This window comes from Haemorhous mexicanus, chromosome 1 (assembly GCF_027477595.1).
Source record: "Haemorhous mexicanus isolate bHaeMex1 chromosome 1, bHaeMex1.pri, whole genome shotgun sequence".
Classification (NCBI taxonomy): Eukaryota; Metazoa; Chordata; class Aves; order Passeriformes; family Fringillidae; genus Haemorhous; species Haemorhous mexicanus.
This window is the reverse complement of record NC_082341.1, coordinates 112,775,218-112,919,396: the sequence shown is the minus strand read 5'-3', so window position 1 is coordinate 112,919,396 and position 144,179 is coordinate 112,775,218. Positions and strand designations below refer to the sequence as shown.

The following is a 144,179-nucleotide window of genomic DNA, read 5'->3' as shown; positions in this document are numbered from 1 at the left end:
TGGCTCTGGTGCCTTTCTCCCCCACAGATTCTCCTGAGGCAAGCTCTGGCCTGGCACTGGGAAGCACAAACCCTTTGTTCAGAGACAGACTCTGAGATAAGAACTTGCAAGAAATTAGGAACCTGTATGTACTCCTGAATCCAAATTCCTTGGGTGTAGACTGAACAAAAAAAAAAAAAAAAAAAAAAAAAAAAAGGAATTAACTAGAAACTTCCCTAATTTAGAGTGGGTAGAGTCCCAAAAGTTAGAGCTCAGATTCTGAGCAGCTCAGATGTTATTGCTAAGCTGCTCCCACAGGTTGAGGTGACATGGGTCCAGCTTGCCTGAGCTTGTGAGTGATGTGTCTGAGACTTGACATTTTGCCCTGGCCTGCTTTCTGTCTTTTAAAGACTATTCTCAGCTCCCTCCTCTTTCTCTCCTCCTCGTCTTTTTTAACTTATCACCAGCATGTTTTATATATTTTAAATCTTTACACATGGAAATTTCAAACAAAATTTCTAGGCTGATGATGTCCCACTGAATCTGTCATCTCCTATTACTCTGTGTGACGTGACGGACCCTGATATGGATATGATGTATTATGACATGATACATGACACCAGTTACCCAACATTGTACCTCATTAGAGGAAACTATAAAGCATAAACCAGGGGTGAGCCCCTCCTATTAATCTCTTGTTCCTTTTACCACCATCAATTGGTGCTCATGTGGCTGTTTCAGGTTTTCCCCCCTTGGACAGTCTCATAATTGTTTTTGAGTACAGATAAGAAACATAAAGGGAAAAAACACCCTGAAATGTTAAAGCCCAACACATTCTTTTCTCTGTAAACATAGAAATAATATATTTTGAAACAGTCCTAGTTAATCCCTTCTTAATATCTAGAGGGAAAATAAGAATTTGTATATCCCTGAGAGCACATCCTGGATTTAATTATTTCCTGACCACAGAATGGGTTGATCAGAATTACTGTTAGCCAGACAGGAAAAAAAATTGTCATGAAAGGTTCTGGGTTCACCTTTAGCCACAGTTTGGCAAAAAAAATTGACCATTCCCAGATCACATTAACATGTTTTCTGTCAAAATCTGCTGGAGAGAAAAAATGCAAATGCTGATGCAGGAAAGAAAGATTATTGTTACTATTCCTTCCAGTTTCTCCCCTGTGCTTGATAAATGACATCTCTGAATTTTGCTTTCTAATTTTGCCTAACAAATATCATCAGAACAAACCCACATCATTTTTGTTCAAAGCTGTGTGTGGAAAGCAATAGAGGCCCGTTTCTCATCTGTTTCTGTGGAGCTCACATATTCCAAGGACAGGAAGATGCTGTTACAAAGGTGGATATTTATTAGCCACAGCAGATTAGCCTCAGTCTGAATCTCAGTTATCACAGCTGACACTGACTGTCTCTTTGTGTTCCATGTGGGCACTCTCTGGGTTGACCTGGCTAACAAATTCCTTTTCAGTGTGTGGTGACTACAGCTCTTGAAACACCAAGGCTGTCTCTCTATCCTTTTATAAAATTTTAGTAGCAGAGAGGATGAATGAGAAATGGATGTTTATAAAATTGTAGAAAGCAGTAAGAGGCAAATCAATCAATACCAACAGCAAATCAGACACTTGGAGACAAGCTGCTCGCTCCTGCAGTTAAATCAAAGTCTGGGGATACAGCTGCAAACTTTTGTTTGTTGTGCATTTCCCACTGGATAGAAGAGTGTATGCATATAGCTCAGGTCACTGAAGATATTTATTAAGAATGTCATTTATGTTCCTTGACAACATCTGGCACGAAAAGACCTTGTGTGTTAAGAATAGGAAAACATTCACCTGGAGTTCACAGCACTGATCCAGTTATGACTGGCAGTGACCTGATGAAGGCAGATGTTTGCATGCTCAAAACACACTTTTGGCTCAATTGGCATCTTTAATGTCCTTCTCATTGAACAAACTAAAGTAAAAATGGTAGAAGTTATCCTACAAAGCTGGCTCATTCAGGCTGGAATGATCCTTTGCTGACTATGCAGATGTGGGATGGTGCTGTCTTGGTGCCATACCAGAAGATTAATAAATGTTCTTGCTCTTTTACATTGGCATTCCATAACTTTTGGTTTAAAGAGCAGGATGGGGTATTTTTAGGACTGGATTTACATTTTGGACCTTATGGTCCTGCTACCAAACTTGCTATTTCTAGACAAATATACTCTACAAGCAGATAGCTCATTTTCTCTTTGTTGGTAATGTCAGTAGAAGAAATCTGAGCCACTCCCCTTGACTAACTGGTACAGCCAATTAAGGGATGTCTTAATATGAAGGAGATTAGCAATATCCCTAAAATCCTCAAACAAAATTATTTCTGATCATTTGTTTGTATTTAGGACTTATGTTGGAGCAAAAGATAAAGGCCTGTAGAAAAGCTACTAATCTTTTTCAATTTGCTGACCTTTTACTCTTTATTGGGTGTGTTTGCCACTGAGCTTCTGACAACTTTGGTAGATCATTATAAAATAAAGAACTTCCTCTAACTCTGTGGGGCTTTTTCATCTTTAAGTGCCCAAAATAACTGGTGAGTGAGCTATGCATAAGTGTTTTTTTCACTGCAGAATGCATGTTCCCCATCTATAATGGCTTTATTTTGACACTGCAGGTGTTAAGAACTGTCTAACACAGCAAACACTTCCATAGTGAAGTGCCAGTAAATTCTAGGTTATAGGAGACCTCATTCTGCAAAAAAAAGATGTGTGCAAGGGCAGCCTCCAGCTGCCAGACTGTCCATCTGTAGGATACATTTCTTTGCATTTTGCTGCCATAGGCTGTTTTAGAGAGGTAAACCTGCTGCTAGGTTTCTTTCTGCTGATTTGCACCTTATATTACCAGCTACCCCTCCACACAACATTTCAGTTGTTAAGCCCAGCTCTAATATGATAAATCCATTTGCTAGAAGGCCACATAAGGATTTGTTGTTGCAGTGATGCCTGAAGCACGATGCTCTTGATCAGGCAAGTATTATAACAAAAGAATAATCCCTGCCATACTGAAGTCACAGGAAATATTTCCACTAATACAAATGGATAGAATTAGGACTTGCAAATCTTTGTGGCAGATATTGCTCTTCAAGCAGAGTTTCTTTGCTAATGATAATGATACATACCTCTTTAAAACCAAAAATCAAAAAAAATTACTTGTTACCTAGGAGAGGAGACCATGCCCCACCTGGCTCTGCCCTCCTTTCAGGTTGTAGTTAAGAGTGATAAGGTCTCATGTGCAGTTCTCTGGCAGAAGGCACCAGAAATGAGTCTGGGGGTGCTTCAGTGGTGGTTGGCAGTCGAACCTGGGGTGATCTTTGTTTGACCAGTGATATGTGTATGAGCAGTTCCTTCCTTTCCCAGCCACAGTGGGAACTTCTGTCTGGATGCATCAACCAGGATTTGCTAACCAGACCTTACCTAGGCCAGCCTTGGAATTAGCACCTTCCCGTCACAAATTCCTCCTTTCTGTACTTAACTCAAGCACCCACTGTGGTGACTTTTCTTTTGGCAAGTTCCTTCTGTGGCCTTGGCAGTGTTTGAAACAGACAGCTGTGCTCTTTAAGTCCTCACAGCTGTGGAGAAGAAGGGATGTTTCAGCTGCATTCGATCATTTGGTGGGGCTGGAGAACACAAAGCACAGCTGAGTTTCTGTCCAAAGGCCAATTTAAACTTGTTACCTCTGTCCTGGACCCTCCCCAAAGCCATTTCCTCACACCTGTCTAGATTGCAACCCCTTTGCTTCCATCTGCTTGATGATGGGAGAGAGGAAGGTGAGAGGCAGCTGCACACCTGCAAGGGGAGTGGGTCTGTAAGATCTGCCTTCTGCCAGCTAAAACCACTCATTTTACTTTAAAATCTCCTTCGAAGGAAAGATGATCTTTTTCTCTTTGTTTTCAACAATGGCTGGGCTGTGACACAGGTGCAAGGCAGCTCTGGCACCAGCTGAGCTCAAGAGCCCTAAAAGCAGCTCCTGAGGGAGGGAGTCCTAGGAAGACAGCTGCAATCCTAGAAGCAGAAGGAGTGTGCCCTAGGTGCTAAGCTACCTTCAGTTTTTAGCTGGCTTTTTCCACGGCAAAGGACTGCTGCAAGGTCCTCACTGCTGTTTTAGTCCTTACCTGAGCATCTACAAAATGTGGGCAAGCCTGCACAGGGTCAACATGGGTTACTAGAGAGATGAAAAATTCATTGTTTCTAAAGGTGGTCTCTCTGCCAGCTTCATTTAGCTACAAGGGTATCAAGGATGCTGAAAACAGCCTGGAGGGAGAAGATGAAACTGAGTTTTAAAGGCATGTGACAATGTCTGTACAATCCCAACAGATTAGCCACTACTCCTACATATCACAATGATTTCTGCTCCTGTGATTCCCTGTATCTGTCAGCCAGATACTGTATGTGGGCAAGGGAAGACTTCCGAAAAATAAGGGAGAGGTACAAAAGACAAGCCCAGTGTCCCAGATTGTATGTGAGGATGGACAGCACAAATCTGCTTTGAGACAAGGGCCTGATACCATCTCTTAGGGCCACTTACCTGGAGTTATCTTTCCTTGTGTGTGCAGGCATGTTGCTAGAAAACTGCTGTATTCTTAGGTCTGGATTCAGCTGCTCCATGACCTGAAGGTGGTAGCAAGGGAAGCTGCACAGCTGGATGGTTGTCACCACTTCTGTGCCTGCCAGGGGCTGACAGAGAGGAGGGCTGTCCCGTTAACCCCATCCTCTGTAAACCTCTGCTGGCAGGTGTTGGTCACACACCAAGACCTCACTATCTCCATGCAAATCCCGGCTCCTCCAAGGCTGTCACCATCAGCACTACTAGAAAATGCTTGCCTTGGTTTTTCCAGGAGGGGACAGGCAGATGGGGAGCAGTCACCACGCACCCACCAGTGACCCCAGCTGGTTCTCCAGGACAGGCAATCAGCAGGGCAGGACTGCAGCTAAGCAGAACTGGGCTGAAACCCCAAACACCCTCTTGTCTCCCTGTTCTGACTTCAGCTCTGGTCTGGAACAGAAAAGCCTTTGGTACGGGATGCTGCCTACCTAAAATGGACCAAAGACTAGATAAGGGTTATCTTGCCAGTCTTGCTTTGGTGACACCCACAATGTTTTCTTGAAAGTCCTTTGACCATACAGTTTAATTGTTTCCTCTTACGAGCAGGACAGTGAAGACTCAATTAAGTGGAATTTTTTTCTGTTCACAGGAAAAAAAAAAAAAGTCTTTTATTTCTAATTGTCTTTTTCTCTAGCTGGCTCTAGTTCTGTTGTAGCAAAATCTCAAATGTACTGATGAAAGTATACTGATGTAAAAACTTATGTCATCCTTGTTTTTCACAGAAAATATTGGGAACGTGTTTTATAAAAACTTGTGCTTGCTTTACTTAAACTTTGGACCAAGCAAAGGCAACAAAATATTTTAATACCAGCAGAGAGGCAGCTGGATACAAGGCAGAAAAAGGAAGAAGAAAGGAAGCCCTAAACTTACTGCAGTGCTATAGTACATGTAATGTAATAGGTTCCCTGTGACATAAATAGGGTTTAGGCATGCTTAGCTCTGTAGGATTCTTCTAAAGTTTTTGAATATGTTAAGGCAGAATTTACTTTGGTTTCAATAGCTGTGCTTTATTAAGATGAACTCTTAAGTTTTTAAGCATAAGTAGAAACAATAGAGTTGTTAAAGTACTGGGGAAAGAGTCTAACTGTAATCATGTCCAGAAGCATTTGAACTGAAGGATAAATTTAAAAAACTGTGGAAAACAATAGCCCATTACAATGGCAAAATCCATCAGCTGAAGAAAGCAGGGCAGACATGGTCAAGGCATTGTGCTTAAAGGATATCCACGAGATACACACATACAGTAACAGAGAGTGACATTCTTCATGTTGTATCAGTTTAAAAATCCAGATAGATCTAGATATAGATGTCAGCTACTAGGACAACCAGGCTGAATCGCCCATGGACATCAGCACAGCCAGCACCTGTCTGCTCAGCAGGTTGTGTGCCTCGTGGTGAAGGGATGGCCATGATCCGCTCCTGCGAGCCCCCGCCGCCCCCGCGCCCGGGCACCAGCCGCCCGCAGCCCGCGCTGCGCCTCCCACCAGGCTGTGCCAGCGCACGGAGTGCAGTCAGGGGAGGCAACTTATAATTATTTGATGCAGATTGCAGATGGTCACTTCATTAGCGTCGATGCAGAGGCACCCCTCACATGGTGTGGGGTCGCTTTTGTGTCTCTCCGGAGGGGGATGGCTGGCTTGCTCCGATCTCTTAATGCCTCTCCCAGGGCTTGATCCGGGGAGGTGCTGAGCAAGGTCTCTTACATTAAAGTAGAAAATATCAAATTAAAACCCCTTTGGGATAGAAGCTTGAAAAGGAAATTAGAGAATAGAATTTCTGCATCATAAAATATTAGGAACAGAGTGCATTAAATTGCTCCTAAATGGTGACAAAGGAGATCTGTTTCAATGTCTGTTTGATAATTGTTTTAACTAAAGGATGTGTCTGTCTTGTGGGGTATTGACTGTTAATTCCAAAAGCACAAATATTGGTGGTGTGTTACAATTAGGCTGCTGTGCTAATTTTTAATGAAATAACAATCAAGTTGTGTGTGTTCTGCCTCTAATATTTATTTACTTGCTAAAAGCAGACCTTTTCTTGAGAGTGGTTTCATGCATTCTTTCACCAGTCAAGTCAACGTTACTGTCTTTTTAAAACAGCTGTAAATCTCTTTGATTGGGACTTGAGGCTGGAATCATTCGTGCTGTGTTAAACTAAACTGTCTTATCTCCTTGAGTGCTATGCAGCCTCTAGCATGTCCAGAGCTGCATCTGTCCATGGCCTAAGGAGGCCAATATTTGAAAGCTATTAATAAAGACATTTGGGGAGGAGATGGAGACACGCCTTTAACCCTCAGTGCAATGTGTTAGAAGAGATGACAGAGTAGGAGAGGCATGCTTTTTCATTTCAAGTATAAGGAGTTTTGTCCTTTTCTTTTTCTTTTTTTTTTTTTAATGGAGACAATGACTGTCCTACAAATAGCCCATTATTTTCAAAGGAATGCAGGCTGATGAACATCTGCACCACCAGACTGAAGGTTAGCCCAGATAAAGGTTTCAAAAAAAAGTAGGAGGAAAAAACTAAATTACCATGAAGCTGACGACCAGCAGAACCACAGCAGGGAGACCCACACCTCTGAAGGCTTCTTCTGCCCTTACTGCCCCAAGCTGCTGAACTGCAGACAGAGGGGGACCCTTCCAGGGTCTGGAGCACCCTGGTAGTTTCTATAGGGCTTAGTTAAGTAAGAAAAATATAAAGCACCTTTACATGGGACCATGACTTCCTTTTCATGGGGTATCCTGTCTTCTGACCCGTGTTGAATCTGCTGTTTTGCTGTTGTTGTGGCAAAAAGAGAGTTTCAAACTGGTCCCATCATTTCTTAGTATTAGACAGGAAGTCAAGTACCATTGCATTTACTACATTTAGTGCATCTCAATGTGCATGCTGAGGAGCAAGTCCTTGGTAAAAAACTTTTGTGGGAAGCAGTATTAAAAACCTCCAGGCTGCTGGAGACAAGTGGCAGTAACTTCCTCAGCTATCCAAAAATCAGGCATCTGAGCCTCTGTGGGATCAACCCTGAGAACCAGGGCATGTCCAGAAAAGAGTTATCACATCCTTTGTGGGCACCTATCCAGAAGGCATCTTAATTCCTTTCTGAGTGGCAAGTGGACAAGGCACTGGCGACATGTGATATCACTCTGACTTCAGCCCCTACAGAGATGGGCTTCACCCAGAGCAGCATCAGGGGTTTTGTTGTGGCAAAGCTACTGGCACTGATTTATTATGTGCCTCATAAAACCAGGGTGGACACAAGGAAGGGAAGCTGGGAGATTACTCTAGAAAGAATACTTGCTCCTGATTTTCCTCACAATCAACTCTGCTGGAGATATCCCCTTTCCAGTGCAGAAGGTGTCGGTGACATGGACCAAATGGTGCTATGCCCCTTCTCTGTGCTCTTCCTACCCCTACCCGTCTGCTTTCAGGAGCCACCCGCTTCCCACAACTCACCACGTTGACCTACATGTTTCTCTTAGAGGTTATGTCCACAGTTATCTGCCATGCTGTCTCCCAGGCTGGCCCACCAATATTTAACATCAGGCATCCAGAAAGGGCTGTGCTTGATGGTTAGGGGAAAGGCAAACAAATTATTGCATTGCAAGACAGGGTATGCCTTTGCAGCTATCATTTCTTATTACAGTAGAAGAGGGAAATGTCCCTCTTTCTTTGAAATCAAGTGAAAACTCAACAAATCAGTGAAAACTCAACAACCTCAACTCTCTCTGCTGTCACTACAGTCTTTTTATCTCCACAACATCCACCAAAGTGAAAAGAAAACCCAAGTACTGCCTTTTACCAAAGTCCTCAGGAAGCACAGCACTGGTGAGATAGAAAAGCCCACCCTTGCACCTGAGAAGAGCAAGACTTACCTCGAAAGAGAAGTTCAGGCATGGACTGTAAGTTCTTTCAGAGAAAAATATGACAGTTTTCTCACTGACAAAACTTTACTTTCCACCTGGTATTTGATGTTTATTTAAATCAGGAATTTCTCTCAGTTCTCGGATCATTTACCTATGTGACAAGGATGTAAAACACATGATCAGCTGAAGTCACACAAACCTCACAGTATTTACTTCAAGATGTCAAAGTGTTGCTGTGCAAAAATCTCAGAGTGATGAGACCTGTTTCTTCAATGCTAAGTACTGAAAGTCCCAGTGAAATCATCATTCCCTGGATAGCACATAAATGGTTTCACTCAGCAGGACTTCAAATTTTGTCCTCACCCTAAAAGCTCAGAAGGATTATGCTGTAGTTCATTTTCCCGGCCTCCAAAATGCCTTTAGCTTTTTCTTCCATAACAGTCTCCTTTGTTCTTTTTTTTTTTTTTTTTTTTTTTTTTGCAGACACAGAAATCCCAATCCAAAAAGAGAAAAATGTCATGAATCAATGCTGCAGTTATAATAGCTCTAACAGCACATACAAAACAAATGTGTGACAATTAAAATTGTCATTATTTTATCCAGAATTCTGATGGTTTCATTCCAACACAAATATTTCTATTTAAACTGAAAAATTATGAAGAGAGGAAAGTGCAGTGGGAGGCTATAGAGTGTAGTCTCACAAATATATGCTATTTTCTGACTACCTGTATCTCTTACTTCTAAAATTCCCATCACTGCAGTAGCTGAGGACCCTGAAGTCCAGATTACATTTAGTTTCATTTCAGAAGTGCTAAAGAGATTAAACACTTTTCAGATTAGGTGATATTGCATGATCTACCCTATACATAATCATACAAAAACTTGAGCTCAGCTTCCCATTAGTTGTACATTGATTTGCTTTAAACAGGCTCTATATACAGGCTGAGATGTATTAATAATATTTTATTGTATTTTAACTCATTTCTGTTCTTATTAACTTGTTAATTTGTTTTAATGAATTATTTAGTTTTTCTCATAAGATTTATTAATGTGGCAGACCATACTTTGACCTGTAGTTTTATATAATATCCCTGGCTGAGAAGAAATACCAAGGAAAAAAAGCAGGAAGAATTTTTATAGAGCATCTTTGTTCCAGTTGTACTATGTTTCGTAATTTATTATTATAATTTTGTTGCCTTACTCTGCACAAGTAAATTAACCAATGGGTGCCTAAGGACATGCAGCACATGTTCAGGGTTTGTGGTGTAGGAGTGGATAAACAAAGATGGTAATATTGGCTAAAAGAACATCACATCCCACAAGGGGGAGGTTAATTTCTTTTCTTTGCACAGTTGCAGTAAGAAATGCTAACCCTTTAGATAAAGAAAGACATTTGTCCCCATGAGGTTTAGACTAGCAGGACATGGGCTGTCCAGTTGCAACCATTTTCTTCCCAATCAGCTTTCAGCTGGGTGCAAAGTCAAGCTGTTTTGCAGTTCTCCTGCTTTCATGTGACCTTCAAGATCATCTGCAGTGTTATTTCTTCAGCATCAAAAATCACAACAGACTTGGGCAGAATTGGCACAGGAAACCTGTGCTAGAAACCACACCATCTCAAAGGAGCATAAGGAAATTGGTGAAGCAGAGATTATCTCCCTGCAATTGAAAGTGATCCTTTCCTCAAACAGAAAGATTTCAGTACCCCACATTTAGTAGAACTGAAGAGAAATGTAGAAGCATTAAATGTTTCAGCAGCATTCATTACCTTTGAATATTTTAATTATTGCTGTTTTGACACTTGGGCTTTGGTCATGTTATATCCTATGTCCTTTAATTATCCTATATCCTTTTTCCCATTACCAAATCAAAATGTCTGTGTGAATCTACTAGGGGCAAAACAGACCCTGAACCCTAGACACACTGCCTTTCCAAGCACAAACCAGCACATTCCCTTATGCTCACAAGCTGTGGTGACGCATCTAGGATCAAAGATGCATCAAACTTAAGAAAAAAAATATATGTTCAAGAAATTTATTCCCTGATTTATGTTGATTTAAAGATACTGAGAAACAAAACCCCATCAGTTCCTCGGCCCCTTTACTGCACATTTACTCACCCTCTGTATTCAGAACTGCACTTTACTACCTGTGTAAATTTCTGTGGTTTCAGCTTCCAGCCATCAGTTCTAATTTAGAGCCCTTCTGTAGCCAGTAATTTTTTTCTGTCTCTCACTCATACACCACAGCACAACCATCACTGTGACTCTCTTCACTGCTCTTTTCTGTTCTTCCCACCTTCCCTTTACCATGTGAGTGCAAGATCTGCAGGTAGCACACCAGTATTGGCCTCACAAGGCTTTCACAAAAGACTATTCCTTCTCTTTGTAGACCTACTGAGTACCACAGGATGTTCATTTTCAGCTCCTTTTCTGAGCACTCTTCCTCCTCTGCCATACCCCACAGACAACCTCCCTCAACTTGTGTTTTTAGCATGGAAATGTTTGGGGTTTTTTCTAAGTGATCCTCTTTTTCCAAGGTATTTAATCACTATGTAATTGTCCCCAATTTTGTTTATCATTTACAGTTGTCTGCCAATTTTGCCAACAGTGATGTTGCAATTCCAGAGCCCTGAAGAAAATGTTTAAGAATATCATCTTTAATGTCCTCTAGTTTTCTCTCCCCTGTTGTTCAAAACCCACTGAATTTCTGTGCTTGTAATTGAATTTCTGTGCTTCTGTGCTTCCTCTTTTGTGTTGTCTGTAGTACAGCTTTTTTTGGAGAGACATGACCTGCAATTTTTATTTCAAGTCATGCTTCTCCTTCATCTTCTCATGGATCATAGCCTTCAGGCTGCCTGTGGTCCAGGAACCTTTTCTGCCCTTTGGCAAAAACAACACATCTACAGCAGGACCAGAAGTTGTTCCTTTTGCTAACACAACAATTCCTTTCACCTAGGTAGAAAGAAACAGCTCTAAATTCCCTCTCAGAATTTCTGCTCACTCATAGAGAGTCAGTGAGGAAGTCTCCTTACATAGTACCACCAAGAGCAGATTTATCTGCTGGAGGTGTCAAATCTTGGGTTGATCAAGGGTTCAAGGCCTGGGTTCAAGCCTTATGTTCTTCAGATGAAGCCACATAGCTGGAGGCAGACAAGACAGACAGCAACGCAACCCTTGTGTGCAGCTTTTGGTTGAAGCAAGCCCATATCTGCCTGCTGGAGGCTGAGCAGACATGTCCCCAGGGCTCAGTCAGCAGGGCTGTCTCTGTGCTCTGTGGCCTCCCCCTCCCTTCCAGCACACACTGGCACAGTCAAGGAGAAATCCAGAATTTACGCACTTAAGCCAATGGGAAAAAGATATGAAGCAGTGATGTGCCTGGCAGACCTTTAACTGCAGCAAAGGTCTATATGGAAGCATTTTTCTGTAGGGAGTGAAAAGGGCAGGGACAGCAAGGAAGAATGTCCTGACTCCAGCTTCCATGTGGGAGCTGCAGCATTCCAGCCAATTTAGGCAATTCCTGAGATGAGATAGAGTTGCATCCCAGAAATTGTATCACCACAGCTTTTCCTACTGTGCCTATACCTCACAGCCCTGTGCAGCAGCCAGTTGTTTGGCTGAAGTAGCTGGAAATTTGCTTCCCTCTTCCTCTACCCCTTCCCTTCTACCCTTATTAAAGTCAAGGAGGAATTCTTAGTGCTGATTTTTAAGCAGACTGAGAGAACAAAGTGCAGTTGGACGGCATTTACTTACCCTTGGCCAAATTTGAGATGGAAGTTTATGTGTTCAAAGAAATATAGATAGCAATCTTGACTTTGTTGTTTGGATTGCAAAAGTATCAGGAAGCAAAGGTGCTCTGTAACTAATTTCTATTGTACTCTCCAGACAGCTTGCTCAGTAGCATAAATCCTATTAACAGACGACCTCTGATGTTGCCTTTTGAGCAGTGTGCACTTTTGAGGAGCAGGAGCAATGTTTGCCCATGTCTCTGTAATTTCCCCACTGAATGAACAATGCTCTTTCCTCCCTTTCCCCCAGGTGTGACTGCTTCATCAGCACTTCCCTGGCTCTGCATGAAACGTGGGCATGCTAAACAATAAACCCTCTGTTTTCCACAGCTGTACTCACACCAGCAAGACTCTTTGTACCATTCTGAGGCTGAAAGCTCTCACCCTTCTCCCCATCCTCCTTGTGGGGGTGCAAAAGATCCCAGAAAAAACCCAGCTTGTTCAGCTACAGGGAGATTTACTTCATTAGCCCTTTAATCGATGAGAAGGAAGTCACTGGACTATGTGCCATAGCTGCCATCCTGGAGTGCTGCCAAGCCCAGCTTCCAAAAGAGGTAGCTAAGTCTGGAAATACTATGTGATATTGCTCTGAGCACTCAAAAGTGGACTTGTCACCTGCTGAGAAAAAGTCCCTTGCAGCCTCATTAACTGCGACCAATGCAGTGGAAACTCTTGCACGTGCCTCTCTTCTGATCAAGAGATAAAAAAATAAGAAAGAAGCTGATCAAGAGATTAAAAAAATACCTCTGATCTTATTTTTTCTGTCTCTCCCTCTTTCTGCCCTTTTCAAGTTCATGGATCTCAGACTTGCTAAGGGTGAAGGATCCACTCAGAATGAAGACACTATAAAAGAGGAGAGCTGAAGATCAACTCTTCAAGGGGATGAAAAATTCAATGATAAGACCATCTTCCATTTTGTTTAGTTTACCTACCCAAAGCAGACTCATGATTTCCCAAAATATGACAAAACCAGGACTCACCTCTGGGAAGAATGGCCAAAAGGGAATGGAAAAGTTACTGCTAACCTTTCTTTAGCAGATGGGGAAAGCTTAGCTGATGAAAGGTGTTGTGCCTTCAGTTTTAAGTCCTACTATGAAAGACACATGCACTCTGTCAACTTCCAAGTCCCCAGCTCATTCTCCCTGAAGAGCCATGGGGCTGAGCCAGCCCTGTTGGGCTGAGAGCTGCACTCGGGTTTAACACCTACGTTAGTGCTCTCCATCTGTCACTATGTGTAATTGTGCTTCCCTACCGCTGTTTGCAGGCTGGGGGACGGCCATGCAGAGACACAGCTCTCTTCTAATTAAAGTACTCGGATTTAATCAAGGTTACAGCAGCTTGAGGATGACAGACTACCCACAGAAAAGACAGCATCCTGAGCCATCTTAACTAACTGAGTGCATAGAGAAAGGAAGCAGTGCTTTTGTTCCTTTTGCTTAGCACTTCTGCATTCCAGCTGTCAGGGCTGAAGGCCAGCACTTGCTTTTGCAGGCAGCCAGAACTGCAGGCTGTGTGTGTGCTCTCTTTGGTATCAGAGGTGTGGAGCTCTGCTCCTGGACAGACCAAACTGGATGACATCACAGGGAGGGCATTCCTTGGATCACCCCTCCATCTGACCCTGCCACTGGGGGACACTTGGAAGGCAGAACTGGGGAGAGACTGGAGGAGAAAGATATGAGCCAGGAGTCCTGCAACCCTGTGGCTGCCAGAGTACTGTGTGCCAAGCCCTCTAGTGCCTCTAGTGCCAGATTTTCACCATCTGTAAATATTTTTTGCCATTGTCTAGCTAATTTTCAAGTGAAACTTGAAGTCTTGATACTAGGTCATGGATTCTACAAACAGCTGTGCCTGTCAAAGAGTATCATTCCTAATTGGGGGTTACCATGCCACTACCAGAAAGCATTGTCACCTCAGCTCTGCCAAGAAAGGGGCATACAAGCCCTTCCTTATCTGCTTCAAGCCAGTTAGAAAAATTGCCTTCCTCATCTATGTAACCTCAGCCAGCTGCCTTGCTCAGGAACTCTCACTGAATCATGTCTTCTGTGAGGAGTAATAACTTCCAGCAACTAGGACAGGAACACCTTCATCTAGGTGTGTTGAGTGCATGAAGAACACACCCCCGGAGCTTCACTCTGCAGCACCAGCAGCATGCACAAGGCTATTCTTGCACATGTTCTCTGTCCTTACTGTGGACATCTCAGAAACTCTGTAGCCGCAAGAATGGAGATGTCTAGATTTGTCATTCGCTTCTGTTGGTTTCAGTTTTATGTCCCTGGAAATGGGATGCCAAGCCCTCAATGCAGACTGTCTTAAAAGCCATGCAACCATTTGCTCTCATAGTGTTTGGGATTCAGATTTTGTCATTTTTGCCAGCTAAGACTGATCAGAGTCATTAGTGGGCCAGACATGGTTCCCTACTGGAAGTCAGTTGCCTGAAAGACATGTTTGTGTTACTGCAGCATCATGCCTGAGCTTGCAGTACTGACACATCAGCTACCACACTTCTCTCTCAATGCTGAACCAATTTCTTAACATGGACTTATGGGCTGCTTCAAAGTTCACATCTTAAAGGCACAAAAATTACCTAGAATTTCTTTGGGCAGGGTCATGCCATTTGCTATTGGCTAACTTTTCAGTGTCTGGTCACTACAAAAGATTCTGTCAAAAGACACTACAGAGTGCTTGACCAAAGATAGAGAGCATCACATAACAGAAGAAAGGCCAAAACACAGATGCAACATGACATGAAACTGTGGGAAAATTGGTGTATCTTCAGTTTTGCCTGTTTCAGGTGCTAAGGTATTTAATCTCTTGTAAAACACAATTAACATATGTTTAGGATTCACTGCCTAGAGTCCTGTTCCAAGTGGGTCATGAAATTCCTTTTCTAGCAGTTGTCAGAAAAGGAACTGGTCCTTCAACACCTGGGACTTACCTTGTAGGAAGGACTCAGCAAGTGGGGAGGGACAATCCAAAAACCCTTATCCTTTGGGCTCCCTCCAGCCAGGAATGAGAGAGGAGGTTGAATTCCATTGGACAGAGGGGAGAAGAGCACTGGAAACTTCATGGCACATGTCTCATGGCACTGTCACTTGGTCTCATCTGTCCTGGGCAGGCTTTATGTTTGTATGCCAGCTGAAGCAAAAACCTGCTTTAGGTCTGGCTGTGTATAATTTCCTATCATTGAAACCATCACTGCAGATACTTCCTGAAAAAGTAAAGCTCCCTGATTGATCCCTGCATAATTGTAAGCTAAATAAGCTTTTTTTTTTTTTTTTTAATGTGGAAGTCCAAGCTATTTGTGCCTTTCCTCGCTTATCCAGAGCTTGCTAGGACACCAAGCCTGAGGCATTTAAAGCACTGCTGCAAAGTATTGTTCCTCATTAAATTCTGTCCTTCCACACCCTCATCCCCTCGCCTCACAGTATTAGGTGACACTGCTACCTTGCAGCAGAAAGCCATCAGCCCTGAGAAGTGATGAGAGCCTATTTCAGGACTGCAGCACTGCTGTGAACAAGGTGCTCAAGTATGATACATTATCCCTCCAAGGCTGAAAGTATCACCTCTGTGATGCTCCTAAACTCTCAGCTAGGTGAGGTTAACACCACAGCCCAGGTTTCTCATGTGATAGAACACTGATATGCTCCTAACCAAAAAATCAACACTGTTTATACACACAGGACTCTGGAGCTTAATACCTTTTTCACTGCCCTGTGCTGGCTTTATATATCCCTTGTGGGCAGGAGAGCTTATTGCTCAAAATACATTCCAATGACTTTTACACATTGAATTTGTTTAATTAGCAGCAGCTAGTGGAAGCCCCACTATGAAATACTGATTTTTCTAAACTAGTAGCTATGTGACTAAACACTATCATATGAACCAGCAAAGGATACATCCTCAGACATTAGATTTATTTCCTTGACAGACTTAGTATAGCTTTATACAACAGTGTGGTAACTTGGTAGATAACTATAACATAGTATATACTGTAGTACGGTTTTATATTACTATGTATTTACAGCAGTTGTTCTGGTAAAATCTGATGTAAACTTTAAATAGTTTAATATATTTATAATGACAAAGCAAATTCTGTAAAAAAACCCCAAGCAGGTTCACCAAAATGGAGCTCTGCTACTGCAGTTTCCAACAGAACCAGATTACAAAATAAAGGGATGCCTGTCACCTGGACAATAAAGTACAGATTTATTTTAAACCAGGTTTTTTTGCCATGTCACATTAATGACCTGTACCATAGCTCATGCCATTCAGATGTTTAAATAAAGGGGTAAGTAGGTAGCAACCTACTGGCAGCAACCACTTCTCTGTGAACCTGTGTTTATAAACTTGTAGGCACCTGAAATATGATTCTTCTAAGGCTTCACTTGAACTCAAAATTCCCACACACTCAGCCAAGATGAATCTTCCTCCAAGCAGAATACACTTGCCAGTCCTATCATAGAGCAACACTGCACAAAACTGCTGGGAACAAACTGAAGAGTGTTTTATCCAATTGCAACTGCCTGAGGTCAATGAAGAAGGCATTAGTTTTATTTTTAGCTTGCTTTTACAGTCTGATTGCATTTTTCATAAGATAATCCAGTAGAAGTTCTCCTCTCTGTTGCTTTGGGTTTCTTTTTAATCATCAAGTTTGCCACATTACTAATTAACAAGCTCTTAATAAATCGCTGATTGTTTAATGTGAATCCGAAGAAGAAAACACTGGCATCCCATGACTACATTTTTTCATCGTTTGTTAATAGAAACTCCAGGATATTTGTCACTGAAGCACCCCAGCACCTCTCAAAAAATGAAGGATTTGGTCTCACAGCAGCAATGGGAAAGTGCAAAAGTGATGTAAAAAGAGGCTGGCAAGTAGGAAGCAGAGCAAAGATCAATTTAAAAACTTGCTTTCAGTCCTAAAAGAAATGGGTAACACCAATGTCAAGGCAGAGTAGGCTGTTTATCAGTTTGTCCTATCTGACAACCATTTTGCAGTCCTGGGGTAAGTCTTTAGTTTAGATTGGAAGACTATAGAAATAAAAACAGGCTTCAGATGAAAGTCAATAGCCAAAGCTGCTTGTAGTTTGGCTTTTAATAACAGATACCAAATATATATTTGCTTTTGTGTAAAGCTGGAGTCTTTGCTTGGAAAAATCTGTGGCATGGAATTTTAGCAACAGGTAAATTTCAGTAATCATGAATTAGATTTTGAGAAATCATGAGATTAGTGTAAAAATTATAGAAAGGTTTTCAAATAAATGCTCTTTTTTGGTTTCATATTTTCCTTTTTTTCTCTTTAACAGCATTGAGCTATTTGCTTTGCATGACCAACTGTCAAAGCACTCTGCAAATTGCAAGGAGAAAACTCCCACCAAAAAACTCTGTACCTTTTTGTAAAAAAATATCAGCCATGCATTTACTTGTCTTTTCAGTGTGTAAAATACACCTAGTCTTGGTCTTAAAATGGTAGTCTTGTCTGTGTTAATTTCCTCTCAGAGAGGACTTTGTGGCTGGGAACTTTCAATTCCTCTCTTCAGCCACTTTTTTACTGTTACAATAAATCTTTTGATCCGAAGCTAGAGTACTGGAGCTGGATGAGAGTGTATGCAAATTCAGTCAAAGCCTTTGCCCGGTTGATTCAATCTTCCTTTTAATCCCCATGATGATCTGCAGTAATGGATAAAAATTATGAGCAGGAGAAAGAAGGGAAAAAAACAAACCAACCCTCAGGAAGCAATTTTGATTGCTGTGAGGAAGCACTGGAGGCTCTTAGCCCCAGGGAACTCTCCCCAGTTCACTGGAGGCTTTCAGATACCATGGTGATGGGGGACTTCATGAATAACTAGGTAGATAAATGGTAAGTGCTTTTGATCTCTGCTAGCCTGCATTTCATTCTGTCAGCTGGAGAGGAGGCTATTCAAATCTGTCGGCTGTAGGAGGTCAGCCAGGAGAGAGAAAATGTCTTCATTACAGCCTTCTGTTCAGCCAGGCCTCCCAGCTGACCTCGGTGCCCAGGCTTGTCAGTCAGATGAGGCAAATTTTCCAACCGAGGGAAGATGCTGCTGCGCCAGATTTTTATCCCTGGTTTAAGAGCTCGAGCTCGGAGGCAGCAGCATAAGGCCAAGGAAGAGTTAGCTTGCATTTTGACATCTCCCCCAAAACTGCCATGGGATTCATGGGAACCTTCCCCTGGTGGGGTGCATGTGGGGAACCTGAACTCGTTTTCCTCAGCACTTTCTCAGTGCCACTGGGGTAGGAGGCCCTGAAGGCAGGCGCGAACAGAACCGCTATAGAAGACAGAGTAACTCTGTCATTAGAAATGCCTAAATATTGATTACATTTTCTGCCTTGAATCTTCTCATTCAGTGAGTCTCCTCTCACAGGTCTCATATAAATTTCAGGCAAAGGAGCTGGAGTTCTCTTTAGCTTCCATTCCAGGCTGAAAGTGAATTTCTCATGTTTAAAGATCCCACCTATTTTTGTGGCAATACCCAGGAAGGAAGCCAGGTGCAGAGCCCTGTCTAATGGAGAAGGAAGATCTCAGCTATTCAGGATGAAGAAGGAGGTCACATTTTTGCAAAAGGATGCATAAAAATTGAAATAGGAATTCCAATCCCATTATTTGGTAATGGGATTTGTAAACCTCATGTTCACAGGCTGAGATAAACAATATATGCTTCCTGAATCCCTCTTGGAAGAAGAACTCCTTGCAGCATAGCTAAATTACACAGTAAGTTATCATTTACAAAGAACAAAAATAAGAAAAGGAGCCAGTGAAATTAATTTATGTCTAAAGGATTTTTCACTTTTTGGATTGAAGGGTAGGGAAACAGTCTCCTCTAAAACCACACTTGTAATGGAGATGATTTTACTGTGTTAGTTCATTTCCAGAAAACTCTATTAAAAATGTTCCTTTTACTCAAGCCAGCCAGGTTTTAATAGTATCAAAGCAAAATATGGTCTGCTATTAGCATGAAATAACATTAGCATAAATAGAAAAGAGTAAGGACACTTGAAAAAAGTTCCACATAAATGGCCTGCTCATTTCACTAGACACTACTCTAGCTGAGAAACTGTGAAATTTCCATAATAATCGAGTGCAGGGAGAAACAAACAACAATTTTATTGATAGGGAAATTACATCCTGTTGCTGAATATAAAACTACGGCTCTGTTCAATGGCCCTTTAACAGCATTGAAAGTATATATCAATTTGTAAGTGTAAATGAAATGTAAACAAAATATGCAGTTCAACATGGCCACAGAGACCTCCTGATAGTATTTCAGGGCAGGAACCCTGGAGACATATATTTGGATTCCATATCCCAGACTCCATATCCTAGAGCTAGTGGCATCTGATACCTTTGTGGAAAAGATTTACGCAGCTGCTGTGTGGTGACATACTTGAGACAAAAAGCACCACACCAACTGGCCTGTGAGACATTACTGGCCTTGGGGGAGAAGAGCTCCTTTGGGTTTTTTTCCTTGCTTTGTTTTAAAAAGAGGATCCTTCCACACTTTGCAGCAATAATCCCAGATATTGCAGTTGGAAGTTACACTGCTGCAGTGCTTAGGACTGCTGCAGAGAGCCTGGGCAACAGGACTCTTCCCAAGGGAAGTAAAGTGCTTCTGTTATGTGGAGAGAAGTAAGGAGAGCAGCTATGGAAAGGGAGTCCAGCTGGGAGGGACCACACCAGTTGTCACTACACAGACACAGAGCTGGCAGCCAGGGGATGGGGCTCTGGCTGCCACAGCAGCCCCTGACTCCAGGGCTGGGAGATGCGTGGTGAAGGCAGCAGAGCTGCCTGGTTTTCTTCAGGAGCACCTTCCTAGATGAACTTCAGCAGCTGTCACCATGAAGCTTGGAGAACCCACAGGGAGTCTGGGGATTGTGGCACACAAACTTGCTGGAGCCCCAGAGCTGCTGTGGTCCCAGACCCTGGCTAGCTGTGGCTCCAGCCAGGAACCTGCTGTGGAGCCAGGCTGTGGCAGATGGGACCCCGCCACCCATCCCAAGTGCTGGTAGCAGCAGATTCCTTCCTTCTGCCTGTACACGTGCCTAGGTACTGAACATCTCTGTCCCCATTGCCTCCCACACCCATAAACACGGCTGCAAAGTAGGTCTGAAGAGCTACCCAGTCAGCAGAAGGGTTTTTTACATCCTCTGTGTGCTCTGCATGGCAGTGAGTGATTTCCCCCGGGGCAGCACAATGAAAGGAAAGGCCCTACAATGATGCCTTTAGCTGCACCCCTGCCAGGCAGCCCCCACCGAGCCCAGCCTGGATGCCTTGTCCTCAAAACAGGGTTGGGGGAGAAAGGTTTGGGGGGGATGGGAGCGATTGTGTGGCTACACAAAGCCCGTTGAACAGTTAATGCTTTAACCTTGCGTATAATTTATACAATAAACAAAGTCACATGTTTCTCTAATAATTTAGATGTAAGCAAATGTTGATTTATTCAGGAAGGCTACTGCCAGCAGCAAAGCCTGCAGCACTGAAATTTGAATTAAACTAGGACAGAAGCAGGCTAGTCTATAATAACATTTGTATAATTTTATTTTTGCCCTTGGCTCAGTTCATTTCCTTCTACAGTAGATGCATGAAATTGGTTCTTCAGCCACCTTTAGCTGATGTTCATTGATATCGGGGGTAGGCAGAGAAGCAAGAGAATGTAACCTTTTTAGACTTTGTGTTTGCAATCATAAGGCCATGAATTCTTAGGTCATTTATGACAGTAATTTTCTTCTGTGCCTGTCCTCAGTATTCTCTGACAGCTCCATGTCACCTGAAATGATGGGGCTTTTCCCCCCATTTTTTTTTTCCTGCATGGAGACTTCTAGAACAGAGCTTGCTAAACAGATGCAAATGTTGTGTTGTTTTTATTCTTTCATTCAGGCCTGAGGGCATGAAATTGGAGTTCTCTTACTCTGCTTTCAACATGAAGGAAGGGGACTGTATGATACTTCAAAATGATGGTGAAAAAAATACACACTAGTACAGATCCCTGCAATGGATCCCTTGGCTCCTTTTCCAACTTTGTGTTTGAGGAGGAGAAAATAAGCTGGATAAGGAGGAAGATGCAGACCAGCACAGGGCATTGGTTCTGTTAGGGGGTCCTGGTGGCAGTGAAAGTCCTGCTCCCAAGCCTCAAAAGCACAAGACCACAAAGATAAAGTGTTTCACTTTTGTTCATCGAACCGACAATGGGTTTCCAAGTGAAGTCAGAGGATCCCTCTCCGCAAGTGAACTCTTGTGTTCCCTTTCTGGCCATCACTAGGCACTAAGTGGGAGCTGTCCCACTGCAGAGGGAAGCCCAGTGTTATCTGCCTGCATGCCCACAAGTCCTCTGCAGCGCTGGGCTGCTATGCCCTGGAGACCCTGCTTGAAATGCTTCTAAAGTCACTGTTTCCAGCTGGGCTGAGCCAGGAAGGACACTCCTAGGCTGAAAGGACTTTATGGGCAAAGGAGTGAAAGAGGAGAGACTGGAGAAAGGGGAGATGAGAGGAGGGAAACAGGAGCTAAAAATGGCACTGGCACAAGAGTGATAACTTCTCTGTCTGGCAATGGCACAAAATCATCTTTTAGCTGCAGCTGGGATGAGCAAGAATGTTGCATGAGATTGACTTATTTTTTTCCAGACCTACACCTGGCCAGGTGTAAAAGCTCACATGCCCATCACAAACTGAGGTAGTAGTGCTCTCATGCATAACACCCATGTATATGGTGATTTCACAGCTGTGTTTTTTGATAAGGAGTGACTTTCATTTTTGCAGTCCTCTTGGTTGCAAATAAAAGCTTCTTAACAGGACTCAAAATTAACTGCCCTGTCCTGTGAGTCCAGGGCAGTTTCTGGGGATCATGACCTGTCCATGTCCCCAGCGCACACAGACCCTGAAACCTGTCAGTGACACTTTCAAGACTAGCCCAGTAAAAGTTTGAGCAGAAACAGCCACCTGATATGTTTTAGTAGAGGGCTGTGGCTGACTACCAGGATGGGAAATACCAGCCTCAAGCTCCTCCACTGTAAAAGTAATATTCTCCCTCTCCTCACCACACAGTGACCACAAAAATGGTACCAGTCCATGCCCTGCTGAATGACCTCAGGAGTGCAAACACTGAAACAGGACCGTTTTCCAACCCTAAACCCTAGGAGTATGTCACCTATGAATGTCTTGGATCTTATGGCCTCACGTGACCCACCTTGCACTGTCTCGCCTAAAAAGTAAGGGCCGTGCCACATTCCCCTTCAAGCAACTTTCCCTAGCTGTGGGCCACAGTGAAGGGAGCAGAGCCACTTCTGTGTGACTGCTGTGTCCCTTCAGTTCTGTCCATGGCAATACTCACAGGCCTTTGTTCCAGCCCCCAGTCCTCTTCCTCTCCCCACCCGCTGGTTACTGTAAGCAAGAGAAGGGCAAGCCGGGGGTATTTCCTTTGCCAAAGCACGTGGGAAGCAGCAGCAGACCACAACACCACCGGCCACAGCCTCCCAGGCTGCTCTTTGGATACCACAGCCATGTGCCCCTGACCTGGGGCAAAGTCAAGTCTGAGCCCTTACTTCCCTTATTATTAATTAAAACATTGGAGGAGATCCTCAGCTGGAGTAAATATTCATTGCTCCTGGCTCTTGCCCACTGGTTGCTGAAAGCACCCAGAAGTAGTCACATTTATGCTGTTAACACTGATCTTGGCTCACACTTCTGCGGTCAAATAAATAAATATCACTGCCTCCCATTTAGCTCTGTTAATGCCACATTAAGGATGGCATGTGTTTTGACATAACCACCCCTTCCCACATTTCTTTTAAACACCATAAATGAAGCATTAAAACTCCCAATCCATCACAGTGACATCAGATCAGTGGACTGTGACTTTTATGACATCAGAACAATTGATTATATGACTCTTTTATGTGCAGCTTGCTATGCGACAATAGCTCTTCTCTCCGTATATTACAACTTAACATCTCGGGAAAATCTCAAGAGATAAAAAGGAATCACTTTGAAGCAGTGAAGTACAGTAGCTACAGAATTGCCATAAAACTGTCATAAAAATTGTAGAAACAAAAATGCCTTTAAAGATGGCAATGTTCCATTATGGGTCCCTAGCTAATGGTCTGGAGTTGCCCTGTGCATACCTTACCATATTTACTGCTTTTGGATATTTCTGTACCTTTCTCCCAGACGATTATATGGTTATCAAGATATGCTGGTTTCCCTGCACACTTTAAGTCTCTTCACCCTATTATATCACTTCTAACAAGTCAAGTGATGTTTGTAGCAGGCAAAATTCTGGGCTTCTTTTCAAATAGCCCAAAAATAGGAATGAAAAAGAAGGAGAAGATAAAAAATCTGACAAGGAAAGAGAGGTATAACCTGTTTGTGGTTACAAGATCGCTGAAAGAAAACAGATATTCTGTAGTGCTTATATAGAAAGGTATTGTTAAAATTAGAATCCAGGTACAGAATAAGCAGCCCTCCCCTGCTGAGAGGTGACATGGAAAGCTCTGCCCAGAAGAAAGACCTCCAACTGGATTTTTTACTGTAAACCCACATGGGCTGGGCCCATGTGCTGTGCCATGTAGCTGTATGCTTTCTTGTGCTCTCCAGACTATCCACACAAAGCTGCTACCAGGAGCAGTGAGCAAGACAGTGCTTCTCTTTTGCAGATACAGATGTGGCTTCTGTTGCTCCGTGGGACAATAAGGCCCAATGAGCAAAAGCTAATTTTTTTTTTTAAATTTTATCTTTTGTTGTAATTTCAAGGCAATTCAATGTAAACAGAAAGGTGCTACAGTCATAAGGATGGTACAGGTCACAGCAGAAGTTAATGCCTTGGGGTCCTGAACGATGAGCTCTGTCAAACCCCATCCCTGCTGCTGCTGCAGATATCCATGTTCCTGTCCCTCCTCTGAGCAGCGTCACAGGGTCACACCATGTGCCAGTGCCCTCCCTGATCCATCTCCCTGTGCTTTCCTGGGGGTCCAGGATGGATGTGTGCCATTGCTCCAGCACCCACAGGAGCCACAGACACACAGACAGGCACCTGTCTCACTCCCTCTGCTCCTGCAAGGGGTGACTTCTGGCAGAGGAGATGGGCCAGTGACCTGAGCAAGGGCTGCTGTCCCTTGAGCAACTGCAGCTGTGCTGCTCCACGTGTGAGTGGGCACCCATAGCTCCTTCCCAGGGTGTCTGCCTCACTAGAACAACACAGCAGCTTCAAGAAGCACCTTAATATCTTGAAAATACTTTGGGATCATTACACAGAAGGCACTAGAGAAAAGATACATTCATGGTAAAATCTTGATGGGTAGACAGGTGTGCCAACACCCTCTAGTCACACTCAGAAATGATGCAGTGGAAGAAAAGCAGGGCCTCTGCAGCTGTTTTTTTCCAGCCCCTCCAGCACACACACACCGAGATGCACACACACCTGGGAGCTCCAAACCACAGCTGGACAGGACATTTGCTACAGGGAATAAACACAGACTGTTGGCCCTCCAGTCAAAGCTGCCAAGCAAGGAAAGCTGCAGAGAGTTCAGCAGCCTAAAAACCAACCCCCAGGTATGGTGGCAGCTCTGGGAAACCCCTGGTACTGTGGTGGGAGGGGAGCTTCACCAGACACTCCCAGCCTTGCTTGGTATTCACATGAAACAGGGACCCGGATAAATTTACTCCTGGATAAACTACGCCTTTTTTTCCTCTTCTTCCTCTGTCCCTTCCAAAACTGGCACATTGTGGGAGGCTGAGAGAAAATCTAAGCTATCCAAGATGATGAATGATTACTACAGATCCTCTTTCAAGGATCTGCACTCACTTTTATTGGGGTGAGAGGGGAAGAGATGTGTGGCCGGGACCTTTACAGGAGCCCTTAGCAGACTCCAGGGTGATTTCAAGGGCAGCTTATGGCAGAGGATATTGACAACAACAGAGCCCATCTTGAACACACACCCTTAACTCATTCTTAATTTATATGCAGACCAAGCAGCAACATTATTGTTCAGCTAGGGGCATATTTAATTGCTGAATGTTCTGCAGATGTCTCGCAGGCTGTATAGATAAAGGCATTTTAAGTTGCTGACTTATAACAGCACATCTTTCTTCTTTTAACATAAAAATTCCTACCTTCTTTGATGGATGTGGAATTTTTAAGACTGAAATCCTGTGCTAGTCCTTGAGAATATTTTAGCAAATGCTAAACACCCTGACACTGCATGGGATCAGCTAAACCCTGATGCCTTTTCACTGGGGAAAAAAATTAGCTTCATTACTGTAAAAGCAGTGTTTTCCCATGACATGAAATTGAGGAAGGCCCATTATTGTTTCTTAAAACCCAGCAGTGTGACTCGCCAGGCTCTAGCCAGACACTGAAGCGATGGCAGTTTATGTAAGTGCAAGCAGCCTGCTCTGGGCTGAATAAGACATCCAAGGAGTCCAGAGCCTTGCCCTAAGGTGACTGTAACCCAAGGGCAGCTCTGCAAAGCATTGCTGGTGCCGAGGGTTCAGCACAGCTTCCCTTCCCTGCAACACTGTGAGGTGCCAAGCAATTCAGGGTCAGCCCCATAACTTAAAGCTCCTGTCTATTGAGAGTTCCTGTCTTATACTTAAGGACTGGATACTGCATACCGGGTCCAGGTTTTGGGGTGTTTTTAAATCTCTCCCAACCTTCAACACTAATCAGACTTACAAATGGTTGTTCCATATAAATTTTTTAATGACACCCACAACGTCCTATCTGGCTTGTGCTGCACCAGGACACTTCCATCCCAGTGACATAGGTGTCTGACAATTTGTCAAGGAGATAACCATAAATTCGGCAGAAAACCGGACTCCATTTAAAAAAAAAAGAAAAAACCATAAAAGCTGGGAGGAGGCAACTTGATGTGGCATGGCTCCTGGCAATGAGGAAGCATGAGTGCATACTGAAGCTTAGAAATAGAAAGTGATGTCCTCATAAAAATATGGCTCTAGGCTGGTGTGCCACTAGAAATTCTTCTGTCAGTTTAGAATATTTAGCTCTAAGGGATCTCTACTTTCAAATGGATCTTTTGATGCAAAATAGGCTGCACAGACAGAGATAGTGTTGAAGAAGGGAGAGTTGCATTCGCTCCCAGTCATGCTTGGTAAACTGGAGATTTTTAGATAGGCTTTTTGATCCCAAAGTATTGAGAGGGCAGGTGGGTTACCTTACCAGTGTGTTAGGTCTCCCGGTTCTTCTAACTGAAAACTGTTACTGATACCAGGGCAGCCAAATAATAACTGAAAGCTTCAACACTGCTGGTTATCAGGGGAACCTCTTTAGCCTAATTTGAAAGCTCAAAGCTTCAGGCAACTGATTTTTTTTTCGTTACAGGCTCTTTTGTGTGATGTTCCAATGCAGTATATCCAATCAATGATGCCATATCACGGATGGTACCGTCATGTGGATGTTTATTCCTCCTGTGTTTTGTATTTGACTTGTTAAACTGCAAGAAGAGTTCAGGGAGCAAACAGGGGGAAAAAAAATAAAAGCAAGCTCCTTGGCTCCCCTACTGCAGAAATTTTAAACTAGTGAATACACAAGCCTCAGCGCTCCAAGAGAAATGAAAAGAAGCGGAAAGTGAAAATATATACATATGTATATACATGAACAAAACATGAGCCACAGTCATGGCAATCTGGGCTCCAATGTGCCAAACAAAAGGGGTTATTCCTTCAAGCAATCTTTGTGTTGTAAAATTTAGGACACGGCAAGGCTGGTTTATGATCACACTGTAGATTCCACAATAAAACTACACAGTCTCTGTACAGTAAATTCCACTGGATAATTAGAGCAGGCTGCTTTGGAAGATTTTAATATTGCATCTTCTAAAAAAGGGATGTTAAAGATAGTCTGGCTGGAGAGAAGGGGACAAGACTTATCACCAAGATACTTGTTCTTCCTTTCTTCTGTACTTCTTTTCACAACACACACTTCATTATTTAGGTTCATTTGGGGAAATGACAAGAATTGTGAGGATTCTTTCTACACCGAGTTTTTTAACACAAATAATAATGGTCCAGATCTTCAGATGAAGTAAATCAGACTATTTCATTTATAGTGTGTCTGTGTAAATAATGTTAAATTGATTTTATTTATTGGGATGCCAAAAATAAAAGTAAAAGCAGGCTCCATGATGAATCATTCATTTACAGAGGGTTCTGATGCCTTCTGAGGTTTTAGCTCAGAAGAGCAGGAGCAGCTTAAGGAAACTCCATCATTTCATAATGCTTTTGATTTAATTTCTTGTGAACTATTTCACTTTGGAGCAAAGATCTCAGCTCAACTAAAACCAGTGCTTATATTAACTGCATTTTTTATTGTGTTTACAAGATTTTACTTTCTGGTTTTCTTGTCCCTCTGTTCTGAAGCAAGCCACAAATCTGCATATCTGGTGCTGTAGTCCCTGGTCAGTGAGACAACTATGAGACAGTCATTTTCTCATTATCTTTTCACACAATCACTCTTAATTAAGTACTAATATTTGCATCTTAGTATCAGCAACCATGGGACAAACAGGCAATCAAAAGTGTCAGGCGTTGGGCAGAGATACACTGAGCTGTTTTCTTAGGCCAGGAGAAAAATCCCTGCTTTTATTGGCTTGATGGTGCTTAGTGATAGAGCTGATGGTGCTGATAACCTTGTGCTGTCATTGACACGAGCCAGGCATGAGGCTGTTCCATCCTGCAGGGCTGTATCCTGCATTTGCCACTCCCCTGAAGCACTTACTAGGTAGCTGGATCTTACTTTTTTTTTTTTTTTTCATTGTAAAATTTAAAAATCATCTAACCACTATTTATACATTTCCATGAAAGCAAAGCGTTTGTGGACACACACTGGCCTGGAATTCAACCAGGGCTGCTGTCCCTTTCCTGCATTAGCTCCCTGCCATGTGAATCTTCATGGTAAGTCCAGGATGATTTTGTTGATTCCTGGAAGATGCCATCAACGCAGTTGTGACAGCGAGGGATGAAGCAACACTTACACATTCACCCTGGGCGTATTAATCTCATTCACAAGGGAGGCGTTACCCAGATTTAAAGGTATTTCAGCTTAGTAAACAAATCACTGCTGGAGTCAGCTGGGTGTAATCAGATGAGACCTCTTTTCTCCCTTAAAGGCTTTGGCATCAGAATAACAAATCAAATGGTAAATTGATCAAATACATGCAAGAAGAGCAAAATTTTCCTTCTTATACCTACCTGTCTTACTCTGTACCCACACAGTTCAGATCTGTTTGTCCACCTTTCAGATATTTTGAGTTCCTGTCATTTCTAAGCAGGAGTTAAGAAGGTGAACCTAAGAAGGCAATGACTGCCACTCAGGATATTCAGTTAAATAGTGAAAAAACCAGCACTCTCCAGCTAGGAAGCACAGCAGAGAAGCAAAGAAATGCATGATTAGGAAGCAAGGTGAGCCTGCTGAGCACTCAACCCAGTGAGGCAGAAACAATGGAAAGGCCCGCCCATGCCTGCAGGGGAACTACAGTCCCCAGTGGTCCTGGAAATTGTGCCAGCACCTGCCAAAATGTGCCTGGGGTGGCACAACATCACCTACCTTTCAGAGTCCTCTCAAATCTGAAATGAAGCTCAGCAAACCAAAACTAAATACAACTGTAGGGTTTAGGCATTTACCCTGTGAACGCACAGGGTATACCCAGGCATTAAGAAACTGGAAAAAAAAATCAAAACAAAGTCCCAAAAAACCAAACCAACAACAAACACCCCCCCCCCCCCCCCCGCCCCGACCTGAACATGTAGGGACTGTGTCTATTTAAACATCATAGCTAAGAGATGTATGAATCCAGGTGTGTTACAAACGTCATGCTCAAATGATGTAGCAAGTGACATTAGAAGGAATGCTTTCCATACTGGCAAAGGCAACCTGGTACAGAATTACCTGCAGAATTCAGCACGGCAAGAACAGCAACTATTTTACCTACCGCCAGCTTATTTTGTATGACTGGCTGGGAGCTGCATTTTTCTGAGATATCATGACCCAGACCTTCTGGAAGCACCAGCATCCCCACAAGCAAAGAGGTTCCCTTTTGCTGCTATTTATTTTCACTTTGTGCTGGAGGAACAAAACATGCATTTCTGTCAAGTCATACGGTAGTAAGCTCAAATTAATGTCCATCCTAACAATAATGTCAAAAATAACTCCTTTTTCCTAACAGCAGATTTCAATTGCCACCTTAATCAGTGTAATAATCAGTGCAGTATGGAGGGTTTAGGCCCCAGCTCATCGAAGCATTTAAACATGTGCTAAGTATCATTGCATTTGTGCAAAGAGTGCAAAAGAATAAGCAGGGCTGAAGGGCAAAATAAAACTATTAAAACCAGTGAATGTACTTGTTGCTATTGTAGAATCATGGAATAGAATAATTTTGGTTGGAAAAGACCTTTAAGATCATTGAGTCCAACAAATTATGCAAGTCCACCACTAAACCCTAAGTGCCACATCTACACATCTCTTAAATATCTCCAGGGATGCTGACTCAACTGCTTCCCTGGACAACCTGTTCCAGTGTTTGGCAACCCTTTTGGTGAAGAATTTTTTCCTAATATCCAGTCTTATCCTCCCTTGGTGCACTTTGAGATAAGGTCTCCCTTTTTGAATCACCTTTTTCCCAGACACCCCACTTCCCTCAGCTGCTCCTCATCAGAGTGGTGCTCTAAACTCTCCACCAGTCCCATTGCCCTTCTCTGGACACACTCCAGCACCTCAATGTCTTGGAGTGAGGAGCCCAACACTGAGCACAACATTCAGGTATTGTGAGGAGTCTCTCTAAGGAGGATCCTATTGGCATTTCCATGCTAAAAAGAATCAGTAAAAAGCAATCAAATGTCACTACTCTGCAGAATCCAGCCAGTCAAAATTAGAAAACACCCTTTGAAAAGATGACATTGTCTCCAAATAGTGATCAGGAAACACATCACCTCCCATCACTGGTGAGCCCACTGTGTGCAGGGGTGGCTGCCATCTGCAGTCACCCAGGAGCACCCAGTGGCCGAGCTGGCAATGAGCACCTGGACCTCGAGAGAGCCTCCAGGCAGTCTGTGATCCAGCTCAGCCATTTAGAACTAGGGCCTTTACACATCTTCCTGCAATTCTCTCCACAGTCTGCAGAGCAGTCTTCCTGATTGTCTCATCTTTCTTCAAAAATATTTTTTTCAAAACTCAGTTGGAGAAAGCCATTCTGAATAAAGCATTGATTGTATAGCCCATAATTTTAAAATTAGGAAATGAAGGGGGTTTGTGCATAGCTTTGAGTCTACTGCTCACAGATAGATATGTATGTTTGTACACACATACAGATATACACAGAAGAGTATTCAGTATTACTATTCCTCTAAAGGAGTTCTCATAAGCCATGAAATTTTTAAAACCTGAAAAAAAAGGTAACACAACATATTTGTTGCCAGTACTAAAGGTAATATGAAATTGCAGTATGCTTGTTTCCACAAGCTTACACTTTGGATCTGTGATATGATCTTCACAGTAAAATTCATTTGAGATCAAGATAGAAATGAGAAGTACAAACCTGGGGTATTTAAATCTATAGGAACTTTGCTATTGACTTCAGTTTGACAAGGAGTGCAGTTGCCACGAAACTTATTTTTTCTTGGGCCCCTGAAGTACCAAGTAACTGTCAAAAAAATCCAGAAGGGTGGTATGTGGCACACATCCATTTGTAGGTTCCTCATTCCCTGAAGTGCTGTGATTGAAAGCCAAGCATTCATTACAAGGTAGTTCGCAACTTAAATCTTTCACTTAGTAAAGTTTTGCAGCTAAGTTAGTTAAGAAGACTGAAAACACATACATAAAAACAAATCCCGCAGCTGTATAGCTTAGACCATAGAGGAAAGTTGTTGTATTAGCTTTTCTTGAGAAATAGATTGTGCCTTTGTGATCTTACACCATCATTTCTCACTGAAATCCAGCAAGCACGTAAATTCCTTTCACAAACAGAAGTCATCCACCCTGATACAGTATAGTTAAGATGATTTATTTGGATTTCCTTCAAGCTTTTGACAAGGTCCTTTACTAAAAAAATCCTGTAAAAGCTACACAGTAGAAAAGTAGTGTTGTTCTCTGTTGTAAAAAGCAAACTGGGAGACAGGAACTCCTGAGCGCTCATTGTATTTCCTTTGATCTATATGCCCTGTTCATAATACTCCTGACACTTATTCCTTCTGTGGCTTTGGGCAAGTCATATAATCTCTCTGCCTCGTTTTCCTATCTCCAGGGGTATTGCATGGATTAGTTTGTCAATGCTTGCAAAGCAGCTGAAAGAGTATTCATCGGATTCTCCCAGGGAAGCAGGGACACAGCTTCTTGGGAAGTAATGACCAATAAACTCTAAAGCATGCTACAGAAAATGAAAACCAGAAGAAAAACTAACCCAGTTTTGACACAGACTCCACCTACTTTTGTTCAACTTGTTCCTGAAAAGCCTGCATACACCAACTCTCTTTCCACAGTTATTAAAGGACCCCAGGACCTGCCCAGGTCCTTCAGGTTTTGGGTCTGGCTGCTGTTGAGACAGAAGGACAATGAATTGCTCCCAAAGGGGACACCAAAGCCTCCCTCAATGTGTTTGCAATAGTGAGCTGGCAGAGGAAAATAAACAGTGAGTGAGTGACACTTGCTGATACTCATTGTCCCATGCCATTGAAGAGGACTGTGAGAAGCCTGAGGGGAACTTAAAAGCTTTGGTGTATCCTGAATTTGGGGATGACTGATGATCAAATGAAATTTATCTTGGATGACTATAAGGGAATAAACATTGGCAGGGTTTTCTCTGTGACCTCATAGTTTTTACTTTGATTTAAGTTTGGCTTGAATTTGCTGCACAGTCACAACCAGTAAGTTTTCATGTCTGTCTGTATGATAGAATAGAGAAATAACTGAGGATCACTCCTTGGCATCAGTGTGGGTTTAACTGACCACTGAGCTTAAAAGGCAAATTGAAAACAAAAGCTAAGAGAGGAATCAAAAGAGACAATACCACAGCCAAGCCATTGATAAGTGGCACCAAATCACCAGGCAAAGCCAAAGGAATATTTTCTCAGCATTTGTAATCCTTCCTGATCATTTTGGGAACTGCTTTTCTCTGCTGGCTGATGTCATAAGAGTGAAGGTGCCTGCTGCATTAGCACATTTTCTCCTGCGGAAGAGAAGTTCAGAACACAGAGGGAAAAGCCACCTTTGGCAGTGTGGGTGCATCTGCAGTAAGCTGTTTTTCACTTTAGAGCAGCTCTCAGTGCGCACAGGTAGTGTAATTGCAGGGAGAGGAGAAGGCAATCAGCTGCCTTGGCCAAGCCCTTCCCCTTTCCTTGCACCAGCAACTATGCCAACTACATCAAGCCACTGAGTCCTTGCCAGCACTGTTTGCTTTTGTATCAGTCAGGGGAGTGTTCCTAGCATAGATGTCACCTTGGCAGCAATGCTTTCCTGCTGATGTGCTCTTACTTTTGAGATGACTCTTTTGTGCCACCTTCCTGGAATTGTCTCTGGATTTATATTTGGTGATCATCATGTCCTTTTTTTTCTAGGAGCTCCCCTTTCCTGTGTACTCTCCATGGTTCTGTTGCTCACCAGAACGCTGAAGACTAGACAAAATACCACAGAAAAACCCAGAGCAGTCTAGCAGGAGGGACTTCTCTCAACATCTGTCTTCTGCTGGTCTGGATGGAGCAAGGTTGCCCGGAGGTATGTATGGCAGTATTGCCTTTGCATGAAGTAGCACAGCAATTTTCATTGACTATGGCATGAGAGGCAGAGTTTTGCCAGATGGACATTTTTCCCTGGCAGACATTTTCAGCCTCTGCCTTAGGAAATGTGACTGTGTTTATTTTCACAGGCAGTCAACTAAAATCCTCTTTAACTTGTAGGTCTCTTCATGTCCCTCCGGCAGCTGTGATAGGACCAGCAGGGCATGGATTAAAATATCGATGAGCTTCTGGTAAAGCCACTGGTTTTGACCAAGAAATTAACAAATATGGATTGTGATGAGGCCACAAGGCTCATATCCCTGACTGTTATCATTACCCCAAAAAATACTGTTGTCTATCACCACCTACTATATACATTTACATTTTTTTTCTTATATAAAAATAGCTACTGAGACATTAATAAAACATGAAAATTACTTTCATAACTGCAGCTGGGATATATACACTATATATGTAACCAAGAAGAAGACACACAGTACTTAACATTTAAGCAACTTCCCTTCTTTGCATAAATTCATCCATCAAGTATGGCCAGAGTAGCCCAGGTGCTGTAATTCCCTGCAAACCCAAAAAATTACAGTGATATAAAATCAGTATCTGAAAAACTGTTGCTTTTCAGGAAGTGGCTGGGAGAAAACCATTATTGATTTAAAAGTAGATTTCTCCAAATTATTCGAAACAGAAAAGCTCCACTGCTTTCCACAGATTCCTGTTTCTACAAAGAAAGAACAGGAGATGCTAGCAACATCACTTTTTCAAAACTCATGTATAATGTTGAAGGCATGACATAATTTCTGCCACACATAAATATAATACGGACGATAACATATTTTTGCTTTGGAAAGGGATTGTTTCAGACACTTGCTGCTTCTTCAGCAGAAGGGTAGTGAGTATCTCCTTCAAATATCCTTTTGACAAGATACACTTACTCTACAATGAATCTAGAAAATTAGTCTGTTTCAAAATCTGCAGGTCACTCCTTACAAGCTGTACTTCTAAGTCTAAACACTTGGAATACACTGTTCCTGAGGGGTGGATGAAGCAACAGCCCTGTTCACATTCTATGATCTGCCCCTTTCTTTATCCAGATCCTTGAAAACCCCAGATCATAATACCCACTCCTGGACTTTGGGCTATTCAAAACATAGACACAAATCCAGATTTCACAGCCTGAGTTTCTCTTGCAGCTCATTCTGCAGTTTCTCTTGTGTATCACTCTGAAAGATTTCCTCAGTTCAGTAGGATGGTATCTTGGGTAGAAATTCATACTTCAAATAATAATCTCAATGTATTTCCATATTGTGCTGAATCACACATTTTCTGGAGGAGAGTGTTTAGAAACACATCTCTGTTGAAAGAAAACACTGTAACATCAATGTCAATTTTCTTTCTGAAATCTTAAGGTACACTTGAGTAACACTTCTGAGAATGGTAGTTTTAATGTTAAAAACCCACGAGGGAAGGTTGTTGGTGTGTTTTACTATTTAACAACACCAAATACCTCTTCTCATTGTGTCTGTGTGTATAGGTGTGCTCAGGGAATCATTTTTATAGGTAGGAATGCAGAGAGATTCTGACACCCAAAGGATGCACAAAGAGATACACTAACATAAATTTCTACGGTGCCCTGAAGGTACTTCCATTGTATTATAGGGCTTCTCATGAGCAGTTCTGGCCCAGGCAATAGGACCACAAAGTAAAACTGAGTGTTTCTGGACTAGATGAACTGAGAATGAGGCAGATTATACTACCTGTAGAAATCATGTTTTCTGGTTTAGGCTATTGAAATATGAAAAGGCAAAACAAGTTAATCAAATGCTTATTTTTCTCCTTACCGATTTCCCTTCTCCCCCAACCTACACACACATACCCACAAAAGCACATTTTACCCACTCTTCCTCAGTGTAGTCTTTAATTAGAATGAGTTGAGCAGTTAAATTGGAACGATCTTAGAGCAATTTGTATAATCTCATGAGATACATTATCAGTTATGCCCTGAATTCTGCACAGTCTCTCTGAACAGTGAGACCATCTGAGGCTCCTTCCATATTCAACCCTGCTGTATTTCACATGATCCAGCCCAGAAAAGCTCACAGTAACTGTAAGAGTGCATTAATCCTTTTGCAAAGGGTATTGACTAATCTGAAAAAACCATCTGGCTTGCAGTGAGGGGTAGAGGTTTCTAATACACATTGGGGAAATCCAGTCAGAGTAAAAGACAGCAGGAGCAGAGGTGAACTCTGACTTGCCTCTGCCCTCACAAGTTGTTTAGAATGGGTCCTTTCTCACCTGTTTTGCAGCAGAGACAGGTTTTCTGTACAGAAATGTCTGAAGGCAGGAAACAAAGTGTGGTACTATCCTCTTGTGCACCCCAGAAAGTCTCTGCAATCACCAAGTAAGCAGAGGAGATGCTTCTCAGGGGAAAGAATAACTGGGGAGGGAAGAGAAACACAGAGAACATGAGAGAAATGCAGAGAATTTCCCAAAGTTAATTATAAATGCATATTCACATGGGAGGCAATGACACCAGGGTAGGGTTCACATTTTCAAACCTACATGCTCATAGGCAATACTCTAACCTTTTTAACCTATCCACAAGTGTCGTGATTTGCTAGAGATTTTAGCGCCTCTAGCCTCCATTGCTGGCAGAGGGATTTAGAAGTGCTAAAGACTTCCAAAAGTCACTCACAAAACAACCCCAAAAGCCTGAAGAGAGGCTTTCTGTGAAACTACTCTGTGATCCCTTGATTACCCGTCCAGACTGTAAGATTATCCATAACTTCACAAGGGAGCAAGAAGAGTTTTGTACACTCCTTCTGAAAAAATTTATGCTTCTGGAGAAGGGAGTTCACTCTGGGAGTTTTCATACCAATGATAAAATTACAAAAAATGAGCCTCATGTCCCATTCTAGTGATGCTATTTCACCTTAAAACAGCAAGTCTGATGTTACTCTCTGAAGCAAACAACTGAAGGAGCTTGCAGTACAAGAGATTTTGGTGGTGGGATGCAGACAGAGACATCACCCCCTCTTACAGTGACTGGCAGACAGAATTGTCATATCTGGTCATGATATGAGGCCAGAGCTAAGTGATCCACAAGGAAATCCACCACTCCTTCTGTTTCTGTATGGATTTGCATTGCCTAACACAGGGACAACCACATATCCAGGAAGTGTAGTGGGGTGTAGAAGTAGTTTTGTTCAACTTGGCCTTGTTTAACCTGCAGCAAAAGGACATTAGTGCAAGCAGGACACAAGGACTATTGTAGAAACATGGCAGAAGCACTTGCTGCTGCTCAGGTTCAGTTCCCTTCCTACAGAAGATCCAGCAACTGTAATTCTCACAAATGCAGAAGGGATGCTGTTGCTTAGGCTACTTCATTGTTTGGTAGGGTTCACACTGTTCCATCCATTTCACAGCTAAATAACTAAATCTATTTCTTCAAATACTGCATCAAAATATTGCTGGTAATAAAGAAAAAGATACATTATTTTTAACATTCCTTGGGGAAAACCAATCTGGAAAAACTGTGTTTATAAATCTCCCCAATTCAAATGCAATGTAAAATCCTTTTTATTTTTCTCAAAGGAAAAAAGACCCACTGACAAAATATCTAGTGCAGGCAGCGGTTGCCAACTTTATATTTCCACACCAAGCTGCTCTTCTCGGTATTTTTGAAACAAGACTGCAGCACACATGAAGTCCGTGAACTTCAGGAAGGAACTTTTAAGAGAAGGTCAAGCTGACAAGAGGGCCTTCCTGAGAAGAGCCAAAGTCCTTGTTTCCAGACAGGATTGTAGCTAAATGAGAAATAATGCCCTTTTGCAAGTGGACACATGATCTGCAGCCATTGGAAAACCTGCCTGTTCAAAAGCTGCAATTTTCCAAACTGTTAACATAGACAATGAGATGGAAAAACTACTGTAGTTTTCCAGAGGCTAATTGTGAACAGGTGATGATTTGAGGAAAAATTCAGAAGTCAAACACTGAGCTCAGTTTGAGCTCATTAAGGTTGCTATTCAGTATCAGTAAAATATTCATAATGCACAAACATGTTGTAGTTTTTATAAACCTGTTTAAAAAAAGATAACTCCAAGTAAAATGGAACAGAATTTGGTTTAATGTGCTCTCCTTTGTATGCAAATTACCTCCCAGGAGTTAATAAAGGTAAACACTGCTATCTTTTTTAGATATACGTGGCAGCCTGTATGGGTTATATTTATATCTTGTGAACATTACCAATGTCAAAATACATCCCTAGATCAGAGTTTGAATTCATCAATAGTAAACTCTGGCCTGAGTTTAGACAGTGAAGGCTGAGGATACTGCAAACTGTGAGAAGAAAGAATAACCAGAGCCAGGGTCTCTGTCCTCTTCTGGGGACTTACTATGGAATCGTTTAATTTGCATGTGAAAAGAGATGCAGATAGTAATTCAGTGGAGCACTTAATATTGACTTGTTTGAGTAAATCTCCATTTTATTCATGTGCCTTTATATTCTGCATCCCCATGTAGAGGGAAGAACCAGGCTGCAGTTCCATCTTGATGATTGTGGACAGCACAATCTACCCAAACTGAGGCAGCACTATCTACCCAAAAGGGCTTGCAGCTGCCCCTGTGGGCATTTACCCTATCCCACTTCAGCCCATGATTTTCTGTCTTGGAGAAGAAAGTTTTACCAAATTAGTCTCCTTAAGGTAAAAAATAATATGATTTTTTACTTCATGAGAAAATATACCTTTTCTTATCTAGCGCTGACATCATTTGATAAACTCCTTGCTGCAGGAAAAATAACTGTACAAGGATATTTTTCATATTTTTAAAGGATGTTATATTGCTATTTTTCTTCTCCTTTCACCATAATAGCCATTTTCTAGCTTGAAATTAAAGTTTGTTCCTTTACTGATTATTTTTCTCTGCATTATGCAGGTCACTAATGAGTGCCAGGCTGCTGGCATGGCTTTATTTATTTATTAGAAAGAGAAGAGCAGTGAAGCATTTAAAAGTCACATACACAGGCCATAATTTTTTTTTTCTGTTGACACATTGTAATACAGAAATAAAGTTGGGTCACAACTCAGGTGTACTGGATTTTAGGTAAGGTTTTATTTCATCAGGATGGAAAACTGAAATTTTTCTTTACTGTGAACTGACAAGCCATGAGAACCTTTAAATTGTTGAACCAGCTTTAAGTACTTTAAAATCACTGTGCTCAAGCTGCATCACATTAGTGAGGGTTGCAATGATCCTGTTTCATACGAACCCAGTTGGGGAAGGCGCATATGGCTGAGGGGAGTTTTCCCGCTGGTGCGCTGCTAGTTTTTGGAAGAATATTAAAAATAGAATTTGAAGAGATGAAGCCACGCTTCTTGGGGCACATAAGCGTGCGATTACTCTAGCTTTTCCTTTTAATTTCTGTCCGCCATTCCTGGTTAATTAACCTATTTGTTCTCGTTACAGCAGAACGACAAAGCATTGGCAAATGGTGCGAGATTCCTACATGGGAAGTCCTACCATGTTATTAGGCTTATCACTTAAAGAAAAGAGGAGAACCAAAAAGAATGCATTGGGTTGGATGCGTTTTTAAGCAAGAGAATTAGTCATTCCTTAGGCTGCAGCAGCTGCCGTAGGAGAAAAGACGATTGTTATATTTTGCATTACTTTCTCTAAAATACTAAAAACGTATCCTAAAAAGCTAATTGCAGATATTTTCTGGACAAGTCTGGTTCTATTCAGAAGCTTTAGTGGGCAGTTTTGGCCTCGTAGCCTGGTCTTTCTAGTAAGAAATGTCAGTAAAGTCCCTGAATTAATGGACTGTGAAGTGCTTAGAAACATACCGTTTCACAAAAGTATACAGCGAGGATGTGACACTAATGGGAGGTGACCCGTGGGTTTATGACAAAATAGTCCACTCTAACAGGAACAACAACAAATTAATACAGCTTCTATGCACAGAAGCTTCAAACAAAGCAATACACAGTGGCGTTGGAGGCGAAGAAAGGTAGAATAAGGGAAAAGTGACCAATAAGATTTGTAAATTATTTGTCTATTTACGGTTTCGTTGTCTTCAGGAGAAGGCAGCTGCAAACTCCAGGGTAAAGAAAATTAAAAAGGCAAGGCTCCATTGTAATTGGGTAATCGGAGAAGGAAAGTTAGTAGTGTTTGGAAAGATGTCACATGAACCTAAGTGGTAAATTCCAGGATTTGCTTACACGGATTTGTTTTATTTTAATTTTGCTGCTTAAAAAAAAGTAATAAATATAGATAGACACATATAGAAAAATTTTAAAAATGCAGTGCAACTCCTTCAATCTTTTTGCAATTCTGCATGGTTGAACATTTGAAATGAGTTTGTGTATCACCCCCAGGCATTGATTCAGACTTGACTGGGGCAAAGCAGACTCCATGTGCTTATTTTTATACACGTCATTTGGGAAGTTATATAGCCAAGGGAACAGAAAATGTGTTGCTCCACTGCCAAATTATCCCATATCCCTCGATCAAAACGGGAGGTGATCCTAATCAACAAGTTGTGCGACCTTAGTGCAATGGCAATGTCAGGTCAACTCGAGAAAGTGAAGAGACAGAGCTAAATACAAATAAAAAGAAAGAGAGAGACAGAAAAGAAGAAAGAAACAACCAACAATCCTTATAATTATCATCATCTGCTGCTTTTCCCTCTTCTGGCAAAGAAACACTCCATCCATTTGCAGAAATCGCCCGCGGAAACGTTACATCAAAACTAATCACAACGATTAAAATCAGCTTTTCTGTGCAAGAGGAGAGTAAAAAGCAAGTTGTAGGCTGGAATGAGAGTGTTTTTTCCACCAAAAAAATCCGAAAAAATATACACGCGATATATATATATATCTTTCTATATGCACGTTTCGAAGGAGATCAATTTTATGCCCGTGTGATCAGTTAATTTAATTTAACTTTTATTTCGGAGATTGATTCAGACTGGAGGTAGAGACATGAGCTAATTGTATCCTGATCCTTGCCTTGAGGGGTTTCAAAGCCCTGGAGCAACTATTCTCTGTATTTTGCTCTGTCTACCTTAGCCAAGCTATTGCATTTCTCTCTGGTGTAGCGAGGAGAGCAGACCGCTGCCGGGAGAGAGAAATATCGGAAGTGTGAGTTGGTGGGGGAAAGGGGAGAAAGAAGGGGGGAAGGAAAAAAAAAAAAAAAAAAAAAGGAAGGGGGAGGAAAAAAAAAAAAAAAAAAAAAGAGGGACACTTTGGCGGCTCCGATGTTCCAGGTAAGGGCTGCTCGGGATTGTTGTTGTTTGCAGCGGAGGGTGCGGAGGGACTCGGGCGCCTCTCGCTTCCACGCATGTGCCGGGCGCTCGCACCCCGCGCGGGGACGCGGCGCGGCCGCCTCGCCCGCCGCGCTCCCCCGCGCAACCCGCGCCCCCGCGCAGCGCCGCGGGGAGGCGGGCGGCGAGCGGCGGCGAGCGGGGGAAGGACGGAAGGAGGGAAGGAGGGAGGGGGCCGCTCGGCGGGCGGGCGGGGGGCGCCTCCTTTCCCCGCCGCTGCGATGGGGGGACTCGGGCGGCGGTGTCTGCGGGGCGGGGGGTGGGGGGGGGGGGGGATGTGTTTAATTTAAACGTGAGTGTTTCCGCGCCGGGGCTGCGCGCCTGGCATTGTTCTCGCCGGGCTGCAGGAGGGGGCCGCCATTGTGTGTGTGTCTCTGTCTCTGTGCGAGAGCGGGAGGCACCTTCCCCCATGCCCGCGCCCCCTCCGGAGCCCCCCGCGGCGCCCTTTGTTGCCGGGGCGGCGGAGGGAAGGGCGGCCCCACCGTTCTCTCCCCGCGCTCCGCCCGCGGGGCACCGGCGGCCGCGCTCCCTCCGCGCCCGGACCGCGGGTGCCCCCCGGGACCGGCAGCGCTGCCCCGTCCCCTGTGTCCGACGCCGGCCCGGATGAGGGAGCCGGGTCCGCCGGCTAAAAAAAAAAAAAAAAAAAAAAAAAAAATTAAAAAAAAAAAGGAAGAAAAAAGCAAGCCTCCCGCCGCCTGTTTCCAATCAGCGCGGTACAAGTTTATGTGAGCGCGCCCCGCGGGCACCGAGCGTGCTCGGACTGTTCGGGGGAATTAAAGATGGGCGAAACGCTTCCCTCTCCTGGGCGGCGGGGGTTGCCGAGGAGCGCGGCTGCTCGCCGGCCAGGAAGGGCAGGGAAGGGAAGGGAAGGGGCCGCCCGGTGCCCGCAGGCAGCGCCCGGTGAGCGGCGGGGGCGCGGTGCGGCTGGTGGTTCCCATAATTGTCGTTCCCGGTCACTAGCCCGGAGGACAAGCTGGGCCTGGAACGCAACTTTCCAGTTTCAGCTGCCCCCGAGCTCCCGGGGGCGGCCGGGGACCGTGGAAGGGGGCTGGGCGCTGCGGGCGTGGGGAGTGGGGAGTGGGGAAACTCCGGGGTGACCGGGGGAAGTTGGGTCCTTGCGCACGCCGAGTGCGGCGGGCAGAAAAAAAAAAGAAAAAAAAAAGTATCGGTTTAATAGTTGCGGTGGGGTTCGGCAGCGCCCGCGGAAGGATGCTCGGCCCGCGGAAGGATGCAGGCCCCGCGGGTCGGAGGCACTTGGCGAAACTTCCCTTTGCCTATTCAAAATGACTGCGGTGATTTTGGTGTATTAATTGCGCCCGAAGCACAACACAAAATGTTCTAGCACACGCTAGAGGTCCCTCTCAGAGCTGTCAGGCGTTAGGGTGTTTTCAGGTTGGGTTGTTCTTCATTATTTATTTTTCCCCGCTTTAACTGTTTGTACAAAACCGGCTGTCCCTTCAAATGCCAGCGCAGCGTGCTTTGTTCAAAGAAGGGTGAAAAAAGATTTGCGACTTTCTTGTTTGTGCCCTGGTTGTTTAGGCATCAGTTAATAAACTGCACTCTTGAAAAAACGAACGTAAACAGTATTAATTTCATACAGTGATTTATGAGTTTTGCTTGAAATAGCCTCACCGTTTGTTGTTGGGGCCAATTCCAAATTTTGTACTCGGTTTTCTCATGTGAATCCTGCCATGGAAGTAAACAGCGTAAACCTTGAATAAGGATGCCAGGCAATAGCTTGTGGTTTTTAAAAGAGAAACATGCAAGCAAGCAAAAAGCCAAGTATTGAGATTACAAAGAGTCAATAAAGATGATGGAGGTGACTAAAAATCATTGATCCCGAGAAATTTCCATATCCAGACCGTGTTAGAGAACTAATTAGTCCCCCCAATCTTCATGTATTACAACAATATTATCACCATTTTACGGATGGAGAAACTGAGAAATAAAAAGAAGGTCACTGACTTGCCTGAAGCCATATAGCAAATAAAAGATAGATCTGGAATCAGCTAGGACAGATTTAGATCTCTTGCTGATTTGCACTGCTTTAACCATTGATTTCAGTGGAATTCTTCTGGATTTAAGTCAAGTTTGGACCTTATGTGTTCCTCTGTTCCTTAGAAACGCTGACTTAATGTAAATTCCATTTTGACCATGAGTGAATTAGATGCAAGACTTTGGAGGGAGTATTTGGTGTACATCCACTTTTGAAAGACAAATTGCTGTGAAACTTTAGGATTCAGTTGGCTTTTGTTTCTTCTTTTTTTTTTTTTTTTCCTCATTAGAGTTTCATTTGTCACCTCAGTGTAGTTCCCTGTAGTTGGGTTTTGATATTGTGGGGTTTTTTTATTGAATGATTTCCTCATGTCTAGTGCAGGGTTTTTACTGGATTCTGAGAGGCATTTCTTATTAGATGTCTCTGAATGAAACCTTCAGTTTTATGTTGGAACACCCTAAGAACACCGTAAGATTTCGTGTGAGGAAAACTTCCATTCATTGCAGATCTCTCTCAGGCAGAAATGAAAAATTGCATGAACGTTGCTTGCAAAAAACAGCCAGGCTTTCCCCTGCAGAGTGGAAAGGCTGCATGTGGAAGACTTGCTCACATAGGCTCTTTATTGGATTATGGTAAGTTTATGTATGGAGAAAATGCAATGTGAAGGGAAATATTCACTGATCATAACAAATGTTTGTACATTATTCAAAGTGGGGTCTCCCACAATTAACCAAATACCAAATCTGCCAGTCACAGTCAGATAGCATTTCACATGAGCCTAGCTGGGAAGGAATGATAATTTCTGCTTTCTGTATTCCAACTACTTTAGGAATATTTTCAGGATACCATAAAGCAGACACAGATGTACAGATTGTGGTTGTAGTACTTTGCTCTTCATTTATTAATGTGTGCTGGTATATACAAACTGTCTCCACTGAAGCACAATATAAAGTTCCTGCTTTCATGTCATCAGATGAATTTAGGAAGATGCTGGTACTTCAGGGAGCTGACATTGCTGCAGTGAGGGTCTGACCTGACATCCTCATGTGTGGGGAAGCAGGCATAGAATTTGGGTGTAATTAAGACACCCCTCCCCCTGCTCCAATTTGAGCTTATATGTCAGAAATAGAAAGCATTTAGTTGGGAATTAGCTCCACAGAGTGCATATGGTTTGTTTAAGACCTTGTACTGGCTCCCTGGCTGAGCAGAGTTTTAACTGCCAGAGCTTTAGCCTCCTTTCTCATGTTCTGTGCAGTAAACTACTGTGCCTCACTTGCAGTACATATTCAACTCTTCTCTTGTACCAGAGGAAAAATAATGTTGATCAGAAGCAAATTTTAGCGGAGATGCCTGCTGTTACTTATTTTGGATCCTTTTACGCTGTTGCAGTGGAGCCAAGTTGGATCTCCTTCCAGGAAATAAATTTAGTTAGTTGTTGGTTTTTTTCTGACAGAAACATAATTCTTACTCTAAATGGAATCTTTTCTGTTGGTCTGTGTTGCATTTATGTTTTCTTTTTACAGCCTGGGTAAAATTCATCTCTGGTATAGTGCCATTGACTTCTGTGTTGTTTCACAAGGCATTAATTTGTTTTTCTGTGTTAAAATACAGATTTCTGTTGTCCCGCTTTCCATAGAATACTCCTTTTTTTCAAAGAAAGAAGTTTGATTTTAGAAGGAGACAAATACAAAATGTACATCTTCATTTTTATTTTGCCCACCTTTACCACTCGTGTAGGCAGAGATCTCTTCTTTTTCTACTTCTTTGGTAAATTAGGTTGAGTATGTATGTTTAGAGAATGTCTAGGCAGGAGAAGGGAGTAGCTACTATCTTCCTAGCTGATAATACCTTCAAAAAAAAAAAAAATAGAAGTGAAAGCCATTAGCACATTCCATATTGATGATGAATGCTGTGGTTTTAATAATCTTGGGTTCTCTAACGTGCATTTCAGTCATGCTCTTAATCCAGAAATCAAATGAACAACATCCCATATCCAAATGAGCCAAAGCTGATTCTGTAGTTGTAATCCCGTGTTTATGAAGTGAATGGCTCACCTGATAACCTCTTCCTGACAGCTCCTCATCTGGCTGCCTTCCCCCACTGGCGGTGGAAGTCAGGGTTTGATGTGGTTGGCAGGTTTGTGCAGACGCGGCTTTGCAGGTGGTTTGTAGGGAGCTGAAGTCTGCGGGTGAGGAGTACAGAGTTGAGGAGTGCTTGCTGGGACAAAGGACAACTCACCCTGACAAGTTATTTAATGGCTTTTACTCAACTAGTCTTCCTTGCCCAGTGCACTTATGGATAAGGAAAAGCCTTTAAAAAAACCCAAAACTGAAAAAAGCACCTCTCAACAGCAGAGTTGCTCAAAGATGATAGGAAAAGGAGTTCTGTCTCACACAGGTTAATGGCTCTTTCTTCTTCTCATTCTCAAACAAGACCTTTACATCTGTGGTTGTTCCCCCTCAGCCAGCTTTTATGACTCAGTTCTGCCTCAAACCTCAGGTTCAGGATAGGCATCTATGGGTTTTCCCTTATTTTCCCTGGCGTAGTTGAGGATGATTTGCAGGACAGAGCCACAGGCATGTGCATCTCTCTTCTGACTCTGTGATTGTGGTTGCCTCTATCTAACAGGCTGCTGGTGTGGGAACAAAACTGCTGGACTAGGCTTTGTCCAACCTCACCTGTCAGCTTTTAGTTCTCACAGGTGATCTCTGAAGCCACATCAAGATTGGATCAGGCAGAAGTGATGGGAGGTAGTCTCAGGCAAAATATCTCCAGCAGACAGGAGGAAATGTTAGTATTCCTGCATAAGTTATGGGTGAAACTTAATCTGTAGAACAGTGTGCATCTCCAAGCATTCATCTTTGAGGAGAGTGAGCTTGAGCTGGAACCACAGCTAGAAGGCTGACTGGAGAATGGACAGTCTGTCTTTTGAAAGAAGATTAGAAGAGGGTTGAATGTCCTTTTTAGCAACAGTGTAGTCTGCAAAGTGATATAAAAATTCCCTGTAAAGTCACACAGGTGGTGAATCCCAGAGAGAAGTAGCTGTTCAAGCTAAATGACAATAAACGTGGATATAAACTGGGCCTGTTTAGGCAATAGTTTCCCAGAACACTTTTGGATGCATTATCTAGAAGATGCAGCATTTAAAGTGAGACCTTAAATTTGGTAATACTCTGTTTTGTGCATGCCTTTAAAAGCAGGGCTACTTGGAGAATATTTCCAAAAAGGTACCATTGTGACAAATAGGCTATGATTGACTAAGTTTTTTTAATCAGCATTTCTATCAGTGGACAAAATAGTTAGCTTTTTTAAAAGAATATACACATTTATATATATGTGTGTGTATGTATATAGATATATGTGTCAGCACTCAATTTCCATACCCAAAACCCACTATTTATTTTGAATGTTCCTTAGGTAGAAATTTGAAAAATGTCAACTGACAGAAGCATATTTAAAGCATATTTAAAATACAGAATTTTTTCACTGGAAAAAGAAATCAGTATCTATTTTTATAATCAGTGAAAATTTTGCATAAGTTTTGACAATGGGAGGAATTTCTGATTTGCTCTTCACATAGGATCCTTAGTTTAATTCCAGCTGCAAAACTATTTCTCTTTCTATAGTTCTTCAGTTTTTCCAAATTAGACCCTTAATGCTTATAGTTTTCCTATGATTTCTTTAGTGGCACTCACTTTATTTTCAACACATTCTATAAGACGGAGAAGGGAGATTCAGCAAAGAAACATGAGCAAAAAGCCCTTTTTTCTTTTCCTCACTTTCTTACAAACGTAACTTAAAAACATCCTCTCGATCATCCAGTCACCCTGTCAACTTTCAGCGCGCTAATTTGCTTTCATGCCCAGTCTGTAAATCCTGGTGGGGCAGGACCATCTCCCCTCCTGCAGCAGAGCACTGCAGGTATTCCACAATTAAAAATATCTGCTGCCATCAGTGTTGCCAGGAGAGCAGGGAGAGGAGAGAGGAGGAGCGGCAGGTTACTTCGAATAACTGGTGGAAGCCAAAGGCTCAAGGGGCTGCCGAAGCAGCTGAAAGTTTGCTTCCTAAGAGCACTTTGCCTTGAAACAGCTTTATTTCCCTCCACGAACAGAACTCGGCGGCGGCATTAGGTGGAAGAGGTGCTTACAAGGGGAATACAGGTCCGGCAGCATGATCCCAGAGCTGCCAAGGGAAGGAGGGAGGAGCGCCCGGTTCGCCAGGACGTGGGGAATGGAATGGAATGGAATGGAATGGAATGGAATGGAATGGAATGGAATGGAATGGAATGGAATGGAATGGAATGAGGGTCTCTAGCTAAAATACCAATGCGAGTCTCCCCAGGATGCTTTCTAAACAAGGCAAGACTCGCCAAAAGGTTTAGTTAAGTTGCCCTAACAGAGGTTGATGGGCCATCCGTTCAGCTGCTGAATAATTCACAGATCGTTATCGTTTCTGTAGCCCATTATGTACCCATTACACCCAATCACTTCTAAACACTGAGGAGAGATAATCCATGCGCTAAGGACCACTCAGGCAAGGTAAACAGACATTCCTGGCTTGCCGGTGACAGGCAGGTGTGAGACCATTTATCTACAGCAGCCTGCTCTGCTCTAAGTGGGACGGCAGGAGAGGGGTTTGACAGGCTTAACATCTGTATGGGAGAGGGCCCAGAGTGATGGCAGGGCAGCTGTCCCAGCTGGTGGCTCTAAGTGAAGTGTGATAGATGAGTAATACGATGATGATTGACTCTCACAATTAATAGACAAATATCCTGTATATAGGTTAAGAGAAGTTTTATAGATTTGCAGTTATGTTTCACCCCCTCGCGTGGTTATCAAGGGACAGCTGGAGTTGAGACATCTGGGAGGGCTGGCTTGTTCACATCTGTATGGGAGAGGGCTCAGAGTGATGGCAGGGCAGCTGTCCCAGCTGGTGGCTGTAGGTGAAGGCATGAAGACCCTAACAGAAGAAAATGAGAAAAGGGCTGACTAAATGGGCAGAGGACAATTTACACTCTGGTTATCAAAGGCGGGTGGCAGATGCAAGGGATTTAGGGAGAACCTTGAAGACTGGTGAAAGTCCAAGGGAGGAATTCAAACAGAGTCAAAAGGGAGAGCTGGGCCAGGTAGGACTCCAGCCTGTGTGGACAAACAAAAGGCCAATGGGTTTATTCTAGGCATTCAGGAGATGGTCACTGATGAGATCCAGGTGAAATCTTACATGGATCTGCAGCTCGACTCTGGAGAAGGGGGAAAGAAGCAGTGGAGTTCAAGATGGCTGCAGATGTGAGCTGAAAGACAAAATGAGAAAGTGCAACCTTCCATATCCTCCAGCTTTTCCTTACAGTGGCCTCTGTGGTACAAAAATAGCTTGGGATTCCTGGAGGCAAAATGAGGACGTGATTTTTGCTGTTAGGAGAAAACTGAATTTCTGAGGCTGGTAATGCTTTTTCAAGGAAGAGACGTCCTGAGAAACCAGTAGGCAGGAGCATTCCTGTTTGGGAAGAACTCTGGTCAAGAACAAAACATCTCTTTCTCAGGGAGAGAGGTGGTTCTTTCAGGGAAAACTGTGGCTTTGAAGAGGCATTTTCTTTAACTCAAAAATCTGTGTTTATTACTGGCTGCATGCAGTCTTTCCTTTTTTCCTTAGTCTTCCTTGAGTACTTGCATCAATGTCCTGCAACTGAGAGTTCCACAGGTTGCTGAGAGATAAGCTGAAGAGTGATATCCTTATTCATTTATAAGCTAATGCCTTTTCTAATTCCATTAGGTGCCCTCTTGTTTTATGAAGGGCATCTGATTTCTCCTTCACACCATTCATTATTTTATATACCTCAATTCCATCATCTTTTACTGTTTTCCTTTCTAAATGAAATAGTTCTGGTTTTAATCTTTTTGTTTAGAAATACCCCCACATGTCTCTAATCTTTTTTGTTGCCTTTGGCTATCTAGTGTAGCTATCTATCACTCCCATCTTGCTTCTCACTGGATCTTTTAAAGCTAGTTCCAAAGTCATCAGCGTGAAAGAGACTGAAGGATGGTATTGTGGTTAAAGTATATTACTGAGACTCCAAATTTCTTCTTCCAGATCTCCTGCCCTATGACCTTAGACTAATCACTTGGCTGCAGAGTTTCACAGTTTCCCTTGTAGTTCCAGAAAATACCACGGGGAAATCTCAAGGAAAATATGTTAAGTGTTTCTCTCTGTCTAGATGGAAATTATTCTAGATGTGTAGCCATGTTAAATGTAGTGGTTTTGGTTGTTTTTCCACAAGGCATCTGCATGTGTGTTGAAATTTGTAACCTCTCCCTAACTCTTTGATTGTATGGTGCTTGACTGTTTCCTATTTGTTACACTACTCTGATATTAGGTTCCAAACATATTCAATTAAGTAATTTCTTTTTTGTTATTTTATGGTGAGCTTTGTATGGAAAGTATGAGTTGCTAGCAATTTGGGCCAAACAGACATATGACTTTCATGTATCCTTGGGGATTTGGAAAGTCAGCACAGTTCTGATGAAAGTGAAAAACAGGATGAAATTCTGACTTTTTACATGTAGGACACAGCCTGTTCCTGAGAGACACAAGGTACACCTAACTCCCACTCATACTTCCCACTTGTGGGATTTAGACCAAGGTATTGCTGGCTTGCCTCCAGTCTACACAAAGTAATTATCCACAACCTGTCAAGGCTTTTACAAAGAGCGTAAGACTCACCCATCTGGTTCCCTCCTCTGACGTTTACAGCAGGGCCTGGCTGTTACATATTTTTAGCACCTCTATCACTCTCCAAAAGCCCACATCAGGTCTGGACACCTTACTGCCTGGGTGTGTCATTTGGTGCCTCATTTCTGGCACACAGGAGCCAGGAGCACTCTGCATGGGTGTGCATTGCTGTCACAGCCCCACACGCCAAAGAATCTCCCAAGCACACGCCTTCCCAAGTGTCATCGCTTGCTGCAGAAAGGTCATGTGTCAAGCAGTGGGGGGAGAGATCTATGAGGTGTCTGAACTATAAAACCTTTCTTTTAAAATCTTCTTGTGCCACAAAAGATGCTGGAAAAATACTCTTTGATAGGATGCTATTCCAGCAGAATTACAAAAGCAAGCTGCTTTGACATTTGTAGCATAAAACTAAGGAAAACTACATCGTTCTTTACACTGCATTTTTTTTGTCTGCTTGTTTTCCCCCTAGCCCCATAGATCCTTTTTTTTTTTTTTTTTTTTTTTTTTTTTTTTTTTTTTTTTGCCTTGATGTCCCTCTTTCCCTTTGTAAACAGATAGTCAGCTCCTGCTTGCATGAATCCCCCAGACAGCACTGTCTGCTCCTTCCACTGGAGCTCAAGCCTCTGTACATATTCCTGTGCCAGCCCCAGGAAATTTGGTGCTCTTGTGGTCTCTGTGAAAAGAGGCCAATCCTGGAAGACTCCTGATAACCCCATTCAGGTCGATAGGCTTGTTTGTGTGATTAAGGATAACACATAAGGATGCTCAGGGGTGTTGAGACATCAAGAATATTTGCAGCTTTTAAAAAGAAAAAGGGTAGTTTGGATTTTGGTGGGGTTTGGAGTGCTTTGTTTCCCTTATGCCTTATAGCTGGCATTTTGTCATAGCCTTCTGCTCACTAGCATTCCCATGACACATGAACATGCTCAAAAAAACTTCTTGTGAGAAGTCAGAGAGCTTCATTAAATTTTCAAAGTTTAGAGCTGTGATCCTCTTTGCCCCTCTCTACGGGCGGCTGGCCCTGCCAGATTCTGGTTGCTTATGTGAACATTTGATAAATCTCACTGTGGACTACATTTGCTCTTTCACCCAAACAGTCATCACACACGTTTTCCTAACACTTTAAAATTATGCCTGCCAAACATTTTCTGATGTAAAGTTAAAAGCCATCTATTACTGAAGTGATTTTTCAGCCCTTGTGGGCATGTTTTTCTTTCTTCTTTTTTTTTCTTCTTGTGTAGTTCAGATAGTTTCAAGCTCTTTTAAACAGACTGCCAAGGGTCAGTTTCAAAAAAAAAAAAAAATTCTTCTTTAGTTTTCTCCTAAAAAGTATGGTGGTGCTGTTGTTTTCTTTTATGCAACTCCTTTCAAAGCTGAATTCCAGTGAATTTAATGTTTTCTTACTGCCACGGCCACAGAAAACTTAATATAAGGCTGGAGATTGCTGCTTATTCTCTGTAAAGGTGTCAGTCCTGCACTTACATCTGGAAGGAGACTTTTCCCATTGACTTCAGTCAGCCACAGCCAAATAGAGCCCATCCCACAATGCTGAAGCTGATGACACTCTCTCTGAAGTTGACACCCTCTCTGAAGTGGCCTCCACCGTGTGCAGTGACATTTATGCCCTGCTGTGCTCCTGAGATGCCCAAACTGGCAATGAGGCTTGAAGGATGCACAGCTCCCCCCTGGCTGCCATGCTTACCTGCAGGGAAGGGAACTGGGATGGAATTGGATCCAACTCATCCAGGCTTGGAGCACTCCCAGGTTCCCCAGTCTAAGCTGGACCTGTGTGGATTTGGTTGCATCTTTGCAGTCCAGTGATCTGGTGTCACTCATAGCCAGGGTCTACATGCAAACCATTTGTTCATAGTCAGAGCTTTGCCTGACCATTCCCTAATTTTTACTCCCTGTACAGCTCATATTCCTCCAGTCAGTGTGTGAGCAGAAGGCAAGATGTCACTTCTTTCCTCCCTTTCCTCCCCTTCTCAGTGCTCCGGGCATTTTCCTTTAAATGCCTCTATTTTTCCTCTGGGTTCCAGAGCTGTGCATGGTTTTTGAAACTGATTAAAGCAGTTTGTCCTGCCATGGCAGAGAGATGCTAAAACAAAGCATGTGTGTCTCTTGGTCTTAAACCAGGATTTTTCTTACTCTTTTTTTCCCAGCTGCTTGTTTAGCAAACATGGTTAAACAGGATCATGGTGTAAAAAAACAAAGCAACTCTTACCTTTCTAGAGACCACCAGCCTGATAACACACCCAGCTTTTTTCCAAAACCCTGCTAGTGCCCTTGAACTCACTGAAGCCTGCTCCAGCATGGATTGGTCTGACCAATCTGAATTCATCGTTTCCCTTCAAAGCGCCTTGGCAGGACCTTTATTTGAAATCGTATTTGTTGCTTGTTTGTGTCACAACTGCACTTCATGCAGTTTCTGGAAGTGTAGAGACTTGGGTCTGGGCCAGTCCTAAATAAAGAAGCTAATACACAATTACCCCCCCAGCCTGGTGAAAGATGGGAAATAGAAAACAACGTATAAAGCCTCCTCGGGTGCAGATAGAAGCTTAATAACAATATAACACTTAAACTGCACTGCAATTAAAATATAATCCTTTAAATTTCTTGCATTTGGAGGGAGGAGAGAATTGGACAGAAGTGCAGAGAAGGAGTCAGAAGTGGAGGCATTACAATCTTTACCCTCAACATGGAACTACTTAAGCTTACCATAATTGCATCACAGAAGGTATGCATACCCTGAAACCAAAAAGGAAGCAGGAAGGCTAGAAAAAACAAACACAGCATGATGAACCAAACAGGTAACCTTCAGGAAAAGGAAATCTAGCCCTGGCTAACCCAAAAGACAGGAACGTAAACTGGCAAGGGAAAACGAAACACGGGAAACAGGAACACTGAGAGGATATTTCAAATGCAAAGAGACACATTTCTACAAACAAACGAGAAATTAAAATATCTATAACAGAATCAGTGAATTTGCTGGATCAAAGGGGCAGTTAAAAATGACAAGATACAATTATAGAGACTACATTATATGCTCCCATCAGTCTTTACCAATTGAAAATGCAGTCAGTCTCTCGATATTCTATTTAATTACTGTAGATGGGTGCCTGTCAAACACTGAGGTATCAGAAGAGAAACTGCAGGATTGACATGCTAAAGTAACAAACCTCCCAGAGCAGATGGCATCAATCAAGACTGATAGCTGTTAACAAAATCATGCAAGTTCCCCTTACAAATAGGCTATTCTGCTATACCAAAGCAATGGAACATTGCATTTATTTTACTTCAAAATCATGATCATCTCAATCGAATGGAAAAGAAAGAAATGTTGAAATATATGTTAGCAAACTCAAAAATCTGCTTAATGCTAAGCACGGCTGATCCAGTAACACTGAAAAATGCCTTTTATAATTTCCTAAAAAAGTCTTGAAGTTCTCGGAGATTATGCAGAACCATTTAATATATAAAGTTTTAAGGAAATTTCAGAAAGTCTTTGATAATTTATCTCAGAAGACGTTGTTAAGAAAATCTAAATCATGAAGTGAGATGTGAAATTCTGCCCTAGATATGTTTTACAAAACAAAGGAACTGTTGCAGGAATGAAAAATGAAAGGTTGGCAAGGAAGGCAGTAGAATACTTTGATGGATTATCAGAACAATAAGGTGGGACATATAAACATAACAACATTGGAAAAATTATCTGGCTCCTTGGTCATCCAGGGAGAGATGACTCTGAAAAACTTGGGGACCCAAATAAACTGAGATGAAGAGGAAAGTGACATTAATTTTATTGCTTTGCCAACATGGAAAGTGCCAACAGTTGGGAAAATAAATTCAGTCTTTAATTTTGCTCCGCCACAATATTAGGAAATTTTTTGTGTAGCAGCGTTAGTTTGTAAAAAAGAAACCAGTGTTATTCCCAGTGTTAACCAGTGAAGACTCAGCTTTTCTAAATTCTTGGCTAGAATTGGCTGCAGCATCACTTCTGCCTATTTCCATGTTTATTTCCCTGCCTTTGCATACTGAACCAAGCAGGGCAATGATCTCACAAAGATCAGAAATGCAAAAGGAAACATAAATCCAGAAAGTCTAAAGCTGATAAGAGGAATTATATTTTGATACTAAATGGAAACTCCATGGTGCAGGATGGAGTAGATGACCTTTGATGGTCCCTTCCAACTCAAACTATTCTATGATTTGAAGATTCTATAACTGACAGCAAATATCATTCAGCTCAGCATAGACTGGCACAGTGAGGTTCATCTGGGGTTGGTCCTTAGGAGAGAGACAGAAGAGAAGGCTGTAGAAAAATGGGATTTGGTGACTTGGTGCCTATAAAAATTACTATATTTTGTAATCCAAAGGTTGCTTTCACTGCTCTTGTGCATTTTCCTTTCCTTACTCCTGCAATGATCATGTTCTGCTGCAAAAAGTGTTCAGTTTGTTATGAGTCATTTGAAATTTTGTCAGTCCTGGAGTGGGCAAAAAAGAAATGGAGAGATGCTTGAATAAAGAGAAATCCTAATTTATAGAAATGAATAGGACATGATTAAAGCAGTGAATAAGTCCCTTTCATCTCACACCAAATACAGTATTTGTGAGATGTCAGGATGATGAATTTCTTGTGAATGACTGAAGTTCAAAATACTCCTATCTGTAATTTTGCAGTTAGTGGCACTTCAGGGTCCAGGAATCACCAGAGGAAATTACAGAGAGGGAAATAATTTAGAGAAGAAACTTAGGACACAAATCACAGCAGAGAAACAGAATTTAGTTCCAACATACTGTACATGCTCTAGTCTGCAAGCTAAGAAATAATCATATGAAACCTCTCTGCCTAACCTGATCTACAAATAAAATCCATTTAATTCCTCCACCTTTCCCTGGCAAAGAGTAACATTACAGGTAAAATGGTGGATACCTTCAGGGTGATATTACCAACACTGAATTTTTTTATTATCTAAAACAAAACAAAAACAAAAAAGAAAAAAAGATATTGCATTTTGTTCTTCTTAATCAGTGTCCCCAGTGGATGCTTCTGATCTTTTTTAAGGGAGTATTTTAGAAGAAACTGCATTTGAAAGCCCAGGATTTGACTTTTGTTTTTTATAACAGGACTGATACTTTTAGGTGCAAAGTTCCTAGCTCTGAGGGTGCTGAGATTCCAGGCTTTAGAGGCCACCAGAAAACACAAAGCATTCAATATCCAATGCCTTCCCACAAGCTCTCCTACACAGACTCCTGGGCTAACACCTCTTGCTGTGTGTACAGGAGAAGGGCAAGGAGGAAAGTGAAAAGCCACATTGCACAGTCTTCTGTTCACAAGCACAGACTGTCTAATCTCCACAGCTTGGTGCACATCTTTGTGTATATTCTGGGATTAATGAATGTGGCATTCATATCTGCCAGTCACAAAACAGCAATTTGCATGCAAGCTGCTCCAAGCATCCCTGCCTGTGCCAGGGTTTTGTGGAGGTGGTCAGAACCTCACAGGATTAGACATGCTGGACAAAAATTGCTATATTTAGCTATGCATAGGGAGTTCCCCTGTTCCTGTGGTTATCTAGTACATTTGCAACCAGATGTTCTACTGAAGGCATTTTCAAGTGTTATCAATAACTTCTTCAGTCCATAAACTGATCACAGAGCTGGGTAAAACTCATTGCTAAATAGAAAGCACAACTACATGCCAGTAGACTGTCAGACAGAACAGCAGGAGGCAAAGAAATGAATACCAAGGTCTGTCCAGAAGTTAAAACTGAGCAGGTGGAACCTTTCCTAGTCACTCACAGGGACGGACACGGTTGCTCAGTGCACCATGCATTTGTGAATGGTGGGAAGATTATGAGCAGACAGTTAAACAAGGAGATGTATTTTTGTGCTCTGTTCTGAGTGAAATGAGAGAAACAAGTTCCCAAAAGACACAGAGAGCGAGCCATAGAAGTTATGGATTTGTTTTCACTGTGCTCAGAACCTTTCTTTTGCTATGAGCAGATGACAGCAAAGTCATCGTAAAAATTATGATTATCTGAATAGAAAAACCACAAATTAATATATTGGTAGTAATGATATTGACCACCTGTCCTGTTGCATTTTTTATCAGCAGATTTCAAAGTTTATAAAAAAAGAGGTGTTTTACTTTAAATGCATTTTCCAGAGAGAGTAACTGCTGCACAAAAGATGGAGTGACCTATCCAAATTCAGCCAGGAGGCAATTGGCTGAGTCAGGAATAGAAACCAGAGTGCCACCCCAATGAGGAAGGCATCCTAAAACAAATGGAACCAAGCAGAAATGGGAACAATGTCCCCACATTTCAGCAGTGAGAAGTGCCAGCTGGCTCATTCCCCATTTCTTTAAAATACTAGCACACGCCTTTTTTTTTTTTTTTTAATCTTTTTTTCTTTTTTTTAAGGTAAGTATTTAATTAATTACTGAACTGGCTCTGCCATTCCTCTACAGAATGAAAACAATCACTTAAACAAGTCTCTCCTGTCAACCCCACCCAACACCTACTCAGTTACAGCAGATGGATGAGTGCCACAGACCAGATGTCAAAATGATCTCAAATTTGATGCTCCACAAGAAACTGTAGCATGCTGCAGAAAAGAGGTGCTCCCACAGTAATACCATTGAAATGCCAGGTTGCACTGATCCCTGGCAGAGGTGGTGTGCACAGAACCCAGGCAGCAAAGGCTGCAGCTGCTGCCACAGCCTCCTGAAATCTTTCCTTCTCTTTTAGTAGTCTTGCCTAAATTTTGTTGTCTTCTGAGAGTGGGAAGGTTTGCTGTTAAAGGAGATAGAAATACCTGGCTGGAGCCCAAGAGGGATGAGATGAGTGTCTCCTCTCCTTGGAACAGCTTTGATTACACCTGATTTGTAGTGACTAGTAATGGGTCTGCTTAGGAGGCTCCTGGCTGCCCTTGGACATCAGCCTTGAAGGACAGGTGATCTCTCTTCTGAAACACTTAAAGTCTTCTCCTTAGAGATGAAGAGATTCAGATGTGGTGTGGACAGGTATGTACATATGTGAAGAAGGTGTGAAGCTTTGACATTTACATAGGTGCCCAGCTTCATTCAAATGGTTTATGGGATGTTGTATCCATTGACCACTTGAAGCAGTGTAAGCTTCTGGGCAAACCTGAGGGCCTTGAGGTTGGATGGACGGCCCAGAGTTACTGGGCTTACCAAGGAAATTGGTCACCCTCTGTGTCTGTGGCATGGCATGATGACCTGAGCCAGGAGAGCCCTCCTGGAACTGTAGAGCATCTGTAGTTGATACAGAAGAGTTCAGATGAGCTCCAGACGTGCCTTTGCAAGCCTAGTTTGACTTCTCCCAGAGCAACAACTCTTGCAAACAAAAACTTGTTCAGTGGGACTGGCACACTCATCCCAGAGCCAGGCCATAGCCTCAGCTGTTCAGACAGGAAATATGTACAAAACAGTCATCTGACAAGAAAAGGTCTGTCAAAACTGAAGTTTTTTGCAGGAATTTTTCAGTTTTGATTAAATCATGAAGGGCAAAGCCTTCTTGGGTAAACTGAGTGGACAAATGATCTAGAAGTACCAAAAGTCTGCTGATTTGAGCAACCACATAGGAGAGCCTAAACACCTGGAACCTGTATGAGACAGAGGTCCACCCTTCAGACCTGAGAATGGTTTTCCTTTTGTCCTAATGGGTATTTGAAACCTCAAAACTATCATTTCCCAGATATGTATTTGTTTCTGTCACACTGTCCCTATGCTGGAAGAAGTATTTTGGATACAAGAAAGGGAGATCATGGATGACTCTGACTTACTAATTTTAATTTTGAACCTCTGACTGTCTTTTTTTTTCAGAGTATTTAGCATTTTGCAGCATTCTGCCCCAGTTACATGTAATGAGCACTTAGCTCTTTCACAAATGAGATCTCAAGTCATTACAGTCAGACATCCACAGCAAAAAAAGTAGAAGGTTTTTGTGCCCACTTTAAGTTACTAGTCCAGTACCCTAACACAGAAACTTTGCAGCAGAGCCAGGGATATAATCAAAGGATGTATCTTCAGCTCCAGGCAAATCTGAGACAAACTGTCGGACTACAGATGCCTATTCAATGAGTCGCATCCATCCTGGGCACTGAATGAGGCAAAGGCCCTGTAGAAAAAGGAGGATGTGATTAGATAATCATTAAGTGCAAAAGAAAATGTGGCAGTAGGAGAAGCAACATAGCTATGCTGGCTTTAAGCTAATTAGTGGGGAAACAGATTTATTTTAGCTGTGGCTGTATGGAAGGCTCTAGTGTTGGGTAACTTGTATTAATGTCACACCTCTAGTGTGCTGAGCAGACTTACCATATTCTCTTTGGTGCCACAAACTCTCAGCAGCATAAGAGAGTCAGGATCTCTTTTCAGATCAAAGCTTAATCATGTTTCTGCTGCCTTATCACGTTCTCTTTATTTTCAGCACATGCGTGGGATCACACAAGGCAGGCATGGCCTGAAATACCAAGGCACTACATGTAAAATGGCAGCAGAGTCGGGAATTCAACACGTTTTTAATATTCTGTAAGGTCTTTGTTTACTAAAGAATAGAATCTATTCCAAAATCCCTACAGTGTCTCTGTTTACCCCTACATTTTTGATATTGTGTCCATAAAGCACAAGGAGCTAATCCATGTTAATCATAAACCAACTCCAGAACAATGACATGTGAGTGCAAGTTCTTTGTGCATATTGGACCTCATTACTGTGTTCCTTTTGGAGCAGTGACCTCACCATTTTGGCTTGTGTTGCATCAGCACCATCTAACAGTGTAGCAATGGAGGTACCAGAGGGTTTTATACATGGCTATTGAATTCTGTGTGCTTTAGTTGAGGTTTTTTTATACTGCATAATTTTGCAGATCTGATTACCAAGCTGGAAAGCAGTTTCTGTCCTCTAACCAAGATCAAGGAGGTGATGCCCACTAGTATCTTCACATCAGTGCAACTGTGCTAACAGTGATGAGACTCTATCAGTACAATTGTTGGTCAAAATAAAATGAAAACTTCCCCATTAATCAGTCATGTTATTAAAACTGTCAACAGACAAGTCCTGATATAGTAAAGGAAACCTAGTAACAGAGGACAGGAAGGGACATGGGAGATCTTCTAGAGCTCTCTAGTTGATATTTTGTACTAGTTGATTAGCAGATCACTAGAACTTCTTGGAAAAAATATTTTCTTTGTGACATTTATGTTCGATAAAGTGTTGGAGAAAACAAGGAATAGTAAAGAATAGCACCAAGCAATGCATATAAACTCTCTAGGCACAGCTGAAAAGTGCCAAATATGTGTCTCTGGACTGCCCTGAGTTCCCAGTGAAGCCCCCAAGTAAGGGTACAAATCAGAGCTTGAAATGTTTTCTATCAATGCCCTTTCCACCCCATAGTCTGTTGCCAGAGCCAGTTATCTACCCCTTATCATCCAGCAGCCCTTCAGGAGCCCTCACTAAAGGCAAAGGGAAGGAGCATCTGAGGCCATGGGTTCTGTGGCTCAGAAGACTGATTTCCCTTCATTTAAGGATTAATGTTTTTCACAGTTCTAAGGATGACTGCTCAAATGTTCTTAATCGTGTGTGTGCTTGCCTGATGGGAAATGTGCAAGAGCATTTGGGGACTGTGGCATTGGTACATGGCAAATGGCCATTAACAGAACAAACTCTGCCTCTGGCAAATTAACTTTGCCCAGATTTCTAGAGGGGTTTTTGTGTTGGTGGTGGTAGTGGGTTTATTTTAAAGTGAATTTATTTGATTAAATAAAGGAAATGGAGGATATAATTTCAGAAGTTTTGTGAGGATGGAGTCCTTCCTCCCTGACGCGTGCACATATTTTTCAGTTCTGCTTTCCCACTTCTGTTTGCCTAGGCATTGGCCTGCATCCTTTCATGTGTATTGCCTCTGATATCTGACTCATTATGGCAACAGAAATGTTGATGCCAGACCCAGAAGCAGTACTTAAAAACCTGCTATTCTCTCTCAAGCTCAAAGCTAACCCAGTTTGTGGCAAATGAATGAAATGCAATCATTTGGCACCTTGTCCATGCATCAGTTTGGAAACATAGGACCTTTTTCCTCTGCCCTTCTGTGTCTTTTTCTATTTAACCAGGCTGCCATAAAGACCAGTAACTCTAGGGTGTGGAGTTTAATGATTGGAAAATAAATAACTGGTTTAGTGCATTCTCTCTTGTGTTGCCAAGCCTCTCCTCTCACCTCCTAGTATGTTTCCCATTGTCTCACATCTAGGATTAAAGAGATTCCTGGATTTAAAAAGGGAAAAACAATCATCCTTTATGTTTGGGATGAAGAATACTTAGCCTTTATGTTTGAGGTGGAGAATAAATGGAGAAGGCAGTAAGAGAAGGGAAAGGTAGAACAGGACTTGAAAATTATTGCAGTCTGAAAACTCAAACCCAGAAGTTAAGTGACTACTCCCAAACACACTGTTTAAAAAATAATCCAGGTTTCATCTCTTTCTTCATGCTTTGTTTTAGAACATCATGTCATCATAAATACTAGAGATCAGCAAGATCTGGGCAGTGTTTTACCCAAACACCAGCAAGGACACGTGGCTGAAAGCAGACAGATTCCCCCACACATGGCTAGGGACAACTAGTCCTGGCAGGACTGCAGTGCTTGGTGCCACCTTGGGTAGAGCATTGCAATTGTTGGGCACCATGTGCCAAAGTGAAGAGCTGGAACCTCCTGAGGAGGCAGGCAGGGTTAGAGAAAAATGAAGAAACTTGGAGAAAGAGGGGTAGAATCATCCTGTCTTTCCCACAGATATTACTGCTGTTTGTGTGGGCCCATAGGAACAAGAGAGCAGCCAGGGAATCTCTCAGAGAAGTGTGGGAAGTTGTCTATCATGAGATGTAATCACAGCTCAGAGAGGAAGGGCTTTTTCTTTTCTCCTGCTTTGAAGCTGACAGCCATGAAATGTTTTATTTCCTCCTGTTTTCCACAGGATTGCAAAGGAGAAGAGATAAAGCAGAAGGAGGAGATCGTAGAAGGCATGTTCAGTGTAGCTTCACATATCAGTTCAGTGTATTTTCTGCACCACTTTTCCCTGCCTTTCATCTTTCCAACCTCTCTTAGCAGAAATGTAGGAAACAGTTAAGGCAGGTGGGTATGTAATTCTGCTCATTCCCAAAGGAAGAACAGGTGGTGAAGGAAAGGGCATGGGAGAAAGCATGATTTGGAGAGAGGAAAGCACTGTCCAAGCTGGGACTGATGTGTGGCATTTCAGTTACCTGGCTATGATGCACAAGGAAGAGGGGGAAAACTGAGGAGTTTATCTTAGAAGAATAAGAAAGAAGAGTCTCAGGTCAAGGATAATTATCAGCCAGATTTACCAGCTCAAGACTGGACTGTTGACTGTGGCATCAAAATTCAATTTCTAGTTTCTTTCAACTGGAGTGAACAAAGAGAAATTATTACAATTTGTACCCCTTTGAGAGTTGTGAAAAGGGCAAATGAGAGAACCCTTGCTGTACCTTAAAACACAACTTTTGTTCACTTTCAGCCACCTTTGGGACAAAGAGGGTGAAGCCAAGCAAGATATGCGATGCTTGGCACCACTGTTTGGAGTCCTTACCAAGTATCTCAGGAGAAATCCTCTCTTGCCTCTGCAGGCACAGCAAATTTACTTAGGCTTTACCTGTGACTGCAGGAGTCTGTCTTGAGAGACGGTTGCTGGAGGTTTTGTACAGAGCTGACCTGAGGCTCTTGTTGTCACATATTATCACAATCCTTTCTTCTTCGTCATCTCCTTCTTCATCTTCTTTGGCAACAACTCCAACTCTCTTCACAGCCTAGCCAACAAACCCCATCTCTCTTCCCTACTACCTAACCCACTCTTTTGTAGCACTCTTCTTATTGGACACATCTGTGGCCTATTAAGGCCAGGCCTGTTCTTAATCTTTGGTGATTAGTACAGCTGCAACTCCTCAGGTGTGAGACTACCTTCTGCACTATCTTTATTTTCTTACATTCTATCCCTCCACAGGCTCTAGCAACACAGAAGCTGCTGAGGGCAGCAGATTGCCTTGAGGAGCAAATCAGCATTGGTTCCAAGTCTGTGTCATTTGTGCCAGAGCCTTGGAAGATGAGACTTGCTCCTGCTGCTGCCTTCACCAAGGCAGAGTTGCTGCTGGAAGGGAAAAGAGGCAAATCCCACCTCTTGTCAGCTGTGGGATGAAGGGATGAAGAAAATCTGGTTCTGCAGCATCCTTCTTTGTCTCTGTTATATCTGTCCCCTCCCTTTTCTGTGCCAAATATGCTCTTGCCCTGAACCTTGTCCACTCCTGCCCTTTACTAGGACAAGAGCTCAAATTTAGTTTTGCTGCTGAGAATAATTCACTTCTTTTGGATATAGAGCTCATGAATATGCCTGCATGTGCCAAAGGAACATAAATGGATCAAGGCTACAGGAATGCTCCTACAGTGGCTTTTTCTATCCACTGGGTCTGCTGATGGGGAGAACTGCAGGCAACCAGACAACATCTTCCTCTGTTAAATGCTCCTCTCAGCAAAATTTTGGAGAATTGTAGACAGTTTGACAATAGGATGGCTTCAGGGCTCTAAAGGTTTGGCTAACTGCCAACAAACTTACAGGGCACACAGAGATTGTTAGAGGAAAGCACAACCTGAGTGGGAGTAATTTCAGAACTATTTAATGTCCTTTTGTGGTACAGCTCCAGGCCCCCACCTTTTCCTGTTGTTCACTGTTGCTTCATCTTGGTTAACTCAGCCCAGCCCTGATATCCCAGTATCAAATCTTCTCTGATACAGCAGTGGCAGTGGTTCAAAAGGAGCAAGACAGGATGCTAATGGAGGAAAGAGCCATCTCTTTGGCCTGGATTTCTCTGGGGTTTGGTTGGGGTGGTTTTTCTGGCAGGGGGAGGTCTTTACTCAAGAAGAATGTCCATGGTGAAATTTTACTTCTCTCTGTTATGACTTTTAAGTTATAATGGGTCAGATTGGTTGTCCTGAGTCCAGGAAGAGTTCCCCCCAACATTGTTAATTTTACTAATGTGGTGGTAGATTTTCTAGAGTTCTTGCTCTCTCCTAGAAAATCTTCATGACCCTGAGCTCTGTATCAACATTGAGGTCTCACATTCATCATTAGGGCACAGCAGCAGTCTTGGCATCTTTGCAGTTTACTGAGAATGCCCCTTAAAAATATAATAGTTAGTTGAATGATGGTTGATTTCACAGAGCAAGGGGACTTTCTATTTCTTCCATGTGGAAACCAAGCCAAATATGTGATTCAGATTATTCTACCGGAAAGTTTTTAGCTCTTGTGCCCAGATTACTAATATTTTCCCCCAAGGTGTATGCATTTTGCAGCGAGCACAAACAGAGTGGCATGGATCACCAGAAGCTCTCAGATGACTGCAAACAGCTGAGACAGAATTCTCCCTTTCCCAGTCTATTTGCTAAGCCTTATTCTGTTGGCAGATTCAACAGAGTCAACCCAGGCAGTGTCAGCCCAGAACAGAAGGATGCTCTTCATGGCTGAATGCAAAGAGACAGGTGCAACCAGTGGTCTTAGATTCTCTTTTCTTGCTTTTGGAGTGTTTCTTGAAGTACTTTGTAGGATTAGATAACAGGTGTTTTATAAGCAATAGGCAATTTCCACATGATAAAAGTTTGGTCTTCATTATCCAGCCAAGTGTCTTCAAACTGGTTATGCCAATACAATAAAATCCATGCCCATTTCTGCATACTTTTCTGTGATTTGGCAACATTTTACACACACACTTTAGAGATACACTCTTTTAGCAGTGTGTAAAACAATTGTGTCATCCAAGCCAGAAGATTTATTAACTGGTTTTGATTGTTTCCTTATTTATATTAGTCAGTTTTCAGCTGAAGTGGTTTTTTCCTTTGGTTTATTTTTTTCTATTCCAGTTGAAGTTGTAGAACATTCACAACATTTCCTGTTTGTTTCATGTCCTTTCTGCAAAGCAGAAGAAATCGAGAGGACCTCTCTCTGAGGTTAAAATGAAGGATAAATTTTCATATGGGCAAGTGATAGCTTGCCTACTGCCTATTAAAATAATCATTTATGCATAGGACTTTGAGAAACTACTATTGTAGGGCCAATATTTGCCACCTTTCATTAAAAAATATATTATTACTGATGTATTGTGTGGAGGAGTCTTGCCTAATACAAATACCACAGCGCTTACATTCAAATTATCCTGGAAAATGTTGCTTTACATTTCTGAACCTTTTAAATGGTGAAAACTTTTCTTATTTCTAAATATCAAAATTGTTCTGTTGACCAACATATAACACATTATAAGCTTTCAAATATTGCTCCACTAATTTAACAAAAATACTGAAAAAGTATTGGACTTATGTATATTTGTTGTTTTATCAACAGTCACCAGCTCTAGAGAAAGCTTAAGAGATGGAGTAGTCCTTCAGAGAGCTTCAACAAAACCAGAATTCAGCAGCCTGTACCTCAGGTGGGCTTTTGAGCAGCACAGAGAAGGGAGGTAGTGGCATTTGTCCATGGTACCAGGGAGAAACTTCATGAAATCTCAGAGTTCATGAGCAGAAGGTATAAAGAAATGAAGATCTGGCAAAATTCCCCAACGTGGAGGTGGTTTGTAGCTTCTGTGTGTGTCTGGTACTACTGCAGAGAGCTGGAATTCTCAGCATTACTTCCTAGAATAGTACCAGGCTTCTTGGACTTCATAGAGCTTTAGAGCCATGCAAGGGTCAGACTTGTTCTGCTGAGCAGCCAAAAGGCCTCTGGGTTTGTATCCTCCATACAGCAGAATTTCAGCAACCCCCGTAAGTGAGAAGGATTATACAAGTCCTGGGGGGACAGGCTGGCCCATGAGCATCCCACCATGTGCTTCTGGCATGATACAGCTTCAGCATCGTTTTCCTGTATGAGCTTGGATGTGATCAAAGCCAGGAAGCAAAGCAGGCAGGTTCAAACAGATTTCCTGTCTGTGGATGCTCATTGGTCCTGCTGACCTCAGTAGGACATTAGGATTGTTCTAGTTTATTCAGCTGCATGTGGGGTTCTCTCTACCCATCCCTAATTAGTCCAGGCACTAGTGGCCAAACTGGAATTCAGTAGCCAAAATTCTGTCCCTCTCTACATGGGATCTGACAAACTCATTTGAAGCAATGGGTTAACAAAATTCTTCTGCAACTTCCTTTGAAATACAGTTCGTGCCCCAAAAAATGTTAAAAATTGTTGCAGATACTTTGATCCATTTAGCTTTACAAACAAAGCTCCTATAATTCTGCCTCTACACTTTAGATATAACTGACATTCCTAAGTACTTTAACTCCACTACTTTCTGATTGAATAAAACTAGTTCTTAGAGAATATTATGAAACTTTTTAGTGTAAGCCAAGCCAAATATATCTTGCTGGACAAAAGAAAAGCTTGAAAATTTGGGAACTCCAGTGAAGATAGAGGAACTAAGATGATTAAATGCTCTGTCTGGAGCTGTGCAGAAGGATCCAAGGATAACTGCTGAAATAGCAGGAGATTTTGGTAAAGTATCCAGAAAGTGTCATCTAGCTAATCTTAAGGTAAAGAAAAATGTGGTACAGAAAATGTAAACCATAGAAAGAATGTATTTCCCTTCACTCCACTACCATGTGCCAGAGAGAGCGAAGGTCAGCTGTTCAGAAGAACACTGTGTTCACTAACTCTAATTTAATTATCTACATAAGCAGCCATGTTTGCAAATGGCTAAGGACCAAGCAGCTCCCATGGAAACCATATCAGGTGCAAGCCTGTTTAAAAGTACAGCTGGCTTAAATACCTATACAACCATTATTGAGTGCAGAGACCTTCTGATAATCAGAACAAAAAAAGTTCTTGGTTCTGAGAACTTGAAGAAATCTGGGTACGAACTTCTTGAAGTAGTTCTTTGTGATTCTCTGACTCTTCTACACATATTGCCAAAGAGGTAGCAAAAATGGCTTGTGTGTAGGATTTGGATGGTGATTTTTTGATTAAGAAATTATGTGAGGCAAAGAAGTCAGTAATTTAGAGACTTGTCCAGAAAACCAATTCAAGTTATCAACTCAATGAGTTCTCAGAGGCAATTTTATCTGGGAAATCCCAAGAGTTCCAACCACCAGTGCTCAGAATAAAATCTTAATCATATCTTAAAATTACTGGGATTTCTTCTTCCTAAAATTGCAAAACTGTGGCTCGCCTCCTGATTTCCAAGTATTTACAGAGAAGTAATTCAAGCTTTCAAAGTTGTCTGCCAAAGACTAATTTTAAACCTCTCAGTTCCAGCATATGGAGGAGGAAACTCCAACCAAGAATCGTGAGACTCTGAGATTTGGCAACCCTGCCATCAAGATGCTACTCTTGAGGCCAAATCCATAGGAATGGCCTTGAAAGAAAGACCCTATTATCTCTCACCAGCTCTTCAAATTGTCCATCCCCCAAGAAACTCTCAATTGCAATAAGATGCTGGGCTGTTTGCAAATAGATTAAATTGTTCACAGCTGCTTGGGAATTAACAAACTTCCTCCTCTTTAGGGTGCATTTCTGAGCCAGGTGGAGGATACCGTGTGAGGTTCTTGTAGGACCTGCAGTTGGCACAAGGAACACTGTTTTCAAGTCTGCACATATATCTGAGTTACCAGGGCTCAATAATAATTTTCTGGCAGATTAGTCCTGCCCTACAGCAGGTTTCTATGATCACTAAAGCCAGAATGAAAGCAATGGGTCTGGATTTCACACTTTATATCCTTCTACACTGAAGCTTTGATTTTAAACACCGCTTTATTTTTTTTTTTTTCTTTTGACACTGATCTGCAAGAGCAAGTGTGACAATTCACAGGTAAACAGCAGAGTAAACTGAAGGAACAGGTCCATAACAGACCAAGTGACACACTCATAACTTGAAGGAAATTACTCAGAATAACTCGATAAACCTTTGCCAAGATTGCTAAGGGAGAGATCAAGCACTGCAAATTGCAAATGTGACCTTGTTTTGTCCAAGGCAAAGGAAGAGCTTGTAATTTTTCTCTTGCTTATTTTAACAATGCTCATTTCTACTAAAAGCAGGGTCTTTACTGGCAAATAACTACCTGCTTGTAGTTGTATAATTCATGAATGTGCAAAGTCTTGGCTCTAGGATTTTTTAGATTATTTTAATTTATTTGATGATACCTTTCATTCTGTAAAAAGAAATTGAGTTTTAGCCTTGATCTTCAAATAAGAAAACGTTGATTGAAGCCCAGCTTAACCTTTCATAGATAGAAAAAGCAAGGCTATTCAAAGCACAGTACAATTCAGGGCTGGACAAAAAAGCTTTGCAGTTAAGCATTCTCAACAGTTGCAGAAGTGGTTTGTTGGGGTGTTTTTAATGCCAAACTCTTACAAAATACTGATGCTTACCAGATGCTAGAAGGTATTTTTCATCTGTTTTATTACCTGATGCTGGAAAAAGAGAGGTATATCCAATACATCCAGTCTTTTTCACTAAACTTTATTAATTTTCTTTTTGTCTTCTCTGAATCATTTCAGGTTTTCTACTTTTCCAGGCTTTACTCTCTATAACTTAAAATGCAGCAAAATGCAGGTGCAAACTGCAAAGAGACTTGAAAGGTCCTTTATGGCCTCTGGCTTTAAACCTCAAATGAAAGTCCTGACAGTATCCTGAGGCTTTTCCCCCAGTTTCATTTGAAGACAGGTACAGTGGGAACATTTAGTTCATGCAAGTGGTTTTGCATAAAGAACTTCCTTTATTTTTAAATATTCTGCCACATTTTCTACCATTTTTTTTCTCGGTATGAATTAAACCATGCTGATAGAGGAGGTGATGGGGTCTGACAGTAAACATTGCAATACTTTTTTTATACCAGCACTCTTCTTTCTTATGACCTATGAATTTGTTCTCTTCTACTCGAATGCTGCTTTACAAGTTAGTGTAACTTAAAACTCAACAGCAGTGGAAAGGTGGGTCTGGGTGACAGCCTGAGCAGAGCTCTGACACTGTTTAACAGTGTATATACACCCTCTGTGGGCTTCCTTTGAACTCACACAATTCTAAAGTTGCTTAAATTGGGTTTGTGTCAACCCAGCTGAGATAACTCAATTGAGAAGAGAAAATCCAAGAAGACAGACCATTGGTACTGGGATTTTTGCTACATAAATACCTGAAAGGGAATTTCCAAATTCATGATGACACAGACATAATACTGGTGGAAAAGGGGAATAATCAGTTTATTTCAGTCACTAAATCAAAACAAAAGTATATTGACAGTGAATTCATTCTGTAAAGAGGCTTTAAAGCCACTAGTTGACGGTCAAAAGAAGATTCCCTTTTCCACGCTGGGCTGTAGGCCAGCTGTTGTCCTGTTCCTTGAGGACCCCATGCTCTGAGAAAAGCCTGGTATGAATAAGTTGCGAGGGGTGTAAAGCTCTGCCTCTGGCCCTGTGCAGGAATCAGTGCTCAGCACACTTCATGGCAACACAGAAGCTTTGGGTCATGCAATGGGGATGGTTAAAGGAACCAAGATAAAATCCATATGGTACAGAAACAAGTGGGAAAGTGCACTTCTTCAGAGTCTCATGTTATTACACTCTTGTTTGGATTCGAGGGTTTTGGGTTTTTTCCCTTTTTTCCTAAAGGAATGTTTAAGGAGTTTTCTAAGCCAGATCTTGTTATCATATAATCAGTTGTCCCTCCCTGCGTTTGTAGACCTCATCCAGCCCAGTGTGACTTCCAGGCGGAACTCATAGTTCATAATAAACTTTTACTGGAAGATTATGATCAGAAAATAGGATTTCAAGAACTCCATATCCAATACAGTGTAAAGTTATGCTCTATTACATAGTACTTAAAACACTGTATGAAGTAAAAGCTTGTACTTAGACCTACAACACCTGTAAGCTTTGTGGTTTCACAGGGATCCCTCTCTTTGGAGCTCCCTTTCTTGAGTTACTGGCTATGTCCTCCTAAATTTCCCTCACCTTCACGTAGAATGTATGGACTCAGTTGAGAAGGAATAAAAATGAACCAATTATCAGCCTGGATAGAAAGAGCTCTTTCTGCCTCCATGGAGAGCAAACTTTGTGCCACTAACACACCAGGTTGCTTGGTGTCAGTAGTTCATAGAAATGATCAGACAACCATGAGAGCAACTTTAACCAGCTACCACTGTGCCACACAGACCAGCCAATTTGTTTCAAGTGCCTCGACTCCAGAGAAGCAAAGACAAACATAAACTGAAATACAGCGAAATAAAAGCATTAATATATCTCCTGGCAACTTACCTCCAGCACATTTTAACAGACCCTTAAAACCTTTATGCAGCACAATGCAATTTATTACCTGCCTCTCTCCAAGCTGTCTGACAACATTGCTCTTCCATATTTTTGGAAGCAAAAGTGCTTCAGCTGCTTGACACTGAAAATAAAGGTGATTTGCAAAGTCTTGCCTTTTAGTTTACCAAGCACTGAATGTGTGCTTTCTTAAAAAGATGATGGCTTGGGGTTTCTCTGGTTTATTTTGAAAACAAAGCAGTTGGGAAACAAATTGTGGCCTCAGTAGTAGAAATATTGCTTTTGTAAAAGGTTTAAAAAAAAAAAAAAAAAAAAAAAGCCGTGAGTGAGTAACGACGAATACCTGCAGGGGAAAAAAATAAAATAGGAGCGTCCTGGGGAAATAGGCTTTCAGTTGGCATCGGGGAGCTTCACAAGGGGGCTGGCTTGATGCTGCCTTCACGTTTCACCAGGTTTGGCTGGTAGCTGGTGCCTTTGATATGCGCAACTACTACTAACATTTCATAATATGACAATCTAAGAGGTGAAATAGCTTTTGTATTTTAAAACCCATTAAGAACAGCTGCAACTTAGTGCTGATGGATACATCCTCACTTTACTAAATCAATGTCTCCTTTGTTGAGTTATATGAAGCTGTTTCATTGCCACGCAGATGGGAAATACTAAAAAAAAAAAAAGAAAAGAAAAAAATTTAAATAAAGGGGATTTAAAATCTGTTATAGCACACTACATGTTAGCATTAGCTGTTGCTAGTACGAAGAAGTAATGAAACAACTAGAAATATCATATACAAAAATAAAAGAGTAAAATTAAAACGGAATTAGCATTTGAAGTGACAGTTCTGAAATGCTAAAAAAGCTTATCTCAAAACTGCATGGTTCTGGGTGGGAGAAAGATTTCTAGGACATGCTTTTTCCCTAAGTGAATTTTCCAAGAGTCCCAAGTGTTATTTGCCTTCTAGTTCTATAGTGTCAATATGGATTTCTCATACCAATTTTCACATAGCCTGCCCCTACAGTGAAAACATCTTGTGTTTAGAAAACGTATTACGACATTTAAAAATGTTTACTGTATTAAACAGTAAACGTGTATGTGGAGAAAAAGTTATTTTCTTTAAAAAATGCCTGGTGGCCAGCATTAGGGTTTACCCACAAGCTTGTTTAAAGCAGTGTTTTTTAAATAAACTTTTCCAGATGCCTAGACAGCATCCTAAGAAGCAAACGGACCCAATGGTTTTTCTTTGCTTGTTGGCTTTTGGGATATTCCAGTTTAGTTCCTCGTGAAGCCTCATGATGAAACACCTACCAAGACTCACCAAATGAAATAACCACTCACAGAGGCTACGGGAGGAGTAGATTTTGTTAGTCTGAAGGAGAACTGGGCTGTGGAAAGCTTTAGCACAATAGCCGATTGTCAAAGAACACAGCTCTAGCCAGCTCTCCGCTTGCCAGAGGCGAGGCCAGGGGCGAGATGAGCTTAAAAAAGAAGTGAAGAAAGACCTGAAACTATTTGCTAATGTGGTAACAAGCTCTACCATTATTATAAACCAACTGACTCATGGAGGAGGTTGTTTTGGTTTTTAAACCAGCACGCTCATTCTGTGGTATATGAACTGATCTCCAAGTACTCCTAAGGATAATCCTTAGTGAGGCCAGTCCATGATTAGTGTTCTGTGGGTATCACGTCCTCTCTCCTGACAGCAGTAATAAAATGTATTCTCCAAGTGCGGACAGGACCTATTTGATAATCAGCCTCAAACCTTGAGTCCTAGGGGAGAATGTAGAATGCTGTCTCTGCCTGCACAGAGCTCTCAGCAGGATAAACCTCTGATTAGTGACGTGGAGGGTGGAGTGGATGTAAGTTTAATGTTATATGCCAGCTCACATTAGACAACCTTGTGCAACTCTGTCAGTTTTGGAATGCAGTTCGATTACCTTATCTAACTGGATAGCTTGAACAATAGGATTTAAACTTCTGGAATACAACTGACTAGGCTAAATGCTATTTTTAGGAACGTAGATAGGTAAGTTAACATATATGCATATGATTAACTTACCTATTTGCATATAGATTATACAGCTATAAAACTTATGCATGTGTCTTCCCAGTTATGGGCACCTGCAGCACTCTGAACACCTCACTTGCTACTCTCTAAATTCCCCCTGGCTGCTGAGGTGCTTCCAGTTGATGTGTGTAATACAGATGCTCCGTATACACTTTTCCCCTCCAACCTCACTGCAAGTTCTTTATGTCCTTTATACTTACTGCTCATATACTGGGCTGCATATTCATCTGCAAGTCTGTCAGCACAGTTCACCTCCTGTAATCAGAAAATGGTGATTAAATGAACATCCAAGTACAGAAGCTGTCAACCTCATGTTCATCTTTTTTAAAGTTAAAAAAAGTATTCAATTACCTTTTGCACTCATATGGCTCTGAAAACGTCTTAAAAAAATAGTGTCTTCCACGATAGTAAAACAGAATCAAAGGTGAATGCCGATCACGTAGTTTTTAGCATTTACAGGAACAATAACGAAAAATAATGTCTGTAAAAAAAGTTTATGCTGCAAGCCCTGCAGTTCTCTATCTTCTAGGGTGGGTTGTAATAGCTCCTAAAAGGAGCTTGTCTGGGGAATTTAGCTTTTAACCCCAACAAGGTACTGTTTGTTTTAGCTATCTGTTTCAGCATTTGGTCCATCTCATGGGACGGTCTTTGAGACTTTGTTTCGGGATTAGGTTACAGATAGAGTATGACAAGGAAAGGGGAAAAAAATTCTTATTTATATCCTCTTACGTGCATAGGGAAAAAAATGCAGAATTTTATAAATGCACCATCGACTTAGGAGGGAACATAATCCACTCTCAAACTACAGAGTGAGCACAACTTCTGTAGTGCGTGCAACAACTTTGACCTCCGTGTAATTACTCCAGGCTTATATATTACATCAATATAACAGTGCCGGGTTTCTCTTCAATTATTTCCCGGGAGTGGCAGGCTCTCTTCCCGCAGTGCTTATTTATTTAGAATTGGCCTAATTTGCTCAACAATTTGCACATCCCTTCTTTGGCGTCCCACGTCTCCCCGGACGGCGGGAGCTGGGGCTGTCCGGGCCGCCCCGTCCGTGACCGTCGGTCTCTGCCCCGGGGGAGCGGCCACGGGGCTCGGCACCGCCCAGCACCGGCGGGCACCGAGCCCCCCCAAAGGGAACCATCGCGGCTGGGGCCCGGCGCTGAGCAATTCTTACGGATGAGTAAGCAGCAAATGTGGTAACTCAGGCCAACAGCACTGCAATTAGGGCTATAATTTTAGGTGTAGCCAGCAGTCGCAATGAATATTTATTTCATCGTACCGAATAAAAGAAATGGCCCGGCTAAATAGCACGGGGAGTTGTGTGGGGTACTTTGGTTGGGAGAGTTGGGGTGCTACCGGGGGGACCCACCTCGTCCCCTCCCGTCCCGAGTGGGACAGGCTCGCTTTCCCCGCGGTGCGCGGCCGTAGGCTTATGCCCTCGTTCCTGCCCGAGCCCAGCCCGGCCAAGGACCCTTCCCGGGAAGGAAGGGTAAGGAAGGCAGCGTGCAGCCGCCTTCCCGGGGTAGAGCCGGCCGGGGGACGGAGCGCCCCGCGGGCGGCGGGGGCAGGGCTGAGCCGGGGCTCCGCGCCCCCCGCCCGCGCTGCGCCGCTCCGGGGCTCCCCTCTGCGAAAACACCCGCAAAGTGTTGCGTGTTTTGGGTCCGGCGGCTCCTCACCCCGGCGCGGTTGCGGGAGCCCCCTCGGGTTTTGCTCTGTCGCGGTAGAGGGTAGGAGAGGAAGAGCGCGGCGGGCGCGATGGGAGGCAGCGGCGGCACGGGGGGGCCGAGGCCCCTCCGGCTGCCCTAAGGTCTGCAGCCCCAGCGAGCAAGAGGGCGGCCCGGAGCGCCCGTCAGCCCCCGAGTCCGTATTGCTCCCTCTCCGCAGCCAACCTCGCCGGGGCTCCCGCAAGCCAAGCGAGCGGCGCGGCTACCGACTGGCTGTTCCCGGGCGGACTGCAAGCCGCACGGATGCAATGCCCCGAGCGTCCGTCTCCTCCCGAGCCCCTCGACCGAAATCCAGGTGCCCGATTAAAGGTGCGAGGTCGGCGGCAGGCGATGTCGCGGCAGCACGGCAGGCGGGGAACGGGGCCGGGTCCTCCGCCCGCTCCCCGGCAGCATCCTATCGAGGTCTGAGCCGTGCGGCGGACAGGCACAGCCCGAGTCTTTTGTGTGTGGGGGGATTTGGGTTTCGTTTGGGTTTTTGTTTGGTTTTTCTTTTCTTCGCTTTGCGGGTTTTTTTTTCTTTTCCTTTTTGGTCTGTGTTTAAGTTACTGTGGAATGAGGAGATGCGAGACATCGTAGCAGCTCGGTGGCGGTCCGTCCCTACCGAAAGAGCCGCTCCACACGCGGAGTGCTTTCCTTTTCGGGGATGGGGAGGTGGGACGGGCGCCGAGGGGAGCCTGCGGGCCGGGGCGCACCTGCCCGGCGGTTCCCCCCCGCTCCCGGCGCCCATCAGCGTTGCTCGACGGGACGGACCCGAGGTGAGCGGCGGGCGCGGTAAGTACCGCTCCCTTCCCCGCGGTACCCCCTCAGCGCGACTCAGCCTCCTCCCCATCCATCCCAACCTCTCCCGCCCCTTCCCCGCCGCCGCCAGTGGGAGCGCGGCCCCTTTAAGAGCCCGGCTTTGCCTCCCGGTAGCTGAAGGTCATTAAAACACAAAAGCGCTCCAGCGCTGCGGTCCAATATAGCGCATGCGCCCTGCCCGAGGACTGGCAGGGAGACGGCAATATGGCGAGAATGCCTGGCAGCGGCGGCGGCGGCGGAGAGTGGAGCGGCGGCGGCGGAGGGGGCGGCGGACGCGGCGGAGGCGGCGGGAACAATGCGGGGGACCGGCCGTCCGGCCGCGGCGTCGCCCCCCGCCCGCACCGCTACTGCAGCGCCGGCGAGGAGGAGGAGGGCGAGGAGGAGGATGAGATCCAGGAGGTGCAGATAACGGGGGACGAGGAGGAGGAGGACGGAGCCGATGGGGGGCTGCTGCTGGACGAGGAGGAGGAGGAAGAGGAGATGGGTCTGGAGTGGGACGGCGAGGAGGAGACGGAGCCGCTGCCGCCCGCCCCGGGCCGTACGCCGAGCGGCGGCAGCAGCGGCGTCGGGGCTGCCCCGGGGGGCGCCGCGGCGGCTGCCCCGGGGGGCGGCGGCGGCGGCGGCCCCGGGGGGGCGGCGGAGGACGCGGAGCTGGAGGCGGCCCTGCTGCTGCAGCGGCCGGAGCGGGCGCGGCTGAGCGAGAACACGCGGCTGGCCACCCGCTACGCCGTGCGCATCTTCCGCGAGTACCTGAGCGAGAAGGCGCAGAGCCCCGACTTCGAGACCATGGACAAGGGGGCGCTCTGCCGGGTCTTGCGCTCCTTCTACGCCGAGGCGCGCTCCAAGAGCGGGCAGCTCTACTCCAAGTCCTCCCTCATCAGCATCCGCAGCTCCCTCAACCGCTACCTCAACGAGCCGCCCTACTGCCGCACCCTCGACCTCACCAAGGACCCCGAGCTGCGCGCCGCCAACCTCACCCTGGCCGCTGTCATCCGCAAGCTGGAGGAGCAGGGCGCCGGGCCGGTGGTGCAGAAGCAGGCCATCACCCGCGCCGACCTCCGCAAGCTCTACACGTGCAGCGTGTTCAGCACCCAGAGCCCCTTCGGGCTCCTCAACAAGGTCTGGTTTGAGACCTGCATGTACTTCTGCACCCGGGGCCGGGAGAACCAGCGGGAGCTGGAGGAGGACTCGTTTGGGCTGGCCGTGGATGAGGATGGACGCAAGTTCGTCTACTTCAAGGCGCTGGGGCCCTACCACAAGTCGCGCTCGTCCTCCTGGAGCAAGAAGCGGGCGGAGAGCAGCGACGAGGAGAACCTGCCTCGTATGTATGAGACTGGCACAGAGTTCTGCCCCTATGCCAGCTTTGTCAAGTACCTCTCCAAGCGCAACCCCCTCTGCAAGGCCTTCTTCCAGCGGCCACGGGACCACTGCAGCGAGGGCGACATCACCTGGTACGAGAACAAGGCCATCGGGAAGAACCTCCTGGGTACCCGCATGCAGATGCTCTCCAAGGCGGCCAAGCTCTCCAAGACCTACACCAACCACTGCATCGGTGCCGTCTCCATTGCCACCCTCAACAGTATCGCTGGCATTGGCACCAAGCTGGGAGGACTGCAGCCACCCCACCACCACCACCCCCCTCCCCACCACCACCACCTCCTCCACCACCCCGCTGGCGGGGGCTGCTACACCCCTGCCGCCCTCAATGGTGGACCTCGGCCGCGGCCACCCGCTGCCAACCCCTATGTGCTGCCCAAAGACGGTGACGCTGCGCCGGTGAAAGCAGAAGCGGCCGCAGTGGCCCCGGCCAAGCGGGCGCTCTACGAGGCAGTGTTCCCGGCAGGGGCTGCGGCCGGCGGCGATGCATGTGGGCCCTCTGCCTCCCCAAAAAGACTCTGCCGCCGCCCCGCTGAGCCCCTGGATGCCGCTGCGCCCGCCGTGGTGGTGGTCTCAGTGAAACATGACCCCTTGCCTCACCTCCTCCCCGAAGCAAATGGGCACAGAAGCACCACCTCACCCACAGTAGTTTCACCTGCTATTGTTACCCCCACACAGGTAACCGGAAAAAGGAAAAGGAAAAAAAAAAAAGTGGCAACCCCTCACCCTGTCCCACATAGTCTGCACTGCCCCCCTCCTTTCTTGCCCCAAGGCTGGGCACTGAGGCACACCGCCAGCATTGGGGTGGCTCTTGGGTCACGCTCACTCTTCAGGCACCCAAAGAGCCCAGACGCGAGTTATCCAACTTACTTGCCCCCCCAGTCTCTTCATGCCCTGCCACTGGTCCAGTGGCCACTCACTGTGTGCCTGGTTGTTGGACTTGATGGGTGCCTAGGTGCTGCCATGCTCCCCGTCAGTGGCAGCGCTGACAGCTCAGCCCTATGGGCTTCCCTTTTCCTCCTTTTTAATTCTTTCCCCCCTCTTTTATTTCTCTTTTTGCGGGAGATGTGACTTAGGGAAGTCGAAAGTCGCGCCAGAATAGTAGATAGGGGCATCAGGTATCATTAGTGTGTGTGGTGTTCTTGATGTGCTAATGAACTATTTGAATAACCTCAAATGCAAGAAACAGCCAGGAGAATACTCAATTACACACTAGTAATGAGGGTGTAATTTTAAACTTCAGAAGTTAACAAGAGGGTTAATATGGCAATTGCATTCATCTTGTATTTGTTTATTTAAAATAGCTCTGTTTCCTGGCAGTGATCCTTTTTTTTTTTTTAAGGCACATTGGCTTTACTTGCATTAGTTGCCATAGTGGCGAAATATACAAGTAAGAGCACAATTAAACGGGTTTAGGTGCAGCTTAGCGGTGGAATGAGCCCAAATTCATTAGATGTGTTTCGTTAAAGTAAAACGGTGTTGTCGAAAACGCTGTTGAGCTGTGCCTTAATGCCTTGCAGAGCCCTCTCTGCCGTGTGCCAGCACGTGCTGGTGCCTGCTCCCCATCCCCTCCAAAAGTACTTTCCTCTCGGGTGTTTGAGCGCCGGAGCTAAATTACTTCAATTAAAGCCTTGCTGCACCTCTGCAATTGGCTTGAAGTTTGGAAGCCATTCTAAGTAAATCTGTAAAGCGTACGCCGTTACGCTGTGCCCCATAAAATACCGCGTTTCGGGCAAGAACTTTACTGCTGGCTGTCCTACATGATTACAAAACCCCTCTGACATTCTTGTGTCAAGTAATAACAGGGATCGCAGCCGTCAGCCAGGGAGCGCGGCGCTGGGCAGGCACAGGTATATGACATGCCTGAGCTGTTTCCCGAGTGGAAATACCAGTTCTGGACAGACTGACCCTTTCAAAGAGTTTGCCAACTAATCAACCAGCCTGAAGGCTAATTGGGGTGGGGAGGGGGAGGGCAGGGCTCCCGGCGAATGCCTGCATAAGCATCTATGTTCTTTAAGATACCTGTGACCTCTCCTTTCTTTCAGGAGGCTTTTTTTGGACCACTTCAGTGGAGTACTGTAGCTTGATCCCCTGCTGTGTGTATCTGGTGTCTCTGAATGGCTTAGAGGCTTGATTATGTGCAGATAATGTTTTTGTTCTAGCTCATTATTTCACGTAAAAGCTAATGCTCCTCGCTGTATTTAACCCTAGATTCCTCTTCCCCTTGCTTTTAATGATCTTGAAAGCAATTTTGAAACTTGGAGCACAGTTCAGCTTTTTAGGAGTACTGCACGCGCATCTGGGAAGGGGAAGAGGGAACTGAGCAGAGCAGTCAGTGGTCAGGGAGTGTGTGTGTCTTTAACCTACTAAATGAGGTTGGTACTTTCAGTTGTCAGACTAGAGAACTCTATCTCTAGTCTGGCCCACGAATCCCTTCACACTTGCATAAAGCTTAGGCGAGGAGAAATCCAGCTGCTGTAGTGTTTGTTGCAAAGCTGAGCTTCTTATGGGAAGCGTTCGGAGCTGTAATTCTCATTAGCAGTGGGCTGTGGGGAAAAAGGGAGAAATAGCTAAAACAGAGGACACAGGCATCTGCTGTCTTCCTAAGCGTATCAAGAAAGAAAATGTGCAATCAGCAAGGGTAATAGAACTAGACAATGTGAGTTTTATCAGTAATTATATGGAAATGTTCACCTCCATTCATAATTTCATGAGTTAAACAAGGTGCCCACTCACTTTTGTAGCCAAATCTTGCCTTTGCTACCAACCTCATTAATTTAAATCTTTAATAGGAAAAAAAGCGTGTCTCTCTTTTTTTTTTTTTCCCCCCATTTTCATCACCAATTTTTCTTGTGTCGGTTTTAACTTATGCACTTCTGGGATGTGACAAAATGAAAAAATACTGGCTGTGGAATGGATTTCCTTGGGAGACTGTTAATGCTAAACTTTTTCTCTCTAGCTACCTTTTATGATACTTACACTAATCGAGGTCCAGGGCATTTCCTGGGGAAATTAATGACTGGCTGAGGTTAATGGCCCAAGGCATTGCCTCAAGCCATTGGCTCTCCCAGCCCGGTCATTAATCCCCAGGAAATGCCCTGGCCCTCAATCGTTATTGCTTAATTATAAACAAAGACTTTCTAGGCCTTTTTACTGAATATATGTCATCCAGTACCATGACACTAAACTCCACTGTTGACAAATATTACTGATTCCTTGAAAACATGAAGGTCATAAGTTTGTGGTTCATTGGTTGTCTTTGTAATTAGTCTTCCAGGGGACAGATTGTGCAGAACTCATGGATTTGTGTAATACTCTGGTGAAAAAGTGGTGGCATAATGTGTGGGTTTCTTAGCATATATTCTTTATACTGTGAGTTTTGGTTTTCTTTTTTTTAATAGCATTTAGTAAAGTGTGGAAAATGAAAGTACTAAATGGGGTGTCTTCAATTTGCATTGACTATCTGAGCAAGAATGTTAATTTTGTGCTTTTGTGTCATAGCCCCCATTTTTCTTTTAGCCCCGAATTGTCTTTTCAACACTGAGTTTGTAGGAGCCTCCTCCAGAGCTCAGGAAAGGCACATTAAATGTTCATCTTGATCCAAATATTGCTTTAGGTTTTAGCCTTAAGAACAGCATTTATAGTGTATTTTAAGCATACTGCACTGCCATCATGGCACAACTTTCTTTTCAGTCCTTATTTGCTCTGAAGTGTAGCAATTTTCCTGCCACTGACAGCAGTACTTCAGTTCAAGTTGATGACAGAGAGATGTAATTTGGCTGTTGTTCATCTCCCATGTTGCTGAAAGATCAACAATAGCTAAAGCTTGAACTTTTGATGCTACAATGTGGTGGTAGCTTTTGGGTTTTATGGATCTGGTACATGCTGAACTTACTGCAGTAGTAATACCCAAAAATAGGTGTAGGAAAATAGTTTGGCCTCTGCTGGAGGGAGGAGAGTTGCCTGTCACTTGCAAATGCTTTGGTTACATTTGTTCTGTAACTCAGTTGTGTTTCTCTGGCCTGTTTCTGAAGCATCTATCAGCTATTAAGATATCTACCAAAAGCTTGGTCATTAAAACCTGAGCCATGTGCATTTGTCATAGCTGTTTTGGGGAATCCCGAAATGCCTTTTTTTTTTCCTGCTTTAAATTCAGAGTTGCCCTTTTTGCTGTCTTTTGATCTGGCACATGCCTTTTCGTTGCCTTACATTCTCTTTGAAGGGCTTACTTTGACCTGAACCAGAAATCTAGTTCAGGCTGCAGGTTTTGCAAAAGAAGGCAGAACAACGGCACGTGAGGGATATGAGTAGACAGTAGTCACAACTGGGAGCAAATCAAAAGTAGCTAACAAGTCTAACCCCTTTTAGTCTTGGATTTTGGAGGAAGTGGATAAGAATCTGATCTGGGAACATCCTGCACATTCCTTAAATGGCCACAAAAAAGACTCGTGTTGTGTGCAAGTATCTCTAGTACTCTAAGCAGAATCGTTGGTAGGTGCTTCCCCAGTGTGCAGGGCAGGAGAACTCATCAGGCAGCTTCAGGGAAGGATGCTTAGGATAGTGGTGTAAGGATGCTAGGCTTTAGTTCTACCAGGGTAATAGATGCAGCAATATCCCTATCTTAAGGGCTTGAAGTACAGTGGCTATTAAGACTGATGACTGCTAAAGACCTTGTTAGTTCTTGTGACAATACTGCTTTTGATCAGGTTTCAGAGGTTAGTGCTGTGCTGGTTGCCCTACTGCATAGTTAGTGCTCTTCTCTTTGATTACTGGATTATCCCAGGTTGCAAGAAAATCCACAGTTTTCTAGGGGTCTTTTTTAAAAGAAGCACTGAGGTGAAAATCGTAGAAGGTAAGGGTTAAAGACACTTTATGGTTCAAGAAATTGTACCTACCATTGAGGCTACTGTTGGTTACTTTGTTCCTTACAGGTTTTTTAATGAAGAAGGTTTTTGGTCTTCTGCTAAGTTACTGATGTGGAAAGTAGATCTGTGGAAGGGACTATTATACCTAATACTCATCAAAATTGCTCTGAAATCCTTGGAGAGGAGAGGGATAAAGTAGTAGGGGTGTCAAGTATGGTCCCCAAAGCTTTCTTATCAATCTCCATAGTGAAATGCAGGAATCCTGGCTATGGCTCTTTCGGGTAGAAGTCAGTGTTGTTTGTAACTGAGCGCTTCTAAAGATTGTTGAAGAAAGGGTTTTTCTTTTTAAGAAAGTAGGATATCCCAGGATACATTCCTTATAATGAAGATGAAGCTTGTTAGGCATGTGAGTGTTTCCCAAGATGAGTACAAGACAAGCAGAATAGAGATTAGGCATAGTGATCCTATATAGAGCTTTGGGGGCAGTACATGCACTGAAAGGAATGAAAATAACTGGTTTGTTTTCCTTTCCTTGGCTGAGGTTGGTCCATGTTGAATCAGCTGTTAGGGAGTTGATTAAGGTGACTTGGGAGAGTATTTCAGAGCAGATCCAAGAATGATGTTTTGATACATGCATGTAGAATGGTGGCTGTGGAGCTACTCTTTGTAGGTCCTCTTGGTTGCATTGGCATGATATGTTGGAGGTATTAAATAGTGCAACTATTTCAGCTGGTGATTTCTGCTATCACTTAATTCTTCAAAATATTTCTCCTTTTTAGAAGTTAGGCTAATTTTATTTAGTTGTATCACATGAGCTGGTCGAAGAACGTGCTTTGTCCAGCCTTCAGCGATGGCAGGAATGCAAGAGGTGACCAGTTCCTTGTAGCTCAAATGAATATGACTTTTGTGATACAATCAGGAGAAAAGAAAAAAACATCACTGAAGGTGCTGCTGTATTTTGACACTCTTTTACATCCTATAGAATCTGAAATGACTATGTTGGTACTCTGTGCACATCAAAGATAAAATGCACATGCTTAAAGGCAGCAGAGAGCTGGGTTGTTTTTTTTTTTTTACATAAAAAGTATTCTGTGATTATCCTGTAAAAGATTTCCCATTGCCCACTGCTGTTTCTAGAGAGCAAGAGATCAGAAACTGCTCAGTCTAATTGGTGAGTCTGTGTGACAGGGAGCTGCCTTATTTCATGTATGGTGTAGAAATAAATGAGTGCTTAAACCCTTTGAAACACACCACTACTGCAAAAGCCATAGGCTGTAATTAAATTGAATGTGGGGTTGTATTGTCTTGTGCCCTTGGCTATAAACTTGATAACAGGCCATGGTACCCCCACTATTGTGTTGGAAGCTGGAACCTAATTAGAGATGTTGTAGATTTTCAGTCACTTTCGAAACCCTTCTGTTCATCTTTTTCTCCATGTCCTTTCTTATTATTTTGCTTTTCTGTTTCTGAAGCAACACATGCACCCTTCTTTTCAGAAAGAAATTGTTAAGGGCATGTAGCCAAATATGTATGTGCAAGATAATTTTTTTATCATATTTTGGATTCAAGGGACAAGTGTTAGTAACTGCATTTTATCTGATGTGGAAGAGATTTATTAGTGTTGAGACAGTAAAAATATATAATCATGTTTCCAGGGAATGCTTTCAGATTCTTCTAGGCATTAGAATGGGGAATAAGGAAGCGATTGGAACTTTTTGTAATACCTTGATCTGAAAGTAACATTGGGAAATGTACAATTGAAATCTGTTCTTGTTGTTTTTTGGGGATTATCAACAAGGAAAAATGGCTTTTCTGGGCTTTTAGAAGTTTACATGCTTTGCATTCAGCCAGTTTTAGTTGATCTGAAAACCTTTAAACTTGCTAAGGACTTAATCCCCGATGAGAGCAAGTATCTTTGATGTGTTCTTAATGCAACTTCTAGTTTCAAAAATAATCCAAACCATAGTGCACAAATGTCTTATAAACATCTCCAATAAATTCTTAGTTAATTGATAAGCTTACCTATTGTGTGCACCAGTACACTTCTGTAGCTAGGACAGATCATTTTAATGAAATGGAAGTTGAATGACATTTTAAAGCCCCATTCACTTTACCAATGTATGGATTTATTTTTTCCACAGTATGTTTAGGACACATCTGCTCCATATAGCACAGTTCTGAGGTAGCACCTCCTTGGGACTTCTGACTTGCTTCAAATCCTAGCCTGTGTTCTGATGTGGTTTGCAGTGTTCTTGGTACTTAAAATAGGTCATGTAGTCTGGATATAATGCATTAGTGTGTGACTTTTGGAAAGAGGTATTCACTTCTCTTCAAACAGTGTCACCAGCTGTAGAAAACCAATCCTTCCCCAAGATGGTAATAGAAGATGAGGACTGAGTGGAGCTTTTTTGGAAGTGAGGATAGCTTGTGTTGGAAGGGAGGTTGTTTGGTAGGTGCTGTTCAGGTATCACAGGCTGGAGAATTTGTCTGTGTAAAGGGATGAGAGCAGAAAACTCTTTACAGGAGGCAAGGTGGGAAGCTGAATTTTGGCTTTCCTTTCCAAAGGAATTTTGGCATTCCTTTTTCTGTTTCCTTATCCAAAAAGTCTTGTGGAGGTGCTGGGGTGATTTTTGAGCTGAGCTTAACTCTACCACAGTGCTTCACTTCTCACTCTCCTCCTCAAAGTGCCCAGGGACCAGGTCTGATGATGCTGTTGTTTGTTTTAGTTTGGTTTTTGATATCAGGAGTGAGAAGAAGAGGAGCCTGTGTAGTTGAGACTCTTCTGCTTGGTAACACTAATGAAGGAGCCACAGCTCTCAGGCTCCCCTTCAAATTGGCACCTGTGTGTATTCTGTTAGTATTTCTCTGTCAGCCTGTCAGAAATGTAATGCATAAATTCCTAAAACACCTTCTTCTAAGCCTTTTGTGTGTGCGTGTGTCCGCTTATGTTTATTCAAAATGAGAGATTGCTGGAAAAATTTCAAGAGTGATTTCTCAACACCCTTCAGCTGAATCCTGAGCTTTTACTCACCACAGCGATATTTTTAGCTGCTTCTGCTGCTGCTGTTGATTTTTCTCTGTGGTTCTAGGAGGCTTCAATAGTGGCAGAGGGAGGTCGGTCTGGAGCGAGGGCAGCATCCAGTGTCTGATGCCTTGGCTTTGAGTCATTCAAGTCCAGTGTAGTCATACTGAGCTCTTGCTGTGATGCAGGGTGGGGAGCTTGTCCCTACCTTGCTGGTGAGAGCTCTTGTTTCATGGGTGAGGTGTCTGCAGTGCACACCAAGGAACAGCACTGAAACTCTTGGGCTCAGTAGCACCAGTGGTTAATTGCTGAGCATCCTCTGGTTGAAAGCTGCCCTGGAGAAGTAGCAGCAGAGGCGTGTGGTGTGTCTGGCCAGTGTGGGGGTGGGAGCATGGCTGTGTGGGTTTAGTGTGAAAGAGAAGGGGAAATCCTCTCCCTTTGCCCTCCTCATTTAATTTCTATTTGAGAAATGGTTTGAGACTCTTTTTGACCTTTTGTCTGAAAGTGGGGAAGAGGAGAAGCAAGGAAGATGAAGTTGACTTAAATAGCTTCCTTCCTCCCTTCCTTCCTTCTTAACAAGGGCTGGCAGTTTCACCTGTGACACGCCTGATAAACTCCTTCCCTTGTATTGAAATCGCCCCATTCAGAAGAACGGGAGTCATCTGAAGTGCTGTAATTAACCCATCTAGTTTTGATGCCAAATTGGGAGGACCTAGCTGAGAGTTGGGTTGACAAGTTGGAAAGTGTAAATGGGAGCACAGATGTCCTAACAGAACCCTATGGCTGTAGTACAAACTGTTTGAAATTCAAATAAAGAGGGAGCTTGCTTCAACTGATTGCCTTTTTGAGGGTTTCCCTGTGCTTCTAATGATTTTATAACTAGCAGCACTGGCTAGTCACAAAAAAAGCTTGTGTGCTATTCCTCCTTATCTCAGATATGACAGTGATACTGACTGTTTGTGGTGATGCTTTTTGTAGGCTTTTATCAAGTTGATCAGTACTGGTTTCCGTCTTGGGTTTAGAAAATGTTGAGTCTTTCTTGTCATGATACAGTAGTTTCTGCAAGCTCTCCTAGACTGTTGCAAGACCAGGTTCACATTTTGCTCAAGTTCTTAAGATGTTTTTTAAGGGATGGGGGATATAATAAGATGCTCTAAGCTTGCACAGTTTGACTAATCAGCAGTTCAGAGTGACCTGTTGAGCTTTTTGGTTTATTTTCTCTTGTCTCTTAATTTAGTAATGCTGAAGTATGTATCTTGCTGATAATCTCTTTGAAAATACAGTTTCTTGGGAAAAAAACCAAAACACTTTCTTTGAAAACACACACTGATCAGTGACTGACTGACTTAGGAGGGGAAAAGTAATTGTTCTTTGAGGAAGAGCAGATAAGGCAAAGCTATGGGGTCCACAAAACCAAGTGAGGAAAACTTAAGTTCTCTAGAACTGACTGGATCTGGTAAGAATATGATTGTGATTTTTTTTTTCCCCCAGCACAAACACTTGAAAAAGTCATATTCCTTAGCAGGGATGGCAATGCAAAATTCCTCAGCCTTTGAATCTGCTTTTTTTCCTCCTCAAGTGCCGTTTGAAAATAAAACAGGCAGAATTGGACTAACGTGATTTTGGTGTCAGCTTCAAACTGCTGCAAAATCGGCTTTCTGAAGCTGCTGCCAATCCAGAGCAGTATGTGTAACACAGTTACAGTTTGATTTTTGAAAAGCAAAAATAACTTTTATGTCCTTTCAGAACTTTGTAGTTTTCCCTTCCTTTTGGGGTATTTGACACACTTTCAAAGTAACCTTATTACTGGTTTTATCTCTTAGAAGTCTTTGTAAGTTACCTTCTCCGGGACACTTTCAGTGTGTTACTTTTGAAATACAAATTTTTGTTGTTGTTGTTTCCACTGAAAGTACTCTGGATCCGAGCTGTTCTGTTCAGGTTTAGGCACTGGAAAGTATCAAAAGTAAGGAATTTAAAAAAAGCTAAGGAGAATGAGGTTTATTCAAACTAGGAAATACAAATGTGTCAAAATGGGCATGGCATGTAGAATGTACAGTGACTCAATACTAAATATAGTATTAGTTGAGTTGCTAATGCATTTTATTGATGTATGGAAGTAGCACTACACTACTGTGTAACTGGCAAAATTATCCCCATGGTACAGAGGAGGATAATTCAAGACTTCAGAGTTTATTGTGGTAATTCATTAAGAAAGATCTCTCCTTCTTGTGCTAAAGTCGAATTTTAACCACTCAGTTTTTCTCAGTCTCAGTATATTCACTTCCAGACTGCCAGTGGATATAATCAGAATCATGAATGTAATAGTAGGCTAGATTTGCAGTGCAGGATAATGATATGGTAGTAACTATGATTGCCATGTAAAATATTCAGAAGCTTGCTTATGTTGTTTTAATTGTTGGGAGATACAAAGACATCAGGTCAAATCTGTATCTTTCCAGGAAAAATACAAAATAGATGAGATTTTTTATTTTTTTTAATATAGAAGGCCCATGTCCAGATTTTTGCTAAAACATCAAAACACAGTCTTCCTCCTCCTGCTTGGTAACTCAGCTAACTATTCTAACTTACTAAGGCATTTTTATTTCTGTAAAGTGCTGGACTGATTTGACTGGACACTTCTTTTGCTACAGGGTTATGATCTTACCAGTGTAGATGCTGTGAAATGCTCTGGTATTGTGGCATTGTTCTGCATAGATTACCAGCAGCAGAGCTGCCAGAGCTACCCAGCTACCTTAACCCTGTCAGCAGCTGCCCCTGGCCTGGCCCAGGGGCTGGCAGTGCCCTCCATGACCCTGTCCCTCCTGCAGGGAGCTGGTTCAGGCTCCAGGTGCAGGAGCACTGCCACTGGAGCAGTGGCCATGCAGCCCTGCCTGTGGCTCAGGGTTCTGCAGGTCTTCTCAGGCTCCCCTCCCAAAAAGGGAACTAATGCTAGAAGGAAAAATTAAAATGTCTTCCCCCTCACCCCAATCTTTATAAAATCAAAAAGCTTCCAAAAAGCCCCACCCTGAAAAGCCTTAATTGTCTTTAACATTAATGATAGTGGTCTAAATAGCTGTTATTTACTTTATCTGAAGGGACTAGATTTTTAGGAAGGGAAAGGAGCAGATGTGAGCTTTCCAACCTGTCAGGAGGCCAGAAAGGGTAAATAACTGAGCTAGCAGGATTTTGAAGGCAGAGCATGATTACTTTGTGAGAAGAAAGAGATGGAATTAATAAGTTGAAATGGAAAATAAGAAGGGGAGGAAAAGCAGGGTGAGAATACCTTACCAACTATCTTGTTGCAGCATATCAGTTGGGGAATTAGATTAACTTCTGTATGCCAGTATGCTTCTGCTGGAATAGTTAATGGATTCAAGGATCAAAAAATAATGTTTCTGTTTCAAGAGGGGCTAAAATTGGAGGAAGAAATTAGGGTGAAAAACGTCCTTCTTTACTAATGCTAAATAACAAATTTAGTAGGTGCACTGAAACAAAATCTGATCAAGGAAAAGATGGACCCAGAGGGATGGCAAAGAAGAACTATGCATTTTTTTCTTTAAAGTAGAAAAGCTAGAGGAAAATATAAAAGAACAGTTAAGGGGCAGGGAGGGAAGTCTGAGTTTTCTTCAACTATAGAGTGAGTAAAAAATAAAAAGTGAGTGGGACTTAATTTAAGTGTGTTGTATTATTGCCTCTTAGGGGAACTAAAATTTAAAGGATTTTTTTTCCTTAACCTTCAAAAATGTGAAATTTAAAACAGTGGTTTCCTGTAGAGTTTTGTATTGGAGTAAGCCTTGGTTCTTGGGTCTGTATTCTCAAAGAAATCTGCTGTCAGCACGGTGGTAAAATGGCCTGTAAGCATTGTGTTTGGTTTTATGCCTAATGGACAATAAAGTAGTTTCCTCAAGCTACTTGAAATACTCCTTGTAAACTAAAGTGTCCGGATCAATTTCTCATTCACATCTTATTAAAGCTCACTGAGGAAGTTGGGAAAGCATGTTTTTGATCAGAGCACTGTAGAAGCTAGTCATAAACTCTCTTAATCCTTAAGCTACTTCATAAAATTCCTGAGAAGAACCCTGGTGGGTTCCTGCTTTCGAAGACAGCTTCATCCCACCTGAATGCCAAGCAGGGAGAGCAGCTCCAGTCTGTGGTGGGAGGGCACTCGGGAAGGGTATGGGGTCGAGGGGAGACAGTTGGAGTGTCTTGTTTTTCCCATGTTTATCTGACTCACAGTTTCCTAGTGGAGTACTAGGGTTGTTGAATTATTCGCATGAATAGCTGTCTGCATCCAAAATGACTTGTGCATGCTCGTCTATTCTCTGTATGTTAATGCCTGAATTTCTCTTGTGTAGTCAGTTCATGTTACATGACAACCTTAAATGCCTCAGTGGTGTGCTTGATCAAAACACAATTTCCCCCCCCCCCCCCAAGGAAACACGTGGTGTCACAGCTCTGAGAAGTCAGGAATTTCTTGTTGGTAGGTAGATGGCTGAGTGCTAGCTTTCAGCATCCCATTCTTGAGAAGAAGTTAAGCTGTTATCATACTGTACTCCACTGTTTTCATAAATATATTTTAAACTTTTATGATCTCTTCTGTCAAGTTTCTGCCTATGCATCTGCATGAGTAGGAGGCTCAAATCAATATTTACAGGATCTGCTTTCATGCATTATATATGCAGTTATATCAAGATACATGGTTGTGCATTTTATAAGAAACTTATGCAAGGGGAAGTATTCATCTGATCAGCAATATCTGCTTTTTTAACAATGACAGGAGGATGCTTTGAGCACAGTTGTATAAGGAATGTTCTTTTTAGAAACTGCCAAATATGCTGGCCATTTTATGAAAATTGAAAATTGTGTTTAACTGTGGAGAAACATGGCCACCACAACATCAAGTCTCCCTGGAGCAACAAGTGTGCTGCCTGCATGCCAGTGGGACAGTGCCACCAAAGTAAGTTGTGTTTCAAGACACAGGAGATGACAATGTTGGAGTTGCTGTACCAGCCAATGGAAGGCTATAAGCAGGATAGAGGATAGATGGCAGAGATGTTATTCTGGCTGCACTAGTGAAAGAGTCAAAAAAAAAAGGGGTGGGGGGAAAGGTCCCCATCTGTAAAAATGAAAGCTTGTTAGCTGTTCCTAAAGCACATTTTTTGGTGACTTGTGAGAAAATTAGCAGTCTCAGCCTGGGTCTTAGTGGGCTAGTATCCTTGCAGTGGAAGCTCTGAACTCATGCTGGTTTTCCCTGCTGTTGGCAGCCTGGGTGGTGAAGAGTTGCTCTTGCCCCAGAGGTGAGCTCCTGACTGGCAGGACAGGGTGACAGCCACAAGAGAAAGCTTGCTCTGCCAGTGGTGCATTTTTTGCCTGGGTAGTGTGCTAGGCTGTTGATGTGATGTTACCTCAAAGCAGCAGACTCCTGTACCAATTTCAGTGGAAAAACAAGACTAATGGCCAAATTTCTGTGTCTTTCACTATTTGTGAAAAATAGCAGTTTGCTTCTCCATCCTCCTGGCTTTACCATCTTTTTCATATAACTCACTGACTTTTACTTATGGCTTCTTGTCTCTAATAATTTCTTAATGAAGCAGACAATTATATTTTATTTTATCATGTGTGAGCTGCTTCTCATCATTTATTCTTGTTTCCCTCCACTCCATTTCCACTCCAGGCAAAAATTATTTCCAGTGAAGAAGGGCTGGATGTGTGTCATTCCAGCACTATTGTAAATGACCCTACAGATTTGCTTGCATACCCCATTTTCTCACCTAGAATGCATGCAAGGAAGGTCGTATGGGGCCTGTCCCCATACCCCATCCCCACATCAGTGGCCAAGAGCAGATGTCTGTAGAAGGGAACACAAATAGAGAGATAGATGATGCTTTTCATGTGGGTATTATAAAGATCTTGGCCACTTCTCCCTCTGAGGTGTGACATGTCAGAAGCACATTAACCATTAAGAAGCAGATATTAACAGAGTCACATTGGGCCTGTGGGATGTATGGACCCCTTTACATTTTCCTCTCAAAATATTTTGATGGGAACGTTGATTACAGACAAGGTAAACTTGTTTGTACTTCATTCATTAATAACAAACTATAAACTGCCCTGCCTCCCCTCCCCACAGGCAAGGCACTTGAGGAGATGCCAGGCAATTAAAGTACTTAAGACAGTAATTACAGTCAAATATACAACAAAAATAAAATCACTGCACATGATTTTTTTATGCTTGGTTTTGTTCTGTGCTTTTATTAAACCACAATTCTTGCCTCACGATTGAACAGGAATCTCTCAACTGGTAATACCAAAGTGTTTGACAAGCTTTCTTTGGTTCATCTGGGTATTTAGCAAACTCTTTGATCGTCTTCCTACTGAATTCATCACAGCTCAGGTTCCTGCTTTTTAGATGTATCTTGCTATATAAAGCTGGTGTACCTCTGAGCCTCAGCACCGATGGGTAGGGAGGTAATACCAATGCTATCTTGAAACTCTTCCTTTCTTACTTTTCTTGCTGGTTTTCTTACTGTACAAGGAGTAGCATCTCTAGTGGTAGTGATGCTTAGGAGGAAAGGCTGAATTAGGCTGAGGTGTTCATTTGGCTTCAGATGTTTGAATTGAACCTGAGGCACTTTAAACTCCAGAAATAAGTGTCAACAGGTTTGATTTGTAAACCTATTTACTAAGGTAGCGTCCTGCAGTAGAGAGTTGTGTGTATGTCAGCTCAGTATTTTTAAGTGAAATTCTAAGGGACTTCAGCATTCCAGATAAAGTACACTTTAAAAAGACAGAAACTTAGCTGTAATGAGATCCAGCTGGTGTGCATAAACCTTTCACATTGTGTTACATAGTTAAGTTGGTAAGTAATGTATGGGGAAAAGTTCTGGTGGCTTATTCTTTTGTACTGGAGTTTTACGAGCCTGTATAAATGCTGTAAGTATTTAATGGGGGAAATGCAGGATTAAAAGCAAACAGCTGATGATGTATGGTACAGAAATGTCATAGAGCAAATGTGTAGTAGTATCCTTTCAGTAAATATGGGATGACTGAAATTTGACGATGTTGACTTATGTTAAAATAGCTCTCATAAGAACAATTTCCAATAGATTGGTTTGATTAATGTGACTATTGCAGATTATCCTGAATGGCATCAGAGTGTAGGTCCTCTCTGAGTAATGTTTTGCCTGGTCTTTTTATTCAGTAAAATCTACATTGCTGTGGTATTCAAAGCAGAGGACAGGCTCATGGGCTCTTTACCATAGCTTAACAACCTGTTCTCCTTTTAACAAACTGTAATTACAGAAACATAAACTACATCTTCATTTACTTCAACGGTAAGAGCATGGGAGAAGAATGTGGGAAGGCATTCTTTGTGCCGCCATCAATTTACTTGCCTACCCTCCAGTTGTTTCATAAACATCCTAGAAAGCTCCTGAAAATACCGAATGTGGAATGTGCCAAAAGTGGTTAAAATGCAAAACTTTGTCCTCTGACAGACAAGCCCTGGCAAATCTTAGCTTGATGTTACTGCCCTCGGCTGCCCTCCTCCTTTGTGGAAGGCTTTTGCTCCCTTGTGGAGTCAGCAAAAGGAACCATATGCCTGCACTTCAGCAGCTACAACAAACCTCGGTCAAGGGATTCGGGTTTTTTGGGTGCTGTCACTGTCACTGGTAAATTGAGTTGCCACGTTTATTCTGTGAACTGGAGCAGAGGAGGCAGGGGCATGTAGTCTGTTTTGCCAGCTGTGCTATGGGGGTGGTAGCCCTGGGGAGAGGAGTGGTTAAAAAAGAGTTGTCCGAAATTGCACAGCTATTTGCTACATGATGGTGTCAGCCCTCAGCTATCCTCATTTAAAGGGAATGGTCAGGGAGGTATCATAACATATTTAAAGCTTAGGTAGCTGCTCTTATGAAGAGTATAATTTACAATAATTGCCACTTTTAATAATGAACTGATTTATTTGAGAGGGCTCAGTGCCCACTAAACAGTTAAAATGACAACATAATTTTAAGATGCTGTTACCAATGTAGGTATATTGACCTCGAGCTGTTGAGAGGGATATTGTGGGTGATTTTTCCATAGCAAAGGTATATTATGCTTAGGCACCCTTCTCCAAAAGGGAAGCTGAATTTAAAACTAGAAATAAATCTTCACTTTCTCAAGATTTATTCAATGAAAGGTGAAAGGAACATTCAGAACATGAGTAAATAATAAAAATCTTCTGGTTATGTGGGTTTGTATGTTCTTGTAAATCAGTCAGCAAGTTCCCAGTCATGACAACCACGTCCCACACTCTGACATTGCAGCCACCGCAAAACTCAAGAGAGGGATGTAATCAACCCCTAATAAAAGTGGCAAACCAAACAAGCAGCATTAAAAAAAACCAAGGTGCTGTCTTGCAGATTTCTGACTTTTTTTTTTTGCAGGCTGTCAGTATGCCAACAGACTCTTTAAACCTTCCCCCTTTTCCTCTGTGGGTCTCCACCTTGCCTCTTTCTGCTCGGTAAAGAAGCAAGCTAAAATTGTGTAATGGGACTTTGTGCAGGGAAAATGGGCTGAAGACCTGTAATAGCTTATACATAAGGATTTGACATGGCTCAGTGTTTTGTGATCCTTGTTTTTAAGGAAATGCTCATGTAAAATATGGAAAAGAAATGGGTTGAACGACAAAGCAGTGATAATGAGTGCTCCTCTGTTTTTCTCACTGTTCTGGGGGCTGAGATCCCCGCTGCTCCTGGTGAAGCCAGCGAGGAGTTGGGCTGCACTGCTGAGCATCAGCCCTGCCTCAGGATTTCCAGCACGGGTGAGCTCTGGGCATGCTGCACCATGCCACCCAAATGTCCTGGGTTAAAAAATGGGGATAAAAGAAGCATTGCTGCTCAGCAGCCTTGGATCCCTTGGCAGGGCTGTTCTTCTTGCCAGCTTCTCACTGTGCAGGACCTGTGAATAGCCAGCGGACCTGCCGAAGCACTGGGAGCAGTGGCTGAAGGTGCTGCTAGGGATGACTGTGTACCCAACACCTTGTGTGCTTCTCCTGTGTGAATTGGCCTCGCTGGGAGTGAGACGTGAGCTTGCTCCAACCTCGGAATGGCTGATTCCAGTGCTCTGCCAGCCTCTGGCCAAAAGCTGGCCTGAGCCGACCCTGCTTGGCTTGAGATCTGGTGGGATGGCAGTGCAGTGGGAATAAGAGGCACTTTGTTCTCCATCGTAGATACACTGTGATTAAACTTGGTAGTCATGAGGCCAGATTTACTGCTGGGCTCTCCCTGTTCTGCATTGCACAACAGCACAAACGCCCAGAGAGCGAGCAAATTTGATCCGTGTTTCCTAAGGATTGTGAAATTCTCCTTCTGTACTAATTTGCTGGCTGAATTTAAAGCATGATTTATAAAAAAGGCCTTTCCTCTTAGAGTAAATGTGATTGCCCTTTCTGTAGGGCTGCAAGATAAATGTTCTTAGTTCTTAGTCTTCAAGGGAACTTTTTTGGCATGCTATCCTTAACAAGATTTTGGCTCATCTTCCCTGCTGCACACTTTACTAACTTAAAGCTATTTAACTGAGAAGCAAAAGAAAAATATTGTTTCTTCAGCATTTGGACTTGGTATACAAGCATTTGGTCTTGGTATACAAGAAACACAGAGTAAGGCAGGCATTTGTTTTGGACTATTCAGAGGCTTTAAAAAATCCTCCAGTCTGCTGTGGTTCTTAATTTTGGTCAGTTTCCTCTGACTGCCATTGCAAGTAGACTTTCTCTTGCTAATCTGCTGCCTGAAATACTCTTTGTTCAGGAAAGCAAGTCTCTTTCTGTTGTAATCAGGGCTAGGAATTCAGCTGCAGGGTCACTCTTTGTGCTGTAGAGTTCACTGACCATGTTTTGCTTCTGGCAGTCCTAGCTTTGGCCCCTTTACACAGATCAATGCCAGGCTAACCCCATTTATTGTTGCTACTGAATCAAAACTCTGCTTCTCCTATTTAATTTAGCTCAAAATAGATGTAATGCAAACAAGCGTCAGCATGGAAAAAGGAGAAGAAAAAAAACCATACCCAGTTTTTTTAAAAAATTAAATATACAGTAAATGGTGCCAGGCTGCAAGGGGAAGAATTATCTGGCGTTGTATCATTAGAACCTTTCTAAAAATCAATCATCATCATTGATTCTAATTTGCATATGAGTATTAGAGTTTGTCTGCTTATCTTCCACTCCTTTGTTGTGTTTAAAACCATTTATAATGTAACTGCTACTGCTTAAGCTCAGCCATGCATTCACATTTCTCCCGGGTTTCTCAGTCCTAGATGAACCTCCTGGCTTGCTTCACTGTGCCCTCACAAGGTGAACCTCCATCCTTTATTACTGGATTCCACAGTGTCAGCATCATAGAAACTTCCAGACTTGCTTCTGGTCGAGTGAGGCTGCTGTTGGCAGGAGTGTGTTATTCTCAGTGAAGCCACTTGATGCCGAGCACTTTGTAAGACTCATCACTGTGAGATGGGTTAAGAGGTTTTGTTGAAGCAAGCATGTGGCAGGCAAGACTCCTGTGGCTATCAAACCCTGTGAGTCTGATAGAAATTTTTTCTGAGTCTGTGGCACACCTCAGTGTGAGAAAGTGTTGGGCACCTCAGGACTTACTTGAATTTTAGATGACAAGAGCTTCATGGCGTGGTTGGCATCCAGCCATCTTTCCTGGCCGGGGCTGGAGTTAGAAATTTCACTTGCCACACCTCATTCCATGCTGCTTTTCAAATATGTGGAATAAGGCACACACATACCCTCACTCACTGTTGATTTCTGTTCGTTGTGCAAGCCAGTGTGTGTGCAAATCATGAGGTCTGTTTTTTCTGCTTAAAAACAAAATCTAGCCATTCATCCTTCCACTCTAGCCCCTTTCCCCACAGGTAAACCTCTCCCCAAGCTATTCCCTTTTGGTTCTTCAACTCTAAGATGGTGCTCATCAGAAACCAAGTGTCTAGTTCACTGAATTTGTAATGGGATGGAAGATAGCTGAGACAATCTACAGCTTTGGGATTGTTCCTGAGGTTAAGTTCTCTTATGCTCTACTGGATGATCACTACAAGACTCCTGAAACCCTTCCTGTTTGTTTCAAATGCTCCTTTATTTCTGACATCACAAATCTTCTGTTCTTGAAGCCAGGCTTCTCAAATATTTTTTCTGGAGCAGAGACCTATGAACTGAAATGTTTGGCATTTGGGGGAAGTTTGCTTTAGTTTTGGGGTTTTTTTCCCCCCATTCCTAGCAATTTAATGCCTTCTCCTTCTTCTGTCTGCTCTTTCCTTTTCCTTGAAGGGCTTTGTTGTTTCAAAAGGGAATTCTTTGGTTTCCCATTCCTGACATGCCCTCCTGTCTCTGTTGACTCTGTCCTTGCTCTTTTCAGGAAAGCTAGTGCTTCAGCCTCTGCTTTCCTCTTTTTCCAGGGAGAGAGATGATGGTTTCCCCCACTGCTCCTGAGTGGGAGGCTAGCATGAAGTGAGACCCCAGCTGTAAGGCCTTCCTGATGTTTCCCTCAAATTTACCTGGTTCCAGACAAAATCCTTCACAGTTATCTCCTATACTTTATCTGAGATTGGTTTTTTAAAGACTCTGGATGTGATGCCATATAAAATTGTCCCTTTACTTGTCAACCTTTTGTCTTGTGAATATTTCTTCCACTTTTCAGGTCCCTATTGGAATGTGGTGGGTTTCTTGCAAATGGTTTAAAAAAATTATTTCATCATAGTTGATGGTTTTCTGCGCCTGACCCCTTTCATACTTTTGGTATTCAAAACTGTTCTTTTAATGATTTTTTTAAAAATCTTTTTTGTCCCCAATCTTGTAGCCTTTATCCTTCTTTAAAGTTGTTTTTTCTGTATTGCAGAAGATAGGTTCAAAACTCTGTTTGGGCCTAGGGAGACCCCTGAGCAGCATGGTCTTACTGGTTATTACCACTCAAGATAGTCAGTGAGTTTCTTTCCTCTAGCTTTGGTTAAATGAAGTCTTCCCCTGCTTCCCTACAAACCCAACAGAAGATTTCTTCAAGCATTATTCTGAAGGATGAGGGTAAGTTCATCTAAAGCTTACTGCCTCAACAGCAGTTTAAGTGAGCTGAGCTGAGCCTTTTGTCCACTGCCAGCTTCTCTGAGAGCCCCTTTACAGGGCAGCCTGACAGAAGAGACATTTATTTCATAGCCAAAGGCCTGTTGCCCCTTGGTGGCTGGTCCAGCTGTGGCAAGTGACAGCCCATGTCCAGGGTTGTCTCACTTAACTTCTGTGTGTTTTGAAAATAATGTACCTTTATTATGTTTATCTTTTGTTTTCTTGATGAAGCTGCTTTTTGCTGGTTTAAGTTTGAGGTGTCCCTTGGAATCATCTAAGGATGTGATTCTTCTCTGTGCAATGACATAGATAGGGTGACTGTTGGTGTATGCCAATGTGGTTTTATTTTCAGTTTTACTGACATGTCTTGTACATTAGAGGCAATAAAAGCTAGTAGCTAGAGAAAGTGAGACAGGCATTTGTCTATGATTGATCAGCATGGGTTTTGTTGCTTCTTTAAACATTTTTGGGTCCTTTTGTTGCCCAGCCGCTGGTGTTTTGTGTTTTAGTAATGACAAGAGAAGTATTACCACAGACTTAGAAGCAGGCTGTGCCATCCAAAGGAGTGCATATTGTATCTAATGAAGATTTCATCCACTCTTCTGAGGTTGTATGCATGGTGTTGGATCAAGTAAAAGCCTTTTAATATAAAATTAAGAGTTTGCTGAGCCATTTAGCAGAGACTGTTTGTCCTCAACTAAACAGTGGATTGCTTGTTCATGACGTTGGCAGAGGCAATGATGGTTGCTGTTAGCATATAGTACAGGGTTATATAGATTTGGGGTTAATCACCCCTGTGGGTAAAAAATGCTAAAATTAGCTGCCAGATGGATGTTTTTATCATACAAGCTACAAGGACTACTTGGGGAAATCCCTACGGGTCTGAAAACAATAACCAAAATTGTATTTCTTAGCCATGGATCTTAGAGTATCTTTTACATATAATGGAATCAAATGAACCAGATCTAAAATATGCTTTGTTCATGTGCCATATGGTCGTTGTCTTGCCAAGCACTCTTTTTGCCTGCCAGAGCAGACTCCTGTGTTCTCCTTTCTTCGAATCCTGCTCTTCACACTAACAAAACAGAATTGCTGCTTGACCCTCATAGGGAATGGTGGGCATATGATTTTCTCCATTCCTCCCTGAATACATTTCCAGCATTTAAGAAAACTCCAAACACCAGAAAAGAGGCAAAGTGAAATGAAAAACCTTCATGTGATACTGCATTGAAGGAGCCTTTTGAATTTACTCACAGCTGTATTTAGCTTAGTTTGGGACTTCAGCGTCTTCCTACCAGCCACCCAAAAATATACCTGCTTCTGTAAGGCATTTAAAATCCAAAGGTGGACAGATATTGGAGTAGGGCAGGGGTAGAGAAGTGTCTGGGTCACCAATGGGTTTGAGTGCAGTTTCATGTGCCACGTGCATAGCCCATTCCCAGAGCTCTGGGAAGAGGCCCCCATTGCTGTGTGCTGCCTCGTGCATATTTTTAGCAGGGGGCTGTTTCCTGCCCCCTTATAGTGACACCTTTGTGGTGTTATGCTGCCTGTCCCAAGGTATTAAGTAACCCACAGGCATTTTGAAATAGTTAATCATAATACGATTTCTCTCGCGATAATGTTTGGGGTTTTTCATTCTCCTGCTTGTTATGAAATCTGTAGGCTGATAATTTTAATGGGAGTTACAAGAGGAGAGGAAAAATTCCCAGCTAGCCCTGGAAATGCATGGGAGAGGCGGGTAAATGCTCCCTATTGCAGTTCCTCCTGACAAGAACCTCCAAAAAGCCTGTCATCTCAGTAAGTTCAGCTCTTACCCTTTCCTTTTACTGTTCTCCCTCTTGGCAGTCTCTGTCCCTCTAGTGGGGTTTTGATAAATTATCATTTTAGTGAGACTGGGACGTTGCTTTGCTAAGTTCAGCTTCAGAGACTTGTTGGAAGGGCAATAGATGAGAAAGAAAGAAAGAAAAAGAAAGAAAGAAAAAGAAAGAAAGAAAGAAAAAAAAACTGAGTGACACAGGGGTCCTGAAGGTCAGGGTTTTTTGCTCATGGTGTTTCATTGATCCCGGAGTGAGGAATGCATAGTTTAATATTAAAATTTCACACCCTATTTCTAATTCTCTACGAGACTGAGCTGTGACTTTCAAAATTATGGTTCCGTTTACATCTTTATCATAAATTAGATAAATAGAAATGTGTGGCTTCAAAGCACTTTCATGCCTTTTTCCTGCAGTCAGGTTATAGATGAAACTGTCTGTTTTACTGGCTACTGCCATAATTACCAAATGGATTCAATGTCTTCAAAACTGCAATTCCAGCTGAGAATATTTCATTACTTGTTGCTTCAAGAAACATCTGGAGAGTGCTTAAAGCTCTTGTGTCTTATAACATTTCAAAGATGTGGTTTTATCAGATCCTTCTATTTTGTCCCTTACCTTTTAGCTCTTAATATGGCCAGGAGACCTAATGAAGACTTTCTTGTATTTTTCTTAAGCGTGGTAAAGGTGATTCTAGATACAAAATTCTTCAGACAGTCCACTAGTGGGGGTGGTTTTTTGTTTTCATGTTCGGTCTGAAGTAGATATCTTCTCTGGATGGGTCAGTGCTATTTCTTTCTGCTCCTAGGCAAATTAATAAACCAAATTTAAAAGTGCAAAGGAAAGCAGGCGGCTGGCTGATTCAAAGGGAGAGGCTATGTTTTTCATCACCACCCTTTCAAAGCCTCTCTGAATCAAAAGAACCATTGGATTGCGAAGGCAAGACCTATGCCACACCAGAAGCTCCCAGTTCAGCAATTTTCCCAGGGTAAAATTATAACTCATGTTTCCTCAGCACAGGCTGTAACTGGCAGCGTTCCTTCTACTTCTAAGGGTGAAATTGCTGGGGGGAGAACAGACATCTAATGTGCCTCTGGAAGTTTTACAATGGGTGTTAGCCTCCCTTTGTGGAAAGGTAGATGTTCTTCTGGAACATACCCAAGGGCAGGTGCTATTCAAACTGGAGTGTAAACTGACTTCAAATAAGGCAGTACTGGCTTCTTTTTGTTCAGTTTGTGAGTCAAATCTAAAGAAAAAAAACCCATTTCTCAAATTCTGACAATTCATTACAGTCTTCCAGTTATCCCACTGAAGTCTACATCTTTATGGATCTTTGAATTCTTCAGATGCAACTGCAATTCAAGACATTAATCTTTATTCATGTACTGCTGATAGGATCTTACCTTGCAAACAAAACAGATTTTAACAATGCTTGTTTTTTAGTGTTACTTCTCACCAGAAGATTATTGGACAGGTTGCAAATTTGGTCCAAGAAGACGTAACCACTTGGTTTCTTTCTCACTCAAATCTTGACACCATTTGTGAGGATTTGTTTGACTTTGCATTCAAATTCATACCAGCATGATTCTGGCAAAGAGAAGTCCTTTCCTACTAAACCCAGGAGGGAGTGTTTGTTGTTGTTTTTCTCTTTTCCTTATGTGAAGACTCTTGCAAAATATGTGTTGAGTATCTGCTAGAAGTGGATAAAAGTCAACAGCGCTTGAGTGAAAAGTCTGACTAAAAATTACGTTATTAATAAATCTCAACCTACAAGTAGTTTACTTGGGAACAGTTTAAAGATGGATTCCAGTGTTCAGAGTTCCCCTGTTTGTTCCCATAGCTGTTCCTGGCCCAAACCCCATGTATGTGTGGTGAAGGTGGCTGTCACATTCCTGCCTTCACTGGTGCTGGAGATGAGCTGGCAGATGCTGCATCCCTCACAGAGGCACTGGGAGCTGTTGACTACTCTGTGCTGGGCTATTCCCTGGGACTAGGGAGAGCTGACTGAGTGGCTGCCTCTTTCAGGGAGGAGCTGTAGACTCTGAATGGAGCCCCAGAGCATTTAGGCATGCTATCTGCAAAGTACCTGGCATGCCAAACCTCTTGCAGCAGGGATGAAGTGGTCCAAGACATTTGGATCTATGCTTCTCACTGGAATGGGTGAAGCCTTGCATGGTGGGGAAGTAGTCTGTCATCTCTGCCCTTTGCAAAAGGTGGAACTCCCTTTGTGTGTGCTTGCTTTCCTGTGAAGTACAAGTAAATTCACGTTTTCTCTGCTACCTGAGGTTTGATAGAGGCGCGAGAAGAAAAGCGACCTATTTTCCAGGTTTAAAGGAAAGTAAATGAAACTGTCCTCAGGGCAGCAGAAGCAAAGACTTTAGTATCAAGCTGTAGTGTTGTGGGCAGGGCTGCCAGGCTGCTGAAGGCTCTTCAGAGCTGGAAGCCTTTCCCAGGGACTGCTCATCTTTTAATAGTATTTCCTCCATTTTTTTTTTTTTTTTTTTTTTTAAGTGTCCACAATGGCTGCAATCATTCTGTGCTCAGACAAGGGAGCACTTCGTGCTTACTGGCTTGTTTCTGCAGTATCTGATGGGATACTTGTCCCCTCTTGCAAGTGAGAATAAAGAAGTTTGAGTGAAGGTGACTGAAGCACTGCATTGTGTACCTCATGAAATATTTTGAACTGGTCATGTCCAGCTCAGGCGTTCCAGCTCAGGAGTTACACTTTCATTTGGTCATTCCTAACTCTGGTTCATTGCTAATTTGAGTAGATGCTGGTACAGAACAGACAAGCCCTTGGTGGAGCAAGTGGCCTGAAATGCCAGCTGTTCCGTCGGCCTGTATCATAGGACACCCTTAGCAGCGTCATGGCAAGTCTGTTACCTTTAATTCACATGTCCTCCTGCATCTAAACACTGTGTCCTCCAGCATGGTTAGGGGATGTTTTTGCCTGCTGCATCCTAGGGTGAACACCCTGTGATTAGAGTGTCAGGTGGGCAGTGTGTGCTGTGCACTAACTGGGAGCAGCTTTCAAATCCGGTTTTGCTTGTAAATTAAATGGACGCTTTTGCTGAGTGAGAATTGAATCGGCACCTCTAAAGGCTGTAGAAGTTCTCCTTCTGTGGTGAAAGCCACAGTGTTTGTGTTTGGAGGTAGTGAATCTGGGCTGGACCCCCAAGTTTCGTTTGGTTTTTTTATAATACAGTGGGTTTGTTCTATTCCAAAGATCCTGCTTGTGTTGGGGGCTTCAGTCAGATTCTGTGTTGGCCATGTTTGCCACTTGCTTGACCCAAGCACAGCAAGTGTGCACATCAGCCACCTTCTACAGAAGGGTTGTGCTTGACCCAAGGAAGAAATGGGTAGGCAGTGCAGAAGAACAGGGATGTAATAAATGACAGCATTTGGGCTGACCTCAGCACTACTCACCCAAACAAGCAAGGGGCTGAGTTAATCTTCCATAAAGAGTGCAAACTTATAAAATATTTTGAGGGAGGTATTAAACTTTTGTCTGCAGTTTCGAGGCTTAGGGAGGTTTACAGAGAACTTCATAAGCACTTGAGAAGATACATCCTGTCTCTGTAAATCTTGCCAGGTTTTTGGACTCGCCTTTACTGCTGTACCGGTGTAGGCACAAGCCCACATTTGACTTCTGCCATTATCCATGAATTCTTTTTCTCCACTTAAATATTTTTCTTGAGGGCTCAATGACAAGTTTCTGATGAAAGTGTGGTTAAAGCTGTTCTGCTCAAGCTAGTTGTGTGCTATAGACTTGGCTCCTGGAATTATCAAGGTGCCTCCAAGCTCTTGTCCAAGGGTGGTTTTTAACTGTCCTGCGTTTCCAGGTAGGCAGCTTTCTCCACCCAGCACAAACAAATGCCTCACTTCCTTCAGCCCTTTGCCTTGCATTTGGTTCTCTGCACCTGTGTCATTTATTCTAGGTCCTGGTCAGCTCTGAAATCCCAGCAAGGCTCATTTTCCCAAGGAAATGTCACCACATCTCTCCAGCGCTTGCAGCACTTAGCGTGTGTATATGCTCTGCAGTGCCAGCACCTCCAGGAGGAGAAGGCTGAAAGCAGCCAGAATTGGGATGTGCTGCAAGGGACCCCTGTCCTCAGGGGCCAGATCAGCGCTCCACTCCAGGGACAGTGACTCTGGGACAAGGAGAATGTACCAGTTAAAACTGTCCCATCAGGTAAGTCCAGTAACCACTACTGTAGTCATTCTGGTGTGACCAGAGGTGCATTTATCTCCTTTGTAGGCTTGATCTGCATTTGGACTATTTCAGGATACAGAGAGAACAGCCCAATACTGTTCCTGACACCTTCAGGAAAGAGTTTCGGCCAAGGTTTTTGTTTCACGATGAACGATATCCTCCACTCTGGCTATGAGGGACCCTTCTGGCTATCTCTGTCCCCTCTCTCAGGTGGCCTTGTGACACCCACCTTTCTAAAATGCATTGCTGCATGTGTTTCTGCAAATAATACTGAGTGCCCCAAGCATGGCACTTGTGGTGTGAGGAGTGAACAGCTGCTTGGCATAGTAGATCGTCTGCAATTCAGTGGTTCAGCATATCCAGAAAACCTTCCTGCTTTTCAAGCTCTCCATTGTATTTGACAGTCTTGCATAGGATAATTTGACCTTCTGTTGTATATTGACAGACATTCAGGGTTTAAAATGAAGCTTTAGAGATTTAGAATAATAAATCTAGCTCTACTATGGAGTCTCAGTGGACCTGGTGTCTTAGCTTACTGTGGCATTGAATTGCAGCTGATTGTGTTTTGGGCCTGTTTCTCGTGTGACGCTCAAACACAATTGTTCTGGAGCTTTGCCTTATAAACATAATTCCTAATGTTCAGAGTCAGCAATCCTAAACCTTGCAGCTGTGAGAGAAAGGGCAGTTGTATTATATTGATGAAAGGCAAAACATGACAGTGCAATCGGCATGTTTTTGCTGGGGAAAACAATGGGCTGTTTCTTTGTTTTGCAGACCCAGTGGCAGCAGTAAAGCCCAACCATGTCCTCAGGGAGCTACCAACCATTGGTGTCAGGGTGAAGAAGCAGAAGAAAAGGATGGATGTGCTTACATGTAAAGACTTTTTGACAAAGATCTGAGCAATTTCTTTGTGCTTCTGGGCTCTTCAGAATGAAGGTGAAGAGAAAGCATCATGATGGCATGCACACCTTGAGATCAAAATGCAGTTTGCATGCTCTGTGTGGTGCACTTGGTCATCTTTGACCACCTTGCAGGGCTCTGTCTGAGGGGCCAGCACAGTTGGTGTCATCTGTAGATGCTGAGTACCAGAGCCACAGCTAGAGAATTTGCTGTGAGGACATCACCAGCCCACAGAGGTACCCAGGGTGCAATTTTCCCCTTCCAGCAGGATAAGCTCCTGGGTTTCTTGGACATGTAGCTTTGTATCTCTGTCTGCTTGCTACACCTTCCAGAAGTGCTGTTTGTACTATACTGATATTGTTTATGTTGAATAAATGCTTTCTCCAGCCTCTTTGTTGTGGCAACTCTTTTTGCTGAATTCAAAAAAAGGGGGGGGTACTTGTCTAAGCATTGTGGTGAGACCTGATGATGATTATTTTTTTAATCTTTAATGAAATGTTTGTTTTGAAAAAGTGCATCTTCAAAATGGGGACATTTGTGCAGGAGCCAAATCCAGGAGCGGTCCTAATGTTCCTGGTTTGGATGAGGTTCTCGAGCTGCACTTTCCCCCATCCCACAGGCACCTCAGAGCATCAGCCTGCTATTTATTTCAGAGTGCAGGCACACAGATGTCCCTGACACTTGAGTGATTTCATCTCTGGAGGAGAAGGGATTTGACACCAGTTTCTGAAGTGAGTTTGCTTTTGGATTCATTCCCCATACAGTGGGATATATGTGTTCAGACTCTTCTGCTGGAGGTGGCTGATGTGGATGTGTTAACTGCTGTTTGCAGTTCTTCCTGGGCACCAGGCTTTTGTGAGGAGAAGCATCTGTCCCATGTCTCTCTGTTGTGAAAGAATGATAATGAACACAGACTGACTTGATACTTCAGAATAAACTACTGCATGATTTTTTGTTCTGATGTCCAGAACAGACAAGCTTGCTCTCGCCTCCCCCAAAAAGTCCAAGGGAGTTAGAAATGTGTAAATCTGAGTTTCTCAGCAGTAATAATTGCTGGGGCTTTGACAGAGAATATATATGCTGCTGAGTAGCATATACACTTCTGCTTGAGCTGGGCTGGCTTACAGGGAAGACATTGGCTAAAACAATTCCAGCCAGCAGTGTCTTGACCTGCAAACTGAAATGATCCTCACAGTCTGGTGAGTCAAGCAGACAGTTTGTACTTGAATGCCGGTCCTTCTGTGCCTGAGCTTGGCTTGTCTTGTGGTGGCATGGCTTTTGTCAAGGTTTCTGTCTTAAGAAGGGAACTGGGATGACTTTACTCAAGACCACAGAGTGTAAATAAATAACACTTAGAACACCAGTGCTAATATTTTGAGGGGAGGAGTAAGCCTCCCAGCTCTTTGATTTTTGTACGCTTAGCACATTGTAGTGACTCGTGTTCTTCAGATATCTCCTATTCCTTCCACCTGCTGCCAGAACACTGACATGGTTCCTGTGTTACTGTCATTTGGTAGTCCAGTTGCACGAGGGCACATCTCAGCCCTGCAGCTACTGTGGTTTGTTTCAACCCAGGTGTAAAGGCTTACTCTTTAACAATGTTTCTGAGAGGAGTTGGGGAGAAGATGGTATAGAAGAAAAAGCAGGGAGAGGAGAAAGGATTTGTAAGCTCTTCTCCATGATCCTTGGCCCCCTTTGGTAGGAAGGCTTCTAAATTTTACAGATTTTTGTAAATCCCAGGAGGAGCAGTTAAAGCAGGGCTGCTTTTGCTTTTGTTGAGCCTTCAGGAGGGCTTGCCTAGAGCAGAAAATGTGAAGCAGGTTCAGATATACTCTAAAGACCCGTGCCTGTAAGCTGCTTGTTGTGGAAAGACTCCTTCAAATATCAACAAGGAAGTGGAGGAGCCCCAAACTGCTCTAAGAGCAGTGCTTTTGCATGCTAAACCAAAACTGAAAAGTTTTAGATAACCTGATGGCCTTTAGCTGGCCTAGCACACACATTCTGGCACTTTTGATTACATAGTTTCACTCATTCTGAGTGAAAATGGGAAGGAATTTTTATGAAAAGTTGTTGGAGGCAGGGGGGAATCATCTGGATATTAATAATGATAAATGCTTTACTGGGTATTTGAAGTATTTTGTTCCATGGAACTGTTATAAAACTGTATTTTCTGTTCTTACTTAATTTTTTTTTGTAGGATAGATAATAAGATGTGTGGGAAGGAAAGCTATGAGGGGTCAGCCTGTTGACAGGTCAGGAGGGTCACTGAGCATCCAGGCAGTGCAGGTGGTGGTGGCCATGGTCTGTGCCCCACTCATGAACAAAGCTGGTGCAGTTCCCAAGGCAGACAACAACCTCTGTGATCTCCTGTGTGGGAACAGCCATGGCTGAGCTCTGAACCCATTCCTGGGTTCATGTCTCACCTGCCTGACACCAGGAAAGGTTTCTGAAGAGCTTTTTGATTCTTTTTGTTCTCACCTGTTCCAGATAGCTTGCTGGAGCCCCTTGAGTTTAGTTTCTCTGACTCCCCTCTCTCCACCTATAATTCTTGCTCAGGAATTGTATTTGTAATCACATTAGGTGGTGGAAGCTTAGCTTACCAGCAGTGCCATGCTTTAATTATTTTTTACCAAAGCTTGTTCACTTCCATGTTTGCAGTAATGCAATGCAAGCCACGTATTTCTTCAGAGACTGTTTGCCCCGTGTTATCTCTCCTTACCATAGCTGAACAATACAGTGATTTAACTAATGCAGTTATATAACTCTGATCTGTTAAATGCTCTACCCATTGGATGGTGATCTTCTGTGCTCTGACAGTGCTATTGAGTTGTGCCACATTAAAAAAAAGGGGATTTTTTTATGGACTTTCTTCTATGAATCCCATTTTTGCTTTAGTTTCTCTGGGTCAACGGCAGTAGAAATACAATTGTTTCATTTCAAAGTATCTCCAAAATGGTACTGAACTGGTTTTATGCAGAGAAATGTGCTTTGTGGGCTGAGACTGGAGCAAGGTTGGCATTATTATGCTTAATATCAGCCAGTGAGAAGAAGGACTTTGTTTCATGAGACACAATAAAGACAGGTAACTTGAAGAGGAAACGTTGAAAAGGAGGAGGATGAAATAAAAGAGCAAAAGGTTTTACTATAAAGCATTTTTATTTCTTGGGAATTTTAGTAGGCAGCTTGGTTATGACTTGGGTTTGGAAACTGGTTCCCTTTTCTTATGCTTTGTGGGTTCTTTTGCCTTTTAAAATGCCCACGGTCCTCCAACCTATCTCCCATCCTGGCAGTGATGTTTATACTACACATTCTTCTACTGTTGTGTGCAGCCAGTGCTATCACAGCTATGCTGAATGAGGTTCCAGCCTAACTACAATATTAACCCTGCAAATCTGTTCATTTTCTCCCGAGCAGCCCCAGGCAGGGTATACAGGAGAATGTGTCCAATTGAAACACTGTGACAGACTCCGTGGTGCTGCACTGTGCTAAACTGCAACAGAGTTTTTTCTGCCAGAGAGGATCCTGTGAAGGGACATGCTGGTGTCTGTCTCGTACAAGTTACAGAATTTGGTTTTCTTTTTAGTCTCAACTTTCACTGATAATTTTATCTTTATTTCTGCCAAACTGTCTGCTTTTAAGCACTGAAATCTGTTCCTCAGACCTTCTGCTTTCCTCCTGCTAATCGTCCAATGCATGCTCCCCCCACCCCTAGTTTGTATCAGTCCTTGACTTCTTACTTTCACCTTTGTAGTTGTTGTTTTAAATTTTTTTTCTTCATTATTTTACTAAATACCGCTCTGCAGATCAGTAGCATCTTGGGTGGTGGTTGTACCACATAGCATTTGTAGCAGACATTAGTTTTGCATAGCGTGTGTACCTTATTTTGTCGGGACTTGTCTTCTTTGCGCTGCAGGCACCTCCTCCAGCAATTGTAGTGATTAAGCCTGGTATTTCTGCAGATTTATATTAACTTCTGCTTATAAAGAAAGAGAAGAAACCCAGCCCTTCCTTCCTTACCACCCCAACATCTAAACTAGATTTTTTTCTTCATTCCCTTAGTTTTTATCAGTCTTAGACCGAAGCTTGCTTTTGTGTATGAAAGAAAATTAGTTAAGTACCTTGTGGTTTATAGATGCCTTTTGTTACATACTACTCGGATTCATTGTGCAACCTTGGCCTGTAAATCATTTCAGCCAGACGATTACCTGGCTCATGTTGCCTTTGTTAATTTGAGCCCTTGAACAGCCATGAAAAACGGAGAAACGCTGGTTTTTGGCGGCGGCGGACTCTGCTGGTCCGAGCGCCCCGTGGCTCTCTCTGATGGCCGCGCTCCGCTTTGCTGAGGTTTTCTGCCTGGCTCGGAGGAGATGTTTACAAGGAATCCATTACTCTGTGCAGCTGAAAGACGGTGTTGAAAGAACAAAGGGAGTTTTGTGATGAAGTGTATCTGACTTCTCGCTGCTTTGCTTACCTTTTAAATGTAAAACTCGGTCATTTGCAAGGGCTTTTAGTTCTCAGGGCATCCCTATAAGATTCCACCCCGCGTGGAGCTGTCCTTCAGTCGAAAGCGGCGTTGTCTCAAAACCGCTCTCGAGAACGCATTTCTATTTTAATCCCCAACTTTGCCTGCCGCCTGCCTTCCTGGCTCCAGCTCACCGCCCTGCCCTGCCCTGCCCCGCCCGCAGCGCGCAGGCGGCCGCCGCTCGCTCCGCGCTGCCGCAGCGCTCCCGTTGCCGTGACTCAAAGTCGGCTTCACCAGCGGAGCATCGGCTCCCGCTCCGCGCTGCCGCAGCGCTCCCGTTGCCGTGACTCAAAGTCGGCTTCACCAGCGGAGCATCGGCTCCCGCTCCGCGCTGCCGCAGCGCTCCCATTGCCGTGACTCAAAGTCGGCTTCACCAGCGGAGCATCGGCTCCCGCTCCGCGCTCAGCCCGCCGGCCCCGGGGCGCCGCTCGGACCCGCAGCCTATGTGCGGCACGCCGGGGCAGCTGTCGCCATACCATACGTATAACTCTTAAATGGAAAATGTCTTTCTCAAAGGCTGTCGATGTCCAGTGGTCTGCAGTCCATGAGCAGTTGACTAGTCCAGGTGTTTCTGCTTCTGTTCCTGTGCTATGTGAATTGGGAATTCAAGAGAAGAGTGTGCAGGATGGAGGAGTTGAGGGTTTGTATTCCTGTTCTGGTGGTACGGCAGTGACGGAGGGCTTGGGAAGGAACAGAAAGTCTACCTGGGGCTGTCTCAGTTGAAGAAAATACTGTTTTCGGTCTTTTTGTCTGTACCTCTTTCTGTCAGTGCTTTCATCCGCTCTTAAAAGTGAGAATGACCCTTTTTGCTGGTATGGATTGATTGTCGCAAATAGTGTTCAGGAAAAAGTTGGTTTTGAACGTGATTTCTTCTTTGTGGGTTTTATCAGTGCGTTTTGCCCCACCTATTTCAAATGTAGCCATTTCAAACTCTCAGAGCTGTATTCGTTTTAAAAACTGCCGAATATTTGTCTGTGCTTTACAAGAAAAAAGTCATAATCTGAGGCTATGAGACAGTCCTATTGATTCAAGACTGGGGGTTTCTGTAAGGTTTTTAAGGAGATCATTAACCCAGGTCTATCTTTTCACAGGACAGTCGGCCCAATATGTCAAGACCTCTGATCACTAGATCCCCTGCATCTCCATTGAACAATCAAGGCATCCCCACTCCAGCACAGCTCACAAAATCCAACGCACCAGTTCACATTGATGTGGGTGGGCACATGTATACCAGCAGCTTGGCCACGCTTACAAAATATCCCGATTCCAGGTAACTTTAAAAAGCTTCTTCTGCATGTCTTTGGCAAACTCCTTTTCTTCCTTTTTGTGCTTGGACGTCCTGGGGCTGTCTCAGAATGATGAATTTAGCTCCTTTTGTTTCAAAATTAAATTAGCTTTCTTTGTTAGTAGGCAGTTAGAGACTTACTTTTTGTTTCCCTGCTCCATTGTGTTTCTGACAAATGGCACTTCTGCAAATCCTGATGCGTGTGTACTAAAACAAAGCTGAGAGAAAAGAGCACTTACTTTCTACTACCTAGGGTTCTGGGTTTGTGCCAGGGCACACATGCTGTGGTTTGTTACATTCAAAAAACTGTAGTGATACTACATTTAATCCCAAAGGTGGGGGTGTTGGAGTATTTGTTTTGTTTCTTTTGGAACAGTAACTGCTCTCCTGTGCTGTCAACACGCCATCTCTGATGTGTCACTTGAGGCAAAGGCAAGGTTGAATGAAATAAACTCCAGGACAGTATTAACTGAATACTTTTTATGGAATCTTAGGACTTTTCAAATAATTAGGCTCTTAACTCTCATGTACCTTTTGAATGAAGTATTTGTGACTGTGGGAGCTCACTGGTATTGAGCAGTCAGAGAACTGATGCATGTGTGAGCAAACGGTGCCTGTAGAGTAGCTAAAACAAGAGTGCATCTCTAAGAAATCTAGAGTGCATTTAACAGTGTGTGTGGGCATTGCCTGGTGGTGCTGGCAGAGTAGCTGGAACTCTAAGGGTTGGTCATGAGACAGCAGGAAGTCATTGTGTCCACAGTATAATTCTAAACCTTGCCCTTTGCTGCCCAATCCTGCTCGAGAGGGCAGGCAGTGTTCCCATTGTGCTCTCTCCAGTCTGAGGGGGGAGATTTTCAGTTTCTTGATCCCACAGCTCTTACCTGCCTTTTCCAAGGGCACAAAGCCCACTTGATGGGCTGTGACTTCCTTCAAAGCCTGGGTTTCACTTGATGCTGCTGCCTGTGCATCACCAGCTCACAGTGTTAGGTGGGCTGAAGGGGTGCTCCTGACGGGGCTGGAGGAACAGAGCCCTGCACACAGCGAGGCACGTGGCCTTTCTTGTGACAGCCTCCTCAAGGAAGGACCGGCAGAGGGGAGCAAAAGAAGCCATGCCAGAGCCTGGGTCTGCCAGGAGAGATTGAAGTAATGTCTGGGAAAACTTGAACTGTTCTTCGAAAACCAAGTCTGTTCTTTTGGGGTTTTTTTTTAGAAGCTTCTTGTGTTCAGCTCCTAGTAGTTGTGATGACTTCGTGGGTTTTTTGGTAGTTGGAGCAGTGATGGTGTCTGACACTGTTGTGTATGCAGAATGAGAGGCTGCTGCTTCTGTTTTCATGTGAAATTCACGGAGAGAGTATATTACTTCAAGTGAAGAAACACTAAAAATGTCATTCAAAAATGTGTCTGGTGGCAGTGGAATTTAAGCTTAATGTATTCTGTGCTCAATTGAGCCATTGTAGCACTTGAAAGTGAAAGCTATGCCTGTAGTATCAAAGCCAGTTTAATAAATTAAACATTTTAAAAACTCTTCAAACATAATTTAAAGAAAACCCAAACTCTGAGTTGCAGTCATTCTGTTTCAAGTCGTTCTGACATGTGTTTGTGTTTCAGTTCTGACAGTGTCTTTTGAACCTCTTGATGAGTGAATATTTCCAGCATAGCTGTTAGAACCTGGAATTCCCAGCCACTTCCAGAACTTGAGAGATTTTTTTTAACATTAGCAACTTCAAAAGAGCAATTATTAAGCTCGTTTGAATGTCAAGACAATGGCATGAAGCAATATGCAAGTAATCATGATATAGTTGTTTGGGTTTTGTCTGAGATTTTGCCATGAGGTTTTTCTCCAGTGTTGGGTTGGGATGTATATATGTGTGTTTAGATATCTGTACATATTTATATAGAGTGAGTGCTCGGTAAAAATTATCCAGTAATATTTAGACATTAATACAAATTGTTTCTTGAAGCCTGACCTGGTCAGTTTCATAACTAGCTAGACTCTAACTTCATTACTCACAAGGTTTTTGTCAACGTTGCTTGTGTGTTTCTTTTTTTGCCAATATCACGTGTGTGAATGATATCAAAACTAAGGAAGGTCTCATAGATATTTTTGAGCCAGTTGAAACCTCCTGAGACTTACTGTTATATGAAGTATTGTCTGTGAAAAAAAAGGTCTTGATTATCATGCCTGAAAGAGCACTGCTTCAGGGATGAGTCAAGGCATCAGTTACAGGCTCCAGCACGTAACAGGTTGAGACATGAAAGTCATTAGGTTTCTGACTCGTATTACATGTAGTCTAAGGGCCAGAAGCCTAAAATGAACCTTTCATCTGTGGGCCAGGTACCAGAGTCATCTTTCTTTGTGAGATTGAAAGGGTGATATTCAAACCAGCAGCTCTGGAGTCACTCTGGCTTGCTGGTGTGAGGGAGACCTATTTTGATAGAGCAGTCTTAGCTTTGGAGCAAGTGTACTCTTCCTTCTCCTTTTGGAGTCAATAGCCCCTCATCTTGTGCATCACTGTTTTCTTCTTCCTGGACAGTAGAGCACAAATTTGAAAAAGAGTTCTTTAAATGATATCAGGTAAAGACTTGTAGCTTGAAGGGATCATTTTCCATAATTCTTCTGTAAGGTTCCCCAACCTGGTTTGTGCCTTGACATGTAAAATGCCTACTGACAGATACCTATTCATCCCTCCAAAGAAACCTTGGTGTGACCGTAAAAGTGTCTTGCTACTGTTGCTGGATCCCTGCCCTTTGCTTTGGAAAGACAATTGTGGGTTTCTCTCAAATGCTCTTGTGCTTGAAGAAGCCAAAGAATCAGAACCAATCTGTGTTTTGGGCAAAAGCTGACTCGGTGGAGCAATCCGACAGACAAGCAGCTTATCTAATGGATGGTTTGGATTGAGTAATCCTAGAATTATAAATTCTGAAGCTAAAATAATGCTTAAAAAAAGCCCTCAAAGTTAATTTTAAAATCTAGTAGCATATAATTTCAAAGAGCCCACTTATAATCTAGACCAGGGGGAACCTATTGTTTTCACAAGGAAAACTCAAATGCCTCAAACATGGTCTCATGAAGCTCAGTAATATAATTTGCAAGACTTAGGCTTTGGGAAGAAGCCTAAGTTTGAACGAGCCTGTCTACCAAGAAGACCTAATGTGAGGTCTCTCTGCTGAGATAAATAGCAATTTTCTTTTAAAGTCTGAGGAGGGAGCAGGTGTCTTTCTATGTAGCTCTCTCCACTGAGACCGTAGACCTTGGTGCATTCACCCCTGCACAGATTGTACAACCTTTGGTTTATTTGAAGTTACCAGATCTTCAGGTTGGAATCTGGCAACCTATCTGCCAAAGATTTGGGTGTACAAAATTTCTTTTAAATTGATTGGGTTTTGAAAATAAAGATTTTTTTTTTAAGTTTTTTTTTCCACAGCCCAGGGAAAAAAATTTTTCCAGGAAAGGAGGATCCAAGATGAGGGTCTGCTAAAGGAGCCTTTCTCCCTCAGGAGCTCAGGCACATGCATGCAGTGCCATTGTTCCCCAGGGTCACCACAAAGCTCGAGGAGAACGGGTTGAGGTGTTGGGATTTGTGATTGTGAGGAGAGGAAGCACGGGCTGGTTGGCTCTGATACTTCAACCCAAGCAGCCTACTCTCCTTCCAGTGCATGATCATCTTGCAGCAGGATCGAACCCTTTGCTTGGAGTCGGCATTCCTGCGTCTCTCAGCCTTAATGCTGTCTGCATGGCATCTACCAAAAGTTATTGTCTACCAGGCTAAGGCAACCTCAACTGAATATCCGAGCTGAATGGGAAGATGTTGAACTTTGATCATACAAGCATCAGCTGTCTGATATCTCTGATATCAGCAATATCAGCAGTGTTGTCTATCTTGTATGTTCAAAGCATCTGAAGTTTTAATTAGGTCTGTCCAAGCCATCTGGTACAAATATTTGCATAACACCATGGCATTGGATTGCCACATCCTATATTCCCACCACAGAATGGGAAAAAATCACTTAAAACCTTGTCTATAACTCTATAGAACCTTTTGGAGTATCTGTGTTGCTACATCTCCCATCTTGAGTTACTCCCTGCATATGAAGATGGATTCTTCTTATGCAGTATTTCACAATCCTTCCATATTTCTGCCCAGGGCTATTTCAGGTTTTCATATGAACCAATCCATTCGTGTCCCAGTTTTCTTACCCAATCTTCACTCTCAGCCCTCAGGGAAATTAAATTTCACACACTTGGATCCAGTTAGGACACTGGCATTTTTTATTTTTTTTTTATTGGTAAGGGTTTCTTTTGCATCAAGAGCACGGAATTACTTAGGAGAATGCCCAGACTGTCCTTGGCCTTTTTTGACAGTTTGCAAGAAAGACTTATCCTTCACAAGTTGTGTAGGTAGACTTCCAAGGACGTGCTGTGAATCAGGCAGCACTGCTTGCCTGCATCAGAGTTCTGGCAGTTTCTATTATCAGTCCCCAGGTCCAAAACAAACTGACGTGGCCCTTAGCTCAAACTCCTGCAAATTGCAGCACCATGCTGGTGACTCCTGTCTTGGTAGGAGACTTGCTGAGGTGAGGGTGATCTGTACTTTGCGTAGCCCTTCCTCTGTAGCACCTCCATGGAAGCAGCCCTGTCATGACTTTCCTGCTCACCTTGGAAAGTACCTCTCAAACTGCTCTAAGTTATGCTAAACTTGAAGAAATACAAAATTTTCTAACTAATGAGCATTTGGTGGTTTGGGTTTTTTGAGGAAATATTGGGAGAGAGGGTGTTACTGCATCTTTACTTCCACTCTCCTAATTTGGATTTATCTTCCTGTGAGGCACAGCTCAATCTGTATCTTTGTAGAATGGTAGAATGGCAACATCAAGGGCAAGCTTCTGTGAAAGAGCAGGCTTCTGTGAAAGTTTTCAGTATTGCTGTAACCAGCTTTGTCTGCTGTATTAGCATGATTGGTCCAGGTCACAGCTTTTTAATGTTTTGTAACATTCCTGGCAGGAGGGCGATAGGCAGAAGAAGTTGGCAGAGGGTCAGTTCAGTCTTTGTTATCTATCCTGTCTTACTCATCTCATTATTCACCTTTTGTATTTCATCACTTGATTGCTGCATGGTCTTGTGGCAAGGAAGAGTGAGGGCTTGGGATAGGGAATTACATTGACTCTCACTGACCTGTTCTGTGACCCAAGATAACTGATTTAACTTTGAGCTTCACTTGCTTCCTACCAAGGTTAACAAAAAAGCAATTTGTAGAGTGCTTTGGAATGATGATTGAAAGTGTAAAAGATTACTATCTCTTAGCATAAATATTTATAGATCCAGTAACTGAGATAGGTTGATGATGTTGGTATCATCAGTAACATGTATTAATAAAAAATTGACTGTTGATTCATGAGGATCAGACTGAACACAGGCAGTACAATTGTGTTGGTTGGTGTAACCACATATACAGACATGGAAAGAAAATGGAAACAGAATTGTGAATGAAGGTTCATGCCTATTTAAAGAAATTCAGAGAATTTGCACAACTGATATTTTAAAGAGAGCTCTCTTGCAACACACATCTGTCAATAAAGAGCTCGGAGGGGTATTTTCTGGTCCTGGCTGAACCAAGATTAATTGTAGCTCTAGGTATGTATATTGAATTTAGGGTTTGTATTGACCTCATTTTGCCTCAATTAATGATCACCACAGGTCAGTCATCACTGTTGCCTCAGTAGAAGTAAATATTTTTCAACTTGTATTCCTGTAATATGTTTAATTTGCAAGGTCAGCAAGTTGCTGCTGTTTCTTGTGGCTGGTGACTAGTGAAAGAAATAGCACCGTCAGATTAGCAGGTTCTCACATCATGTGGTCAATAACTGGTGGTGAGTCATCACTGAAAGGGGCCACAAAATTGATGTCTGTCTTCCTGTTCTAAATGTCAGTAAAAGTGAGCTTACAGAAGTGAGTGTATTTACTTGGAGGGTAAAAAGCAGTGTCCTGTGCTTGTTCAATGCTTTTGCCCTCAAATCTGTAAAATGACAGTAAAATCAAGATAGTGGATTGTTGGAGAGCTCTTTGCACATATGCAGAGCCAGGGAAAGTAGATGTGCAGACTTGATGCTACAGGGGTTCATTACATGCTTGTTCTAGCTGCCTGGCTATGACAGTGTATAAGGAAATATGTTCAGAGGAATGTGTCTACGTTCAGGAGTGTTAGAAAGCTAAAGACTTCAGCTCCTTATTTCTCAGGCTAGTAATCCTCAGAAGTAACAGTCATTTTTTCTTGAGTGGAAAGAAGAAAATCCATAACCATATAATCAGTGTAGGGATTCCTTTGCCAGGTGGCTTATGTGGGTGCGTTGGGGTTGGATCAGCCTGTAAGTCCAGCAGAGGGAAGGTTGTCAATAACTAGTTTAAAGGTCTGTGCTTTGAGACATCATTTGATTGCAAAGGCTGTTTGGAATCCTTGGTGGATGGAAATTTGTGGATGGGAACCTTACAACTTTTGTATTTTTCTGCCCAATAGCATGGTTTCATAAGCTAGACTGAAGGCACCCAAGCAGTATTTCTCACTCTGCCTGACCAATACCTGGGAAGATAAAACAATATTCTGAGTCTCTGGGTCTCGCTGACCTAGTAAGAAAAAATCCCATTAGAAACTGAGGTGGCACTGAAATATTCTGCTTATTGGTCACTTCTGATAGAGCTCAGGTTTGAGCCATAGTCATGAGGTTTAGTAGTTTGTTTTGCCTTTTGCTGTACTTACAGAAGTTCCTGATGGCAAGGAGTGTGTTAGCACAAGGTTTTCATTCTGCTCCCACATAAACTGTTTGTACTTCATTGGTCTTTCATAAATTGCAATGCAGTTGCTAAGCAAATTGGCATCTAGTACATACATAATTGCAGAAGCAAACATATTTGGCTTCCAGTTTTGCCGTCAACACCCGGCCACCTCTTGGGTGTGTGTTTGAAGCTTTAGGATATAGATTCCAACTTCTGGCTTACTTCTTTCTGGTGATCAACCTTCTGGCTGGGTTTCATGTATGCAAGTATGCTTGCCATTTGGGGATGTATTTACAGAGGTTGCATAGGAAATGGTGAAAACTGCTCAGGACTCAATGGTTATCTGCAGTCCTTTTAATGCAAATAGGCACAAATGCTGTGTTGGCCAAGGGAATGTCACTAGTTCCTGTTATGTGAACTTATCCTCTAACTTAACTAGTCTGCAGTTTATTCAAATATCATAACCAGACAAGTGTCATCTGGCAGGCTTGATTCTCCTTTTGTCTTTTGTTCTCAACCTTTTTCTTGCCTTTGTCTGCACCATGCAGGATGTTGATGTCTCTTTGACTCCTGCCTTTCAGTATCTCTTTTTCTGTCCCTGTTCTGCTCTGAGCATTGACCCTGCTTCTGTCAACTAAAGTCTCTCATTGCTTTGTCTTCATTTCTTTTTTATACACACTCTTCTATCTCTGTTGGAAGGAGTCAGAGCTCACAGTGGTCACAAGTGATCTTTACCTGTCCAGATCAAAGCACATTTCTGGCTTGCTTGTCCTTTTCCCCCCACACATGTATGGTTTTCTGGCTCTGGTTAATAGTGAGCTGTCTTAGAGTAGATAAGCAGCCAGCATATTTTAAGGATATCTCAGGTACTGCTTTTGCTCTTAGTGCCATCAGTTCAGGGATGTCTCTGAGACTCTTTCACATTGATTCCTTTCATTGAGTCTTTAAATCAGTTATCAAATAAATTGTTTCTAGCCCTGATGTGTACATTTGCATGGGTCTGTAGGACTCTTCCAGCACAGTTGCAGCTCTCTGCAGAAAATGTGGGCACTTTTCTAGGCATTTTCAAGGCACTTTCTGCTTCTGAGAACCAACGGGCTTCTGTAACCGTTTGAAAGCATTTAAGCTGAGCTTGTAGCTGCTACTTGTGGACTGCTTTGAAGGGACATGCCTTTAGGAGAGCAGTGGGCTCACAGTCACTTTGCTATCCAGTCCTTCCACTGTGCAGCACCGTTTGCGCAGACACTTGGGTAGGTAGCTCAGGCGCTCAAAGCAATGCAGCGCGACGCTCCACCTGGACTCGTTTTTCCTGCTTCCAGCAAACTCAGCTGTGCCACGTCTGGTACCCAAGCTAATTACTCAAGACCTATCTTTGCCATTTCTTCACACTGCTGCATTTTGCAGAACGGGCGTTCGGTGATGGAGAGCAACAAGGGCAATTCAGTTCCTGTGAATCAAAAACTTTCTGTTTGCAAAGGATTAAAAGAGGTAAAGGGGGAGAGTGACAGGAAGATGAAAAGGTTTTGTTCAGAAGATGACATAGTTGCACAAAGCAGTGTTAAATGCAATGGGGTACGCTTCCGCAGCTCAGCAATTTAGAAAGATAAATTCTACTCCTAGACCGCAATGGGATTTACTTGATAAAATGTGAGAAGCCCGTCAATCAAATGGTAGACATAATTGTTTTTTAATGACCTATTAACATCCCATTCCTTTTAATTAAAAATTGTATTTAAGTTTTCTCGTTCAGGCCATATTTGAACAGTAAAAACTCTTTCCACATGAGGCGTGTTGCAGGTGAAAGGCTGTCACAAGCTGTGTGACACATGTAAAACAGGAATGATTGAAGTCCCAGTGCAGCAACATGTGGCTTGCCTTTGGCTCCCTGCTGACACAGAGGGAGATGGAGGGATAAGCAGTATCTCACAGAACCACACCCAAACCCTTTGCATTCCTTGCCTAAGAAATTGCTTGTAGTTGCTTATTGTGGCGTAGAAAGTTATAATATACAGCATTTGCCATAAGGGTGTCACTTCAGAGCAAATGATGGATTATGTCCTTCCACACCCCAAAAGTTGTTCTTTGTTCTGTAATTAAAAAATAAATGTTGCAATGTTGAATTGGAAATATTTTGTGCCGTACAATAAATTTGTTTTGTTAGGTTGCCTGGGTGTAATTGCAACAATGTCACTGCATTAAACCCGTGTCATGGGGTAATGTTTTCCTGCCCCTACGCCAGTGCCAAGCGCTGCTTTGCTTAGCAGCTCTATTGCTGTTTATCTCCATCAGCCCCTGTGATTATTTTGCTTCTGTGAAACTTTTTTCCTATTTTGTTCCATGCACACTATAAATTATAGTTCTGTTCGAGTGCTAACCACAAATCCCAAACAGTGGGAAGCTCTGCCATGCCAGAGTGGCTCAGCTGGGAGCTGGTTTTAGGTTTGCCTGAACTTGTCGGTGATAGGAGGGGAGGAAGGTGCTTCAAACCGTGACGGTCTGCTGGGCCCCTTCTACCCATCTGAAAATTGATCCCTCTTAAACAGTTTAGAGGACCCTTGGGGTCTTGCAGCTTACATAAAAAATGAAAGCCCTTCCTGTCTTAGAGCAGTGCAAGCAGTCAATACAAAAGAGAAAAATGATCTTTTAAGTGTATCCCATTGAATCCATTATCTCGAGGGCCCGTGCTTGATGCTTCATCAAAACATCATCGTCTTGGTGATACATGGGGCAGAGGGTGAGGGGGCATTCGGGGGATTTCAGAGAAAATGCTGCAGTACTCTCAGTGCCACAGGACAGGCTAAATATGATACAAGCCAGAAAATGAGAGCTGCAGAAAAACTGATAATGTTCCTCCTTATAACATACTGAATTTTGCATGTTTGAAACAAGCAAATCTTTCAGGAAAAGTTTTGAGTGTTTCTTTTGTGGTAAGAAAGTCCTGTTGGGTGGCTTGTACAGTAATGTCTTCGCTTTCAATGACAACGTAAATTTGCAGGGTTTTTGGGTTTTTTTTTCGTTACAATGATAAAATAAAGGAGCAAATAAAAATCAGTGTTTGTACCATCAGTACCTTCTACCCTTGTTGTGGGAGGTAGTGATAGGGTTGAACTGCTCTATCGTTACCTCAATTGGTGTTGGATTTCTGGTTCTCGTGAACAGATTGTTAGTGGATTGTTAGTTTTTAAATGCTGAAGTTTTAAAAATCTTTTGCATGCCTGTACTAATGATTCATATGTTTTTCTTAGACTAGCATGAAAGGAAAATCATTAATTTCTGCTGTTCTGAGTTTGAAGTATTTTTAGCAGCACAATGGAGTTTTTTTACCAGATTACAGGGGTAGGAGCTGATCTTTTGCCATCAGTTTCCTTATTGGAAATACTAAAAATATTGCCCTTTTTCTGGATTATAAGCAGTAAAACAGAATAACTGGAATTTGTTTTCAATAACCAGTAGCAGCAGTTACATTCAGAAATACTATTGAAAAAAGGTGGTTTTTTTGGAAGACAGAACAACAAAGAAGCACTATTTCTGAACATAACTGAGCTGTCAAACACACATCCTTGGGGGTGTCCTCCATTTCCTTTGGTGAAAGCCTAGCTTAAATAAACTGAGCAGTAGGCAGAGGGTGTGTGCCTTTGCACAACAACATACACCCAGGTGCTTTGTTGGCCAGGGTGATCCCAAAGGCAGAGTGCTGTCAACATTCCTAATTGGTTATTACCCAATAACACACACCCTCCAGTGTCTTGGGACTACAAAACACTTTTTACCTAGCCTTCCTACATGAATAATGAAGCACTTCAAATATTCATCCAATTATAGTCAGCCTCTCTCTTGGCTAAGGATTGCCAAATGCAATTGGACATACTTCTGACATAGAATTTCAGGCTATATCTATGTTGGAAGGGTTTAGTCATAATTCTTGACTTCTGGGGAGAGATTAGATATCACCATGATGGTAATTTCTCCAGCCTCAAAAGCTATTGTTTATTCACTTTTGCTATGAAATTCTAGTTTACTAGCAGTATAATGTGACAGTTTTAGGAATATTTTTTTCATTTTAGACTTGGAGCTTGTCATATGAAACTGCTCATGTTTGTTTGAAACAATGAGATGTTTTGCTTTTTCTCCAAATGCTGTGGCTACAGCTGCACAGGACTGAAGTTGCCATAAAGCATGTGAAAAGCAGTTAATGTTTACTTTTAAACATGTAAGCTATATTTATATTCATCTTACATTTTTTCTGAATATTTTGCTGCCCAGCACGATTGACTCCTGATGTGCCAGTGGCTGACTTTTAAATACGTTTTTCTCTTGCCTTGCTAACATTTTCAAAAACAATGTCCTTATCCTTTGCAGAATATTAAGGCTTAATTTTGCTTTACTGGCTTCTCCTGTGTATGAGCTCCCCTGAGTGATAATCTTCCCTCTGGCCTTTCAAAACCTGATGAGGGTGGTGCTCTGCTCATGGCAGCTTCCAGCCCTGCTGCAGTAATGCCATAGGGAACCACTCTGGCTCCATCGTGCTGCCTCAGAGAAAAGTCCAGTGTCCATTGTTGGAGATGCAAAGGAGATGCATGAGTAGGGAAGTGGTGGCAAATGTTATTCTAGGGAGATACAAGCTGGAAAAACAGTGGCAGGTAGGATATCTGCCTGCTTATTTCCCCTTTGGAAGAGCTTATGGGAAAGGAAAAGGAGAAAAACTGCTGCTTTTCTGTAGCTAAAGCGTATTTGGAGGCTCCACTTTTCATCAGACATTCTCATTTTCCCAGTTTCTAATATTGCAGTCTCATAAAGCTGGGCCTTGGGCCATGCCTCTCATACTGGCCTTCCCTTGCTTAGTAGCTAACCTCGATAAACTCATCAGCAGAGCTACAATTGCACTTTCCCACTTCCCCTTTGGATTAATGGTGTAGCTGAATGGATGCTGCTCTCCCGACCACAGAGGTCTGATTCTAGGGGAGCATTTAATTCCCCTCTTGGGAAGTAGAAATAAAAGCCCTAATCAGGTATGTTTCATGCTTCTCTCTTGGGTAGGCTCAACAAAATGAAGGATGAAAAAGATGCTATTGGAAGTCACTGCTGTTTGCTATCATTACAAGGCATAAAGCGCTGGTTTGAAAATAGAAACAGCTGGTATGGGTGCAACTTTGAATTGTGTTTAGTTTCCATGTGGGTCAGTTTATTATTTCCTATTAAAATGCAAGTAGTTCAATCAGAGGCATAAGCCCTTCTTCCTTTTGTTTATTAATGAAATCCTGGAAACATGATAAGCATGAATGGCCCTGGGAGTGATGAAGAACATATAACAGGTTTGGTACCGTGTAAAAACATAAAGCTGGCAGTGCAATTCCTATTCACAGAAGAAAAATGAGTCATGTTCTGCAAACTTGAACCTGAGTCTGTAGAAACTCTGCTGGGCTGTGCCAGGCCGTTTCACATTGGGACAACTCATCTGCAGCTCTTCTGGGAGTTTTTCTTCCACTACCCCTTTCTGTTGCTGTGAAGAACCACAGAAAGGGCTCTGTCCCTTGACCTTGCATGACAGAATATTTTTCTTTGCAGTGTGCTTCCACTGGGAAAGGTGATGAAAGTTTTATCAGTTGGAAATTGCAGAGGCTGTAGACAGAACAAAATAAATGGGGTGAGGTCCCAAAAAAGCAGTCAATGAAATCTAGTCCTGATAAAGGTCAAGTTTGTTGTAGCACGTTGCTGACTAAATGCACATCCATCATAACAGAGAGTTTGTTTTCCTCACTGATGTCCTAATATTATTCTGCCGTAGTAACAAAATATTGGCAATGGTAGGGCAGGTAGTGTGGAGAGAGTTGATGCCCCTGCTCTGAAGTGACTCCACACGCTTCTGCCAGCAAGAATGTGCTGCTGTCAGCTCTCCCTGCTTCAGAGTTGAGGTGAAGCTCCTTCTTTGTCATGTCTGAGTTTCTGTTTCTAACAAATAATAAGCCAGTGATGTGCTCCCAAAATTAGATGTGGAATTTAATTTTGCCTGTATTCACAGACCATAAGGAGCAAACATGCTTTATCTGACTTCAGTCCTGCAAAGTAGCCTGAGCTGCTGTCCAAAGTCATATGCTGGCTGTTTCCGTGCCCCTCAGTGTTTGTTTAGCAGAGGATTTTCCTCGAAGATCAACCAATCCTTGAAGCACGGTGGAGAAATACCCCTTCCTTTTGTCATCTGTTGTGAGGCTCAGTTCTTTGTAAACACTTCTCAGGGATCCCTGCAAAGCTGTTGCTGCCTTTGTGTTAGCCCTGTGAGTGTGGCAGACTCCTTCTTTACTGCAGTGTAAGTCCCTGGGGCAGATCTCTGCCGGAGGTCTTCTGACATCAAAGCACACAGATAGTGGTTGGTGGCAATTAGAGGCAGCAAAGATGGATTATGGGCCTGCACCCACTGTGGCTGGAGCTCTGGGTGGGCTGCAGGATTCAGGGATGGAGTGGGCACAGCTGCTGTGCAGTAGGGCTTGGGGAAAGCATGATTCAAGGGGCAGCTGCAAGCAAATGAGACCTGTGGTCTTACTGCTCTTGTTGGCTGTGCTGCTGCACTATCAGTGGTGATATAAGAGCCCAGTCTGACCTCAGGTGCCTTCTCCCTCCTGTTAAAACCCATCATGGTGCTCAGCAGCAGGTTCTGCCTTCTGCTAGACCTGCCCAGATCCATTTTGCCTCCTGTCATTACTTGTGGGTAGTCATCTTGTGGTATACACTGAGGGAAGAAAAGCTGTGCAAAAATGAGGGGCCAAGAACTGCACTGTCAGCTTCCATCACAGGACTGTGAGGTTAAAACAAATAAATACAGACTCTTGTGCATAGGGTGGTTAGCAATATTTAATTTGATGGTCTGACTTCCTAGTCAACGTTGGTCCTTTTAACACATTATCTTTCTCCAGACTTCTTCCTTTCATGGTGCTAATTGGCTCCTGCCTGCCATGAAAAGAGGAGGTTTTTAGCAAGGTAATGGAAAATAATCAAAATCAAACTATAGCCCCAAACTGTTTGTTGCCACACCAATGGCTTTTGGAGAGATGGGAGTTTGATGAAACAGTGCAGCTCTTGATTACCTTAAACTATTTTCAGTCTTCTGCAACTTTCGATAATGTGGTTCCATAGATCTCCTGTAAAGATAGCAGAATACAATTTGTATCTATGCCTTGGGGAGAGGAAAGGAAAAAAAAAATCAGAAATCTACCGAGACACCTGGATTTCTGCGAAATTAAAATTTTATTACATTCACGTGCAGAGCAAAAAGCATTGGTATTAACTAAGTACACAAGTGGAGGGAATAATGCAAGGTGGTTGTAATGTGTTAGATTTTCAGCAGAGGGGAGGAGTACTTTCTGGAATAGTTTTCTGTCCCCAAAAATGTCTATATTAGAACTTGCACTGTTCTAAAAAACTGTAGGTTTGAAATTCAGTATTTTTCTCAGTAAATTCTTAGCTGTTTTTTCTTCTTGTTGTTAAGGAAATCCTTGTCTTTTGGTATATGTGCCCCTGTTGATTCTTGATCAGTTTTTTTTTTTTTTCAGTATTAGTGCAAGCTGCAACTTAATTTATTGATATGAAGGTTGTGTGGTGTTACTAGCATCTGGGGAAAAGGGCAGATGCAGTATGGAGAGCCCCTTAAGAAATGGTGCTTTTTTTCACTTCTGTTGTTCCAGGTGTAGGTATATTTTCCTCTTTTTAGAGAAAAGCTTCACAGTTAAGTGAATGAAATAATGAAAACCTACAAACTCAAGCAGTAGTCTGCTTCATCAGCAGCATATTTCTACTAGTTTAAAAGCAGTGCTCAGGCATCTTCTTGTTTATTAGCAGCCTGGAACCACCCCAGGAAGATTTTCACTGTTGGGTTGTGCTGGTTTCCACCAGGAAGATCACAACGGGTGTAGGACGTATATCCTCACTGCTGTAAATCCTCCAGACTGATGGAGTTAAGCTTGTTTGAGTGTTTCTCCACAGATCATTTCCCTCCTGCATGCAGCATTTATTAGTTGCTGCGTGACAGAGCTGTTGCAATCCTTGGGGTGCACGATCAGTGCTGCGGTGGTGCCCAAGGTGAGCGTGGGATGAGAGGCAGCCCCGTGTGGGTGGGCTGCCCTCCACGGCAGTCTGTCTGTCCATGGGCTCTAGCTTGATTCTACAGTCAGCTCACCTCAACACCCTACTAAAATACTTGAGGCTGACTGCCTGAATTTGGGAAGCAGAGCTCCTAAGTATGACTTTTGAATGTCACTCTTCTGTATTCCTGTAGTGAAGCTGTAGCTCAGGAGGAAGCTAGGACCAGTCAGCTCCTCTGTGTGAGAGTAACCTGAGCTGCTGGGTAAAACTCTTAAATTAAAAATGTTGAAAATTCCTATACGATTTAGGAACACTACAAACTTTTGCTCTGAATTTAGTATCATATAAATTTGTAATTTTTTATTTAATAGAGCCTGACTTTTTAAAGATTGAAATGAGTGTCTAGGAAGAATGTTAGATTTTGTTTAAAATATGAATTTGGTACAGTTAGTTTCTGGTCATTTTTGTGAGTGGGATACACTCACCTTGACCTGGGAAGCTAATGCCTGTGCCCAGCTTCTGCTCGGACTCTGTGGCTGCTCCAGCAGGGCACAAGCCTGCAGTAGTGTCCCTGTGCCATCACCCAGCACTTTGGGATGCCCTAGAGTATCTCAAGTGGCAACAGGCAGCTGAATCACATTCTGGATGTTGTTTATTAAGGGAACCATGTTGTAACATTTACTTTTGTCATGTGGTATTTTTGCAGATTTTGCTTTCTACAGTTACGGCATCTGTTTTCACATCCATGGATTATTCCTTGCACCACTAGTTTATGGGGCTGTATTGCTTCTGTGCTGTGTCTCACTTCTTTTCTCCTCTCTCTACCTCCTCCACAGGATTGCATCTGGCCTACTGTTGGGTTTGGTATGGCTGCAGGGATGATTACACCACGGCAGCATCTAATTTAATAAACAATAAAGCCACTGTTTTGTATATGTAAAGTTTGTCAGTGGAAGTAATGTTATCTATGTGTTTTTTTATCACCCCACCACCAGCAAAATGTTCAGGTGTGGCTTTGGCATTTCTAACCTGTGCAATGAGCATTATTTATTGCTCAGAGCCACTGTCTAAGATGTTTTAGGTGGACTTTCCTGTCCTCTTAACTGATTAGCATGCAGGTTCTGTAGGAACTGATTTGGTTAATGCTGTGATTTTTCTAGTTACTGAAGTGCATAAATCACTGCAACCTCTAGCATGGAAGCGATTAAACATGGAAATGTATGGGAATGAGTTACACGGGTATAAACACGTTTCTCTATATAGACACTTGTGTGTGTCCACATGAGGAATCACAGCAGTGTAATTGCACTGGATGTGAGTTAATCAAGAAAAGAGAAGTGTATGGTCCTGTGTTTCCCATATTAAATTCTGTGCTCATAACACCCCCCTCTTCCTTGCCTCTGTTGTGCATGCTTTTATGCTATATGGACTGCCTTTCTTGAAGGATTTGTAATCTAGGGTGTTAGCCTGAAACTACTGCTTTCTGTCTAGGAATCTCTGAGCAGGTGGGCTGAGTAAGTAAGAGAAAACACTAATATTTGAAGTATAATAAATGTGCTATTGGGTAGATGGCCTTGCAGCTTCTCTCATTGCAATTAAAGTAAGCTTTATAGGAAAAGAACATTATTTGGGCACCCAGGGTGACCTTTGTAGTTTTCATAGTATATGTGTAATAATATTATCTCCAATACATTTGCCTGCCTCTGTGCAGAGAGATGTGTTGCTTATTTACCAGACATGCCATCAGCATCTCCTGTTCCTCCTCTGTTCAGCATGTGTCCCTTGGGCTGTATTTTCTACATATTATTTGAGTCCTGTTCTGAATAGTCATTCTTGCATGCTTTCTTCTCAGTGTTCCTTACTCTGGTACCTCCTTGCTTCACTCAAAAAGGGCAGGAGTGCTTACTGGTAGCATCACAGAGGAGATCTGGCACATGCTTGGACAGAGTCCATTTTTCTAGGTCAGCCCCCATCTACCTTACCCATTTTCCCTTCCTGCAGTCCCTCCCTCATCCATTAGACCTCCAGCAGATGAAGCAGGGGTCCCATGGGCAACAGCCTGCTAGGCTGTACAACCCTGGCTTGTACCTGGCTTGGGCACCAAGTTCAGGGTACTGTGAGAAAAGAGTGGATCATTAAAATCTAAGGTCTAAAATCCTTCACACAAAGGGAGGTTTGTAAATGTGACTTACAGGAGCATCTTTAATATCTGACATATCTTAACTTGTGAAGCTTGTTTTCACTACCTTAATAGTGTTCTTTGTACATGCATTTTTTCTTCTTTCTGTAGTGATTTTAAAAAGCAGACTGAACGTCTCTTCCACCTTCCCTGGCAAATTTGTCTTCTTACAGTCCAAGCCCTAGTTCAGCAGCAGGGTTGGGACCTGGTAATCTGTTTTAGAGGCTTCTGCTGCACAAGCTAACAGCAGCAAATTGCTGTCCTCTGCAAGAACCGCACTTAGGAAGGATGTTACAAAGTTTGTGTGTGACTTTCGTGGGTATTTATTGAAAGCAGAAGAGTGAGGATGTTTGGGAATGCTCCATTCCTTCGTTCTGGGCTCTGGGGGGGTAGTGTTTTCTGGGAACACAGGCACAAATATAGTTAAGATGCAGACGTCTAAAAGTTTTAGAAGTGCTTTGTCTCTCTGGAATTTATTCATTATTGGGAAGCTTTTACTTAGGCTTTAATGCAGTAGTGGCCTCTTTCTCTCTCTCAGGAAGCAGTTCCTGTAGAATCCCCACAGAGCACACAGAGGTTAATTGTGCAGTCTCCTGCTTTTATGGGCTGCAGTGAAGGAGCTTGTGCAACTCTTGCAAAGGGAAAGGCAAGTGTGTTCTTGTCTTGTCTATGGAAACGTGCTGTCCTTTCTCTTAGAGAAGGCAGCAGTTAACAAAACAACATAGATGTGATTTCTGGCTAAGCAGTCAAAGTTGTGAAGATCTTGGAAAGTTTAATTCATTAATTGGTTTCATAGTTTCATTGCCATGTTTGTAATTTAAATGGAAAGAGGTTCCAGGCATGTGAGAGTGATGCCAGGTTCTCAAAGTAACATCCAGGAAAGGGGCAGAATTAGCAACACCTTACTAATTCTACAAAGCCTACACATGCTGTAGTGGGATCTCTATTGGGTTTGGATCCAGAACTTGTTTTGCCACTACTTTTCTAAGGCATTTCATGGAGAAACTTGGAGTGTTTCCTGATTTCCAGTGATTCGTATGTGGAATTTTGATGCTGAGTCTCCTCAAGGATACAGAAGAAATGCTGAGAACTAATAATGGTTTGGATGAAATTCATGAAAGCTGAGGGGCAAACTTGATGTACAAAGGAATACATCAAAGGATTTACCCTATTCTGAGAAGGGTTTTTTTTGGTTGTTTGGTTTTTCTTGATCATGAGTTTTGAAAGGGAAGTGGCTTCCATAGTTTTTTCCAAGCTGCTTTAACAGTGTCCTCTCTTTGTGGAATCTGCATGAACAGATTTATCAACGGGGATTTGAGGATGGGTATTTTTAACTATTATTTTATTAAAAAAAAAAAAAAGTTGACAGCTTCAAAGGAGGCTGAGTTGAAACTGATATATTTTTTGCTTTTTACTTAAATGTGATCCTAAGACACAAGTTCCACTTTTTTACATTGCTGCCTGTGAAGGAGTTCAGTGTTCTGCATATACAGATTATCATGGCCTTTGGGATGTTGTGCATCCACTGGTTTACCTACTTTCTGGCTTTTGGTATTGAATGATAAACACTCCTGTTCTGCTCCTATCCTCCATTATCTGCACTCACAGCCAACCTGACCATCTTAAATATGATTAAAATATAATTCAAAAGTTATTAGCTAATTATGACGCAAAGTACTTAATTTGCCATTGCACCCTAATAACTTAAAGGTACTCCTGATAGCTCAGTAATAACCATATCATAAGCAAAAGGACACGGTTGCTACTAACTTAATAGGCAGCTTCCCTCAAGATAAAACAAATAACATACCTCAATGAAATCGGATTCAAGCTTAGTAAAATCATCTTGGCAAGCAAAGAGAGCATTTGTTAATTTTTCTGTGAAATGTTATCATTGCCAAGAAAACTTGGTTACAAAAAACAGAGATGGCAAAAGTATTTGCATGGATAATTGATTTAACATTTCATTGGTTTAAGTGATTTTAGGAAAAGTGGTTTTGATATGCTCTGGAAAACTAGAAAGTTTTTAAGGACTTATTTGCAAGATACCAAACACTGTAGGAGATGTGGGGCTTAAAGGCTTGTAGACTGTTCTTTGGTATACCCAGTGCATGCACAAGCCTAAAAAGAAAGAACAATAGAGATGGCATTTTAAAAGGCTAAAATCCTGGTGCTCAGGCTGTGGCTATGGTCTCTGGGTGTGCAGGGAAGCCCATGTGTGTAGCTCCTTATTGCCTGGTGTCCTCACAAATACCTCAAGTGAATTGCCCCCTGTGATGAGAGGGGTGATGGCAGGTATCTGCAGCCTCCTGCCCTGCTCTGAGTCTCCAAGATCTGGCAGGTGGGTCACTCAGGGTGCTGGCTGGTCCCAGAGGTGTCTCAGAGTCCTAGAGGAAGTCTGTGGCTTGGCTGAAGAAACAGCCAAGCAATCCCCCAATTTGGGGATTGCAAGGCTTAGGTTTTCTGGAGACATATCTGTATGGTAGCAAAAGTACTTGAAGGTGTTTTTGGTATCTGAAGACAAGCAAAACTGTGAGGATCAGGGATGTATTCAGTCACAGGATGCTCTGAATTGGAATGGATCCACAAGGATCATCGAGTTCAGCTCTTAAGTGAATGTCCCATACATGTCTTGGGAGGTGTCAGTGATTTCAGTGTCTGTCAGATGGAGGAGCCTCACTTTCTGAAAAGTGATGGGGTTTGTGGGGTAAAGATCCTGGTTTGGGTTGGGAGAACAACTGGTGAGCAGTAGATAGATCCCACTCAGCCACATCTGAAGCCTGTAATGCAACCTAAAGATCCAGGAGGTTTGGCTGACACGGTATTGAAATTGCTTTTAAAATATTTACCTGCCCAGCCTTGTGTGAAAAAATGCAGATTAGGGTTTCAGCTGTTCCTCTTATCAGTCTGCATCTCCCTGGTACACCAGAGCAGAGAGAAAAGGAATATGGTAAACACAAACTCCCTGGCCCATCCATGGTCTGGGATAGTACTGTTTTCCTGGCCTCACCTTTGTTACCATCTTGCAGTGTGGGAGATGGTTTCCATCTACCTGCATATGCTGTTCTCTGGTCATGAGTCAACAGCTCTCAACATCCCATCCCAACTATTTACTCCTGTCTATGCTAAAATGTCAGCATTTCTACCAGTGCCGTTTGTGTCTGGGCAGATGATGGTCCTGATTCCATGGTTTGGGAATGAGGGTTTGAATATCCCAAGAGAAGGCAGTGACATTTTTGGACTGGCTTTTGTTGAACATTCAGGCCCCCTACACCCACTAAGGTGACTGACTGTCAGCCAGTATGTTCTGTACACCAGGGGAGTTGCTGTTTTAGCTCTATTTCATGGTGTAATCATTAGTTCTGGTGTGAAACTCCTAGTAGGCTAGGTCACCTCTTTAGCAGGGAAAATGCAGCTTTTATTTTATTTTGGAAAAACTTCCTTTTTGGGCAGACAGAGGTTAGGATGCTTCTACTGACTTGTGGAGCCTTGGCCATCCATTTTTTAATGCACCCCTGTGTTTTCTGTGACCCATGTGTCCATGTTTGTTCCGCTGTCATTTCGATACCTGTCTCTCATTCTCCATGCTCATCTGTGGCGTAGAAAGACGTAGTTTGCTCTCATGTCAGTAGCATTCCTGCAACATGACTACACCATGTTGTGCAATTCATACTTTTCCAGTTAATGTGTCAGTTTGTCCACCTGGATTAGATCCAGCAACTATTAGTTCATTTTGTAATATGTCTGATAGGCTTTCATCTCTGCTCCTGATGCTGCCTCTGATCAGGCAGGTTGAAGCAAATCCCATGTTTCTCTCTTTTTTTCTTAGTTGTTTGGGGTATTTTTTGTCTCTCGTGTGTTCCCTGATGACACCATGTCACTCATCGTTTCAGATCCTTCCCATCTGCTCCTCGCATGCTTTGCTCTGCCTTTAAGATTATTCACCACTTTTTGTCTATCTCACTTCCTTCTAAATGCCTTATGAGCCCTCTGAGCATGGCCCTGCCTTTTCTTTTACTGTCATGCTGAAGTTACAATCTTAAGATGTTTGAAATCTTCTTCATGTAAATGATTCAGTTCCTTAATCTTTAGCAAATATTTCTACAAAGGTTTGACATCCTTTTACTCAGCATTTGGCATTTATCTGTTCTTTAAAATGCCATGTAACTTTTTTTTTTTTTTTACATCTTGTGAGAACTGCTGTTTAAATACCTCTTCCCGTACATTCTTCTTCTCTGTAATTTTGGCTCCTATATAAATACATTTTCTGTAGAAGGTTTAATGAGCTTTTAGGTTTTAATGCATTTTCCCCCTGTTACCTTTGCTTTATAATTATTTGTATTAATGCATCTTCTCATAATGTAGGAAATGTATGTGCCAAGAAATTCCTGAGACTCATGGACATGAAACCTTAAATTAAATGTAAGAAGAAAAAGATAAGAACAAATTATAATAGCACTGAGAGCAAGAGATTACAACAGGGTATTTGGTTAAAATGTGGTTTTCGTAATATATGTTCCTGAAAATTGCAAATGTATTCTGTTATGTTTATGAGCCAACTTTTGTTATGCAGAATTATAAAGATTGCTATGTATTCAGTCTCTGTGGATCCAAATTATGTGAGTTATTCAAAAAAGAAAAGCAGGTTGATACTGTCAAAGTGGTTTTCTGGAAAAAAAGAATAGAAACCTCATAATTCTCCACTTGGGTAGGATAACATTTCTCACTGGCATGGACACCACTTCAGCTGTAGTAGCTGCTAGGGGACAGTGCAAAATTATATAATTTAGACATACGAGGAAGTAAAATTAAATAGCCATGAGATGAGCATACCATTAAACAGATCTAATTTATAATGGACTCTTATGCAAATTGCCTTTGAGCACTCAGTAAAAGAAAATGAAAAGAAATTAATAAGGACAGCTTGGACTAAAAAGTTGCAGAGGAAAAAAAAAGTCAAAGTTTGTTACAGCTCACTCTCCACACACTCCAGAATGTTAAATAAGCATTCCCATTAGCCACATAAATATAATGGTGTGATAATAAAACTTGCACTTAACTTTTAAGGACCAAACTCCAAATCACTTTGCTGCAGTGGCTCCAACCAGACGAGTAAGATTTCATATAAAATACATTTACTTTGTCATGTGGTTCATTATTGGAGGGAAAGAGATGTGTTTTCATGCGTATTTTGCTATTTGCTAGCTGCTGAATATCCTCCCTCAGTGAAATCCAGGCAGTTGCTTGCCTTGCCATTAGTGTGGGATTGCAGGTTCCAGGGCATCACTGCTGCTCCTCCCGCTTCACAGCCCCCTCTGATGGGTTAAGGAAAGGACTTCTCACCAGTTTTCCTCCCTTTTTCTTGTTCTGTGAAAGACGTGGGGAGCATGGAACTCTGGCAGCTCAGAACTGTTGCAAGTAGTTTATTGCAAAAGACTTTCAGTTAGTTTGGAGTTTGTAGTGTCCTCTGATAAAGATGTTAATATAAGAAATTATGTACTGAATATATTCAATTATAAGAAATCTGTAGTTTCTCAGAGGAGAAATACAGAAAGAATTTTTACCTTAGTTTGAAAGTGATGTAATATTCTGCATGTTTGCAAACATCAAGGCTTGCAGCTTTTCCATGTTCCCTGGATCCTTTTGATTACAGAAATGAAGAATTTTAGCTCTGTCCAGTGAAGCCATTAAAACAATATGCAGAACTCTGTCATTTTTTCTTGGCATTAAGAGAGTTTTGCAATAGTTGACTTGTTTAATTAGTACTGGTCATCTTGTTCCTAATTATTGCTGCTTTCCCACATTTCCAGCTGAGGCAGATTATACTAATGTGAAGTCTTTTCTCTTTATGTGTATAATAACAGTATATTTAAATATTTATACAATGAGAGATCAAGGATATAAGCACACTGTGTGTACAGTTTTGCTGCAGACAGTATATTTTTATACTTGACAAGCAGGACTTTTTTCTGAAGAATTTGAGAAATCCTGCAAGCAATCGTTTTCCTATGCTAGCTTTTTGGTATAGAAATGCTGTTACAGGAGTGCTGATCTGTGGGAAGAAAGATCCATCCCTGTAGTATTTTATGGAATTAAAACAATGATATTTTCCATTCCCTGTTGTTTTTTCTCCAGTAAACAAGGGCTTGTAGCTATACCTAGTTTGTGTCCTTTAAGTAAAACCAAATTCTCACATAGAAGCAGGGTTTTCCACTGGTTATATTTTCAACCCTTGAAGCATTCGATTTCTGACAGTGGAATATGATACTCAAAGCCACAGACATTAATTATAACCCATTGGAGGTCGCACTTTCAACCCATGGGACGTTAATTTTCCTGATATATGGAAAATTCCAGCCTGTTAGTTTTAATTAAATATTTCAGAAGCACATTTTCCTGTAAATGGACTACAGTTTCTTATCCTTTACCCTTGATATTTGGCTAATTCTGCATATAATTATCATCTTATTTTGCAAGCCTCCTTCAAAGTGCTCTCCTGTCTCGAAACTCCATTCAGCTGTTGTGTATTTGTCATTTAAAACAGAAAGGTGTCTTTGCCAATCATCAGCCAACATTGTCAAGAAGGAGATGGGAAAAAACATCTTTCAGGTTTTCTTGGGAAGTGAAATTATAATGACTTACAGTCCCTTCTTGTGCTAGCAAACTGTTGTCTCTTAAGCATGTATAATCCCAGTGCGGGACCAAGCAGGAGTGCCAGCAAAGCTATGGGTGGCAGGGAGGATGGTGATCAAATTGTATTGTACAGAGGAAGTGACAAGTGAGGCATGAGAGAGTGCTTCCCAATGTGCCCCTGGGAACACAAGAGTTCCTGGTGAGGATGCTGGAAGGTGAGGATGCTGGTTGTTCCCAGATCCTGGCATAGCCCAGTCTCTTCTCCTGATGGGTGTAGCAAATGCTGAGTAGGAGCAGGACTATGTCACCAGATTTGGATCCCATAGTACCTCAGGTTTTTCTGTGAAGACCACATGAAGGATGCTGGAATCTACGTTTTTCCATCTGAAAAGGAAAAAAAAAAATTTTCTTTACAGAAGTCTCTCTGCTGGGAGTCAGCCCTTCCAATGCTGTTTTAATATGTGAAAGTGTATTGCAGAGTGATCCTGGGAGGGGAGTCAGGAGGGAATTGTGACTTTGCAGTTCCTGGGATTTTGCTGCTGCTGCTGCTGCTGCAGAGCAGCAGAGCACTAAGGCAGCGCTTTCTGTTAACACTTCAATCCATTCCCAAAGCCATTCAGGTCCCAGGTAGCACTCCCACTGGCTGAGCACTCTCCTCAGCCATTATGGTTTTTTCTGAAGGCTCCATCCTCTGATACTATCTTGCTCTTCTCTAAACAATTAATAAAATGGAGACAAAAAGCCTAGAGGTTTAAAATATGTAATTATATAAGTAATTTAGAACTAGGAAAATGCTGCAGAAACCAATTACAATTATACATTTCAGTAATGACTGACTTGGCCAAATACATGTTTTGTGTGTGAATTCCGTGATAAATTTGAAGATGACATGCTTGAGTATAAGGGAAAATTAATTCTAAATGCTAAGTACTTCCATATTAGACATAAAATGTGGCTCATACACCACGTGAACAGGAGCCTGTGTTATATGGGCTGTCGCAGCTTTTGAGCAGCAGGGCAGGCAGTAACAAGTCTTTGAGGAAGAAAGCTCCATTAGTTCAAGGGATGGCTTTGAAAAAAGAGCATTCTGCACCTGCTCATGATGCAAAATATATTTAATTCCTTGTATGTTGCAGATTTCATGAAACTTGAATTGATTCATGCATTTATTACAGAATTGTAAATGGCCAGCTGGGGTTAATGGAGTTTTATTTGTTTTCTGGTCTCCTCCCAGCTGGTGAGAAACTATAGATGAGATTTGTATTCTGTTCACAACTTATATATATACCTGCTTCAGGCACAGACATCGTTCCCAACTCAATTTGGGTTGCCTGAGCCATTTTCAAAGGGAGGATATTTTGGCTGTTGATACAACACAGTGTATGGTTGCCTGGAGCCCTGCCCCTCTGCAGTTCCCTGAGACCCTGCTGCAAGCCCTGCTGCCTCCCCCTCTTTGGGAGCCACTTCCCTCTTTTGCTTCTTGAACACCTTCTGGACATCCCCTTCTGCTGGCCAGTGGATGGGGCATCTCTCAGCCTGGGGTGCTTTGTGCTGCCAGGAGGGCTGATCACCTCTGAGTATTTGGTGGCTTCTTTTTCTGTTGCTGCTGGTGGGGGTTCATTGTTTATTCACTGCTTTTAAAACAAAACAAAAACAGTGTGCCATGACTGTTGGTTGTCAAAAAGTACTTCCACGTTGCACATACAGACATATGAACAAGCACACAAAATCAGACCTGCCAGTCACTCCTGCTCATTTCATTGGGAAACCACCAGTGACTCAGGTTTATTTTGCAAATGCCCCAGTGCAGTAACAAAACATTTATTTGGTGTCACTCTGAGGGTTTTGTTTGGCTTTTTTCAGCCCTTCCTATTGCTCTAACTAAAGCTAGTTTGGGAGGCCCACATCCAGAAATGTATGTGTACTCAGTGGTTGATGTTGCAAGACCTGTTGCCAAGCCGAGGCTCTCTAAGTGGCTGTGTGGTTCTGGTGGTCAGTGGGTGGTGTCTAAAAGCTGAGACATTTTTCTGTACTATTTGAGTGTTCTGCTTGATACCTGCCACAAGCACTTAACTTTTACGTTAAAGCATTACCTCACATTGAAATGTTACCAACTATGTACCAACATCTTCATGTTACCACAATGTGCTGCCCCTCGCCTTAGCTGCGCCTGCCCTAATGTTGGTTGTAGTAAATGGTATCCAAAAAGTGACCTGAGTTTAAAAGCAAGTGAAAACAAAGCAAAGAACCAAACCAAACTATTCCCCAGCTACAGTTTCCAAACTAAATCAAGTTCCGTATGCAGTGCTCTATAAAGCAGAATGAGTCAGTCCGGGGCGTTGGAGCATCTAGAGGGGTTGAGCTGTGCTGAAGGGGACTATCAAAAGAGGTGTCCAAAATAATTGAGGGATTGTCATGAGATAAAGACTGGGGCAATGAGTTGGGTGGGAGAGGCTGCTGGCCTGGCTTTTCCCCTCCACCTCCCCAGCTGTGCTGCTTGGAACTTAATGAGGCCTTGCTGGAAAATATGTGGCTTACACAGTGGTTTGAAACCAGCCCCTTCCTAATGAAACAAAGCCACAGAGCTGCTTCAGTGAAGTTTGCATGGGAGGGTTTTGTTGTGCTGGGCTGTTTGAGCAGCTCTTGAGCTGAGCTTGGTCTGACTGTGCTCCTTGTCTCTTGTTTCCTCTCCAGAATTGGCCGGCTTTTTGATGGCACGGAGCCCATTGTCCTCGACAGTCTCAAACAGCATTATTTCATCGACAGAGATGGGCAGATGTTCAGATATATCTTGAATTTCTTAAGAACATCAAAACTCCTCATTCCCGATGATTTCAAGGTGAGATTTCAAGGGACTTGGGTGTTTTGCATGTACCTTGGTAAAGCAAGTATCTGGTGTGTAGTCAAAACAGAGCCCTGGATAGGGAAGGTAGACTTGCAGGGTATGGTGTTTGATTTCAGGTACATGGCAAAAGTAAGAATGGGGATGCTAAAGTGGTGTCTTCCTTTCCTAGAGTGGCATCAGTATTAAACTTTCCCCTCCTGGCTCTAGTGGTAATGAAGCAACCTTGCCAGATTTGACCTAGGGAAATTAAATGTTGTACCATACTCATGGAAACAGAAGCGATGTAACAGTCTGCAACTGACTGCTCATGAGCTTTACTGATTATTTGTCCTCTCATCCATTTTTATGCTTCCCCAGTGATTGCAGCAGTTCCAGTTTCCACTCCCACACTGAAATTCAGAAAATGGTGTGTGAATCACAATATTGACAAAATAAACTGCACACATGGTTATAATTGGGCATTAAGTCATAGACTGTTTTCTCCCTCAGACTCTTGAATGCATACTGCAAGTTTAATTTTGGAGTTTTAGAGAAGTCAGGAGTGAATCGTTCTATGTTCAGTATTTAAACTTTAATAAAGAGCCTGCTTTCTTTTCCCCAGTTTTTAGTAACAAACTGAATTAGTGCTAGTTCAATGTCAGACAAAGGCTACAGAGGCAGAGCTCCAGAACCCATGTGATGTTTATCTGCTAGGAGGTATGAGAGTGTATATGTGATGTCTTCAATCAGAACAGATCCTTACCTTCACTTAATGATCACACATCAGTGCACCTGGTTCACTGTAGGAAATGCAGCAATTAGGAAGGAACAGGAGAGGTGATGGGTGATGAGGCAGGGATGGGGCAGTTCACACTGGAATTCAGTCCTTTTCCCTTTGTAGCTGAGACAGTTTTTCAGGCGTTTGGGCTTAATAGGTGTGAGGCTGAGTTCAAGAGCTGTATTTCAGCAAGCTTTAAATCATCTGCTGTAGACACATCCTTGCTGCTCCCCTAGTGACAAGGGCAGATCTCCCTGAATAATGTGGGAGTTTGGAGCAAACAGATAAGTATCATTTCCTTCTTTTGAAGCCTTAGCATGGCTTTGTGCTGCTCTCGGCACTTCTCCTGCAGGCAATCAGAAATACAGAAAAAGGAAAAGCCACCTTTCATGCAATATTAAGAAATTACATATATAGAGCTTTTTAAACACATAAATATACTGTAGCTGTGTTGAAATTAAAAATGCAATTCCTGGCAAGTTCACCCAACTGTGATGTTCAAAGTGGTGTCCTCCTCAGTTATGCTTTAAGGTGTACAAAATAACCAGTGATTAAAATGAGCAGTGTTTCTTGTTTCTTAGAAATACATAGGTTACATTACTTTTTTGTTACACAATAAATGTAAGCAGTATTTTTACCATGATTTTTAAGTGTCCTCATCAAGTATTTGGTTTCTAGTTCAAATTCAGGACCATATTGACTGTTAGCAGGCTTCTCTTGTCATTCTGTTTCTCTCTCATCCCTAATTCTCATGTATCTCTTTTCTCTGTATAAATATTTTCCAAATGGTTTTATGCTCTTACACCTAGAAAAACAAGATTTTTTAAAAAATGTTTTTTAAATTTAAAAAATGGCAGTAGGCAGACTCCACATCATCAGTTCTAAATTACTTCTGCAGTGGCTATGCCTAGAAATGAGTCCCCTCTGCTCTGGCATTTGAGATGATGTAGTAAACAATACTAGTGGCAAAATAGGGAAGTATTAAAAAATACTTAATTTTTAAAATGCACTAATATGTGCAAACATTATGCAAATATCTGAATCATTTTACACTAACAAACATTGCAGGCTTCCTCATTTACATTCTTATACCTGTTATAATGCCTGCTAGTATTGCTGTAAGACACAGTGGATCCTAGTGATGAATTTTCTGAATCCTGATTGAATTCTGTTCCATCTGTTCAGTGAGATCATTATTATATGACATCACTGTGGGGATGAAATATGGGGAAAAGTGGAATTTTTTTTTTTTTTTTGCAGAAGGGAGTTGAGCAAGCATAGCCTTTCCCTACTCTTGCAAGTGCTGCTGTACTCATTGTGTTCCTAGTGGCTGATTGTCAGAACCCAGGAAATTCCTCTGGCTGCCCTGGAGGACTTGAGACCCTGACAGGGGGCTCAGAGACCTTGGAACAGAGTCAAAAACACCCGTGCCTTTGATTTTAGCCCTTGGAAAAAACAATTACCAACTTTGTATGAAGATTTACAGGCCACAAGAGTTTGAATAGAATGTTAGTAAATTTATCACAGGGTGAAAATGTAGAATTTTGAGCTTTTAGAATGGGGGTTCAGAAGCCAAGATGGAGGGATTTGGGTATGCCTTGTCCTTCTTCCTCCTTCTTCTTCTTAGCCTCCATCTTCTGGGTGATGTTGGCACTTTTAGATTGGTTTAGAGTAGAAACACTGTCTAATATAGGTGATAGGTATTGGGAAATTATTGTAAATAATGTACATGTAGTTTTTAGTATAAAAGATAACCATGTGTCTGAAGGCAGTCAGTATGCCTCAACCTGACCTGCCAGACAGACCTCGGCAGGTTGGAGAAAGAATGTTATAGATAAGAAATAATAAACAACCTTGAGTATGAGAACAGAAGAATCCTGACTCTTTCAGCTGCCGGGCTGGAAAAAGAGGCTCTCTAACACATCTCGGGATCATCGTGACCACAGAGACTCCTGAGAGCTTCTGGTTGTTTCTTGCTTGCACGGTTACTTTATTACACCTTCCTACGCAGTCATTAGGAGCTCTGTCCGAAGGGTTCCACACCTAGAGCAGCGTTGGCCGGAATATCCATCTACCTTAAGCACCACATTAGCAATGCCTCTCTTAATGTGTGTGTCTTTCAGGACTACAGCTTGCTATACGAAGAAGCAAAGTATTTCCAGCTTCAGCCCATGCTAGGAGAGATGGAACGGTGGAAACAGGACCGGGAGAGCGGCCGCTTCTCAAAGTCTTGCGAGTGCCTGGTGGTGCGGGTGGCCCCAGATCTCGGCGAGAGGATTACACTGAGTGGAGATAAGTCATTGATAGAGGAGGTGTTCCCGGAGATCGGGGATGTGATGTGTAATTCTGTCAACGCCGGCTGGAACCACGACTCCACACACGTCATCCGCTTCCCGCTGAACGGATACTGTCACCTCAACTCAGTTCAGGTAGGACATCCCACCTGCAGTTTTTGAAAGGGAGCCTCTGGCCAGGTGCCAGTGGGCTGACCCTGTTCCATGTCGCTGGAGCGTTTTGGTGAGCAGAATCAGCTGGAGGCTTTAAGCAAGTTATTTACTTCTGTGTGTTGAGTTGTCTTTCTCCATTTAATTCATGTATCACCAAATCTCTTTACAAACTACCGTAGTGTTAGAATTTTCTGTGGTCATAGGGAAAACCCTTCACTTTCACTTCCAGTGTTTTTTCTTGATTTTTTATAGCATAATAGAGGCCTGTTGCAATTGATAGGATAAGGGATAATGATTTAAACTAAAATAAGGTAGATTTTTACTAGATAAGAAGGAGGAAACTTTTTCAGTGAGGGTGGTGAAACACTGGAACAGGTTGCCCTGAGAGGTGGTGGATGCCCCATCCATGGAAATATTCAAGGGTCAGGCTGGACAGGGCTCTGAACAGCCTAATTTAGTTAAAGATGTCACTGCTCATTGCAGAGGGGTTGAACTAGATGATCTTTAAAGGTTCCTTTCAACCCAAAGTATTCTGTGATGCAATGTAGCAATGTCTAAAATCAGTAGATGTTATGAAATGGTTAAGAAAAAATCTGGGACACAAATGCAGGTAAATCCTGGAATAATTATAATCAATTTCAGTGTTAGTGTTAGGTTTTTATCGTTTGTTGGTTGAAAGTAACCAACCTCAGACACCTACCTGCCCCTAGTTAGCACATCCTGCATAGCTAGCACTTCCCATGTGAAATCATCAATGGCACAATTGATGCTGCTTGGTTTAAACACACCTCCTAAATGCTGCAGGCTCATGCGTGAATTCTTTTACAAAACAGGCTTGCAAGCTGAGCTTGGCATCTTTTCATCTGCCAGGTCCCCCTGTCCAGGTAGAGAATCACAGAGTCATTAAGGTTGGAAAAGATCTCCAAGATCAACAAGTTCAGCCTTTGATCAATCACCACCACATCAACTAAACCACAGCACTAAGTGCCACATCCAGTGATTTCTTGAATATTTCCAGGGATGGTGACTCCACCACTGCCCTGGGTAGTCCATTCCAATGCTGAACCACCCTCATAGTGATACTTTCTGATGTCCAACCCAACCTGAATACCCCCTGGTCCATCTTGAGGCCATTTCCTCTTGACCTGTTCCTGGTTTCCTGGTAGAGGAGCCTGGTAACACCCACCTTGCTACAACCTACTTTCAGGTAGTTTTAGAAGGTCATCCCTGAGCCTCTTTTTCTCCAGATGAAGCAAGCTGAGCAGTGGGGCACACTCTGAAGGCTGGTCAGGCACTGCACTTGTGCTAGCACTTTACGCAAGGGTCCTGATAGACCTATCTAGACCTACCTAACCCATGTTATACTTGGACAGTTGTCTCTTACTGGCCTTGACTGTCATGCTGAGACATCAAAATTGTTTTGTCATAGAGATTAAATTTAGGACAGCCATAGATGTCAGATTACAACTGAAAAGGAGTTTCAAGGATAGCTGCTTAGCTATATCATAGGATAGTTGTCAAGGCAGTTGTATAGTTCAGCACTTTGTGACTTATTCTGATGCTTACATTTTTGTTGCAGAAATAAGAATTACAAAGCATATTTACTGATGTAAAAAGCCTGAGTCAGAGTGGCAAAATATGTACAGACTTGTATAATGATCCCACATTGATAGTGGGAGGACATAAGTATCTCCCAGTACTAATAAAAATGGGAGACAGAACGAGGACTACCAATAGACCGGAAGGGTGAGGTACAGACCAAATGGATTGTCTAGGGCTGAGCTAGTTTCCAGAGTTTCTTCTCCCACATTTTTTTCTCAGGACCCAAGATCTCCTGTTCTTTTTTCCAGTTTCCAGGCTTGCACTGACACATTTGGGCAGGGGCAGGGGATTTTGGCATATATTGTTAAAAACTAAAGATCACAAGTGTTTTGATCACTGTTTCCAAGTCTCTTTTCCTATCCCTTCCTTTTTTATATGACTTCTGTGCAATTAGCCATGCTCAAGTACTTTGGAAAGACATTTGCCCACCTGAAGCGTTTTATGTAAAGATGTGGCATGTCTTCTTTGAAACATTTTTAAACCTCAGCTTGCTTCTTTCCCTGCCCTAGTCCTTTGCAGTCTTCTGCCATTCTGCTTGCCAGTGTTGTCCCAGCACGCATGCAAGTCAGTTTGACAATTGATGAAACAGCTGGGAAAGCCATGGTAGGCACCAGATTCCAGCACAACCCTTGTGAGGTCTGGTCATGCTGAATAGAGGGTCCCACATCCTCTGGGGTGCAGGAGCATCAGCCCCTTCCTTGGGTTTGGCAGCTGCCAGGCTGACCCTGGTAAATCCCAGGAAGTCACCTTCACAGGTGAGGCACAGGAAGCCCAGAACAGGTTAAGATGATGATAGAAGTAACAAAGAGTTGGTTTTTAAGTCTCTAGTAAATATGGTAGGTTTTCTGAAATGATGACTGTTGTTATCAACACTGTCGCCATTTCATTGCGGTATTTGCTCAGCATCTGCTGTGCAATCATGTATTTGCCCTTTTGTGTTGTAAATTCTTTGAAGCAGAGAATGTGTTTTTCTAGTCTTGCTTCTGTGGCCAGAAGAAGACTGCATTTGTTGGCAGTACTAAAAAAATAAAATAAATTTTTATTCATTCTTCTTTTTCACTGTTCAGTGCCCATAGTCAGCAGAAATCAATCCAGTACAGTTAAGCTATGTAACCACTTTTTTCCCCCCTAGCTGAATCCATTTGCAAACAGCAGTTATTATCATTGGACAGCAAATAGTCTGTTAATTTACTTATACATTGGTATTTGTTTCCTCTTTTTTGCAGGTACTTGAGAGGTTACAGCAAAGGGGGTTTGAGATTGTTGGCTCATGTGGAGGTGGGGTGGACTCTTCCCAATTCAGTGAATACGTACTGAGACGAGAACTCAGAAGGACATCTCGTGCACCCTCTGTCATTCGAATAAAGCAAGAGCCTCTGGACTAAAATGGACATGTTTCTTTATGCAAAAAAAAAAAAAAAAAAAAGGAAAACAAAGAGGAAAAACAAAAAGGGGGACATTTCATGTGCAGTTTGGACTCCAAACAAGTCCTGGAACTAAAATTGAATAAAAGACACATTTATATCAAATATAGAGACCACACCTGAATTCATATGGGAACACTTGGAATAGTAGTGATAATAATAATAACCTCAAGGTATAAAAGAAAACACACACACACACACAGACACATAAAAATATGTATGTATATGTATGTCTGTACATATATATATGTATGTATATGTCAAAGGGTAGGAAATGCAATGACAAAATGTGGTAGATGAGGTTTGGTGCTGTGATGGCCATTAAGTGTCCCAGGCCCTTCCCGGGCCCACTTAACGGTGTATAAGCCATTGCCAGGGGGGGATTCATGGACTGTTCTTCACCCATTTTCATTGCCAAACAGCCATCCACTTTTTAATGTGTACACACCTTGACTCAACTTTATTTGCATATGGAGGTTTATGTCTGTCTTTTTTAGAGGTGGATGGGCAGGTGTTCAGGAGACGACCATCCATTGCATTGGAAAGCTGAAATTTTAAATGTAGTTTGTACAGAAGTCGCACACTTTTTGTCAGCCCTCACAGATGTGAAAGGTTAACTTTTCTTTTGAATGAGTTTTTTTGTTGTTTTGTTTTGTGTTTTTCAAAGGGGGCCAGAATAATTAATATTTGGTAGAGATGCTCTGGTTTGAATCTGCTGCTTTCCTACAATTTTTTCAAATTTTATAATGTATTAAATACAATAAACTCCTGTTTAAAATAACAAGGGTCTGGTTTAAGCCAACAGAAGCAGAGAGGTGGGATTGCACTGCACTCCAGCGTGTAGAGGGGCAAGGCAGTGGGCAGGCCAAACTGCCTGGACAGGGTAAAGTGAGTTCAAGGCAGCAGAGGCTGTTGAGGGATCTTCTGGTGTGGTGCACATGGCTGCTGTTCTTTCAGCACTCTCCCAGTTGGAAGAGAAACTGTTGGTCAGGTGTGAAAATAACACCAGCTCAGCCCAGGGAAACCCATGAAAAAATGACACTTGGTTCTGTAAACTTCAGTGTAACAGTGAACTCTTGCATCATTCCCTCTTGATTAAGGAGTTGGCAGCTTTGACTCTCCAAGTCCTTGCCTTGCTGAGTGTTAGTCAGCCTGTTTGGTCTTCAGGTTGCTCATTTCCCGCATTTCAAGCCATAGTTCTTCTGTCAGGAGAGTGACATGGCCAGCCCTTGTGTTACCATCGGCTGTGTGTCCCTTGGTAGCAGGCAGTCATTCCACGTTCTGCCACGTTAGAAGCCCTGCCAGCTGCTCTCTTGCAGAGTCTCACTGAGGCCGCCTCTGCAGGCACAGGCTCCAGGCCTGTGAGATTTTGCAGAGGCACCACATCCCGATGCTGCTGCACGGACCGCTCACGGGTTGATGCACCAGCAACCACCACCTTTCCTTCAGAGTCTCTTTTTATGCACTGTTACAGAATATGACTCTGTGTTGATCCTAGTATGGAAATTTCTATCAACGCAATGGTGCTGGCATTCCATTCATTTTGGTGACACTTTGGAATTTATTTAAGAAAAGAAACTGTTAGATACATGTTACAAGGTTTCCAATATAGTTTAAAAAAAAAAAGTTACTTTTTTTTCTGAGTTTTATTAAAATATGTCTGAGGACATCTTTAAATAACTGGCAGCACAAATCAATGTTTTGGAATTACTGAAGTGTGAAAATGGGTGAGGGGGGTGCCTCTAAAAATTAAGATTCATTAGTGGGTTATTAGATTTCCAATGTGATGCTGATCAGTCTATTCACAGTACTGAAACAGCTGCCTCATTGAAAATGCTTGTTTTCAATTAGCAGCAAGAACTCCTCTTACAAAATAAACAAATGCTTGCTCTTACTGCCCACAATTTGGTTGTTAGTCTGCATAGAAGTTGGAAAGCTAAAACCCGGGGAAATAAGTGTTTTAAACAGATCTTCAAACTGTTGGAAGTGATGAAATTTATGATGTCCAAAAAGATGCTGGTCCCCATGGGTTTGAGAGTCCATGAGTGCCAGTGCAAGGTGATGTGATTCTTCAGAGACTGCTGTGCAGGCTGGAGATGGGGGGAGTGCAGCTCCTTTCCTGCTCCTTGGCAAGCAGACACCACAAGCCTGCCTGGCCAGGAGCACCAGCAGCCCCAAAGGTGTCCCCCCAGTGCTGGCAGGGCCCACACTGCCTGTGTCCTCTGCACAGGCAGGGACTGGAAGGTGAGGAACTTTGCCTCTGATGCTCTCCAGCATGTGGCTCCCAGAGCCAGCAGGTTGTGCTCTGCTGGTGGTTTTGCTTGCTCAACATGTATCTGTTCCGAGTCAATGACCTTAAAGATACCACTGTGCTCCTTCCAAATCCTCAACTGGCTGGGCACCCTTTCACCAAGCCTGCTTTTGTTGTTGATGGAGTCAAAAATCACTCTGAGACCCTGAATATAAATGTCTCTGCAGTTACAATGTGGTCATGGAGTAAGAGGTCATATTCAAAGTAATGGCTGATGAAAATTGTATGCAGGAATAAACTGGCTGTGGATTTTTAGAGAGCAAATGAGATTAGTCCTGATTGCAATTGAAGTGTATAACCATGTGTTTTTAAAATGTTCTTTAGAAAAACTGATCAACTAACAAATGAGCAATTTCTCCAGGAATGTGGGGGGAGTGGGGGGAACCAAGAAGGACCAGATTACTGTCAGCTTGTCTCTGGAGGTTAGTAATTTTGACATCTAAATTTATCTTTTTTTTTAATTAGAAAGTGTTGACTCCATTTTATGCCATGGGTGTATTTAATAACAAGAGGCAGAGCTGCAGTGAGTGGTAGCTGCCAACACGGTACTTCAGCAAGTTGGTTAAGCAGCTGCCAGGAGAACTCCTGCAGACGTGCAGAGATTGCAGATGGCACCAACTCCCCTTCCCACAGTGAGACACAGGCAGGGGAATTTCGTCCTCACCTTTTTTTGGGTAATGCCAATGCTGGATTTCTGCAACAGCCATTGGCCCAGGGTTTAGTTCTTCCCCTAAATGTACCAAACAGCTGTGTAATGTAAGTATGGATCCTGGCATGCTTGGGTGAACCTTAAAACTGAGTGTCCCATTGGAGACTGAGCTAATTTACTCTGTGCTGGAGAAAGTGAAGTCCTGCTTTGTCACTGGGTTAAACTATCTTTCTAGAAGCAGTACAGGTAAATAGGTGCTGCTAATTTATTCTGTCTTCAGGTAGGTACTAGCCAGGCAGTCTGGCCCAATGAAGGATTTTCCTCTCTGTTGCCACACGTCTATAGAAGGAAGCTGATCATCTCAGTGCTTGACTGGAACAAGCAAGTTGAGTTGACACATTGTTTTACGATGCCCTCTAAAATGCATAACGAAAACCAATGGGGAAAACTTAGTAAACTCCAAAAACATGAAAGTTGAGCCACCCATTCAATTATTTTCCTTTATGCTGAACAGGCACTGAATTCAATTTGAAGTCAAACATTTTGTTCATAAGCATAATTTTTTGCAGCAAGCTTTAAAAATTGATTTCTATACTAATTACAGGGTTTTTACTGCCATCCAAATGACTTGTCAAGTGAATTTTTCTTTAATGTTTCCATTGCATGAGTTGGGGGGGGAAGGGTTGGATTTTGGGGGGGGCGAGGAAAGCATTTTTATTGACCAGTGGTCAGTTTTTCAGAGAAATAAAAACATTTATTTCCATCTGTCATTTCTTCACTGCAGAATTCTATATTATGAATTATTTCTATGGACAACTGGTATTTGTATGTCGGCATTCAAGCTGCCTGAGGTTTATTTACAGTGGAAGTGAATCTAAGATATCCTTAGGGTCTGTAGACCAGTTGCTTTTTCTCAGATTTCAGTTTGAATGGTTTATTATTTCTTGAGGGTCTGGAGGGATCGCCACCACCAAAAATCAATATGTTGCACCAGGTCCCAGCGTTGGCTTTGGCTGCTGCCCCATTGATCTGTTTTCTTGAAGACCCCAAAACTGGCTTAGCAAAGGGGTCCTCTATTTGAGGCTGAAACTGCTAAAATCATAGCCCTAGCTCCTCTTAAAAAGAAAAAATGCAGGCACATAGTACACAAGTTCATCCTCTTGTAAGCTGAGCTAGCTCTGCTAGCTGGTAACCACGATGTTAACATTGATACTGTGGGGAAACCCTAGTGCTAGCCTGCTGAAGCATCTTCTATTTGCACAAGTAAGAGCTCCAGAAATGAAGATGTCATCTGAAGAATGGAGAAAAGCCCACTTCTCCTTGAATCTGTTTTGGGAGATTTTTTGTTTGGGTTTTTTGTTTGTTTGTTTTGGGGTTGGTTGTTTGGGTTTTGGGGTTTTTTGGTTTTGTTTGGGGTTTTTTCACATTTTTTTAT

General features: G+C 42.8%; 1 protein-coding gene across 3 annotated transcripts; it reads left to right on the top strand.

Moving 5' to 3' along the window:
* Positions 1-40,137: 40,137 nt before the first annotated feature.
* KCTD1 (potassium channel tetramerization domain containing 1) lies at positions 40,138-140,568 on the top strand. 3 transcript variants are annotated; one of them, XM_059859667.1, is made up of 5 exons: positions 40,138-40,158; positions 106,862-107,040; positions 133,404-133,548; positions 136,435-136,740; positions 139,587-140,568. In XM_059859667.1, exons 2-5 carry the CDS (start codon positions 106,877-106,879, stop codon positions 139,743-139,745), a joined length of 774 nt encoding a protein of 257 aa, XP_059715650.1. In that variant the 5' UTR covers positions 40,138-40,158; positions 106,862-106,876; the 3' UTR covers positions 139,746-140,568. The 3 variants fall into 3 exon arrangements, with proteins under 3 accessions (XP_059715650.1, XP_059715634.1, XP_059715642.1); XM_059859651.1 differs by lacking the exon at positions 40,138-40,158 and adding an exon at positions 73,159-75,024; XM_059859659.1 differs by lacking the exon at positions 40,138-40,158 and adding an exon at positions 106,054-106,410.
* The last annotated feature ends 3,611 nt before the right edge of the window (positions 140,569-144,179 follow it).

Bases quoted from the DNA above. Each gene is read 5' to 3' on its own strand.
- KCTD1 (XM_059859651.1), top strand. From the start codon at position 73,174: ATGGCGAGAATGCCTGGCAGCGGCGGCGGCGGCGGAGAGTGGAGCGGC. The intron at 107,041-133,403 runs GTAACTTTAAAA...TTTCCTCTCCAG, and splicing joins ACAAAATATCCCGATTCCAG to AATTGGCCGGCTTTTTGATG. The intron at 133,549-136,434 runs GTGAGATTTCAA...TGTGTCTTTCAG, and splicing joins TCATTCCCGATGATTTCAAG to GACTACAGCTTGCTATACGA.